The sequence below is a fragment of the Leucopleurus acutus genome, assembly GCF_964270905.1.
Source record: "Leucopleurus acutus genome assembly, chromosome: 14".
NCBI classification, from domain to species: Eukaryota; Metazoa; Chordata; class Mammalia; order Artiodactyla; family Delphinidae; genus Leucopleurus; species Leucopleurus acutus.
In genome coordinates this window covers 57,803,266-57,947,122 of record NC_139156.1, presented here as the reverse complement: position 1 = coordinate 57,947,122, position 143,857 = coordinate 57,803,266, and the positions used below count along the sequence as shown (strand labels likewise).

General features: G+C 44.4%; 4 protein-coding genes across 12 annotated transcripts in view; 2 read left to right on the top strand and 2 right to left on the bottom strand.

Moving 5' to 3' along the window:
- KAT6B (lysine acetyltransferase 6B) overlaps nucleotides 1-18,489 on the top strand; it is a 226,513-nt gene extending 208,024 nt beyond the window's left edge. For all 7 annotated transcript variants that reach the window (XM_082854691.1, XM_082854693.1, XM_082854692.1 and 4 more), the window contains 5 exons: nucleotides 8,337-8,568; nucleotides 8,886-9,045; nucleotides 9,642-9,971; nucleotides 12,456-12,747; nucleotides 15,423-18,489. In XM_082854691.1, the coding sequence (XP_082710817.1) occupies nucleotides 8,337-8,568; nucleotides 8,886-9,045; nucleotides 9,642-9,971; nucleotides 12,456-12,747; nucleotides 15,423-17,950 (3,542 nt within the window). In that variant the 3' untranslated portion in view covers nucleotides 17,951-18,489. The remainder of the gene's footprint in view (nucleotides 1-8,336; nucleotides 8,569-8,885; nucleotides 9,046-9,641; nucleotides 9,972-12,455; nucleotides 12,748-15,422) is intronic.
- A 6,219-nt stretch (nucleotides 18,490-24,708) lies between these two features.
- Nucleotides 24,709-48,191, bottom strand: DUSP29 (dual specificity phosphatase 29; the record flags this gene model as incomplete). The annotated part of the gene is made up of 3 exons (XM_082855178.1): nucleotides 24,709-24,938; nucleotides 33,895-34,115; nucleotides 47,950-48,191. The coding sequence occupies 3 exons, from the start codon at nucleotides 48,189-48,191 to the stop codon at nucleotides 24,709-24,711; spliced, it is 693 nt and encodes a 230-aa protein (XP_082711304.1).
- A 30,870-nt stretch (nucleotides 48,192-79,061) lies between these two features.
- On the bottom strand, nucleotides 79,062-91,616 carry LOC309971410 (dual specificity protein phosphatase 13A; the record flags this gene model as incomplete). 3 transcript variants are annotated; one of them, XM_082854407.1, is made up of 4 exons in its annotated part: nucleotides 79,062-79,264; nucleotides 79,920-80,140; nucleotides 81,546-81,719; nucleotides 91,468-91,616. In XM_082854407.1, 4 exons carry the CDS (start codon nucleotides 91,614-91,616, stop codon nucleotides 79,062-79,064), a joined length of 747 nt encoding a protein of 248 aa, XP_082710533.1. The 3 variants fall into 3 exon arrangements, with proteins under 3 accessions (XP_082710533.1, XP_082710535.1, XP_082710534.1); XM_082854409.1 differs by lacking the exon at nucleotides 91,468-91,616 and adding an exon at nucleotides 82,591-82,955; XM_082854408.1 differs by lacking the exons at nucleotides 79,062-79,264; nucleotides 79,920-80,140; nucleotides 81,546-81,719 and adding exons at nucleotides 89,008-89,207; nucleotides 90,473-90,690.
- Nucleotides 91,617-93,438: 1,822 nt separating this feature from the next.
- SAMD8 (sterile alpha motif domain containing 8) lies at nucleotides 93,439-135,972 on the top strand. Its single transcript, XM_082854404.1, has 6 exons — nucleotides 93,439-93,511; nucleotides 110,701-111,293; nucleotides 126,099-126,194; nucleotides 130,046-130,163; nucleotides 134,962-135,112; nucleotides 135,285-135,972. Exons 2-6 carry the CDS (start codon nucleotides 110,716-110,718, stop codon nucleotides 135,587-135,589), a joined length of 1,248 nt encoding a protein of 415 aa, XP_082710530.1. The 5' UTR covers nucleotides 93,439-93,511; nucleotides 110,701-110,715; the 3' UTR covers nucleotides 135,590-135,972.
- The last annotated feature ends 7,885 nt before the right edge of the window (nucleotides 135,973-143,857 follow it).

Here is a 143,857-nt window from a genome sequence, read left to right as displayed (position 1 = left end):
CTCTGTTTCGCCCAACGTTCACCTTCTGCTTGCTACAACCACAGCCATTTGGGGAGACAAATGGAGAAGTGGGATTGGTGTTGCACCCCAACTTAATATTCTGGCCAAGGTGTAGTCCCCAAGACCCTTTGCCTAATATACCCCCTAATACATCTGAGACCAGAGTGGCTTGAGAGGCAAGAGTTGAGACTGGGTGGGATACGGACATCTGTAGTTTTTTAAAGCCGCTGAGTGATTCTGGTGTGCAGCCAGGGTTGAGAACCATTGGGCTAGACCAGAAGATAGAAAAAGGAGAAATAAAGCGATGCAGTCTCACTCAATTAGATTATCGGTTATAAAACACCATTAACTCATCTTTGGCCTGTGGCTGTCTCACAGGGGTCTGTCTCTAGCCCTGGTCACCCCCAACTTAGGAACTCATTCACAGATGTTCACCCTCCTCAACACAAGGGCACCACAGAGGGAGGAGAGTCCCCTTTCCTGCCTCCCGGTGCCCTGCTTATGAGTTTGTTTTCGTGAGTTCATATAAATACCTACCTTTTCCCTGAGTGACTGACACACAAAATGACCACCCCCTTCAAGAGAGGCCATGCCTGGTCACAGAATCATGGAAATCATCTGGCAAATTCCAGCATGGTCTTGTAGGCTTGCGTGCACGCGCGCGCGCACACACAGCACAGCAGGGACATCATGCCCCAATCATACAGCTTCCCCTCATTCCTCTTCCACTAGACTTGGGAGAGAGGCGGGGGTGTGCAGTAAGAAGGACCAGTGGTCCCGCTGCGTGACTGAGAGCCCAGCACCAGAGCAGTCTGCGGAGGAGCTGGTGGGATCTTTGAGAAGGGAGATTTTAAAGGGCGGCTAACATAAAAAGAAACAAAATTGAGTTATTTGTAGTGAGGTGGGTGGACCTGGAGTCTGTCACACAGAGTGAAGTAAGTCAGAAAGAGAAAAACAAATACCGTATGCTAACATATATATATGGAATCTAAAAAAAAAAAAAAATGGTTCTGAAGAACCTAGGGGCAGGACAGGAATAAAGATGCAGACATAGGGAATGGATTTGAGGACACGGGGAGGGGGAAGGGTAAGCTGGGACGAAGTGAGAGAGTGACATGGACATATATACACTACCAAATGTAAAATCGATAACTAGTGGGAAGCAGCCACATAGCACAGGGAGGTCAGCTCGGTGCTTTGTGACCACCTAGAGGGGTGGGATAAGGAGGGTGGGAGGGAGACGCAAGAGGGAAGAGATATGGGGATATATGTATATGTGTAGCTGATTCACTTTGTGATACAGCAGAAACTAACACACCATTGTAAAGCAGTTATACTCCAATAAAGATGTTAAAAAAAAGTAAAAATAAAGGGGGGCTTAGAGAAACAGGGTGGCATGTGACCCAGGGCAGCCAGCCCTCCTTCTCCAAAGACTGGCTGTTTCCATTCTCTGGGTTTCACTGGCTCAGGCCGTTTTCCCAGGGACACACTTGGGTCTTCTAGAACATTCGGGTCTTTGTTTCATCTGTCCTGGGACCGTCCCTGGGTTCTGCTGAAGCCCTCCAGCCATCACTGTTATTGTGGTTTGATAGCCTTGCTGTTTCCTGAGGGTAGTCCTTGAAGTTAAGGACTTCAGGGCCAAAGGGAATTTAGGGAGCACAGAACTGTGCTTGCTGGGAGCTTTCAGCCGCCAGTTTCTTAAGATCGTTCCTCGAGGCAGAATATGTTTGTTTGTTTGCTTTTTCATAGCTTCTTCCTTTAATTAAATTTATATTTGGGTGGTTAGATGGGGGTGGGGGTGGGAGGAGAACTGTCTGAGGCAGTAGAGTGGGTGGAATGGTTTTCAGGCGTCTCAGGCAAAAGTAGGAAAAAGGAAAAGTAGCTCTCCTCAGTCTGACTCCATACAGCAAGCAGTCTGTCTCCTTCTGTCCAAATTTTATTTCCCCTACAGTAAGGATATCCAGTCACCAAATGATCACCTTGAGATTTTATTGATTCAATATGTTGAATAATAATAATAGCTAACACTCACAAGGTTTCTGTAATATGCCAAGCACTGTTCTACATGCTTTGTATTAATTCATTTAATTATTATGACAACCCTAAGTGATCAGTATGATTTTACTCTCCACATTGTATGGATGAAGGATCCCTACAAGAGATTAAATAACTTGCCCGAAGCCACATAGCTGGTACATGCAGACCCTGGATTACATTGCAGGCAGTCTAGCTCTAGAACCCTTGCCCTTAACCAACCTGTAAAGCCTCTTATGATCTGTTATACTGTATTCAGTAAGTGCCATATTGTTTTAAAATACTTGTGACCTTGTTGCCCATCTTTTAAAAACTCTTATCACCTTTTATTTAATGCGGATGGTCTAGGGACCCCTGGGGAATCCCTAAGGCCCCTTCAGGGAATATGCAAGATAACTATTTTCAAAGTAATAGTAAGATACTATTTGTCCTTTTCACTCTCATTCTCCCACGAGCGTTCAGCAGAGTTGTCAAGAATTTCATGACCTGTGATATCACAACAGATTGAATACCAAAACAGATATGAGAATCTAGCTGTTTTCTCTTAAGCCAGTTGTGTGAGAGTTTTGCAAAAATGTAAAACAGTGCCACTCTTCTCACTTTTTGTTTTGTTTTGTTTTGTATTTTAGAAAATCATGTTAACACATAATGGGTTTATGGGGGTTTTTTTTTATATGAATGAGTAAATAAATATTTGTCACATTTCTCTCTAAAATTAATACCTATAGCCCTTATAAACAGAAGCTCTTAAACAACTTGTTTTTAATGTAAAGAGATCCTGAGACCCAAAAGTTTGAGAATCACTGATTTAATGTATAAACCCTTGCTTGCTCTTCAAGTGTGGTTCATGGTATAGGAGCTTGTTAGAAATGCAGAATCTCGGGCCCCCCCCGCACACCTACTAAATCAGAAACCAGTTGTAACGAGAGGTGATTGTTTGCATAGTGAAGGTTGAGAAGCATAGGCATAGAAGCTATGGACAAAGGCACTCTGCGACTCAGTGACCCTGGCTGAATTTCAGTATGGTGGGGCTTTGGAGATTCCTGCCCCCAATGCTCTACCACCAAGGATCTGGGTGAGGTCTCCTCACCTGAGATTCTTCAGTCCCGCTGTCTCTTCATTGGCTCTCCTACTGCACAAGACGGTTTTCACATCCCCATCAAAGTCAGCAGCCCCACAGCAGAGTTTATGGTCCTCAAACTTGTGTGCATCAGAATCACCTGGAGGACTTGTTAAAGGCCGGGCGCTGGGTTCTGCCCCCAAAAGTTCTGATTCATAGGCCTGAGAATTTGCAGTTCTAGCAAGTTCCCAGGTGATGCTGATACTGTTGGTCTGGTACCATGCTCTGAAAACCACTGGTCTGTAGACAGTAGACTGAGAAGTCAAGCAATGTTTATTCAAGTTGTTACATAATTACATCAAGCCCATATAATTATGGGAGCGATGTCTTAAACTTCCACATTTTCAAAACCAAACTTTTAAAATACAAAATATCTCAAAAATTCAAATTTTCCAATTTTACTGGGGACGCATCTGTATCTTTTAATAAATGGAAAGCAGTAAGAATTCAGGCAGGTCCCAGATCATTTAGAATACCCCTAGTCTCTTAAAACAGTAGGAAAGGGGCTTCCCTGGTGGTGCAGTGGTTGAGAGTCCGCCTGCCGATGCAGGGGATGTGGGTTCGTGCCCCGGTCTGGGAAGATCCCACATGCCGCGGAGCGGCTGGGCCCGTGAGCCATGGCCGCTGAGCCTGTGTGTCCGTAGCCTGTGCTCTGCAACAGGCAGTAGGAAGGCTAAGGTTCAGCTTCCTTCTTTACTAATTGCAAAATCACCACAAAATTTCAGTGAGGAGACATAAATAGCCTGTGAAATTCATTTATCTCCACTTTTTAAACTGATAACATGCCATTTGTCCACTTGGTCACAGAGCTGCTTAACCCCAGAAACCAGTAACAGATGAGCGTGGACCAGTGAATTTCCGTCCCCAGTCATGAGATACATGGTTAGAGCCATTGGATTTCCTCTGATCAAAAGCGGCCATAAATCCCTGGCCTGCTGTTAGTTCCCAGGCTTGTAAACCCAGTGCTGACTACTGATAAGAACACTTCAGCGGGATTTGCTGAACTAAACAGGTGTCCGATGAAAAGTGTATAATCCTTGAAGATTATTTTTCCCTAGAAGCAGCTAGTTACTGCAAACCCATATAATCCAGATAGATGGGATTTGGGAGTACCTTGCCAAAGTCTGCCCTTTTGTTCATATGGTTTGGCTCCAGGTGGTAGAAGAAAAAGGTGTGCAAGGGTGAGGGTGGCTGCCTTTGGGAGGGAAATCCTTACCTGTGCCTACCCCCTTGCTGAAGAACATTATTCCACTCTGGTCTAGTCTAATATTCTTTAAATATTACTTGTTTAAAAGGAAGGAATGTTTCATATTAAGCAAGGGTTAACCTTGCATTTAATATGCTGGGAGTTCAGCTAATTTGGGAATTTAGGCTGCGAAAACAAATTGTGACCTTGTCCAGATAGTTCCTTCCTTATCCTAATGGATCTGACTACAGGAAGGCAACTCTCTACCACTTTTTTTTCCAACCCCTAGGAGAGAGTTAACCATTTCAAACATTAGAGATCAGAGGTAGTTAACATGAGGACTGATTATCTTACTACAAGTAGGTCAGACTTAACAGAGGTGAGGTTAAATTTGGGTCCCATGCAATACAGCCTAGAAACGTTTACTTTTTTGCAGACATCACCTTATTCTTACTTTCCCTGTAAGCAAATACCTTGATAATCTTTTGAATATAGTGTGTGGTCCATACACTGAAACTCAGACCTCACTTTCCTTTGGGTAAGTAGTTCCAGTGAAGCAAAAGCAGCAGCTAGTTTCCTCGAGATAGTTATCAAGATAGTTGATGTGTGGATGAGGTTTATATGGGCCAGTCAGCTTTCAATTGCAAGTCTCCTGATCACAGAGTAAGTGCTGTTCACCAGCACCTCTGGCTCACAGACGATTTAAAGGGAATAATTTCACCAGCGATTAATTATACTACAGCTACTGGGATTTGTCCTCCAAACATCACTGTTTCCAGTCTGAACAGCCAGGTTTCCCCAGGGGTAGTTCAGGTTTTCTGATTGAAAGTATCCTGAGTTAAGGAAAGGTGTTAGAGCACCACGGGAATCTATTCACCAGGGGTGTATTGTACTTGTTTCAGATGCTTCAGGATAATACACCGGCTTCCAAGATAAGTGCTTTTTATTTCCCTGCATCTTAGATCAATTATTTGGAATCTTTTTGGTAAGTTAAATTTAAGAGCTGTAACTTAAAGCACCACATCTCTATAATCACTCAATAAGTAAATGTTCTTACCAAAAATTATGATGTCAGGGGGCTCTATAGTGATGATTTAAGGAGCCTGGAAAAAGTAGAAGGAAACAAAAGATGGCAAGAAATTAATTATTTAAAACATTCCATGTTATGGAGGTCAAGTCATGAAGTGCCACCAGCTACAGCTTTTTTGAGGACAAGTGCCTCTGCTGCAGGTAGACTTTAAATCATGTATTACATCAACCTTGTGCACAAATGGAGTAGAGGAGACATGGCACAACTTTTCCTGCTAAGCTACTGTACATATTTTAACATATTACCAGTGATTGCAGTTAATTCGTAGGGAACTAGAAATTTGTCCTTGGTCATTTTGGTTGTTGAAATGGATTCCATTTAAACCAAAAATTTCTCCTTCAGGAGGAGACTTCGTGGGCTTACAAATGGCTCTTAGCATAAGTGTAAGTTCCTTCCACTGGTGTAAGCTCCTTGAGGGGCTTGTGAGTCCGAGAGGAGAAGGGAAAACTAACTGCAGGCAGTGCAATGATGCCTTCGGACAGTGGTGTTGTGGGGTCTGTAATGTTGGTGCCCATCATCCCTGAAAACCTGCTTGATGTTCTCTGGCTGGAGTTTGGGTTTGCAGTTTTTTCTCTCCCGCATCCAGGAAAGTATCACTTCCTGGCAGGTGTTGGTAGCCTTTGCAGCCTTCGCTAGCACAGTACAGACGTGTTCGCTGTCAATGTCCGGTGGGCTCGGTGTACGTGGGCTCGGTGGGGCTCAGTCATAGACCACAGACTGTGTCCAAGGGAGTGTCCCAGGAGACAGCCACTTAACACAGTGGGAGCAGCAGGTGCTGAAAGGTCCATGCCTAGATGCTCTCTCTCCACAGACTCCAGGTTGCCTGAGAGTTCCAGGGGCTAACCCATCTGGTCTCAGGCCCTGAGAAGGTATATGTCATTACCTCAGGGTGTAAAAGCTTGCACTGTGTAAACTACCTTTGGGAGGGATTCTGGCTGCTTTCTCTTAGCCCAGTGTAGGGATTGTGGGAAGAGAAGACAGAACAAAGAAATACATGTGCTTCCTGCGTAAGGTTGCTCATCACAGTGGGGACATAAGGTAGGGAGGGCACATACTACCTTCTGACCACTTTGGTTGTACAGAGCTTTTTTCTGCTGGGCTGGGGTGGTGGCAGGGGGTGCTTTCTGTCCCCAACTGTGGGGTTCAGATAAGAACCAACGAGGGGCTAGGGAATTTCACAGTCACTGCAGGAGACTTTTAATGGCGGGGTCTCTTGGACAAAAGTGGATAGTCCCACATCCGCGATACTGTGGCTCTTTTTCCCTCCCCTCCCCCCCACCCACTGCCCCAGAAGTACAGAGCTGGGACCTCCAGCCGACGGAGTAAATTTCTCAGCATGTGCCAGGCACTTAGGGGGCAGGTGACAGATGTGCCAATTATCTGTGTTCTGAAGTTTGGGCACACTTTGTACTCTGGTGACAGAGAGCTCTTCTTCACATTGACAGGGCACGATCTGGGCTGGATTCTGCACGGTGGCCGTCAGCGTTAGCATTCCTGACATACTGCTCTTGAAAGCCTTGGTGTGCAGCCGAATGACATGTCCACAGTGGTGTGACTGTCAAATTTTGCGGTGCTTGTTCGCATTCAATCAAATACTTTGCACTTAAACATGAGTTAAAGAGACAAGTCAAAAAGACTTCAACAAAACCTAAAGTTAAATATATGCCTATCCTTTATAATAGTGTTCAGATTAAAACCATCAAAATGCAAAATGTTGTGGTTATACCGCTCCAGGGTCAGAGTGAATTTCTTGTTCTATATTTTTGCATTTACAGTGATTCTGAGGCAGGAAAATGCATCAGAGGCATTGATTTCTTCTAACAAAAAATCCAAAATTGAGAAAATCCTTGAAAATGCGGCCATTTTGAAAATGTAGATAAAGAAGAAAAATGCTGAAGATTTGGGTGGTTTACAGAGCAGCATGATTTTGTAATTGCTGCCACCTACTGTATGTGGTTGATGTTTGTTTAAATTTAGGAAGTTCATGAAGGTGAGGCTGTTGAAATAGATAATTAGAGCAAGGTAGACATCATTAGTTTATAACATTTCTTCTCTACTCCATAAGTGGCTCTTAATTACCGAGACAGCCGCCAGCTTTCATTCATTACCTTCAAGTGGGTTTAAAGTTTTCTCATTTTAAAGTTCCTTTGCCAAGGAACCTTCACAGCAATGCTGTCGAGTGCACGTTCAGAAGCATACCGTGCTCAGGGCTTTCCTGAGTTCACATGAAACAGTGTGTCTTAAGGAGGTTGTTTTGCTTTAATTTGTAGGAGCAACGGTTGGATTATAAATTAATTTCCATGAAAGAGATGAAAATAGAGCTAGTGGAGCTGATATGAGTTGCAGCAGTTGACTTAAAAGACATTCTTTTATTAGTCCTAAAACAAAGCTTCAGATCAGCCGCTAGTTAAATGTAACAAGCAATATAGGATCTCAGTCAACAGAGGCCCTTCTCTTTTATTAAGACCCAGCTGTCAAAGGGTCATTCGGTCCTTCCTGTGGAAAACAACTTGCCCATTAATGTTTGGGGTGGTCCCTCGACAGGATTTCTGAGTGAGTGCCTGACATTTAGTTTTTGAAAGGATCTAAAGCTGGGGAACTTGGACGTTGAAACTTATCAGAAGTAATGTGTTCAACCTTAGCTTCGTTAAATATGCCACAGTGTATGTCGAATGCTGCCACCAGCTACGTGCGTGAATTGACTTACAGGGCTGCTATAAAAGATTCAGGAGCATAAACTTCATGGAGATCAAATCACTGTAGCTGGGAAGAGACTATACATAAAATTAATGCACTTCTCTGATATGATGTTTTAACCTTGTTGCTACTTATATTATTTCAAGTGGCCCCTGTTCCAATGTCTGAAAACACCACAGTGAGGTCCTCTTTTGCTTTTTCTGCCCTAGGCTATTTGCTTTCTAGAAGAGAAGGCCAAGCAGGATCTCCTGAAAAGCCACTCTCTGATCTGGGCCGTCTCTCCTACCTGGCCTACTGGAAGAGTGTCATCTTAGAATATCTCTACCACCACCATGAGCGGCACATCAGCATCAAGGCCATCAGCAGAGCTACGGGCATGTGCCCACATGACATCGCCACCACGCTGCAGCACCTCCACATGATTGACAAGAGGGACGGCAGGTGAGTACTGGTGCCCTGGGGCGAGCCGGCTGCCTCTTAAGCATCTTACATCAGAAAGGGTCCCTAAAGTGAGGTAGATTCATTCCAGTTAAAGATAAGAGGTTCCCCAACGTATTATCAAAACCTTTCTCCTAAAAAGAAAACAGGAAATGACACTTTTTTGCTGCCCAGATTTTCAGTTTGCTGTACCCTTTCATTGCTGAGCTTTCTGGCTTTTCCTAACCCAGATAATATTAGTGCTGGCATACATCAGTATGTGAAGGTGAAATGAAATTTCATCTTTTGATTGCACTTTGTTCTGCCTCCTCACATTACAGGTTTGTCATCATTAGACGGGAAAAGTTGATATTGGGCCACATGGAAAAGTTGAAAACCTGTTCCCGGACTAATGAGCTTGATCCAGAGAGTCTGAGGTGGACCCCAATTTTAATTTCTAATGCTGCAGTTTCTGAAGAAGAACGAGAAGCTGAAAAAGAGGTAATTCGGCTTCATCAGCCTAAGTTGTGTAACTTCAATCTTGTAGCATTCTGAAGCTCAGAAAGTCATTAACATCATTGTCAAAAGCTTGGTTATCTAGAGAGAGCTCGTGAAATGATAGGGCACTAATTTATCCTAACTGAGGTTGCGTGGTAAGACATGATAATTTTATTGAATTGAGTATGAAAAATGAAACATTTATCATTGATCACAAAGCAGCATTTTTCACTACTGACAGCATGTAATCAGATCAAATTTGGTGCTGAGCTCCAAGGCTGCAATGTCAATCGATTCTTTGTGTTTATGAACTTGCTTAAAGTGCTCCATGCCAGTGAGCATGTAATGTAGTGATAAAGGACTCAAACCAATTCGCTGCATCATTAATACTGCTAAATATCCCATGAAACCCAATCTTCTTTGATTTGTTATCCTAACTGATGCAAAAGAGTTCTGAGATGATGCAGCTGGAATGCTGCTTGGCTGGCTGACTATCCTGATCAGAAACGACTTAAGAGATCCTTTGCCTTTGATCCTTAGAGGCTCTGGCTCTGTAACTGCCCTCTCACTGGCCCGCTATTTTTACCCTCCCCCCTTAGGCTGAGCGGCTAATGGAACAAGCTAGCTGCTGGGAAAAGGAGGAGCAAGAAATCCTGTCATCTAGAGCTAACAGTAGGCAATCACCTGCAAAAGTACAATCGAAAAACAAATATTTGCATTCCCCGGAGAGCCGGCCCCTGGCAGGGGAGCGAGGGCAGCTAATGGAGCTGTCTAAAGAGAGCAGTGAAGAGGAAGAGGAGGAGGAAGAGGAGGAGGAGGAGGAGGAAGAGGAGGAGGAGGAGGAGGAGGAAGAGGAGGAAGAAGAAGAAAATATTCAAAGCTCTCCTCCAAGGTTGACTAAACCACAGTCAGTTGCCATAAAGAGAAAGGTATGTGTCTGTTTAGATTTTCTGTCTGAGTCAGTTTCAATCACATCTTATTTGTCATTGCAAACATTCTATCTATTAGTATTTGTTTCACTCTCCATTCTTTAGATGTAATTTATTTGTATCCAGTCCCACTGATCAGGTATCATCATTGTTTATCTTACAGTTATGATTGTGTTTATTCTTTGTGGTTTGTTAGTGCTGTGACAGGAAACCAGGGACAGGCAGGCTTGCTAGTCTGGTAGTTACTGCCACCTGCTGGTTCATAGGACTGGAGTAAATCAGGCTATGCGAACAGAAAAGGGCCCAGGGGAGCACTTAAACCACCCTTCAGTGAATTTCGATGAAAACAGCAAGGCCGAGAGAGGATAGGAGACTTGTCCAAGGTCACACAACTCTTTAGAGATGGAGACAGAACCAGATGAGTGCTCAGACTCCAAGCCCAGCACTCCTGATGCTATTTCTTGTTCTTGGCATAGAATTGTTAGAAGGTATTTTAAGCCCTTCAGTTTAATGCTATTTTGCATTTATGCAAGTACACATTACTGAAATGTCTCATATCTTAGTAGCCTCGTGGTTTCTCTAGATACACATACCCTGTGCAGAAAGTAAAAAATTGATTTTGTCTTTAGGTAACTGCTCAAGCCAGAGCTGATGTCTTTGTCTTTAGTATCTGTCTGTGACATAGAGAGGGACCAGACACTGCAGGATAGCCAAGACTAATAGTGACAGCACAAGTTAAGGCTGTGCCCCAAGGCCACCCTACGTGGTGTCTGTCAAAGAACCTGCTGTTCTGACTCCCAGCTTGGCGTGCCTTCATCTAAGCCTGGCAATCTTCTAGTGGAAGGGCAGCTGTGGGGAGGTGCTAGAAAGGAGCATCCCATAGAGTGGACTTTAGGCTTATGAATAATATTTTGATTTCTTACAAGGAAAATGTATTCATGCATTATGTATACAACAAAAGAAATTTGTTTTAAAAACATCAAAAACCAGAATTATCCAAGGCATGATAAATGCCTACTGTCATATAAATGGACTCAACCTAAAGAAAACCAGTTCTGTGTATTGGCTATACTTATGTTTGGGAAAATTCTAATGGATTAGGGAGAGAGCAGGCCAGCTGGGGGGATTAATAATTATAAGTGTTAAATTACAGAATGTGACTGTCAGGATTTATATGTGCACTTCAGTGAACATTCAGGCAGTTAAAAATGTGAGACACGGGCTTCCCTGGTGGCGCAGTGGTTGAGAGTCCGCCTGCCGATGCAGGGTACACGGGTTCGTGCCCCGGTCCGGGAAGATCCCACATGCCGCGGAGCGGCTGGGCCCGTGAGCCATGGCCACTGAGCCTGCGTGTCCGGAGCCTGTGCTCCGCAATGGGAGAGGCCACAACAGTGAGAGGCCCGTGTACTGCAAAAAAAAAAAAAAAAAAAATGTGAGACACAATAATTCTTGGATACAGTTTACTTAGAGTTTGAGTTTTAACCAAGCATATTGAACCCTTCTTTGCAATGTATTTCCAATAATTTTTCAGACCCATTATTGACAGATTACATCTTAGCAGCAAATCTGCCTGTTCTTATATTTGAATTTTGTATCATTGAGTACTTTTTGCTTGGGAAAAAAAAACATTTTATATTTGCAATTATGGAGAGTCATTTGTGCCAACCCGTAGTACAATTAGAAAAAAAATTATATCTTATGTAAATAAGACACTTTCCACATGTCTTTAGATTTTCTTTAGATGCCATCTATGTTGAAATATTTTGGGGAATTCCCTGGCGGTCCAGTGGTTAGGACTGCACGCTTCCACTGCCAGGGGCTAAGATCCCACAAGCCTCGTGGAACGGCCAAAAAAAGAAAAAAAGTAAAATTATCAGTGATATCCCTGCAGCCACCAATATATGACTCTAACATTGTAAACAGACTAATTCTTTCTTCAAGTACCCTTTCTTCTTTTGCATCATTCCTGACGTCCTATGAAATGAGGAACAGGTAGGCTAGTCTTGTACACCATCATATATCTTACAGTGCTTTGCACAGAGTAGGTGCTCCTTGAACAGTTATCAAGTATTAAAATGAGTGACCCAGTGGCTAGTTGATTGTTGAAACATTTATAGAAACATTGGTGTCCATGATGACTTAATCACTATGGTATACAGGATTTTGAAGCCAGCAGGTACTACTGGAAAATACATGCTAGAAAAGCAAACCTTAGCTTTTAAAACCTACAGTTCAGCTGCTAGGATGTTCCCTCTCAAAGCATCTGCTTGAGTAAACAGTTGTTTTATTTGGAAAGCACTTGCCTCTGTAGTAGGAGCCCGAGAGGGATGTTAAACATCAAATGGAAGGTTAAGTACAAAGACATTACAGAAGTTTTTGCGTGTAAGAGTCTCAGACACGCGTTCAGTACATGTTTGCTGCATATCGACTCAACACTGTAATTTCTCATGAGCTCTGATGTATTATGTTTGGCATTAATTTCAGAGGCCTTTTGTGCTAAAGAAGAAAAGGGGTCGTAAACGCAGAAGGATCAACAGCAGTGTAACAACTGAGACCATTTCAGAGACGACAGAAGTACTGAACGAGCCCTTTGACAACTCAGACGAAGAGAGGCCAATGCCACAGCTGGAGCCTACCTGTGAGATTGAAGTAGAGGAGGATGGCGGGAAGCCAGTGCTGAGAAAAGCATTCCAACATCAGCCTGGGAAGAAAAGACAGACAGAGGAAGAGGAAGGAAAAGACAATCATTGCTTTAAGAATGCTGACCCTTGTAGAAGTAAGTGGAGGAATTATAAAAACCTTACCCTTGTGAATATCTGTCTATTATTGCCAAAAAGCAGGCACCTGAATTCTACCCAAAGGCATTTCTGAGGCTGTACCGACCCACCAGAAATAAGTGCTCATCTGTCCTTTCTCATTCATAAAAGGTTCTATCCCTTCTTCCTGGAATTGGATTTTTATGTTCAACAACTTTAGAAGTTTAACATAGTCCAGAACATTCCTCTAGGTGCGTTCATCTTACTTTCCAGAAATTGGCTTATCCTCCAAAATTTTGAAGTCTGTCAATAAGAAACACATTGCACTTCCTTGATTCTAATATGTACTTTTTTTCACATTTAACATTTCTGAAATCAGGGTATATATTATTATTGATGTGAGCATTGAATGCAGTAGTTTCTTTCTTCCTGAAAAACAAATATTAGTAAATTGATGATGTGTCCTATAATCAGTGGTGTCTTTGGATATGTTCTTATCAAGAATCATCTAAAACCTACACACACCATCACTATTAGCTTTGATAATATAGGATAATGTGGAAATCAGGAGATTATCCTTCCTTTCAAATTACTGTTTTACAGTTGCTATTGGCAGGGACACCCCACCCCATCTTCTAAAAAAAATATTAAACACCATTGACTCCTGTTTGATGCCCTATTTAAAAGAAACCATCCCTTGCCTGTCAGGCTGGGAACTTGAGCTCCCAGCTGAATCGTGAGGATTTGTGGGACAGTCTGTACTCTACAATGGAAATGACTCTATTCAAAACCTTACTTTATTTCAGTCTAGAGAACAGGCCATCTCACTTCCCTGGAAACCACAGGTTATCACTCCTGCCTTTGAAAAGCCACTGTTTTAAGAACATGAGCAAGCAGCTCCTTGACTTTCTTAATTAACAAGAATACTATTGCCACATACATACTTCGCTGAGGCAGTGACATTTCGCCCTGGGTATAGAGGAACCAAGCCTTGTTTGTTAGTTTCCTTAAACAAATAAACATACGAAACAACTGCAGAAAGAGGTCATTTTTTGGTCTGGAATTTGAGCCTTATTTCCACTTCTTAGCTGTCTTCTCGGGAGCCTGTACATGAATCATCACTGCCTTCATGCTCCACTTTGTGCCACTTGCCTTTAAAAATTCCAAGTTGCCATATTATACCTGATTCCTTTCAGGATCTTCTTTCTTAAAAAATAATTATTGGAAAGCTCATCTTCTGACTTAGAGGGGTTTCCTACAAATGCTGATAGGTCTAGTAGCACGTGGAATAAGAATGTGGAATCCAAGGTCATTGGCATGCCTGTTGCCTGTCCATACGTATAGACATATGAACTTAGTGAGATGTCTATTAACTGGAGATTGTACTTTGCACTTTGGAAGGAATCAGTCTACAGCACCGTATCTTTTCAGCTAACCAAATTGAATGCAATACATTCAGGTAAGTTTACATGTAATCCTTTTATTACATAAATGAGCTAAGAGTTTACCCTGTTCTGCACTGATAGGATTAGATATCCAATCTGGCAAAAGGGATCTCTGTTCCACACTGATTATTAGATCTTGTTTTTGTTCTCCAAAATAGTGTTTCTAATAAGGCTATTTCTCTTTGTGAAGCTTTTCCTTTAAATTGACCCCTCTAGGAGATTAGTATAATCTTTAATTTTATAAATATCTTAAGACTTGGGTGTTTTATGTTTGTATTTATTCATATATTTACTTGTTTGCTTGCTTATATTTATATAAATATATTTATAATATATAAATATATTTACATATTTATTTATATTCATATATGCATATAGGTACAGTAAAAATAAGATTAGCTGAGCTAAAATGAACTTGACAGTTATGGTTTGCTTCTTATTTAATATTCAAACCATACCATACATTTGCACATTGATCCAAAATGCAATGTGGATAGAATTAGTGATAAAAAGAATACCTGTATTTTAAATGTTCAATAATTTCATGGTAAATACATTATAGTTTGTGTCATCCAGAAATGATGATCCTGGAGTAGATTACAGATGTATTTATGTTCTGGTTATTTAGTTATTTATTCATTTGTTTCAGAGGTACATAGTTTATTTTTATGCCAGAGAGAACATTCACATCAAAGTAAATAATGTCATCTGAGATCATTTCAATCCAGTAAATGTCCACAAGCTGAAGTTCACTTTCTCAGGATAAATATGCAAGTTAGTTCTATTCATTTCTCCAGTACAGTGGTGATTGGGATCTGAGCTAACTTTAACCCTTTCCCCTGCATTTCCTAATTTGCAAATATTCAAATTGATTCTCTTTACATTGTGGAATTCCAGGCTTTTGTATCAGACAATGTCTTGTTTGTCAAACTCAAATACGTTTATTATAGTGGCCTGTATCCATGTGCTTCCTATAAAAAGCACAGCTTTCTGTTAAGAGTGGGTTGTGTGTGGAGGTGTGTGGTGTGCGCGCCATATATTGTTTTCCGGGCCTAGGTTATTTACTCCATTTATACCACAATATTATTCTGTATTAGGTTTGACTGTGTCGTTAGCATCAACTCTTAAAATGCTAAATTGAAAGCAGTATGTGCTAAATTGTTTAGAAGAATAAATTCAAGTTGTTCATGGTGATGCTTTCTAAGATTTTATTTTCCTTCCTCTCTCTTTCTGTCTGTCTCCTCACTAAGACAATATGGATGATGATGCAAATAACTTGAAAGAAGCCAGTAGAGACAATCCTGAACCTCTAAAGTGCAAACAATGGCCAAAAGGAACAAAGCGTGGTCTATCTAAGTGGAGACCAAACAAAGAGAGGAAGACTGGATTTAAACTGAACTTGTACACCCCACCAGAAACACCCATGGAGCCCGATGACCAGGTAATAGTGGAAGAACAGAAGGAGACTCCAGCAGACAAAACCAGCCCCGCTCCCACCAGGACTGAGGAGGAGGTCAAGGAAGCCGTGGAACCCCTGCTGTCTGGGGACGAAAACAGAAGGGAGGAAACGTGTGCACCTGTAAGTCCAAATAAATCGCCAGGTGAAAAACCTGAAGACGATCTAATCAAACCCGAGGAGGACGAGGAAGAGGAGGAGGAGGAGGAGGAGGAAGAGGAAGAAGAAGGAAATGTAGAAAAAGACCCCCGTGGTGCCCAAAGCCAGGAAAAAGAGGAGCCAGAAGTCTGCACGGACAAAGAAGACCCCGTGCGTTTGGATGACCATGAAGAGGAGGAGGAAGAGGATGAAGAGCCATCTCACAACGAGGGGCATGATGCAGACGATGAAGATGACAGTCACATGGAGTCTGCCGAATCGGAGAAGGAAGAACGCCCAAGAGAAGGCTTCAAAGAAGTGCTGGAAACCCAGGAGGCTTTTTTAGACCTTAGTGTGCAGCCTAGTCATTCAAACGCAGAGGTCCTAATGGACTGCGGCGTTGACCTTACAGCTTCGTGTAACAGTGAACCTAAGGAGCTTGCTGGAGCCACTGAAACCGCCCCTGAATCTGATGAGGAACCCGCAGGAGAACAGGCACAGGAGCAGGACCAAAAGAACAGTGAAGAAGTAGATTCTGAGTTCAAAGAGGGAAACACAGCAACCTTGGAAATCGACTCTGAGACCGTCCAAGCGGTTCAGTCCTTGACCCAGGAGAACAGTGAACAGGACGATACCTTTCAGGATTGTGCCGAGACTCAAGAGGCCTGTAGAAGCCTACAGAACTACACTCACGCAGACCAAAGCCCACAGATCGCCGCCAGTCTAGACGACTGCCAACAGTCAGACCACAGCAGCCCAGTTTCATCCGTCCATTCCCACCCCAGCCAGTCAGTACGTTCTGTCAACAGCCCAAGTGTCCCTGCCCTGGAAAACAGCTATGCCCAAATCAGCCCAGATCAAAATGCCATCTCAGTGCCATCTTTGCAGAACATGGAAACCAGTCCAATGATGGATGTCCCATCCGTTTCAGATCACTCACAGCAAGTCGTAGACAGCGGATTTAGTGACCTGGGCAGTATCGAGAGTACAACTGAGAACTACGAGAACCCAAGCAGCTATGATTCTACTATGGGTGGCAGCATTTGTGGAAACGGCTCTTCACAGAACAGCTGCTCCTATAGCAACCTCACCTCCAGCAATCTGACACAAAGCAGCTGTGCTGTCACCCAGCAGATGTCCAACATCAGTGGGAGCTGCAGCATGCTGCAGCAGACCAGCATCAGCTCTCCCCCGACCTGCAGTGTCAAGTCTCCTCAAGGCTGCGTGGTGGAGAGGCCCCCGAGCAGCAGCCAGCAGCTGGCTCAGTGTAGCATGGCTGCTAACTTCACGCCGCCCATGCAGCTGGCTGAGATCCCCGAGACCGGCAATACCAACCTTGGCTTATATGAACGAATGGGTCAGAGTGATTTTGGGGCTGGGCATTACCCACAGCCGTCAGCCACCTTCAGCCTTGCCAAACTACAGCAGTTAACTAATACACTTATTGATCATTCATTGCCTTACAGCCATTCCGCTGCTGTAACTTCCTATGCAAACAGTGCCTCTTTGTCCACACCATTAAGTAACACAGGGCTTGTTCAGCTTTCTCAGTCTCCACACTCCGTCCCTGGGGGACCCCAAGCACAAGCTACCATGACCCCACCCCCCAACCTGACTCCTCCTCCGATGAATCTGCCACCGCCTCTTTTGCAACGGAACATGGCTGCATCAAACATTGGCATCTCCCACAGCCAAAGACTGCAAACCCAGATTGCCAGCAAGGGCCACGTCTCCATGAGAACCAAATCGGCATCTCTGTCACCAGCCGCTGCCACCCATCAGTCGCAAATCTATGGGCGCTCCCAGACTGTAGCCATGCAGGGTCCTGCACGGACTTTAACGATGCAAAGAGGCATGAACATGAGTGTGAACTTGATGCCATCCCCAGCCTACAATGTCAACTCTGTGAACATGAACATGAACACTCTCAATGCCATGAATGGGTACAGCATGTCCCAGCCGATGATGAACAGTGGCTACCACAGCAATCATGGCTACATGAATCAAACGCCCCAATACCCTATGCAGATGCAGATGGGCATGATGGGAACCCAGCCATATGCCCAGCAGCCAATGCAGACCCCACCCCACAGTAACATGATGTACACGGCCCCCGGGCATCACGGCTACATGAACCCGGGCATGTCCAAACAGTCTCTCAATGGGTCCTACATGAGAAGGTAGGCAAAATGGGCAGTCACAAAACCCCTGGGCATCACTCTCGGATTGATCTGCACAAATACCTTCGAAGAGTACGATTTCAAAACCAGCAATTGGTGTGAATGCAAAAACATTTGTTGGCACCATTTATTTAAAAAAAAAAAAAAAGCTGTATGCAGCAGAAAGCCTTATACAAGTTGTTTTTCTTTCTTCTTTTTTCTTTTTTTTTTTTCCTTTTTCTTTTTTGGTACCTTTGTTTCTGTTCCTTTTATATGAAATTCTCTGCAAAGGAAGGCCTCTCTTTGGACTACAGTTTGGAGCCAGCCACTTGCTATGCCTGCTTCCATTAAACAATGTGGATATCAAGCCCCATGCCCCAGCCCACCCCCAATTATCTGTTTTAATACTGAACCTAGAGTTTTTTTTCTTCCCCGTCTACTCCATGTAAATGCCTTTAGCATTTCAGTTATTGTATATTTTGTTTGAGGTGACACTTCAGCATGCCGCTAATGTCTTTGTTAGTGACAGTGCATTTTGTAGTACTGTACAAGTGTTGTGCTAACGGTAAGCCATTTCTTAAGTTTTTTGCCTTGATTAGGGTGCCCTAATTTGAGGGTTTAAAAAAAAAACTATATTTTTGTTAATTATAAAACTGTAAAGAGCTATAAAAGCTATTCCCATTTGGTTAGTCAAAAGGGTTTTATTGCTAAATGTTTGGTGTAAAGTTGAGACCCTTTTCCATTTTGGTGACAGATTTCTTTGGGGAAAAAAAGGCAGCTTTCTGTTTTATAAATGCAGACTTCTGTTTATTGAATGAAGCATATCTCAGTGTTTATCTGTCAGGTTTTGAAACATTTCATATATGTCCAAATACTTGGCAGGATTTAAAAAAAAATAGTGAATTTGGTGTAAAGTTGCTATTTTATGGAAATGCCTCTAACTTTACATTTTCATTCCATCTGTAGATTTTTCTATCTTTATAAAATATTGGAGTTATTTTTTAAGGAAAAATAGAGAAGTAGCTTGTGAATAGCTCAAACTAAGCTTACAAATCGCATGTAAAAAAGCAAAAAAGTTATTTGTGTCTGTTTATATTGCTTCCTTTTTTGTAGCCTTTGTACCTGTACAGGGTGACTGTAAGGGCCAAGCAGGAGAGGCGTAATCCTTGTATAAAATAGGAGCCAGCGACACTCTTGTATTTATCTGTTCTCTTTTTAGTCAGTCACTTCAAGAAAAAAAAACAAAAAAAACAAAAAAAGCTGTACATTTTAACATAAAATAAATTATGATGAGCCATTTTTAGCCTCTTGTGTCCTGTCATATTATGATTGATAGAGAATGACCAATTGAACTGTATCATGTGTCACATCTCAGAACACATACACATTTTGGGAAAATAAATTATTTAGTGTAAATCAGAGTTAAGAGGTTTTCTGATTTGTTTTGACTTTGTGGGAGGGGGTTGGCAATAAATAAGAGTAATATCTAATAAAACCATCACATATACCAAATACCTATTTAATAAATTAATTTATAATGGATTTTAATGCTTTTCATGAAAGTTTATTTTATGCTAGTGCATACCTTCTGTATGCCAATCATTGTCTTTAAAATAAAGTGAATTTGTTTTTTTCTTTTTGACTTTGATCTTCATTTGCAAAGGGATCCTGCCCAAATACCCAGCTGCCTCATTTATACAATCTGTATAAACTCGCCTCAGGGCCTAGTCCAGTGGTAGCAAACTTCATTTTTTTAAAGATTAATACAAAAAACACCCAATTTGGACTTGTATGTTTGAAAAATCATTTTCTTGAAAAAGGCGTGAAAGTTTTGCTCTGTTGTGAATGAGTGATTGGATGTTATTTTTTAGAATCTAAAGTTTAGATTTAAAAAAAAAGAAGTTATTGTTCACAAACGTTATCTTACAGCATTCAGAGAAAGTTCTGTCTGACTGTTAAAACATTTACTTATTCAAGTGACCGGCCTTGAAATGAATGCTTGACTTGGCACCCATGTGGAAAGGAGGACAGTACATACAGCCCCGAATCATAGGTCCCAATGGAGGGAGGATGCCCGGCAGGGTTTTGCCTTCTGCACTCACCCTTATTATCTTTTCCCACAGTTACGAAGCAGTCTGGGCTTAGTGTCAAGATTTTATCTTTTGGTTCCTTCTCCCCACAACTGCATAGCCAGTGGGGGGAATATCTGTAGTGGCTGAGGAGGGCTTCCAAGAAGACACGTCTGCAAGGGCTGTCATCACCACGAGGAGAAGAGAAGCTTTAAGGTGCTTTGCTGGTAGGAAAGGAAACCTCTCATCCCCCTCCAGAGCGGGAAGCGATGGTGTGCTGCCTGTTGGAATCAACTGCTGGCATCTGTGTGGAAGCTGCTGAGGATCTTAGCAGCCCAGTGGATCCACACCTCAGGCAAGAGGCCTGCCCCAGCCTGGACGTGGGGGTGGGAGCGGGGCGGGGGTGAACCTGGTAACCAGCTGAAGAGAAACCACGCAGAACCTCCCACAGGGCCCACCTTGAAACCTTCTCATGTTTGGTCTCCTCTTGGGTTAAGTAAGTTTCTTTGGGAACTGAGATGGTCCTCTGTTCCATGTGTTGCAATGGCTTATAACCACACGCTTGTGGTCTGTGTGGGGCATCTGGGCTCCCCCCACTCTGCCTGCCTCATAGTCCTCCCGGGAACTTGAGGACAAGTCCCAGTCACTGCCCCAGACCTGCCGCACCATAATTTAAGAACAGTACTGGGGACTCCTTGTGTTTCACAGGCTCCCTAGGGATTGCGGCATAGCCAGAAAGGGGAGCCCCTCTGCTGGCCCAAAGTCCTAATGTTCATTGACAGAAGGGAAAGGCTTGGTGTAGGAGGGAAACTGCTGATCTGAGGTGGCCTCAGATCACCCTGCCCGCTGCTCTGCACTTCCTTACTCTCACTTAGAGAAATCAGCTCGGCCTTAAATGTGACACCAACGATCTGGGAGAACAGGAGCTTGGATTCATCAGGACTGAAACAGAGTCACCATTAGGTGAGATTCATCAGCAGGCCACATCTTGTAAACCCAGTAATGTGTTCTTTCATTTATAGGAGGCTTAACAAGTGGTTGTCAGTTGCAGCCTTTATTTTTTACCGGCACAAGTCGTGCCTACCCAGGTGTGAAGGCATCGGCTTTCCTCGCCAACATTACGTGTTAGAAACAATGGCTCACAAATAGTATCACAAAAATAATGACTCACAAACATCCACCCTATGTAGGAAATGGGGCAGTTTCTCCAATTTACACATGAGGGGATTGAGGCTCAAACAAGCTAACCTAATTGCCCAAACACACTCAGCTGAAATCTGTGAGCAGAAACAAACTTGGTTCTCTCCAAATCGCAGCCCTTTGTCCTAGAACACTTCCCTCTGGGAAAAAGCCCTAACTTGTCATCTCTCTGATTTAAAGGCATAGGTAACAAATACATGATGCTTTTAAAACTGTTAGGTGCTCTACATATATAGGTTACTTTGTTGTTACAAGCAGTCCTGGTTTACAGTACAAGTACTGTTATATTCTGAAGCAGGACCTTCAATTTCTCGGTACCCACACTCCTGGTCTTCCTTCCCCCTCCTCCATCTTCTTTCCTGGATCTGCCTCCCAACAAACAAACACTCAGGCCTGGGGCTCCCTTTCTGTTTTCTCTCATTATCTCACCCAGTACAATGACTTCCAACACCACCTCTATGCAGATAATGCCCAGGATTATGTCTCTAGTAGTGGACCTTCCTTTGAGCTCTCTCTAGATTCAAGGTGAAATGACATGGGACGCCTTTTGTATGCCTTAGACATGATATAACTGGTGATGTCCAACCCCCTACCCCCATTTCTGGCCCTGTCAACCCCATCTCAGTATTAAGGCACCACCAAGAAACCGAATCACTATCTTCTAATTCTCTCGCCCCTCCCAGCAGGTTCTGTGTATTCCCCAAGATAATTCCAAAATAATCTTGAATACTAGTCTCCTGGCACTAGCTTAGTCCAGACCATCTTCCTCCTTCCTGTCAACAGCTCCACAACCTCCTTACTGGTTGCCTCCTCCCTGCACTCCATTCTCTCTACTTCAGTCAGGGTGATATTTTTTTCTTTCCAGAGTGATCTTCTTAAAACATAGATCAGACCATTCTGCTGCTTAAAATCCATCGGTGGTTCTTATTTGTACTTGGAATAAAGTCCAATCTCTCTACCCTTCTGCGTCCACCTGCCCTCTCACCCACAAGCTCCAGCTTCACGGATGGGCAGCTCCTGAAACACACCACCTCGGGGTAGAAACACACCACCTCGGGTTAGAAACACATCTCTTTGCCACTTTGGTGCCACTTCACCTGTGCTGTTCCTCAGCCTAGAATGTTCCCTCCCCATTTGGCAGGTGCTCTCCTTCAAGTCTCACTCATCCCATCCGCTCAGGTCTTCTTCAACCACCTCGTCTAAAGTGGGTTTTTCCCCATCCCATCCCCATGCTTCTCCACCTCAGTACCTGCTTCCCTCATTCCACTTTATCACAGCATACATTTTTGCATTGGCCTCCTGACCCAAATTTTAGCATGTGGTAGGTTCTCAAATACTTGTTGACCAAATGAATAGTTTATTTCTGAAGAATTTAAATGCTTTTGCAAAAACTGTTCCTTGGATTTCCCTGGTGGTTCAGTGGTTAAGAATCTGCCTGCCAATGCAGGGGACACGGGTTCGAGCCCTGGTCCGGGAAGATCCCACATGCCGCGGAGCAACTAAGCCCGTGCACCACAACTACTGAGCCTACGCTCTAGAGCCCGCAAGCCACAACTACTGAAGCCCATGCACCTAGAGCCTGTGCTCCGCAACAAGAGAAGCGACTGAAATGAGAAGGCCGTGCGCCGCAACGAAGAGTAGCCCCCACTCGCCGCAACTAGAGAAAGCCCACGTGCAGCAACGAAGACCCAACACAGCCAAAAATAAATACATTTATTAAAAAAACAAAAAACTTCTGTTTCTCCTTTCCCCTACCCCTGGCTCCCATCTTAAAGAGACCAGACCTCCAACTTCTGCTTTCCTCAGCAGGACTTACAGCCCCACAAAGAGGTGGGAACGTGTGGGAAGGTTGGAGAGAGAACACCGAAAGAGCACTCCAGGAACACCAGCACTGGACCTGTCCTTCCCACATACGGATTCATTTAAATGTAAATACTTCATTATGATGGATAAAAGTTAACATTTTATTAAAATGGAAATCTTTCTTTCTGGATAAGTAATAGATCAGACCTAGGAGATAACTGAGTTTAGAGGGGGCTATTGGGATCCTACAATGGGAAGGTCTAGGTAGGGGCCACTAGAATCCCTTTTGGTCTACACCTCTTTCCCAAAAGCCTGTGTATATGGCTCCCCTTACACCCAAATCTGAGTCATTATAAGGACCCATTATGGGCCAAGGTGACCATCCCAGAGCAGATACTAGGCAGTCCCAGGAAGCCCTACCAGCCACAGGGGCCCAGGCCACAGGTCCTCCTCTCTGGCACAAAAGCAGGGCAGCCGCCCTAAGGTTACAGGGTGACCCTCGGGTGGCTTTACAAAGCTGCTGAGCCCCTAGTGGGCCCCTTTTCCTGTTTTCCCCGTAGGCCTTTATCAGGCAGTTTTGATTTCTGGTCCTGGACTGCTGGCATCTCCATCAGCATCTCTCTCTGGGTTCTGTCTGGTTTCCAGCTCCTGGTTCTAGAAGCCATCTCTCCCCGCTTGGTGCCTGCTGCTGTTTTCTCCTCGAGAATGAGAATCACGCCATCATGGTGAATGGCTTAGCTCTCAGGGGCGGGGGCATCTCCACACCTGAGCTCACCCGGCTGCCTGGTTCTCTCATTCCAGGGCAAACACATTTGCAAATACTTTCTTCGGGGACTGAAAACAAGCTCATGTTGCTTTGACTAGAATCAAAGCAAAAGAAGCTTCCCCAAGTTCCGGTCCCCCAAAGATTGTCTCCATCCAAAATTATAAAGTCAAACTCTTGTTCAAATTTACCGGAATTTGTTGAACTTTTCTGGGTAGTGGCGCCTCTGGCTAAGATTCTGAACAGCCCTGGCTCCCTGAGGAAGGTAGGGGAGCCCAAAGCGGGCGGCCTCTGTGCAGGGGACCGCCACTCCCTACCTCTACCAGATGAATTGCTCTCTGCCTCTTCCACAGAGCAGCATCTATGGATGGTGACCTGAGCCTGTGGATTCCATCGAAAGGAAGATGCAGGAGCCGCCGGTAAGGAAATGCGCGTCCTCCCCATGCCCACCCCCTACCCCAGACAGCCGACTAACAAGCGGTGCAAACTCTCCTGTAACAGCTCTCGCAGGCACTTTTCTGTGGTTAGAAAATAAAGTTATATTTTTAAATTATTTTTTAAAGAATGTGACTTTCAGACAAAGCCAAATATTTAATCAGCACAATGTCTACGCATCTTTAAATCCTTTTCCGCATCCGTCTTACCAACAACAACAACAACAACAACAACAAAAACCAGAAAAACGGCGCATGCGTGCTCACTTGTAGCCAGTGCCTCTGGGAAGCCCGTCTGCCCCATTTTGCTGTGAAGCCAAGTGCTGGCCTCCTACCGGAGGCCGCTATGAATTACCCGCTCTGTTCACCGGCCCCTGGGAAGTTTAAGATTGTTTGGAAGGAGTCAAGCTTTGGTTTCACGTCCCTTCTCTGTGACAAAGGAAGTCACAGGCCAGAGCTATTTTCAACCTTGCCCCTTCATTCCCGAGTATCCTGCTCACCCCGTGAGGGGGCCTTACAGCTCCGCACCGTCCGCGCCGCACCGGGCCTGTCGCCTCTGCTGCACCAGTTGCTTGTCCAGTTCCCGGAGCTGCTTCAGAAAGCCCCGGTTGGGTAGGACACAGCGGTTCTTGGCCACTTGTTGGATGGCGTCCACCAGGGTCATGTTCCTGTGGATCATCAGGTAGGCCAGGACGAGAGTCGCCGACCGGCTGCGGCCCATGGCGCAGTGAACCAGGATCTTATCTGCAGTGGAGTGGGGAGAAGAAACACCTGCGTTGTAGGGGCAGGGTGGCCTGGAGGGTGGGGCATAGGTGTGAGGCTCACGCAGAGCCAGCTCAGATCCTGACTCTCCCACTATTGTAGGACCCTGGGCAGGTTACTGAGTGGCTGGGAGCCCCAGCTTCCCCATTTGTACAATGGGGATACTGTCAGTATCCTCTTCATTAGGGTCGGTGTGAAGGCAATTGGTGCAAAGCAACTTGATACACTGCTTGGTGCATATTAAAGGTTCAATAAGTCACAGATGTTATTATTGTTGCCTCGGTGAGGAGGAGGCGGGACTGAAACTGTTGCTTCCTACCTGCCAAAGCACCTCCAAGGGAGAGCCTTATGAGTTTTTTTTAACGCTCACTTTTAATTTATTATATTTATAATATATTCATATTATTTATTTACTTAATGCTTACTTATTTTGAATAGGGCAGCCATTAGGGTTCGGATTTCAAAAGGTATAAAATGATGGCATTGAAAAGCCTCCCTCGCACCCACCTCCTCAGTTCCCCAAAGCAACAAGTATTACCAGTTTCTTCTTCCGGAGAATTAGCTGTGCATATACATAGCAAGAACATATTTTTTCTCTTCTTTTCTTGCCCAAAAGGTAGCAAGCTTTACAAACTTTTCTATACCTTGCTTCTTCCATTTAACAATATATCTTGGAGGCCTTTGTATATCAGTCTCTGAAGAGTTCTCTCTTTGTTATTTTTTTCTTGTGGCTGCACAGAGTTCCTCTGTATGGATGAACCATAATCCACTTTGAACGGGATGCATTCCATCCCGTCCACGGCTGCAGGTGGATTGTGGAGGAGTGCAGGCTTTCTGCACCATTTGCAGTGCTGCTGCATTTGACCTCAGATAAGGAGAGAGCACCCACAGTCCCAAAGGGCCCTTTGAGGGGCCGAGACAGAGGGTGCAGTCTGCTTGCCGTGGAGTCTGTGAGCATTCACGTGGCCTCAGGAGCCTGCAGAGCCCTGGCTTTCTCTCTTGCAGTCCTGGGTTCGAGATCGGTTCTGCTACTAACCACCTGGGTGTGGCGTAAGCCACTCAGCCTGTGGCACCTCTACTTCCTCAGCTGTCAAAAGGGGCAGCAACCTCAGATCAGCTGTGAGCAAAGCCAATTCATTAAAAATCACACGGTCAGATTTTTTAAAAATTAAAATAGTTTTATTGTGTCATGTGGTATAACCAGGGGATGAATAGTCTTACAGCTTAGGTGACCAAATTGTCATCTAGATCAGCGGTTCTCTAAGCATGAGCCAAGACCCTGGGGGTTCCCAAGGTACTCTGAGGAGATCTGTGGAGTTAACATTATTTTCAAAATAGTCCTGCGGCGGTGTTTGTCTCTTTCACTGTTTTGACATTTGCACTGATGGTACAAAGGCAGTGGTGGGAAGAACTGCTGGTGCCTTAGCGTGAATTATGGCAGGGACACTGAACTGTAGTAGGAATCGTTGCATTCACCACCAAGCACTCTTGGGGAAAAAACAAGCCAATTTCCCTTAAGAATATCTTTGATGAAGCAGTAAAAATTAATTTTATCGAATTTCAGCCCTTGGTTACACTTCTTAATATTCTGTGTGATGAAATGGGACGTGTACATAAAGCACTCTGGCTGCATACCGAAGTACGATGGTTATCTCAAGGAAAAGCTTATGGGAGATTGAGTTGCAAGCTGAATTAGCCACTGTTTCATGAAACACCATTTTTACTTAAAAGAGTAAATGACAGAAAAACCATGGTAATTCAAACGGGTATTTGGCAGACTTTTTCTCGAAGGTGAACAAAGTGAGCCTGTCACATCAAAGAAAACAATTGAGAGTATCCGTTGCCAGTGATAAAATGCAAGCTTTCAAGCAAAAATTAGAATTTTGGAAAACTTGTATCTACTGTGAGATTGACAGTTTCACAATACTCTTAAGATTTTTCTGTTAAGATCGGCAGTCATATTAACAAATGTGTCTTCTGACAATGTACAGTGAAAGTGTCAACATTTGGAAGATCTGCATAACTTAGTGAACAAGATTTTCCACATAACCAATGTGAGATATTACAAAATCATGTGTGGGTAAAAAATCCATTCAAAATGCAGGAGAGACCAATGGATTTTCATGTAACAGAGTACGAAGTTTATAGATATGCTTTCAGATTCCACATCACAACTCACCTTTAAGACGCTATCACTTGTCAAGTTTTGGTGTAGTATCAAAGAGGAATATCCACAGTTTTCTGAAAAGGCTGTTAACATATCCCTTCCTTCTCCAGCTATATATCTGAGTGAGGCTGGATTTTCTCCATATACTTCCACCAAAACACCATATCACAACAGACTGAATGCAGAAGCAGATATAAAAACCCACCTGGATTCTCATAAGCCTAACATCAAAGAGATTTGCAAAAATGTAAAATAATGCCATGCTTCTCCCTACTTTATTTTGGAAAATATAATTTTTTTCATAAAAATATGTTAATATGCAGTGGGTTCACTTTATTAATTTTAAATAAATATTTTTACAATTTTCAGTTCTTATTTCTAATAAGAGTAGATATTGATAGATCTACCCTACATAAATGCTCTTTGAGGCCTTCAATAATTTTTAGGAGTGTGAAAGGGATCTGAGACCATAAAGTTTGAGAACTGGAAAATCTAGAAGCATCTCCACACTGGACTTCCCTGGTGGTCCAGTGGTTAAGAATCCCCCTGCCAGTGCAGGAGACATGGGTTCGAGCCCTGGTCTGGGAAGATCCCACATACCACAGGGCAACTAAGCCTGTGCACCACAACTACTGAGCCCGTGCTCTAGAGCCCGTGAGCCACAACTACTGAAGCCCGTGCGCCTAGAGCCTGTGCTCCGCAACAAGAGAAGCCATCGCAGTGAGAAGCCCGGGCACCACAACGAAGAGTAGCTCCCGCTCACCACGACTACACAACTAGAGAAAGCCCTCCACAAGAAAAAAGCTTCCTTCCGCCACTATCATGGCAACAGCTGGGCCGAATGAGAAATCACCATGAGAAGCAGCTTTCCATCCTTCAGGCCTCCATTTGGTGGCACTCGAGCTCACAAAGCACCTCAACATGTTTTATCTCATTTCATCCTTAATACAACCATCAAGATTTCATCATCCGCATCCCTGCTTTACAGATGGGGAAAGAGTCGAGGCGAAATGGCTGCTGGAGGTCACCCAGAAAGATGGTGCCATCTCTAGAAATAGTTCAAAGCAACTTGTTATTGAGACCCTACTGTGTGGTGGCTGCTTGCTGCTGTGCTCTGGGGACAGAAAAAGTAATGAGATTAGCGTCTCTGGCTGTCCCCAGCACTGCCACCACTGCCATCCCAGTGGCGGCCCTCTCCTGTGGTTCTGGGATCCCTTTGCTGGGGTCAAGCTGGCTGGGGCACCTTGAGCTGTGTGACCCCAGTGCTGTCCCTGTTCCTGATTCTTATGCCTGAGGCCGGGAAGGATGACCAAGGAGACACTCACGGATATCACCGGGTTTATGGAGCACCAGCAGGAGATGAGCTTGGCAAAGAACACTTCTGAATGGACGTGGCTCCCCGTGTCCCTCTCACCTCCACTCCCCACCTGCCTCATGGGACCAAGCCCAGGACAGCGGTGATGGTCAGCAACCGTGGCAGCATGAGCCGTGCAGATGGGCCCGATACCAGGCACCAGGATTCTCTTTCCCCACCCACCCCAGCTGGAGAGGCCTGCACACCCTGCCCTATGGTAAGGACCCTGCTGGTGGCCTTTCCGCACACACAGTGCTGACACAGAAGGCGCCCATAAAGAACTGTTAATTTTATCACGATTCGTTTCCACGAATCTCCACAGGCTAACCATGCAGGCCTCCAATCCCCATCGCTGAGCTGCAAGAGTGTGGCTGCCTTTTCCCCCCTGTGCACCTGGGCCAGAAAGGCCAGAGGGCGAGAAGCAGGGCGGCTTCTTCAGTGCTGGGTGGGGTTTGGGGGCGGCTGGCCCAGCTCATGGACATGACTGTCCTCCTGGACTGGAACGTCTACCTCTGGCATTCTAATCCCCACAGACTGTTCCAGAGGCTGCCTGGCCCCTTGCCAGCTCTGCTGATAACTAAAGCGTTTCTTCCTCCCCTGGCAAAAAGGGTAATTCTTTCTGCCATGACTAAAGACTTGAAACAGACGAAAGCTGTAGTTCATTAAGTCTTTAGGGAGCCTGAAGTCTGTTAAGTGGGAGGGGGGAGGGGGGAGAGAGGAGGAAGGGGATGGGGGTCCTCCGCTCCAGCAGAAGGTCCTCCCGGCTGAACTTTGCTTTCACGACAGCAGCACTAATGCTGTCAGCCGTGTGAGCTTGGTGGGCCTCCTAGGGTAGAGGACCCGTCCCCAGACTCTCAGGGCACTGCTCCCTCTTTGCTGTGTGGCTCTGCTAAGCACCACCCTTTGGGGCCCAGCATTGGATGGTGAGAAACTGCTCTCAGGAGAGTTCGGGAGACATGCAAGGAAGGCTGCATTCAGCCTGTTCACAGCATGGTCCATACCAGAGGAAGCCGAAGGGAGCATCGTCAGGCTTGGCATTTTCTAGGTCAGTGGCTTTCACACTTTTTTGTGTGACAACCGCCTCCCGCCCCCCGCAAATCATAAAATTCACAGCTAACAAGTACATGGGTTCAGCCTACCCCATATCTTCCAAGCACTTTATATGTTCGTTGTAGTCAGTCCTCAGAACAACCTGATGAGGTAGATGAAATTAGTATCCCTGTTTTATCGAGGAGGTAGCTGAAGTGCAGAGAAGCAATGTGTCTGAGTCACACAGCTGGGAAGTGGCAGGACTATGATTCAAGCCCAGGCCACTGAAGCCAGAGGACTTAGATGTTAAGGGGGCTTCACAGGTACGTGTGTATCAGACAAGACTTTCACAAACAATTTGTGCTTTTTTTACATGCAGTGTACGCTGAGGTCTTCTATTCTTTCCTAATCTTTTCAATTTTTTTTTAAAGAAATCCTAGTCAAAGCCACGAAATTGATTTTATAACCCACTGATAGGCCACAATTTATGTTTGAAAAATGATGGTTTCAATTAAATATTTCTCCTTTGGCCTTCACCAAAAGGTGAATTCCCACAATCTTATGAAGAAAAGCCAAATCCAGAACCTCTGCTGTTTACCTAATGGCACGTTTTCTCTGGCAACCAGAAGGTGGGCCTCTGTCACTCAAATCAGACGTATAGGCTAAGCCTGTTATCACCAACCACCCCCCTGACTTCCTTGGTTTGTGTGGGATGCCCTTTGTCTCCCACTCACTACCTTGGAACCTGCAAAAGCAGAGTTCCTACTTCTCCCAAAATAGTTCTGCACACATGGAAGTCCTCAGAAAAAGGATGCATGGCATGTTTTAGAACTGCCAGGGGGCAGGCTTGTATGTGCTGCAGTGGGTCAGGATACCCTTAAAATACCCTGAAAATCTGGTCTGATTAAAGCTCAGAAGCGCCGGAGAAACAGCCTCTTGCTCAAACACAGACTTCATTTATTTCTTCAAACCTACCGTATCCATAATAGATTGTAAGATGGCTTCCAAAGCAGCCTGTGGACTGTTTGTTCAAGTAAAAGAAAGAATAAAAGGAGAGTGGTGATACTAAAATCTGATCTTTAGAGCCGCATGGTATCCACCCTGGGATTTCTTAGAAGATTTCATTAAATTAAAACCACAGTAACTCAGCTCTGAGGTTGCTGTGCCAGGAGCAGTGAAGACAGTCCAAATGGGGCTCCCGAGGCAGTATGTTGTCCGTTCTTCTTTTTCTGATGAAGAAGGGCAAGTTCAGTTGTTTTAGATCCTATAACCAGCTGGAATGTCTCACCTTCCATGATATTGGGTGAGCTCTTATACAGCAAAGTCACCAGATGCTCAAAATAAGGACAAAGGACTCTTCCGTGAGGCCTGAGTGACAGAAGCGATGCCCGTTGGCCCCTGATTAACTCTGTGACCCTCAGCACATCAGCTGGCTTCTCTGGGTCTCTGTTTCCCCAGCTCTCAGGGCAGAACACTGTACTAGATTATCTCTAAGATTTCTCAAGAGTGTCTGAGGTTGCCTGGTGAGTTCTTTCGGAAGGGTCAGATCAGGGTAGGGCAGACACGGGGGTGGGCCCCATGTGGCAGATTACAGACCACAGGTACAGCTCTGCAGCACCACAAGGGATGCTTTTCAAAAAGAGGGAACGAGACTGGCTGTGAGGAGCCGTGGTGGGAAACGCTATACACTAAGCTGAAGCTAGCCAAGGAAGAACAGGAAAGACAGAGCGAGGAAAAGGACATGTCTTTGCCTTTTGGCCAGACTGTCCATCAACACCTCTTACATCAAGAGTATAATAAGGAATATACGAGTGCGTCTGGCTCCTAAAATGCTACAGGAGTGTCCCGTGGTTTTCCAGGGAGTGCCTAGACCCGTCCAGGCTGCCTACTGCCTGTGCCATACATGCTGAGCACACGCCATCTCCACGTATGGAGTCTCTGACAATGCTGACGAGCTTTTTATTTTGTTACTCTGACTACTCAGGGCACAGGTTACAAACTGATGGCCACTGGGTTTCTTTTGTCTGGGCTGTGCCGCGTTTTAAGAGATTTTCAGTTTGTTGCCAACACTTAAAATTTGAGCAATTTTACGTTAAAATCCAGATTGGAGACTTTTCATGAAAAGTCAGATCTACCACATTGGCACTGATTCTCACAAGACAATCATTGGTTGGGACTGAGTAGCGGCTGTCCCCTTTGGAGGGGACATGGGGCTCTCAGCTCAGCCACAATCACCCTCTCCCCTCCCCGCGGCCACACGCATGCGTCATCCATTTATGGCCTCTGCCTGGTCCTGAAGGGTTGGGGTTTGAGCCCTCAGCTTGAGGAATTCTTTAGATATGCAGATACAAAGGGCACAGAGAAGGGAGTCTGGCCTCCCACTGGCAACAGGGGCCTGCTTCCCATCCCCAGCCAGCTGGGCGAGGCCCACACTCCCTGCATGTCCTCTGACCTGTGGATATGCTTTTCCCTCTTGACTGTTTCTCAGCTAGGTGCTTGCGACCACCCGGTCTACCCGTCACGACCCACGCCAGCCTGACATCTCCACATCGATGCTCTGAGATCTGTCCAGGCCTAAACATATGACCCCAAAGCCCATTCTTTCCTAATCCGGCAGTGGGGGCAGACTCTAAAATGGCATGCCAGGACCCCGGCAGGCTGTCCTCTGCGTGTATCATACCACTGTAGTTCAAAGTTGGAATGTCTTTTTTTCATTTTTTTTTTTACCCCCTCTGGGGGTTGGAAACTTTATTATGATGATGTGCACGTGCTGGTGTGGTTATGTGCTTCGTGGTGCGAGACCTCTCTTTATCAAACACATCTGACAGCCTGCTGTGCACCAGGTTCTAGGCTAAGCGCTTTTTGTGGGTTACTGCTGATCCTCATTATAACCTTTCAAGGTAAATATTTTCATCACCGGATGGAGAAATCAAGGCTTAGAAATCACATTGTTGTGCAGCGTGAATTTGAATGCAGCCTCGTCTTCTCCAAAGCCTTCCAGGCCCCTTGCATTAAGGGGATGGTTGAAGATATAGTAACGGCAAGTTGAGCACATTAAACAGAATCGGAAGGATCGTGTGGTGGTAGCTTTTTGTTTTTTCATGTCAAATATGTTTTCAGTTAACTTCAAATACTGTGAGGCGAATTTCACCTTATGGTGATGAGTCAGAGTCCAGTTGCTTTTTTGATCCTGCTTGGAAACCCAGAATGTGCCTAACTCAAAAGATGGTCCATAAATAGACTCATAAAAAGGATGACTTTGAAATGAGGTATCCCCTAAGACAAGAACTTCAGCTCTGTGGGTTTTTTTTTTTTTTTCCTTCCCTCTGTCATAGCCTTCTGAGCCAAAATAAAGACAAACTCTGGGACTGTCCAGCAGACGTGGCCTAGGCCCAGCTGCAGGTTGCAGTTCCTGAAACAGGCCCGTTGGTCAGTCACTGAGTCTTGTAATCCCAACCACTTGTGGTAAGAAAGGCCTTTAGTAACTGTATACCCTGAATTATGTGATGGCCCCATAAAAGGGTGTGACACGTGGGGCTGAAGTCAGAGCACAGATCAGGGAGTTGAAGTCCCTCTGGCCTCTGTGGAATGTCACTGAGATACATCCTGCAGTAATCATGGCATATTGGCTCAGCCAGATACATACCTACACTGTGCCCTTCTCTCCAGAGTAGCCTTGTAGACTTTACCTGGATTAGGGCCGCTAAAACTGCATTTTGGCTACGAGGACTAGTACTGTGATTTAAAAGACGGTTAATTAACTTTGGGAAACTTGGACATCATAAGTGTAAAACTCAGATTCTCAAATATAGTTTGCCACTTAGAAAGAATAGGTTGTCAGCTTTCTACAGGAGGGTTCACTAGACTGAATATGCCTAGGGTGGGAGGATGAGGGCGGCAGGTATGAACTTGGTTGGCTGGCAGGAGAATCTGAAGTCTCCCCTAGATTCCCACTCAAGTCAGCTCCCTGAGGGTTTTCGAGCATCGAGGCCCTTGGCTATTAGTCTGGTCTGGACCCAGGTACAATTAGCACCTTGGCAGCATCCCACCTTTGAGGGCTCCCAACCACCCCTGTGCCTCAGGGAAGACAGATTCAGGCCAAAGGCCTCTCCTCTGAGCCCTCCTGATTCTGATTTCCCATAGCGGCAACCAAGGGCCAGACCCCAGCAGCAGCAAGCTCAGTGGTGCTCACAGCCTCCAGGGGAGCAGACATTTCCAGCAACCCTGGCAGGGCGGGATTTGCAAGGGGAGCTTACTTAAAGTGTGCAGATGCCTCTTCCCACCAGGCTGAGGGGCGGGGCCTCAGGCTGGGGGTGGGGCCTCGGGCTGGGGCGGGGCCTTGAGGTGGCCAAGGGCTGGGGGCGGGGCGCAGGCCGAATGTCTCTTACTGTGATCGTAGCGGAGTGCAGCATCAATGAAAGCGGCCGCTGGGTAGAAGAAGACGCTGAGGTCGAAGGTGGGCAGGTCATCGGCCTCGACGCCGTGGTACTCGATGGCCATGTCGCGGTAGTAGTCGGGCCCGGTGTCTACGTTCCAGCGGCCGTGGGCCGCGTTCAGCACGTGCGTGAAGCCTGCCTTCTGCAGGCTGTAGCGGTCCAGCGCCGTCGCCCTGGGTGCGAGGGAAAGAGGCTGGTCGGCTGCGCGGAGCCTTGGCCTGGATCTGGGGGAAAGTCGGGTGCAGCCCATGGGTTTCCACTCTCGATTCCGGCTTCCAAAATAAGGCCTGGCCGTTGAAATGAAGGACTTGCCTACTCCAAGCCCTGCTCTTACTGACCCCTTGGCCACTGTGCCCTATTCTTTTGTCCATTCATTCTTTCATTCACCAAATACAGAAGAGCTTGGTGCTGGAGACCCCAGTGGTCCGCGGGAGTGGACTGTCAGCTGCCAGATCCCCTCTAAGGCCATCAGAATAACCTGTTCATCAGGCAAAGCTGAATGTAAGGGAGAGGGCCACCTTCATAGAGCCTCGGGGAGACCCTTTAAAGCCGGCCCCTCCTCTGAACCCTCTGGATGTTGACAGTGTTTGGAGGTTGGGGCTCGAATGAATGGTTTCAGATGGGTCATTCAGGGAATTCCCTGACAGTCCAGTAGTTAGGACTCCACCCTTCCACTGCAGGGGCCACAGGTTCGATCCCTGTGCAGAGGAACTAAGATCCCACAAGCCAGTGTGTTGTACCCTCCCCAAAAAAAACCAAAAACTTGAAAAAAAAAATAAGATGGGTCATTCAGTGTGACGGTTTGATTGGGATCTGGCAAAATTCTTAATCTTGATGTTCAAGAGATTGGTGAACACAGTGCAAAACCTTTGCTTTGATAAGTGAATCATTGTCTACTTGGGCAAAGCACTGTTCTGAAGAGGAGAGCTGTTTGAGCAGTCTGTTACTGGAATTGATTTTAGGAAGTTCTTGAAGCCAAGAATTTCCAGGAAGAAAGAGTAAAAGTCATGTTAAAGTAGGTGGCTTTGGAACATGGGGCAAAGGAAGCAGGAGTTATTTCGGCCTAGAAGGGCCAGGGGATACTTTATTGGAGAGAGGGCTTTGAGCCTGCCTTACTACAAGTGTCAACACTTGGTGATGGAGGGGAAGAGGGAGGCAAGGGCATGCCCAAGCCAAAGAAATAGCACAACCTAAGGGATGGAGGCTGGAGATAATGAAGGGCTTCCAGGAAATGTTTATTATTTCCTGTAACCAATCATTTATCCCCAGTTTAATGATTTAGAATCTATTGTGTGCCGAGCACTGTCCTGGGTACTGATGATGCAGCAATAAGCAGGTTAGTCAAGGTCCCTTGGGAAGCTTAGATTCTGATGGGGAAAGCAAATAAGTGGATAAATAATTTCAGATAGCAGTAAGAGCTGTGTAGAGTGACCGTGGTCCTGTTTTTGGTAAGGTAGTCAGGGAAGGCCCCTGCGGGGAGGTGGCATTTAAGCTAAGACTGAGGGGTGATAAGGGCCTAGGCAGGGGAAGATTTGGAGGGAAAGTGTTTCCTCCAGGCAGAGGCAACAGCAGATGCTAAGAACAGAAGGGAGACTAGTGTGGCTGTAATAGCAAGGGTGGTAGTGGTACAAGGGGAAGCTGAAAAGGGGGGCTGGTCCACGGTGGGCCCTGTAGACCATAGGGAAGAGTTTGGATTTTACTCTAATGTGGGATGCCACATGCCACAGAGGAGTTTAAGGAAGGGCTGAGCATTGTTTACTTTTTTAAAGATCAGTCTGGCTGTTGCATGGAGATGGGTTGGAGAGGAACATAAAATAGAAGCGGGAGCTCTGTTGGAGGCTGTCGCAGTTATACAGCCAAGAGAGGAAGGTGGCTGGAGTAAGTCACAGCAGACTTGCTGATGGATGGGGAATGGGGGCAGGGAGGAGGGGACTGGTTTGACCAGAGCATAGCATATGAGAGGAGAGATGAGAAAGGTCTGGAGAGGGAGTGTGGGATTTGACCATGGAGTGCTTGGATGTCAGGATCTGCATTTGGGCGTCAAGGAGAGCTTTGGATGGTGTTTGAGGAGGGTGATCCCATCTGAGCTTCGAGATGACGTCTCCCTCAACAGCACAAAGCCCAGTTCTACAGCTCAGGGAAGAGGTGACAAGGGTCTGGAACTGTAACAGGAGGAGGCTAAAAGTGGCAATGCGCTCCAGCTGAGGACTCATCTCAAGGCCACTGGTAAAAGGACGTGGACAGAAGTGAGCATATTGGATGCCAACGTGGATCCACACCCTGAGCGGGGAGGCTCCATGCAGTAGATACACAAGCCATGGTCCCTCGGCCAAGGGCCCCTTGTGTATCGCTGCTTTCCTGGGGCTTTTTATTGGTCATGAGAGGAACCACAGTGGAGTCCAGTGTTTGGAAGACCTGAACACAGGCCTTGAGCTTTTAGAAACATGTGCAAACAGCCCATGGGAACTGAGGCATGGGGAGATGGGGAGTTCCACCAAGCCCCGCAGCTGGCTTTTAGGGCTGCCATCCTGACTACGAAACCCATTCTGCTTTCAATTTTTCCTCAGAAAGGTCTGTTTTTCATTTTTCTCCTCATCCCAAAGTATGTATACAACAAACATTATGCTTTGGGGACATAGATCTGCGCTCAATTAAAGCCTCCACTAATGCAGTCCATCTTGCTGAGTAGCAATCAACCTTACTTTGAGGTTGAGCTCAGTGGAAAAATTAAAATTAACTGTCCTTGACAGGAAGTTCCTACCCACCATAAAGACTGGTCTCGCTGGGTTCTGCAGCTGGGTTTCAACATAATCAACTGGCAGTAACTGTTTGCACTTTGCTGCTTTGGGGGTCAAGGATCAGGGTAGATATGCAACAAGACTCATTGCATGACACCTCTACATTCACCGCGCCGCCCCACCAGAGCTGGTTTTGACTGTGTCTGAGGGAGAGAAAAGGGCTCATGCGGAGGATTAGACCTGGTGGGTATCCTGAAGCCCATTGCAGGTTTTCAGGCTCTGTGGCTACCTGGGCCCGGAAGGGGAGGTGGTGTCCTCACACACCCCTCGGGAGATTTCCCCCAGCTTGGCTTACTTAGAGTCCAGTTGAGGGCTCTGGGTGGTATCCACGGCAGGATGGGGATTTGCAAATACACAGAGTGACTCTCAGTAGACAGTGGCTGTTTGGGAGGCAGATCCCCAGTTGGCCCAGACACCTAGCTCATCTATCACTGGGGGTGCGGTAGGGTCGGAGGGTGCTGCCTGGTGCTGCGTTGTTTAATTTTCTTAACTTTCAGGGCCACCTGCTCAGATATGTGGGAAAGACTAAGAAATGTGCCTCTGCTGAAGGAGAAAAGCTCAGAAGAAAAACAGGGTTAAGAAATGACTTCAAGGATTTAGGTGATTCAGGAGCCTAAACAGCAGTTTCTGGTTGTTTAAGAAAAATCTTAGGTGTAAGTAATCTATTGAGGACACGGGGGCGGGAGAGGGTAAGCTGGGACGATGTGAGAGAGTGGCATGGACATATATATACTACGAAATGTAAAATAGTTAGCTAGTGGGAAGCAGCCACATAGCACAGGGAGATCAGATCGGTGCTTTGTGACCACCTAGAGGGGTGGGATAGGGAGGGTGGGAGGGAGACGCAAGAGGGAGGGGATATGGGGATATAAGTATACATATAGCTGATTCACTTTGTGATACAGCAGAAACTAACACAACAATGTAAAGCAATTACACTCCAATAAAGATATTAAAGAGTTAAAATATGTCATTTAATTACAAAAATAACACATGTTCTATGCAGAATGTGGAAAACATATTCCCTCCCACACACACACAAAACACCTGTATTTCTACTCCCTAGAGATAAAGACTATTTGCTTTTTGATATAAGATCTTCCAGTTGTAAGCAGAAACTAACACACCATTGTAAAGCAATTATACTCCAATAAAGATGTTAAAAAAAAAAAAGATCTTCCAGTTGTTTTTCCATGAATAGATTTGTATATTTTATATAAAGCTTGGGGTGGGGGGTTACAATACTATATATACAGTTTCCAAAACTTTGCATGGTGATATATTGTAAACTCTTTTTTTGGAAGCATTTTTTAAAGTTTATTTTATTTATTTATTTTTGGCTGCGTTGGGTCTTCGTTGCTGCGCGCGGGCTTTCTCTAGTTGCGGCGAGCAGAGACTTCTTTTGTTGCAGAGCACGGGCTCTAGGCGCACGGGCTTCAGTAGTTGTGGCACACAAGCTCAGTAGTTGTGGCTCGCGGGCTCTAGAGCTCAGGCTCAGTAGCTGTGGTGCACAGGCTTAGTTGCTCCACAGTATGTGAGGTCTTCCCGGACCAGGGCTCGAACCCATGACCCCTGCATTGGCAGGTGGATTCTTAACCACTGCACCACCAGGGAAGCCCTGGCAGATGGATTCTTAACCACTGCGCAACCAGGGAAGTCCCTGTAAACCTCTTGTTAGGTCAACATACAGCCTTCAATAGCTGCATACTATTCCATTCCATAGGTAAATCTCAATTTTATCTCACCAAGCCCCTAGCTTTGGACATTTGTGTTCTCTCTCTCTCGTCTGTCTCTCTCGTCTGTCTCTCTCCTGGAGGCAGAGTGATGGGTGTTACAGTAAGAAACACTGTAAGCAAACAACTTGCTGTGTTTCTTTGGGCACATCTCTGTGTCCTTAGGAGAGATTTTTTTGAAGTGGAATTGCTGGGTCAACAGATATGAGCATTTTAAACACAGTTGATACTCGTTACTAAATTGTCTTCCAGAAAGTTTGCTCAAATTAACATTCCGATTTTTGTTCATTTCTAATTTCATAGACCAAAAAAATGTCTCATTTTCATTAATTTTAGCAATGAGGCTGAACATTTTCTCCCACATTTGTTGGACTTGTACGGTTTTACTTTTGCAGAACGTTGTCACATCCCTGTTTCTGACCCAGATCTCTTTAGCTCTTCTTCCTGCCTGTGAACCTCTGGCCTCGCTCTGGATTCTGAATCTGTGTTGGAGGGCCAAGAAAGGGACTTTCTTCCTCAGAGACCTTTCCTCCCTTCCCCCTTCTCCGGCCTGGACCAGCTTCCTTTCAGCCCCTCAGAGTTCCTCCAGGAAACTTGCTTTAACCAGCGTTGAGGAGTGGCAAGTAAGAGCAGTCTCCCTGGGCAGAGCTCTTGGCATTCCACTTTTTCGGACCTCTTGGGGGCCCTCCTGATTCCTAGCCTACATACCTCAGCCCCTGCCCGGAAGTCTATTTCCCACAGATGTGTACTGTCACAGAGAGGAGGAGGGACATGCAAGTACGCATCTGTACAAGCCATCCACCAGCTGTCTTGCAGTGGGGAACCAGCTGCTTCCGTGTTGCCAGGATTCTGCACTGGGCATTGACGAAAGTCCACTAAAGCTTGGGCAGTTCTCCGTACCCTCACATCTGTGAGGACCCACTGAGTTCCCGCACCTAATCATGGACTCCTGTTTGCCCACGGCCCACATCCTGTAATCTGGCACCTTATCTATTCTGATGCGTGTGACACTTGTGGTGGAACATCAGTTCGTGGGCATGACCCTGATGGTGACCTTCTCCTTCTCTGGAGTCTTGACCACACCTACTCCTTGCAAGTGAATTTTAAAACAGCAGGCACATTTCTAGCTTTTGATCTCCCTCAATTCACCTGATATGAAGGCAAAATTCACTAGCTGTCTGGTTTTTTGCGTGTTCTTGTTACTTGCTAATGATGAAGCTGTTTGGCTCTGCAGAAAACACAGGGCTCACAGGTGTAGTTTGTAAGCTTAAACTGCTGCATGAACCAAAACAATGACCCTCTGGGACCCTCAGTTTTCTTTATTTGTTAAATAGAACCAATTACATTGGCAGTACTTTCCTTACAAGATTCATGTAAAGTTGAGTGATGCAATATTCAAGTTTCTTTAAAAGGTTAAAAGATAAATTCCAGGGTGGGGGGCAAACAATAGGAAGATGCACGACAAAATGTTATCAGTGGTTATCTCTGGGTAACAGAATTATAGGGAATTTTAATATTCTTTTTGTCTGTGCTTTGTAAATTTTCAGTAATGAACATAACGTATATTCACTTAGTGGGTAAATATATACCACGATTTTTATTGATGTTCTATCCTTAGTTCTCAGGAGAGACTGTTGCAAAGCCATAAGGTGGTCTCGGTGTTTTTAACTCCTTAGAAATCTCTTCATCATCTTCTCCACCCCCCTAGACTCTAGACCTCCAAGGATGGAGGCTAAGAGGGGAAAGACAATGCATGGGAAGGCTGGTTTCAAGAAATGGTGTTGTATTAATCACTAGACTAGGCATTTGGCTAACCACGAAAGGAAATGGTTGACATCGCTGGGTGAAAAGCTGTCACCCAGCATGAGAAGGCCCAGCCAGGCCAGGGCCACCGCGTCTCACCCTGCGCACCTTGCCCACGACTGGTGCCCAGTTGTACCTTAGTCGCCTTCGGTACCTGGAGGCTCAGAGTCCAGGTTTTCTGGTTCTTTCAGGTGACATTCAGCATGTTAAATTGTCAACCTTGGCTGTGTTTTTGCTGCCCACCCTGGACAAGCAGGTCAAGTTTTAGCTCTACTTGGTGCCTCAAGGCTGAATTAGTTCTTTCTTTTTTGGTGGGGAGAGATTGCAGCTGTCCAGGTGCACCAGTGAGAGGTCCTCTCTTGAGCTGAGGACCGTCTCAGCCATTGATTTGCCTTCATCTCACTCTCCAGCCTCTTCGTCTACAGGCCAGCCCCAGAGCTGCCACTGGCTTCAGAGGCTGTCGGTCTGGTTGGGAGCAGAAAAGCAGAAAGGGTGAGCTGGAGAGGCCCCTGGCAAGTGAGCTCAGGCTGGGTGGAGCTGGCCCAGGCATTTGAAGAATCAGGCTTTATAGGGAGGGGCTGCTGGCTGTCGATGACCCCAAAAGCCAGACCTTAGAGGTGACTGTAGTTATAATAAAAATAGGGCTCCCACCATTCAGGCAGAGGCAGAGCAGCTTCACAGAGCCTTGGTGTTGGCTTATAGGGCTGCCTCTATCGTGAGAGGGAAGAGAGATTTCTCAATTATCCTGTTGCAACCAAGCCTTACTATGGGGAGCCTGTCCTGCCTGGGACTTTACAATCTCTTTGATGGTAGCCAGGATATTTCCCCTCCTGCTGACTACTGGGGAGAAGCAAGACAGAAAGAAAAAAGAATTTGCTCAGAAAATAGAAGATGTGAATGAGATTAAAGTGAGAATATTTAAATTACAGAAATTTAGTGCTTTCAAGCATCCTCAAGCACTTCTGAAGCACCCATTTAGGGACTGCTGATTGATAAGAGGTGATGAATTATTCTTATCTCATCATCAATGCCGGTCCCTGGCTCTCTGGAGGGCAACCCTTGGTTAACCTAATTTGAATCTAATTTGTATGACTTAAAAGTAGTAAAACAAGTACGTGCTTGAGCCTAATAAAGCCTAATTTATTTAATAAGACATTTCTTAAATAATTTTACTTTAGAGCTGGAAGGGACGTTGGAAATCATCCCTTTATTTTACAAATAAAGAAACTGAGTCCCAGAACAATAAGATGTTTTGCCAAAGGCCACACGGAATGGCCACCCACACTGGAGGCTTGAACTCTCTGCCCCGAATCCTGCTGGAGGGCTTTCGCTCTACTCCACACTGTCCCCAAGGTTCCCACTTGCAGATTCAGACCCCCTACGAAGTTGTAGGAAATGGGTGGGAGAGGGTGGCTGTGCTTTGAGCCCTTGAGCGAGGAAGACTTCCCCAGGAGGCCACCAAAAGGTAGCTGCCTGGCCTGCACTGACCCCCGCCGCTGACCCAGCACATTTCACACCAGCCACATCCCTCTGTTGGTGGCCTCTTCTCGCCAGGCTGTGGTGATGGTGGAGTGGGTGAGAGGATGGGGGGGACATCTCTGCTCTCCTCAGGCTGGTAAGCAACAGACACTTGGAGTCACCAGGCATCCCATTTGGTGATCCCCTTGGAATAAGCTGAGATTGAGAAAATGCTTTAGACGTTCTGAAACCCACAAGCGTGTAAGGCTTTGATGTGGTACTGCCCCTTCAGGCCTTAGGCCACCCGGGTCCCTGGAAGGCCGGGACAGCATCCATGGAGGGAGTAGGCTGGAGAAGGCCCATTAAGAGGGACTTCCTTCCTTCCAACCTGGACTTGGGTTCATGATAGCATCTCCTGGGAGAAATTTGACCAGGGGTGTTTTCTGTCCCAAGGCTGCCCTTAGCAGAGGGACGCTGAGTGGCAAAGTGTAGTGACTGTTCTTTACCTCCGTCTCACACTGTGAGTTGGATTTCCAGAAGCTGCCTGATCTCTAATAGTTCACACACAGTGGGTGTGCCAGGAACTGTGCTGAGAATCAGATGTATTAACCCATTGAATCCACAACTTCTAGGTGAAGAAACTGAAGCTCCGAAAGCTTGAGTGACTTGCCCAAGGCCACATGGGAACCAGTAATTTGACCCAGACGTTGTGGCTCCAGAGCAGATGCCCAGCCATTCTGTGCTTGAGGTGAGAGGAGTGGGGAAAGAGTGAGCTGCTTCTTGGGGGTCAGTCTGGTGCCCAGCAGGTCCCAGGCATCGTTGGTCTAGACTTCAGGAGCAGCCGGTGGCTCTAGCTGCCTCAGGACGCCCATTCTCACTCCTGGATCCTAACCACCTTAACTTGCAGATCCTTGGCTTTTAAGGATCTTAGGCGCTTTTAGGGAACGGAAACACTCAACCTAAACGCAAATATCAAATTAAAACTGAGGCTTCGTGCATGAGGAGCCAGCTATGAGCATTTCACTGCTCTGGCCAATGCCTACAAAGAGACGGAGAGACGCGGGCAGCTGTGCCTGCTTTCAGCCAGGCTGTAACCTTGGTGCGGTTGCGTTGACGGTGGAATTAACTTCTTTCTCGGTAAGCATCTGTGAGCCTCATTAACCTTGTTAAGTGGGTGTTAAGGAGGGACCCTGAGCAGAGATGGGGACAAGGTCAGGTGGGTGCTGACCTTGGTCCTCTCCTGGGCTGTGCACGCAGGTCACACACGCTGACTGTGGAGCCTGCCTAGACTGTGCGTGTGTGTTTGTTTGGGGGCTCAATTAGGCAGAGCTGGATTGAGTCAAAAGGGCAGTGACATTCCCTTGCTTGAAGGAAGCAAACTTATGGTCAGATGTCAAGGAAGTAAGCATATCTTATTGCGTCAAACCCTACTGTCTGTCACTCTATTACACTAGGCCATTTGTATCCTGCTCAGACACTCAGTGGCTTCCTGAATAAAGTCCCTTGGCCCTGACCTACCTTCCCAGGTTTCTTTCTCACTAAGTAGCAATAATAACAACATTTGCATTTGTCTGTTACTTCATAATTTACAAAATGCTTTCACATTCCATTATTTCTTTGAATCCTCTCAGTAACCATCTTTGGAGGCCCAGAAAGGTGAAAGGACCTACCCAAAGCCTCTGCACCTGGAGACGACTGTGGCTGTGGTACCTTGTGTGTTACCCTTTGGAATGTTTGCTGCCCATCCGGAGGGGTGTGTTACACTTTCCTGCCCCATTGTCATGAGGCTTTGGCATGGACTTGCTTTGGCCAGTGAAATGTGGGCATCAGTGTCTTGTGTCACTTCCAAGTCAGTCTGTGGTTTGCCATGTCTCTGTTTTCCCTCTGCCGGGAGTCTGACAATATCCCAGAGAGGGGCTGAGTCCTGAGTCCTGGAGTTGAGTGGAGAGACCATGGACATGTCACATGAGGGAGAAGTAAACCACTGTTCTGGTAGGCCAACAAGATGTTGGGGATACCTGTCATCACAGCACAGCTAAGTCTAAGCTGATCACACAGTAGTAAAACTTGGCTTAATCTCAGACCCTCTGGAAGCACATTCTCTACTGCATTCATCCCCAATGTTCCAGATGAATCGCCCTGTTTGTTCGCACCTCCATGCCTTTTCTCACCCTGTTCCCTCTGCCTAGAATTCTGTTGAAATCCTATCCATCTTCCAAAGCCAAGCTTAGAACTCACCACTCCTATGATGCTTTCTCAGATCCATAATACCAAGCACTTACTGAGCATTTACTATGTGGCAGCTACTACGCTAGCACTTCACTTGTTTTAATTCATTTAATCTTCACCTGTGAGATAAGCCTTGTTACTGTTGCCATAGAAGAGGAAGAGAGGTAAAATAACTTGTCCAAAATCACACACTGGTAAATGGCAGAGCCAAGACTCAACCCCATGCTCCTTCCAACCCACTACCTATTTCTCTTTCTATTCCCTGTTACATGTCTACACATCTCTTCTCCTCAACTGGAAAACAGCTTCTTTATCTGACTGACCACATTTTCTTGATCCTGGTTTGAGAATATATCCTGCCACTGCCTGGTGGTGTACCCTTGGGCTGGTCACTTAATTTCTCTGAACCTCAGTTTCCTTTTTGTATCCCCCAAAGCTCCTAGCAAGGTGCCCAGTAAATACTGACTGACTAAATGGATGAACTCCATGAGCCTTGGTTTGCTCATTTTTTAAATGGGAGAGATAATGGTACCTCCTTCATAGAGTTGTTAGGGGGGTTCAATGATGCCTAGCACAGGGCACGGCACATGGTAAGAATCCAATATAATTTGGCTATTATTACTATTATAAGCTGTAGGGAAGGTAAATGTAGTATGTAATATACAGAGAGAAAAAACTTACTTCTCACCATGGGGATTGGGAAGGCTAACTTCATGGCAGAAGTGATTTGAGTGGACTTTGAAGAATGCATAGAATCTGGACACGGAGATGAGGTGAAGGGAAGGGCATTTTAGGCAAAGGGAACAGCACAGAGAAAGACACAGAGATAGTGTAAATCTTTAAATCTTAATCCTCCTTCCCCTATTTATACCATTTGTAGGGTCAGATCTCAGGAAATAATCCTAAATATTAAAAATAAGTTTATGAGTAAAGATGTCCACTGCAGCATTATTTATAAAAGTGAGAACGTGAAAGTGACCGATATGTCCAATAGTAGGGAAGGTGGTTAAATAAATGATCTTCTATCCATTTGATATAATACATATATAATTATAGTTACTATTATATTATAATGAAATATATGAGAAGTATATAGTAAGGGAAAAGTTTATGAATGACGCTATGTGGAAAAGAGACAAGATAAAATGAATAATCAATATTGTCACAACTATATAAAAAGAATTTAAAACCAAATGTATCATGTAGAAAGTGTAGGAGGAAATGTACTGCAGTCTTAATAGGCTTGGCGTGATGGACTTGGGTGATTGTTTTGAGATATTTAAAAGTTTTCTTCCTTACATTAATCACTATTTTATTATTATAGCTAAACTTTTTCAGTGCTTACTCTGTACTAAGCACTGCACTAATATTTGACATATATTATCTCAATCCATACAGTCCTATGAGGAAGGTTCTCTTGTTAACCTGTTACAAATAGGGAAGCTAAGAGGTCTATATTTATACAATGAGTTTACATTACTTTTAAAACAGGAAAACAATATAGTTACTACGTTTATGTAATATTTTATTATTAAAAGATAAGAGATTCAGATTTCCCCCCCTTTTTTGCTACTTCAAATAATGATAAACATTGTACATATTTCCTTGTGTATTGGTACTCTTATTTCTGTAAGTCACATTTCTGAAAGCGATATTTGAGGTCAAAGTGTATGCATGCCTTTTTTATTTTGAACTAATTTTAGACTTACAGAAAAGTTGCAAAAATAGTACAGAGATTATTTGGCAATAAAGAAGAATAAAACACTGATACACACTACAGCTTGGATGAACCTTGAAAACAGTATGCTAAGTGTAAGAAGCCAGTCACAATTGGCCATTTATTATTATTCCATTTATATGAAATGTCCAGGATAGGTAAATACATAGAAACAGCAGATTGTTGGCTGCCTAAGGCTGGGGGAATATGGGGAATTGAGAGTGATTACTTAACGGGTTCAGGGTTTCCTTTTGAGGTGATGGAAATGCTTTGAAATTAGCTGGTGGTTGTACAGCTCTGTAAATATAATAAAACCACTGAATTGTACACTCTAAAAGGGTGAATTTTATGGAATGCAAGTTATATCTCAATAAAGCTATTGTTTTTTAAAAAGTAAACAATAGAGTCCCTATTTAGGGGAACCCACATTCCCCAATGTTCATAACTGAGAAATGATTGGATAAATTATGGTACAGCTATACTAAGGAATATTGAAAGTACAGAAGAGTATAATTCCTTTTTTCTGCTCAAAATTATTTAAAAGAAATAAAAATCTTGGGCTTCCCTGGTGGCGCAGTGGTTGAGAGTCCACCTGCCGATGCAGGGGACACGGGTTCATGCCCCGGTCCGGGAAGATCCCACATGCCGCGGAGCGGCTGAGCCCGTGAGCCATGGCCGCTGAGCCTGCGCGTCCGGAGCCTGTGCTCCGCAACGGGACAGGCCACAACAGTGAGAGGCCTGCGTACCACACACACACACACACACAAAAATCCTTTAAATGTATGCATATATTTCCTTATGTTTGCAATAACATACATAAAGTGAGCTTAATGCTGGTTACTCAGGGCAGAGTTAAGAGAGGACAAAGGGAGATTATGCAGTTTTTTATAACCCTCTATTTAGTTTAATTTAGTGTAAAAGGGCATATAATTTTTGTAACTTTTTCCATTTAAAAATATTAAGAAAAAAAAAGAAAAGGGGTTCTGCCCCTGATTTCCCATGACTAGACAGTTATCTCTAGGTTTTTAAGCAGCAAGGTGTTTATTAAAAATCACACATGCAGTGGTCCTGCACCATCTCAGAGAGATGAGCCATGAGCTGGAATCCTGGGGGATGGCGGGAGGAGCAGGAGTGCTGGTCAGGACGAAAGCTTCTGGGTTAGGCCAAACGGCATTTGAATCCCAGCTCTCAGCCATTTACTGAGCTGTGGACCTTGGGCCAGTTACTTAACTGCTCTGTGCCTCAGTTTCCTTGTCTTTAAAATGGGAGTAATTAGATGACCTCTCATTGGGCTGTAGTGAAAATAAAGTGAGGTCATGCATGCAAGATGCTTAGCACAGTGCCTGGCACATAGTATTCAATAAAGAATAAGTACAATTATTATTATTATTTACAGTAGGCACTTCCTAATTGTTTGAAGAGTGGGGAATGGTGACTATAAAAATCTAGAGGGGACAGTGACCTCAACTTTGCTAGGTCTACCGTGCTTCCTGACACATATGGTGATGTGCTCTTATGCCACCCACCTGAGAACTGACTTTATTTTTGCTGGTCTTATACCCATCTAAAATAAAAGACTACATTTCCCAGCTTCCCTTGCAGCTAAGGGCAGGGGAAGTCTTGGGTGGGACTTCCCTTCGGGAAGATGTCCTGTTCCTCTTCCTTGCCTTCAGCCTTCCGGTGGTCTGGATCCTACAGTTGATGGTAGGGTCCCTGTTAGCAGTGTCAGACCTTGAAGCAACCCTGGAGGAAGAAACCACACCCTGGGGATGGTGGAGGCCGAGCCTGGGAGCCTGAGCCCCTGGTGACCCTGGAGTCACTATGCCAGCCCCAGCTCGCCTTCCTCTGCACTTCTTTTATGTGAGAGAGAAACCAATCTCTATCTTGCTTAAGCCCCCTTTTTTTTTTTTTTTTTTTTGGCGGTACGCGGGCCTCTCACCGCTGTGGCCTCTCCCGTCGCGGAGCTCAGGCTCCGGATGCGCAGGCTCAGCGGCCATGGCCCACGGGCCCAGCCTCTCCGCGTCATGTGGGATCTTCCCGGACCGAGCACGAACCCGCGTCCCCTGCATCGGACTCTCAACCACTGCGCCACCAGGGAAGCCCAAGCCCGTTTTCTGAGTTTTCTGTGATAGGAAAATAAACCCAGCCCTAGCTAATAGAGTTCTCTCAGAACCAACCTAAAAAGCAAGAGCTCATGGCAGGAAGGTGGCGAGGGCTGTGCCCTGGGGAGGGCTGGCTACCAAAGGTGAGGCTGGGCCTCGCCACTTACTCATCGCCGATGTAGAGCTTGGGCCAGACCTCGTTGACATGCGTGTACTGGGGACTGCCCTTCCAGAAGAGACGCTCCAGCTCAAAGGCTCCGGGGGTACAGTAATCCTCAGCCTCCCCCTCCTCCTCCACCTTCGGCAGCAGCTTCTTGGCAGACGGGTAAGCATTCTTGAGGCTTGTCTTCGGTTCTCTGGATGTCATTTTGGAGCCAAGGGATTTTCTTTCCTTTCTGCAGCTGGTCATGAAAGAGGGTCAGGATTGCGGTTAGCAGGGACAGAGGTAGGGAATGGGCTTTACAAAAAAGAGGAGGGTATATAAGCTGGCATTTCCCTAGCCTGTTATGCTCCTGCTTCCTCTTCCCAGGCCACAGAGGTCAATAGGGAAGGCCATGATAGCAGTTAAACAGCACTTCCCCAAGATTCCATTCTCCTGCAAAGCAAGCATGCTGGGCACCCTCCGAAGTGGGCATTTGCTGCAGACACAAACAGGCTTCAGGTCTAAGAAATCCCTGCAGGCTGCCTGTCCTCTGCCACCTTTCTTTTAGATTTAACCCCTTTTTTGGTGCCTGTTTTTTCCTTTATGTGACCGGAGTCTGCTGGCTCAGGCCATTTAGAACCTGAATAAGAAGGCCCAGGAGGTCCCTGCCATTCCAGGCTGTGGTATTCAGCGTCTGCAGAGAGCTGTCATCCAGTGGAAAGGGCACACCTGGAAATCCAGAGCCTGTGTGGTCTGGGCAGCCACACACATTCCGGGGCTTCGGAAGTCTTGGGGTGGAAGGAAACTTGGCTGTGTGAGGGTTTGTCAACTTGTTAGGAAGTTGAAGTCAACGCTGGCTGCTCTCACACTAGGAGGCTGGCAGTTGTGCTAGCTTACCAGGGGTTTGGAAGAGACATTCCAAGCTAGAAAGCTGTGTCTGCAGATTGGAACGTGTATTTGCAGAGCTTGTCAGGCTCTGCGGGTGGAATATGGGTGAAGAGTTTCCATTGTCCCCGAAGAAATGAATTCATTGAGGAATTGGGCACCATGTGTTCCGTGAGCTGAGTGACCGATACACTCAGGCAGCCTGGGAAGGGAGGTTATATTCGTCCTGCTGGGAGACTGGAGGGAAGGGGGAAAGGGTGGAGTGACTGAGAAATGTGAGTGCAGGTGAGTGATGGGGAGGGAACGTTACTCATTTATGTAACAAATATGTAGCACTTACTGTGTGCTAGGCACTGTTCCAAGTGCTTTGCAATTATTAACTCATTTAATCTTCTTAACAACCCTAAGAAACAGGCACCATGATTATCTCCATTTTGGAGATGAGGAAAACTGTAAATTGAGGATGCTTATAACACATGGTCTAAGTCTTCTGAGAAAAAAAAAAAATTGCCCAGAGGGTAGGGGTTGGGGTGGAGGATGCAGGGTGGGGAGGGGCAGGCCAGGGACTTGAAGAATGTAATAAAGCCCCAGTAGCTTCAAAGACCATTAGGATCCTGTCGAAAAGACCCAGAACACATCTTGAAGAGGCTCCCACTTATCAAAAATGGGACAATTTGAGCATGAATAATAAAAATAACTGCAGTTAGTAGAAACACATCAAACATTTAAATCATAATGATACTGAAAACAATTATTCACTTTTGGAAGATGCTAGAGAGTCAGCTCATTATGAAGACAGGCCAGTGAAAGGAAGGAATCTAGCATTTGTCATTCCTTTTGGATGCAAACTGTACTACTGGATAGATGAGGGAAATTTTCTTTTATAGAAGAACTTCAATAAAGAAGGAAGGAAGCACCATTTTACAACACCCGATGAGCTAATGGATGTAGGCACTGAGCACTGACTGCTGGCAGCATAAGAGACGTCAGACGTTACGGGCCTTCTGATGGAGGAACACACCACCGCTACCACGAAAGGAGCCTCGCCAAAGGAAGACCTGGATCTTTGAACAGAGTCCTCAGAGTCTAGATCTAGCAACCAATTTGCAGGAGATTCAGAAGACAGTTAAATTATACCTCAGGGCCTTATCTTTTGGAAATACGTAGTAAAGTGTTCACAGATGAAATGATATAATGTCTGGGATTTGCTTCAAAAATAATACTATTGGAAAATACAATAATATATTGTGTCGGAGAGAGGAGTATAGGTGGAGGTATGATGAGGCAGGATTTGCCAAGGATGATGGCTGCAAGGTCATACTGTTCCTCTTTGTGTTTGAAATTGTCCATTAAATTTTTTAAAAAAGAACAGGAAAATGCTGAAACCACCGCTCTGGGAAATTTGATTCTCCCAAGTTCACAGGAGGTGAATTAAAGGATCACTGGCTAGCAGTGTTTGTGGGGAAGCCTGGATGTGTGACTTTCTCCTGCAGAATCCTGAGTTGAGGTGTGGGGGGGCCATGGGCTACAGAGGCCACCCTTCTTTGGAGTCTGCCAAAGCATGATCTAAAGACCACCTCCCACAGAATCATCTGGCACTTGCTAAAAATACAGATTCCTGGGTTGCACCCTAGGCCAGAGTGGGGCCTAGGAGTCTGTATTTTAACAAGCTCCCAAGCGAGTCTGTTGCTCACTAAAGTTTGATAATAATTGCCCAAGAATGTGGCTCAAGAGTCAAGGAGCTGGGATAACCCTGGTGGTCCAGTGGTAAAGAATCTGCCTTTCAATGCAGGGGACGCGGGTTCGATCCCTGGTTGGGGAACTAAGATCCCACATACCGCGGGGCAACTAAGCCGCACGCCATGACTACCGAGCTCGTGCACCTCAACTAGAGAGCCCGCGTGCCGCAAACTACAGAGCCCACGCGCCCTGGAGCCTGCGAGCCACACCTAGAGAGAAGCCCACGCGCCTTAACCAAGAGCCCGCATACCTCAATGAAGATCCTGCGTGCCACAACTAAGACCCGACGCAGCCAAAAAAAAAAAGAAAAAAAAGAGTCAAGGAGCTGTTGAGTCAAGAGAAGGGTAGGAAGGGTGCTCAATATGCTTTCCATCTTCTCATTGACGTGCAGACCCAGGTATTTAGCCCAGAGTAAGGGTGTGGAACTGGGACGAGGGAAGGGCTGGACAGCCTTATTCCAAGGCTCCTTGAAGATGCTCTTTCATGTTGTTTTCAGCCTCGGTGTCTGACACATAAGAGGTGCTCAGAAGGTGAATGAGGGGATGGCCTAGTGAATGAACGGAAGGAGTGACTCGGGGTGAACGAGTAAGACTGGGGGGCCTGTGCTAGGGGCTCAGTTGGAGCTGATGAGGCAGGACGGAGCCTTGGGCTAATTTGGAGGCGGGGGAAGGTGAGCGAGGAACAGAGTACAAGATGGACAGTCCCCTGCAGCAGGGACTTGCTCAGACCCGAACTTCACTCTGGGGCCTGGCGGCTGGCATATCCAGTCACCGAAGGAGGTGTTATTTTAAGGGATGGCCTGAAACTTCTGCAGCAGAGCCAGTCCAGACACCTCAGTCTCCTGAGAGTGGCCACGCCCTCCCCGCTGCAGGCCTGAGGCGCCTTGACTTTGAGAAGTCTGGAGTTCTGCCCGTCTGTGGCACCAGCTCTTCTTGTTTCCCAGGGAGTCAAAGCTGGGCACCATTTACCTAAATTTAGAGGTTTGGGCCATTTTGAACCCTGCCTGCCACCAAAGGAGGCTTCAGAAGAAGGGATTTTAGGGAGACACTGGAGTAACTGCATGCTGAACCTTCTGCCCGCCTCCTTGTATTACTGAAGCTGACCTCACCCTTGCGGAGGCTGGTCCTCCTTCATTATACTGTGGAAGGAGCCATCCCCATCTCCGTGCTGAAAGCCTCGGCTGGATTTCCAGACAGAAGAGGAAGTGGTGTGGTCTACCCAGAGCGGCTTGGCACGCAGAGGGAGCTCTGGGATCTATTATCCTCCAGCATGCAGATTGGATGGGGTACGAGAACAAAGCACAGAGCCGTCCAGAAACCACAGACCTGTAATCTTTCCAAATCCTGAAGGCGGCTTGTGTGCATCCCTCTCTGCATGGCTCCCAGATCTTTGAATCTCAGAAAGGCCGGGAGTGTCTGTTTCCCAGATCACAGCCAAAATGGAAGGGGAAGACAAATCTGTTCTGTTTGGTTTCCATAGATTCGACCTAGAGATTAACTGCCAAGGTCTTGATGACACATACAATATCAATCACAGGCTAAATGTCATAATGAGAGCTGGGCAGGTTGTCAAGAGAGGCCTCCAGGTTCCTGTTACAGCTTCATATTTAAAGGTTTGGTCCCAGGAAACCACATGCCAACTTGAAGGCTATATGGCCTATATGTGCAGCAGCAGCCTGCCTCTTCCTCAAAGGATAGCAGACTCAGGGTCCTTCCTGGATGGACCAGGCAGGTAACACAGAGGAGTTAAGTGCATTGGGTGTTAAAGAATAAAACAAACAAGCAAGAACCTAACTATTGGCCTCAGGTAGGAGGCATCAGGGAGTGGTGGGGACTGTGGCAGAGTAGAGAGCAAATGCCCCCACGGAAGGGGGTGGCAGCTTGCCATTCCATGTGGGAATGCAAGCCCAGATGGTCGGATGGTTTTATGAAAAGTCAGAAAGCCAGAGTTTTGTGGGAAATCTGCTGATTTTAAAATTTTAAGTCAGTAGGCAGCTGTAACAGAGGCTATCCTTGTCCTGTCACATTCCTCAGCTGAGATCACTGCGGTATAAGTGGACAGCTCCCTTACACAAAAGGCTTCCTCACACAAGCCCCTGTATTTCCCTGATTGAGGCTGTTTTCTGGTCTTTGTGCTGGTCATGGAGTTACCTGCTTCCTGGAACACCTCACAAACAATTTGTTCCCAAACTCTGGTCTCAGCGTCCACCTTTGAGGGAACCCAAACTAAGATACTGCTAATTTTAAAGCATTTAAAGACACTGTGATAACAGAGAATGCAGGGCCAAGTGTTACTTGACCCATAAGATCTGGAGTGCCATTTTCCTCTGTGAAACAGTGCCCTTGCCTTTGAGGAGCTATATCCAGGAATAATCAAAATAGGGATCCCTATCCTGACTCCATTTCAGACTTTTCAATGGTACAGCTCGTGTTTGGTTAAAGGTTTCCCTTGCCCAGTGAGGAAAGGCTTTAATCTGAATTCAAAAATATAGTTTTGACACCATGATTTGACTTTATATATTAAAAAAAAAACTTATAGAATTTAGGATTAACACATACACACTACTATATATAAAATAGATAACCAACAAGGACCTACTGTATAGCACAGGGAACTGTACTCAATATTTTGTAATAATCTATAAGGGAAAAGAATCTGAAAAAGAAAAAAACAAATATATATATATATATATATTCTTGTATATAACTGAATCACTGTGCTGTACCCCTGAAACTAACACAACATTCTAAATCAACTATACTTCAATTAAGAAAAAAACTAACTTGTATATTTTTGTTCTTGTTTTTAACTAGAAAAAAAAAAAAACAGCAAAAGATCAATACTGTGGGCAGTGGCAGGACTCAGGGAGATTTTTTTCCTGTCTTCTGTTTTGGGATTCTTTTAATAAATAATCCTATTTTATAATAAATAACCATGTCTATATTTTTTTAACTATGCTGGCCAAATAGAACAGTCTGGGCTGGAAGCTGCTTGTGACTTCTCACTCCATCTTACGTGTTCCCAGGACCTGGCTCTTTCCTGGGGCTCCTCTACCTCTCTGTCCCTCTCTCCCCACATTCACTGGCTTGTGGCTCTTCTCTGCTCTCAGAGCCCCAGCAATCACTGAGGACTCAGATCTACACGTCTTATCCTCCCTGAGCTTCGCTTTCTTCTTTAATAAAATGGAGCTGTAACAAGAGAGGTAAAGGCGATTTTAAAAACAAACAAACAAAAACCCAACCTGAATTCTTTTGCTTTCTCAGGTGGAAGATGGGAGAAGCCCAGTGGAGAGATGCATCATTCATTTGAGTGGGAAACTTAAACCCCTAAGTGGACCCCTTGAGCCTGCAGAGACCGGCCGGGTAGCCATGCCCAGGAGTGTGAGCCACAGAACAGGCCTCCTGCTTAACAAAAAAGCACAATTTAAGGATCCTTTTCTTGGGGAAAAGGTAAGTCCTAAAGCGTGATTCAGAAAGTGATGGAGTGAACAGAGAGAGCTAAATTGTTCTGTGCAAGAAACCAAGGGGCGTTCCAAGCCTCTAGAACATCCCCAGAAGGGGTGTGAGGGACCCTGCTGCGGAGTGGCGAAGGGAGGGCTTGGGGCCAGAGACAGCCAGGTGAGAAGCATCCAGGGCACACAGCCACGGGACTCCTGAGAAAAGTGACCCTAATGCCTAACTTTGCGGTGCCCCCGGCAGTGTCAGCCCTCTTTTTGTCACCCCAAACCTTCAGTGAAATTGTTAGGACAGACAGCTGTGTTCGTGGTGGGTTTGAGAAATCAAAGGGGAAGAGGCTTGTGCTGGTAGAGAGAAGAGACCAGAAGTTCATGCAGCAGCGTGGACAGTCTGATTCCGTTCTTATACAAAAATACATGTCACCAAAATATTAACACTGGATCTATGTTTATTTTAGAATGATGAAAAATTATATGCGATTCTTTTTTTTTAAGGAACCATCTTCTCTATAAATCTCTGTGCTGAACATATATTACTTGAGTATATGGAGGGGGAAAAAAGCCTGTGAAAGTTGTATTTGAGAACCGTTCTGGATGTATTAGATGCCCACCCTAAACCTACGGGCTGGGGCACAGGAAGGTGGCCTTCAGGACAAGGCCTAACCAGGTGTTCTTTACATCACATGTGGCACTGAGTGCCCTCCCAGTCAGTGTGAGCTCCCCAAAGGCAGGCCTGTGTCCTCCTTGAGCCCTCTGGTGGCAGAACCAGGCCTAGGTCGTGTCACAAAGTCGTTCTAATCCCTCAGTGCTTCCCAGGAAACCAGAAGGGAGTCAAGTTTTATGGCTCCTGAAATTTATACCATTTCTTTAAGAAAAAGAAAAACAAATAGGTGCAGGGCCTTAGAAGAGGCTGGTGCAAGGGGTTCTGAAGCTTTGGGGTAAATCTACCTCTGAAAGAAGATTCTTTCCCCTTTGAATGGAGGCAGACCTCAGATGAAGAGGCAGCATCCCTCCCCATCCCTTGGGGCTCTTTGACTTGCCTGACCCTGGTCTTGGTTTAGGCTAAGTCAGCCAGCATCAGGGGTGCTCTGGTGGGTCATGAGTGGGCATGGGAAGTGGCCTTGTTTTGTTTGTTTGTTTGACCGTGCCACGTGTGCAGCCTGTGGGATCTTAGTTTCCCAACCAGGGATTGAACCCGAGTTGTCCGCAGTGAAAGCGCAGAGTCCTAACCACTGGACCCAGGAAATTCCCTTGTTGTTTTTTACTTCACCTCAGATGTTCGGCCTGGCCCTGCCTGCCCCCGCATGCCTTCACATCTCTCTGTTCAGCACCAGGGATGGGCTGGGCCAGAGAGGTCTCTGCCTTCTTCAAGTTTTTGGTCTAGTAGAGCAGTTATAATCTAATCTTTTAAAAATGTGTCCTCTTCCTTTGGAGGTATTCTGTATCTGTGGATATCACATATTCACGTTCCTTGATGCGTTGGGCTCATGGGGGAAAGTTAGTGTGTGTTGCATGCATACCACATTTTTTCCATGACACCACCCAAGTTGGGTTTGGAATGTGCCTTGAAAGAAGAAGGAGGGTACAAATGTTATTGTGGTTGGGAAAATTACTCTATTAGAAGAGTAATACCTACTGCCAGGGTACGTGGAGGGGCAGAATTTGGCAGCAGTATACATATATACATATACATATTTTTAATTTACTGCAAGTCATGCTTGTCCTTACTCATCTTAAATCTACAAAAACGATCCCAACTAGGAAATAAAAGTTGTGGGATCTTTAAAAAGTTAAAACCTGGCCGTAAAAACCCTAGGAATTTTTTGTTGCTGTAATTTAATTCCTAATGTATCAGACACAATCCAAGTTTAACAGATACTTTTTTCTTTTGGATTCTGGCAAGTATGTTAATAGGAGGCAATTATGTGAATTAATAGAAAATCCTTTTATTTAAAAAACAGAAATGACTTCATTTAAAGAGGTAATTTAATATTTCTTCTAAGATGGTGTTGATGTCATTAACTTGTTTGATTAACTCTTCAGATGGTTTCAAAATGCTTCGGGGTGGTAATTTATGAACTCCTAATTGATTTTTCCAATCTCAGTCTGGCAGAGTTGGGCCTCCTGGAAACTGTGAGGAGGCTGAATGCTCACATGTGGCTTCCTTCTTAGACAAGGCGGCCGGCCGGGATGGACTTGATCTCTGTGGTCGGCCCAGTGGGGCTGAGGAAGCTCTGGGTCAGGAGACAAGAGGCCATGATGTCTGACCAGGCCAGCTGTGGTGGAAACACTGCAGGCAATTACACAGCTCATGAATTCAGGAACAGATGGCCTTTTAGCCCCGCTCTTTTGAGAATCACTGCCCACTCTGTGTCACCTCAGAACATTAGGCTTCCTTGTGTGGGAGAAAGATGGGGGGGTAGACTGGCGGGGTGCAGCCCTCACCATGGTCTCACCACCTCTCACTTCCTGTCCCCACCACTGTTACTCACTAGGCCAGTGTCTCAGTGCTGCACGGGGCAGGCTGTGGACCTTGGGAAGGCTGTAGGCCATGCTCCCACCTCTTAAAGATGCCACAAAAGCTCACTGAGAAACCCAGGCCCTGGCAGGACCCAGCGAAATGACCAATATACTCGGTGACTCTTAACACGTGCCTGGTGATTATCTACTCTCAAAACCTCCTCGATAGGGAATAGCTGCCCCCACTTTACAGATGAGAAAAATGAGGCTCAGAGAGTTTAGTCACATGATACCAAGCTAGTAAGTGGTGTGACTGGGCCTCAACCCAGGCAGCCAAGCATCCGCACCCAGGCCACTAGATAGGTCACTGTGTCTTAGTCACAAGGTATACGTTCCTGAGGGCGGGCCTGGGCCTAGACCTCCCTCCCCACGTGAACCCCAGAGCAGTGGGAAGTTGTGGAAGAGCCCTCACCGGCCTTGGGGGCTCACGTACCCAGGCTTCAGCTTCCTCATCTGCAGAATGGGGATAACGTCGGCGCCTCCCTGCTTGTTGGTTAAAGGGGATAACATGAGTCCTTAACACATGGACGTGGACTCGGAGAGCGTGTCATGTAGGGGGACAGGAGCGGCGGGGGCGGGTGGGGAACTGCCAGCTGTGTTGGGAGCTAAGTGCTGAGCTTAGCACTTAGCTAAGGGAGAGTAAGGGAGCGGGGTAAAGCAGTTTGGCAGGGACCAAGGGTTTTTGTACTTGTGGCGAATGGGTCAGGGCGCTAATGAGTCTGAGCATCCTCCTCTGAGTGATGGGGCTCCTTTGCTCATGGGTGAAGTACAGGCAAGGCTTTTGGGAGGGGGAGTAAGGTCTCTCTCCAGCCTGTTGATACCTGGTGGCCATGCCAGGCTGTGATGAGACTTGATCCCCTGTTTTGCGCAAGTGGTAGGCCCAGAACCATCAAGGCTCACCTGAAGCGAAAAGTCAAGCACCACGTGCGTGCCCTGGAGTCAGGCTGAAGAGGACTAACGCAGCTACCCCCCGCGCGGCCCCAGCCCGTCTTCCCCGGCACCGGGACCTGGAGAGGCCGCCCCCAGGCCCAGGTGGGAGTTCAGGCAGCGGGGGGAAGTGAGAGAGAGAGGCGTGCCCCCACCTCCAGCTCACCCCACGGGAGGGACACCCAAGCTCAGTGGCTCTGCCGTCAGGCCCTGAGGCGCACTGGCCTCACTGTGGTCTGGGCTGTGTGATGTCGGGCAAAGCACTCCACAGCCTTGTGTCTCAGTTTCCTCATCTGAAGCGACGTCGACAAGGTACACCCCGCCCAGGGCTGCCGCAGTTCTGAGGAGTAAGTACGTGAGCTGCTACTCAGAAGGGAAGCTCTCGGAACCGTGCCTGGCACACGGTCAGCCAGGGCCCCTTAACGATTCACGGGGTTGCACGGCGTCGGGGGAAGGCCAACCCTGGCTCCGTGGAGGTCAGGCTGCCCCCTCCCCAAGTGGACCCAGCTGGACATCACCAGGGTTGCAGGGAACACTAACAGCCAAGCCCCCGGCCTCAGGGCCCCTCTCTGGTCCTTGTACCCCTCGAGTTTGTCAACAGCTACAGGAACTCCACCCTCCGTCAGGACTCAGTCCCCTCCAACCCAGTGCCACCCCAGGACCGAAAGGTCCCCCGTGAGGGCTTCAGCTTATCGGATGGTAGAGGACCAATGTCCCCCCCTCACCCTCAGCCCAGATCTGCTTTTGCCCCCGAAGAGCCTCCGACCTCCCCGTCACTCCTCAGACCCTCTCCCACGTCCCACTGCCCGCCCCCCCCTCCCCCGACAATACCCAAGGCTCTTCCCTTGTACGGGACTCAGTCAGAAGCCCTTCAGGTGTTGTTTGCAAATGTCATTTGGTGGGAACAATCTGCTTGTGCCATGAAGAGAACAAGGAAGGGCAACAGAACAAACACTGAGTACCAGAGCCCCTCAGATGCTGGGATCGGAAGTGAGGAGACCCCGCCCCACATACACCCCATGCCCTCTCCCATCTTACTCAGCAGTTTTTCCCTTTGGAATGTTTTCAGCTTTTCTGAACAGTCAGAGCCCCCCACTCCTTGGGTTCCAGGCCCGTGAGGGGCCACTGGGGCCTCAGGACAAGGGCCCAGGATCTAATGGGAGAGCCCTGGTCTGAGACACAAGACATCTTCCCACCATCCTACTTACACGCGCTGCTGTCTTGGTCCAGAGGCCAAGTCCCTCAGTGACCCAGTCTCCCCGTCTCTACCAGAGCAGTCATCCCCAACCCCATCCTCCCACCAGGACTGGGAAAAGCTTCAAAAATAGTCACTCCGTCCAAAGGATGCTCAGCATTACCCAGGACACAGGAAGAGTTCTCATCCCCGGGGTTTGGAGTACTTAGTTGTAATTTGTGCTGCCCTACGCTTGATGTGAGTCACTACGGGTGTCTCCATTCCACCCCCACCTCCCGCTGAGATTTTTTTCCCCTCTACTGGCTAAATGGATAAATGGAGAACCTTGCTGGAATATGATATGCGATACAATGCATCCAGGGCCTCAGAAGGGCCCGATGAGCTTTAACCTGCCCTATTATCCTTTAGAAATGGTCATTGAACTGGAAGCCTAGATTTAGAGGAAGAGAAGTGGAGAAAATTTCTTGGAGTCTCTAGGGAAAGACGGGGCAAGAAGCAGCCTGTCAAACGGAAAAGATGTCAGCTGTTCTCTGCCGCTCCAGAAACAGGGTGGAAAGGGGTCTTCTAATCCCCACACCCAGGCCCCCAAAGAACATTTGATTGGACCCAAGAGGTGCCAGCCTCCCACCGAAGGGGCTCACCTTTGCGCACCAGGTCCTGGCCAGGTCGGTAGGTGCTGGTCTGTGGGGCGTGTGGCAGCAGCGCACCCAGCCACCCCGACTGGCATCCAAGAGCCTATTTTTAGGGTCAGATCTGCTGACGCTGACCTTGTGTGCTGCCCAGTCCGAGAAGAGACCCGTGGCATCTGCTCGCAAAATGATTTGCCAGTGTGACCTGAAACCCTTGACTTCAGGAGTTCTGTACCTGGAGGCCACACGCTTGTCCCTGGCCCGGCTACAGAGGCAGGACATGCAGGCACCAGGGCGGGGACAGGCAGGGGGATTTTCCCAGCTTTGTTTTCTTGGGATGGACGAGGCCAGGTGGCTGCTCAGCCCTGCCCAGGGCTCTGTCCTGGAACAGCTGGAACGGGGGAGGTTTGCCCACTGGCACAGAGCCTGTGGGAAGGTCAGGGGGCACCCAGCCTGGAGAACTCTCCACTCCAGTCTTTTCTGGGAGTTTGTGGAGCCATCTCTGGAGAGTGGCATGCCACATCGTGCAGGGCGATCAGTGAAACACCTCCGCCTTCCAGAGAAACTCTGGAAGCTTGGGTTCATTTGCATTGTGTCACTTCCTGTGGGACCTCCAGCAAGTGTCCAATCTGTCTGGACTTCAGTGGGGAAAATAATCATAATGTTGCCCTCTTATGTTGTTATGAGGGTTAAATGAGATAAAGTTTGGAAAGTACTTAGCACAATGCCTGGCACATGCTAAACATTTTAAAAATGCTGGATGGTATTAGGGTGCCAAAAATATTCCCAATTCAACAGACATTCCCAGGTCTCTCTTCTTGGCGGTTCCTTCTCTCAACCTCCTGCCTCTTTGGCTCTAGCCTTCTTTGCTCCAGGATGCCCACCACCACCCCTACCACTGTGGTCCTCCTTTTTAGGGCTGAAGGGGGGTAGTCCTGTCCAGGCTCCTCTATTTTTCTAGTAAAATCTTTCCAGCGCTTCCTATAGGTCCTGTTAATGAATGACGTGGTTTTCCATCCTTCCCCATCCTTTCACTCTCTTTGGGCATCCTTCAATGTGTGAAGGATTAGGGGGAGTGGGAAGGGGGTCCCCAGTCTCTCCACATCCTTCACTTAATAGGGTCTTTTTATGTTGGAGTCATTATATTGGCCTCTGCAACTTTGTATTCAGCAAACCAAAGATCTTCCTCACAAGTTGCATGTTTAGCTACTGGCGGTTTTATTTAGGGTGATTATTTCTTCTGGTATTTTTCATTGCGAAACTTCTGAAAAGACTCTGCTACTATTGATTTCTTGGTGCAGAGAATATTCACAAGGCAGAGTTCTCAGGATCTAAGTGTACAAGGAGGTCAAAATGTCAGGGTCCAAATGTCCTTGCTGTCAAGTGCTGGAGTGAGAGCAGCAGGGTCAAAGGCCCTTCTGCAATTACCCCAAGAACGAGAGGAGCCAGAGATGCTGGATCTGACAAAGACTGAAGAAAGATTTCCATCTAGCTGGGAGCCTGGGGGGCCGGTCCCAGCCCTAGCCCCAACCCCAGCCCAAGGTAAGGGCTAAGGAGGCAAGAGGAGCTGCTGAAGATATAAGTTGAGAGGGGGCAAAAAATCAAATGTCTAAAGACATCTGAGATAGATAGATAGATAGGTTGATAGATAACCTATAAGAGAGGGGGATACTATTTCACACTGTCTAGAAGAGTGGCCAAGTAAATAAAGCCAAGAAGCGAATGAGGTGGGTTGCTGGCTTATCACCTCCATTAGAGTAGCCCCTAAATGCTGTGACCAGAAGACTGGTGCCCCTCTCCCCATACCCCGCATGCCCCCAATCCTTCACACATTAAAGGATGCCCAAAAGAGAGTGACCAGGGTGGGGAAGGGTGGAAACATCATTATTTATGAGGAACTATAGGAAGCCCTGGGAAGAGATTTTTAGAAAAGAGTGGTGCTAGCAGCAACAGACACCTGGTCCGTCTTCTAGCAGCTGAAGGGCTGACCTGTGAGAAACAACAGGCTTCTCTGCACAACTCTCAGGGCAGAGCTCAGGCCGTGGGTAGATACCCCAAGAGCTGCCTTGGGTGGACGCAGCAAACACACCATTATGCAAGGATGGGAGCAAGCCAGGTAACCATCAACTGGACTCAGAGATGTCTCCACCTGTTCAGGACTCCAGGCATAGTCCACCAGGATTCTGTGCAACAGCAAGCTGCCCTAGTGCAGATAAACTGTGATCTGTAGAAACAGCTGTTATTTTCATGGTAGCTTCTTAGGAACTTACATACGGCAACATTTGACATAGGTTTCTCCCCAACACCACCACTTTCTCTGACCCATGTGATTTTCATTAACAAACGCCCTTCCCCCAGAATCTCCCTCTACTTTCTCCATTTTCACGTGTAGGTAGACATTGCTCTTTGTCCCAGCTTCTCTGGATCAGAATCCCACTTAGGCCCAGTGGCAAGGTGTGATAGGCAGAATACACCCACCCCCACCCCACCCCCGAAGATGTCCACATCCTAATGCCTGGGACCTGTGAATAGGTTATGTTACAAGGCAAAGGGGAATGAAGGTTGCAGGTGGAATTAAGATTGCTAATCATCTGACCTTAAAATAGGGAGAGTAGCCTGGATCACCCAGGTGGGCCCAATGCCATTAGAAAGGCTCTTAAAAGTGAGAGAGAGAGACCGAAGAAGAGGGTGGAGTGATGCCACATGAGAAGGACTGAACTCCCTGTTGCCGGCTTTGAAGATGAAGGAAGGGGCCCTAAGCCAAAGAAAAGCCTCTAGAAGGCAAGGAAACGGATTCTCCCCCAGGACCTGCAGAAGGACTACAGTCCTGCCAACACCTTGATTTAGCCCAGTGAGACCCACGTCAGGCTTCTGACCTACATAACTGTAAGAAGATAAGTGCTGCTTTAAGCCACAAAGTTTGAGGTGGTTTGTTACAGCTGCAGCAGGAAACGAATACGTGAGATTTAATAATACATGACTTTTCTGGGTTGAAAAATTCCAGAGGCTTCTAGTGCGCTTTGGACACCTGACTTTATGTGGAGGCTGAATCTAGCTAGAGCCCCGGGGCGAGGGTGCCCTCCCACCTCGGCTGCAGGTGTGTGTAGTCTGATGGCTATACGTCCTCTGCCCTCCAAGAAGTGTCTTTCTTCTTTCATATTAAGAAGAAAAGCAAACAGACTGAGGCCCATGTTCCGCAGGCCACCCAGAACCCTCCACAGCATCTTGAAGGACTGCTTTCCTCTGGGAGAAGTACAGGTAGGATGGCTCTCGTTTCTCCTGAGTCAGTTTCCCTGTAGCCTTCTTGCCTCTCCACCTCACTGGCATCTGCCACCCTCGCCCTCCTTCAACCTCACCCCAAGTGCGACACCACCCTCTTCTGTTCTTCCTCCAAAGCACCACCCACTCAGCGCCATTGTATGCGGCAGAGGGGACCACAGCCCAGAACAGGAGACAACTCCAAATTCAATGTCTGAGCTCCTTATTCTTAGAAAATTGTTGTCTGGGCCCCCTCCCCAGGGGATTTCTCCCTCTAGAGACGACCGTCCTTGTACCTGCCATGTTCACGAGGCTCCCCTCCGTGTATACAATTGTCGCAGCTTTCCTTTTCCTCCATTCTGGGCCTCTTCCCCTCTTCTCTAGAGCTCCTTCAAAAGGCTCCAGATTCCTCCTCTCTGATGACTATGCCGAACAGGTCAGCTCCTTTAGTCTCAACCTCCCAAGCAGGCTAAGCTAGGGGCCTCCCTTTCTCATCAAAAAGCCCACCATGGCATTTTCCTAGAAAAGTTACCATCACCAATCCAAGAGGGGAATTTTTTGACTCCCTTAGACAATATCATCCACAGACCCTGGAAACAGGAGCCCTTTAGAGGTCCATGCATCTGTCTGTCTGTCTGTCTGTCTCTCTCGCGCACACACACACATACTGAGATGCTGCTAAGCACTCATTAGAATAGCTAAAACCAAACAAGAACTCAGCAATACCAAAGCCGGGTAAGATTTTTTGGGGGTGGGGAAACGTTCTGTATCTTGGTCATAGCGGTGGTCACACAACTATACGCGTTTGTCAGTAAAACTAAGAAGAGTGAACTTTGCTGTGTTAAATTTAAAAATAAAAAGGATGTGGGTGCCTCATTCACCTGGGATTTGGCTTTCGGCACAGGCAAAGAGTGACCTGTAACTCTATCCACTTTTGTGACGAACACCACGTAGGCCGCAGAGAGTGTGTTTCCCCTTCCCTTACTCTGTGTCCTCAAAACAAAAGGTGACCGGTCTGAATTCCTTGAAGGTGAAGGTCGGTGGGTTGTGTTGCTGCTAATCTGGGGTCCAGGGAGGATTGGAGCTGTGGAAGCCCACGGCCGATAGAACAGACAGCTTATCCGGCCGAACCTGGTAGCGCCAAGCATCCACTGTGCGTCTGTGTTCTGCTCCAGGGCTCTGAAGGTGACCTGGCGTTATTGTGGTATTCACAACAGTCACACAACAGCTGAGGGATATTTTGGTGCATTAAACAATTCATAGGCTTCTCTAAAGCATATATATGTAGGTCTAGATGTAATAACTGTGAAGCAAAATGCCAGTTCTTTACATTGACTACTAGAATTGTCAATCATTTTATTTTTGTAACAGTCGTTTATAAGATTTAACAAAGGTTTCAAAGACGTGAGTTAAGATTTTGAGGTTTACTTAGATCATTTTGATTTAAAACTTTGATATTTAATAATTACATTTTACTTTTAATAGAAACTTTGAATATTTTAGAAAAAGGACTCCTTTGAAAATGTACATGGAAATGTTTTTCATGTTTTATTGTTTTCATTTAACTTGCATTTTGATAAAAAATTTACCTTTGTTCACTTTGAATTCAATTACGTTTTTTAATTTTATTTTTGGCTGCATCGGGTCTTCGTTGCTGCGTGCGGGCTTTCTTTAGTTGCAGCGAGCAGGGGCTATTCTTTGTTGCAGTGCATGGGCTTCTCATTGAGGTGGCTTCTCTTGTTGCGGAGCACGGGCTCTAGGCACGTGGGCTCAGTAGTTGTGGCTCATGGGCTCTAGAGTGCAGGCTCAGTAGTTGTGGTGCACGGGCTTAGTTGCTTCACGGCATGTGGGATCTTCCTGGACCAGGGATCGAACCTGTGTCTCCTGCATTGGCAGCCGGATTCTTAACGACTGTGCCACCAGGAAAGACCTCAATTACATTTAATTTTTGATCCTTCAGATCAGCACTGTCCAATAGATAATGCAAGCCATGTATGCAATTTAAAATTTTCTAGTAGCCACATAGTGAAAAACAGGTGAAATTAATTTTCCAGGCAGGATTTTATTTATTTATCTATCTATTTATTTATTTATTTTTGGTCGTGCCTCACTGCATGTGGGATCTTAGTTTCCCAACCAGGGATTGAACCCCTTTCCCTGCAGTGGAAGCGCATAACCACTGGACCACCAGGGGAGTCCCCCAGCTGAAATTAATGTTAATAATATATTTTATTTAACTATGCCCCAAATATTATCATGTCAACATGTACTCAATACTCAATATGAAAATTATTGAGATATTTGATGTTCTTTTTTCCATGTGAAATCCGAGTATCCTACACTTGAAGCACATCTCAACTTGGACCAGCCACATCTGAAGTGCTCAATAGCCCTACGGGGCTGGGGGCTCCCATACTGGACAGCCAAGGTCTAGATCGCTGAGAGTGAGACAAGTCATTGTTCTAATGGGTGTCAGGATGGGGATTTCTGTTTGTCCTCTTGCCCAGACCAGACCTACCTCCTTCCAGCCTGGGTTGTCCCCCATTCCTGAAGCCCACCGTGTGGGTGCCTTGGAGGTTTCTGTGGCTCTCCAGGGAGTTTGCTGGCAGCCGGCAGGGGCACGTCTGTTGTGGAGCTGTCACTCTTGACTTTGATGGCCTAGCGATGTCAGGACTTCATGTTTGCAAAGAAAGCCTAGGGCCGAGGATGTTTCTCTGAAATCAGTACCTCTGTTTATCTCCCTGGCTGTCAAAACACTGGAGTGCCTCCTGCCAACCTCCTGCTGGAGGGCTCCGGAGCCCTTAGGACCCAGGGCATGGGCTGTGCGTCGTGGTCCTCCCAAACTCCCCCCTTTCCCAGGAGATTGCCGTTTGAGCCCTGCTCAAGTCTGTCAGTGATCTCAGCAAATGGGTAAATTGCATCTCTATTAGCACCTCTCTCTGCACGCCAGGACTTATTTATTTTACAGATAGATGGCTGTTTCCTTTTCATGGCCTGTTAGTGCATCAAAGTGACATTGATGAGGCTTGACAGTGTGATTATTCGTGTGTGGGAGGCAGGAGAGCGGGGGAGGGACGGGCATGTGCTTTCAAAACATCAAGACTTGGGTTCAAATTCTGCCCCTGCCACTTAGCTCTGGGCTGGTACAAGTCACTTACCTTCCCTGAGCCTGTACATTGGGACTAATAACAGGATCTACCTATGGGGTTACCATGCAGATTAAATAATATAATGCACGTGAAGCTCTTGGCTTGGAAGAAGCATTGATGTTCTTCTCATTCTCCCTCAACTCTGGTTAATTGTTTTATCTCCCATTGGACGGATTAAGAAATCCCTAAAGAGGATTAAATTAATAAACCATTAGGTTAGGAGCTGAAATCCCCCTGTGGTTTCAGCAGATGCTTATTGAAGTGATGCCCTACTCTGTGTCCAGGCCCTGTTGTAGAAGCAGGTGGTGGTACCGGAGGCAGGAAGTCAGGGCCTGCGTTGGGTGAACTCACCGTGCAGTGGGGAAACAGACGTCTAAGCACCCACCGGCAGCTCAGTGAGCAAGGGCTGTGTTGGGGGTGCATAAGGGGCCAGGGTTGCCCAGAAGAGCCCAGAAACTCAAAAATGTCTGAGAAGGGGCTTCCCTGGTGGCGCAGTGGTTGAGAGTCCGCCTGCTGATGCAGGGGATGCGGGTTCATGCCCCGGTCCGGGAAGATCCCACATGCCGCGGAGCGGCTGGGCCCGTGAGCCATGGCCGCTGAGGCTATACTTCCGGAGCCTGTGCTCTGCAACGGGAGAGGCCACAGCAGTGAGAGGCCCGCAAACCGCAAAAAAAAAAAAAAAAAGTCTGAGAAGGCTAACTTTGGCAAAGTGGGAAGAAGGCTTGATGGGAGTATCCCGTGGTAATGTGCTGGTCATCCATGAACCCAGTAGGCACTCAACAAACTGTCATGGACATTTTTAGTTCAATCATTGGCATTAGCCAACCCATGATAGTTTAGTCATGACAGGTACCTTGAGCCAATTCTAGTTAGATCTGGGGGCATCGTCTGGGATGGGGAAAAACACACACATATACACATATACACTCACACGCATATATACACACACCCATACACACACCCCACACACCCATGTATATACACACACCCACATATATATAAATACATATACACATACCCATATGTATAGATACACCCATATATATAGAAATATATATACACACACATATATATATGGGCTGGACTGAGCTCAATTTTAGGAAGGGGTTGACTTTGACACATTGTGTGCAGTGAACCCTTATCAGTCAGGGTCAAAAAGGGACAGAATTCACCAGGGATGGTTTAAATGAAAAGATATTGATGGCCTACATACAGAGTGTGAGCAGGGTTAAGGGAACAAACCCGGGATACCGAAGCACCCAGGAAGTAGCAACAGTGGAAAGCCAGGGGCTACAGATGTGGCTGTGACCCAGCTTCGACCCGGCAGATGAGGTCAACACTCTAGGGGATGGTAGAGCAGTGAGGTGGAAGGCACCTGGGTCCCTGCATGACCTCCTGGAGCTGAGTCCCCTCACCCGTCTGGACTGCCCTCCTACCTCTGTACAGTGACATGAGAGAGAAATAAGCAGCTGTCTGTTTAAGCCATTGTGTTTTGGAGTCTCGGTTACAGTAACCTAGGCTGGACCCTAATGCAGTCAAAGGTTAGTGTGGTTGCAACAGGGTGAAGGAGGGAGAAAATGTTGGCAGGTGAGGGCCTGTAATCGTGGGGCCTTGTGGCCATGGTAAGGAGTTTGGATTTTCTTCTAGGGAGGATGCTTACATGATTTGATTTGCATTTTAAGAAGAACATCTTGACTGGTATGTGGGGAATGGAATGTGGTGAACAAAAAGTGAACTAAGGAGGGGACTGCTCTGGTTGTCCAGGGAAGAGATGCTGGTGCCTTGGTCAAGGATGGCAGCGACAGAATTTGTGAGAAGGGAGTCACGTTCCAGATATGTTTTGATGGCAGATTATAAAGAATTAGCTGGTGACTTTGAGGTATTTGTTGTATGTTCAGGTATAAATGAAATAAAGTGCTTAACACAGACCTTAGCACACAGTATTATTGTTGTTTTAATAAAGGTTCTATGACTCTGATGAGGTAACTTTTTCCTGCACAAGATGCTGATGGATCTTAGGGAAGAAACTCATGTTTTATTAAGCGACTCACCACTTTGGTGTCTGTGCACATGGTCTCAGACTGTCCCTGAGGTCACTTCTCAGGGAGGGAGGTCAGGTGTGCCCAGGACCCGGGGAGACCCTCACTGCTGCAGTCAGTCTGGCTTGGAATGGGTGGAAAATTCACTCATTCTGCCCATTCCCAGTAGAGCACCTGTCATGTGCTGGGCAGTGTTCTAGAAACGGAGGGAAAGACAACAACAAGGTATGCTATGTCACTGCCCTCATGTTGCTGTGATTCTTTTCACTGGGATGTACAAAGAAAGTGAGGTGTCTTTATTTTTCTTTAGCTCTTCTAATCTTTCCCACAAGCCCCTCCCTATCTGCTGGGAATGGCAGACACTTAAATTTGCTAAGTAATAATACCCCAGCCTCTTCCCAGTTAAAAGCTCAAACTCTCAGAATCCTCTTCTGTTGCACAAGATGGATTGTGGATGTACATCAGGGTTTATTGCAAGAACCAAGGTGGGGAGGGGGGACCCCTTGAGCCTGGCTGCCGCTCGCATTGGGCAAAATGGTCTTCTTCCAGAAGACTAAATAGGTAAAGAGCAAAGCACTCACTGCACGTTTCACTCTGTCCCTGGGACGCTGTCTTAGAGAACAGAGGTCACCACCTCTAGGCCTCACTGCCACCTGCCCCCTCCTCTATGCCTTGTTCTCTTCAGTCATTCACTTTCTTTTACTTTCTTACCTGAACATCCTCTGGATTTGGCCTCTTTTTCCCATTTGTCAGGGGCTATAATAGTGAAGTGACTTCCAGGTAGGGTTGACTGATTTACAAATACATTTTTAGTATAAGTATGTCCTCTGCCATATTTGGGGCATATTTATACTAAAAAATTATTTGTTGCTTATCTGAAATTCAAATTTAACTGGTATCCTGTATTTTGTCTGGCAATCCTGCTTCTAGGGAACTCGATTATGGGGGAGAGGGATGAAAAACACAGCCATTTAGTATTTTCAAAATATTATGCCTAATATAAGGCTTCGCTCCTGCTGGCCTCTTGGCTGGACAGATTTAGAGGCCTTCCGAAAGAAGGAGGCTGCCCCCCGCCACCCCCTCCCTAGCATGGGCTGTTCCCAGTTCCTCCGAGGAGTCCATTGTGTGTGTGTTGTATGGAGAGGGGCAGATGGTAAAGGAGCCAGCTTTGGCTTCCTGCCCTCCCCCCCACGCCCCACCCATCACACCAGGCAGGCCTCCCTGCGATGTGGGTAGACCCATCCTGCTGGCAAAGCTATTGCTTACCTAGAACTTTTATGAGGGCATTTTTATTGAGCTGTAATTGAAAAGAAAAAAAAAAAAACTCCAAGACATTCCAGATTTTTCTCATAAGCCTGCTTCAGGCGTGTGTGTGTGTGTGTGTGTGTGTGTGTGTGTGTGTGTGTGTGTGTGTGTGACATTTAACTTTTCTCTCTTCTTCCCTAAGTTAAGGACCAGAATAAAGATGAACTGGCAGTCTGGAGAGCCTGTAACTCTTTTCATTAAGCAAATATTCTAGTGTTTGGAGAACCAGGGCTTTATGTAAGAGGGCTACATTTGTCATTACAGTCTAATATCCTAATGTAAGTTTACAACCATATCTAAGAAACCTGTGATAGAATGCAGAGCCCCTTATATGTGTAAAACTGCTTGGCAAAAGTTTATAAATCATATACATCTATTTAAAAGAATGTGAAAGTAAATCCAGATGACGGCCTTTGAGAAACAGGCTGATCGTGGCCACCCATTGTGCCCCATTGCTGATCTGAGAAGCTGCAGAAAAAAATTGCGTCTTTCTTGGGGTCTGTGTGACCAGCCCTCCCCTCCCTCACCCAGGAAGGATGGAGATCCAGACCTTCCTTCCCAAGTCCCTGGCTTTCTCAGCAGGAAGGAAAGAAGCGCAAGCTTTTTTCGAGGGCCTGCTATGAGCCAGGCACCGGGGCTGCTTCTCTTGTTTCCATGCTTACAACAGCCCTGTGCAATGCTGGGATCCATCTCATTTTTACACTTGAGGGATGTGAGGTTCGGAGGAGCTAACCTGCCCAGGCTCACATAGCTGGTTAAAGGATGGAGTCTGAAAGAAAACCGGAGTCCATGTGTGTCCAGGGCTCCTGTCCTTCCTACCACCCCTTTCCCACCCCAGGCCACTCAGCTCAGCGGTGGCGGTGTCTGTTGTGATCTCCTTGCCTAGAGACGTAGTGCCGCTTCTCAGGAGCCACAAAGCCAGACTGAGAGTGAGAGGGGTCTCAGGCCAGCCCCTTCTGTGTGGTGGCCGTTTCTGAGACAGGACTGCCTCCACTGACCCATTGTCCTGCCCAAGGGACTCTTTCTCGTCAGGGGATGCCTGTGGTCTTACAGAAGTTCAGGAAGTGAATAGATGAGCTTCTTTCAGGTGCCCAAAGATAAACTCACTCTCCAGTGACCCCAGGGATGCATTGTAAGAACACACTGGAAAGCAATGAATCTCCTGGAGGATGGGAGTATCTCCCAGGATACAGCACGGCTCCAGTGACCAGGTTCAGGTGGGGTCTCATCAGGTGTGGGCTGCTCCTCACTCCAGGGCTCTGGCTTTACAGGGACCTGGCCCCTCTGTTTGGCTTCTAGTATTGCTGTCGCCACCAGCTGACTCCTTCTGCTTCTCCACTTTGTGATTTCTGCTGCCCATGGCTCCTGCTTCCTGATTTCAGGTACCCACCACCCATCCTGCTATCTCTAATTGCCTCCCACTTAGACTCCCCAGGAGAGAGGACCTCATTGGGTCTGTAGCCTTGCCCAGGACAGAACACCCATCAGTGACAGCCTCTTACATCAGATCAGTTTGGCTGCAAGTAACAGAGACTTGGAAAACAATGGTTTAAACAAGACAGACATTTCTTTCCCTCTCATGTAAAAGAAGTGTGGAGGCAGAGCAGTCCAGGGCTAGCAGGGAGCCCAGCCATTGCCATTCACACTCTAAGTGGCACCATGGAGGGGGGTGGGGGTGGGGGTCAAAGGACACACACTTTGCCCTTTAAGGAGACTTATCAGAAGTTCCACACAATAATTCCACTACATCCAATTGGCCGGAACATAGTCACTTGGCCAAACTTACCTACAAGGGAGGTTGAGAGAGGTTCTACTCTGGCTGGTTGCATTGCCACCCAGCTAACAATTGAGGTTCTTCACCAAAGTAAAAGGGGAGGATGGATATGGAGAGCAAATAGAAGTCCATGCCCTGGGACCCAGCCATCTATGGCTAGGACAGTAGAGCAGCAGAGTCATATGACAGAGTGTGTGACACCAGGAATCCCTCAGAAAGGGGTGCTGGCATGATGGGGGCCTTGCATGGGCTGTACAGAGTGCTATCTGTGTGGTATGGTCTCTAAGGGACCATGAGAGCCCCTTCACCCACTCGCAAGTTTCCCCGTTGTAGTCCTGCCGGCAAGTTCAACATTCAAGTGAAGCAGTGCCTTACCTGCACCCTTTTTATTTTTTATTTTTTGTTTTTTACTGAAGTACAGTGGATTTACAGTGTTGTGCCCATCTCTGCTGTACAGCAAGGTGACTCAGTTATACACATAGAGACATTCTTTTTTTGTATTCTTTTCCATTACGGTTTGTCACAGGATATTGAATATAGTTCCCTGTGCTATATATTAGGACCTTGTTGTTTATCCATTCTAAACATAATAGTTTGCATCTACCAACCCCAAATTTCCGGTCCATCCCTCCCTCTCCCCCACCCTTGGAAACCACAAGTCTGTTCTCTTTGTCTATGAGTCTGTTTCTGTTTTGTAGATAGGTTCATTTGTGCCATATTTTAGGTTCCACATATAAGTGATATCATATGGTATTTGTCTTTCTCTTTCTGACTTACTTCACTTAGTATGATAATCTCTAGTTGCATCCGTGTTGCTGCAAATGGCATTATTTCGTTCTTTTTAATGGCTGAGTCGTATTCCATTGTATATATGTGCCACATCATCTTTATCCATTCATCTGTGGATGGACATTTAGATTGTTTCCATGTTTTGGCTATTGTGAACAATGCTGCTATGAACATAGGGTGTGCATGTATCCTTTTGAATTATAGTTTTGTCTGGGTATATATGCGCAGGAGTGGAATTGCTGGATCATATGGTAATTCTATTTTTAGTTTTCTGAGGAACCTCCATACTGTTTTCCGTAGTGGCTGTCCCAACTTACATTCCCATCAACAGTGTAAGAGGGTTCCGTTTTCTCCACATCCTCTCCGGCATTTGCTATTTGTAGACTTTTTAATGACGGCCATTCTGACTGGTATGAGGTGGTACCTCACTGTAGTTTCGATTTGCGTTTCTCTAATAATTAGCGATGTTGTGCATCTTTTCATGTGCCTACTGGCCATCTGCATGTCGTCTTTCCGGCACCCCTTTTAAAGTGTGCATGTGATCCTGGGGAAATTAACCTGTCCTCAATTCTTTATACTTGCATGTATATTTTCTCGTGTCTGCTTAATGAGTAAACCTCCGCCCCAGTTGCTACCAGGACCAGGAGGGCCTGAGCAGTCAACAGCACTAAGCCCTGAGAGGCTTGAAAACTAGTCTGATGGGGTCCCAGGAGTCCCATTGTGGGCCCGGAGGGTACAGGAGACCAAGTCTGAATACCTGTGCAGGACTGTGAAAGGGAAAGTGTTTTGAGGGATGGGCTTATGGAAGGCTCTGAAGTAGGAACTGGGGTGCAGGAGATCTCAGAGGAGGGGAAATTCTAGCAGGTCCCAAGGAGAGAAGGCCAGGCTGACCAGACATCAAATGGCTCAGGAAGCACAGATGAAGAGATTAGTGCAGAAACCTGGGAGCATAACCTACAAAGAGCTGAGTGATCGGGGAAAGGGAGAACACCGGTAGCCCGTTCCTCCTGCTTACTAAGGAAGGCGGGACCTGGGTAGGTAGGGGTGGGGTGGGGTATTTGAGTTTTCCTCCAGCCAGGTTTCCCCAAGGCCCCAGTGGCTGCAGAGTTCATACTGCAGCTGCCTTCCCCAACCCCAGTGGGAGAAGAAATGGAGGAGGCAGGTGTCAAGGCCAGACTGTGAGCTAGAGGCCAGCAGACCCACAGGGGCCTCCTGGGGACCAGGAGTCTTGGACCACTCAGCAGGAGTCTGTTGGCCTGGAAGGTAGGGCGGCCGGAGCTTATGACAGAGCTTGGGAGAGCAGGGCGATGTTCCATTCCTGGCAACCTCCCCACCTTGCCCACCCCACAGCCTGTGCCACCACCATTCCCCTTGGGCCCCTAACCATCTTTGGTCTCCATTGGGGCTCTGGGCAGATAAAAGCCAGGGCTCTATTGTCATCTGTACTCCTCTGTAGCTGTGACATCATCATGCACTTGGCATGGGGGTGGATTGATGTGGCTGCTCTGTCCTTTTCTCATTCACATATTCCTCCAGAGGCTGATTCAGTGATTAAAAACTGGGACTTTAGTTCAGACCCGGCTCCATCGTTGTTATCTACTGATACATAACAAACTACCCCAAATGTTAGTGACTTAGAACAAGAGCATTTTGTTTTAGCTCGTGATTTTGTGGGCCCTTAATTCAGGCAGGTTCAAGTGGACTGTTCTTCTGTTCTACGTGGCATTGACACCTATTGCAAGTGGTATTCAGCTGGCAGGTGTGCTGAGGTCACTGTAATGTCTAGGGTCTTGGCAGGGAGGCTAGAAGGCTGGACTCAGCAGGGCCTACACCAGTTCACCTACACAGGGCTTCTCCAACCTGGTGGCCTTCGGGGAGTCAGACTTCTTGCAAGGTGGCTCAGGGCTCCCAGAGAGCGTGTTCTGCCCCAGGCAGAAGTTTGCAAGGCATTTTATGACCCGTCCCAGAATGTTACTCCTTCCCCAAATTCTATTGGCAAGCAAGTTACTAAAGGCCAACCCAGAATGAAGGCTCAGGAAATGTTTAAGAAAATAGGCTTGTTGACTGAGTTTGTAATATGGTTCTACAAGTGCTAGCTAAGTGACCTTGAGAAAGTTTACTTAAGCTCTCTTTGAACCTCAGTTTTCACATCTATAAGATGGGAATATTAATAATAGTATCTACTGCTATGGCTTATGAGAATTAAACGATTTATATATATATATATATATATATATATCTATATATATATATATATATATCTTAACAATGCCTGCTCTGGAAACACCTGCTCAAGAGCTCAAGATCACCAATATCTGCAGTTTCCTCTTCTTCCTGGACGCCCTGCTAGACAACATTTCCCAGCTGCCTCTGCAGTTAGGTGTGACCATGTGACTGAGTTCTCGCCCTGGAAACTAGAGGGGAAGTAATATATCTGGCCTCTACATCCTCCATGCTTGCTCCCCCTTGCACCCATCAACTTGTGTTGTGAAAGAGAAATAAAGCTTTGTCAGAGCCACAAGCCTGACTAACCCTCAGGTACATAAGCTCTCAAAGTTAGCTGCTATCTGGCTTAACCTCTCTCCACCTGTGTTCTTGTCTGTAAAATGGGGTGATAATGGGACCTATCCCATAGGGTTGTGAGGATTAAATGAAATGTACAGTTGACCTTTGAACAACGAGGGGGTTAGGGGCACAGACCCTTCTACAGAGTTGAAAATTCATGTGTATAACTTATAGTTGGCTCTCCTTACACATGGTTCCTCCATATCCACGGTGCCTCTGGATTGTATCAGTGATTCACATTGGTGGATTCAACCAACTATATATCATGTAGTACAACAATATTTCCTTTTTTTTTTTTTTTTTTTTGCCGTACGCGGGCCTCTCACTGTTGTGGCCTCTCCCGTTGCGGAGCACAGGCTCCGGATGCGCAGGCTCAGCGGCCATGGCTCATGGGCCCAGCCGCTCCACGGCATGTGGGATCTTCCCGGACCGGGGCACGAACCTGTGTCCCCTGCATCGGCAGGCGGACTCTCAACCATGGCGCCACCAGGGAAGCCCTACAATATTTACTATTGCAAACAATCTGTGTATAAATAGACCCGCACAGGTTTAACTGAACCTTGAACCTTCGTTGTTCAAGGGTCAACTGTATAGTTTGACTTACTGGCCTAGCTTCCCTTTGATCACAGTTACTTCATCTAAACTCTATAAACTAGTCATCATTACCTTTTTCTTGAAGCAAGATTATCCATAATCAAGCCTCTTGAAGGTTTTAAAAGGATAACATGAATTTGCAGTATTTTAGGCCTAAAGCCAATAATAATGGCACCATTTAAATTCAGAATAGTTCCTAAAACCCATTTGCTGATGGCTTTCAAAACCTAAATATAGAGAATAGAATGTTTCTAATTTTAAAAGTCAGTCAATTTATTTTTGATTTTTTAAATTAGGAAATATTTTAAGAATACAAAAAAAATAACAGACACCTATATTCCCAAAGCTCAATATGGTCAAATCTTAACATTTTGCCGTATTTGATTTGTGTTTTTTCTAAAGAAATAAAACATCACGAATGAAACTCAAAATATATATATATATATATATATATATATATATATATATATGACATATCTAAACCATTTAGCATAGTACCTGGCATATGCAAAGCAATCAGTAATTGTCAACAAATTTTTAAAACGTTTTACTTTGAACTAATTTTAGATTTACAGAAGAGTTATAAAGATAGCAGAGACATTTCTTAGACACTCTTCACCCAGCTTCCTTTAATGTTAACTTCTTATATAACCATGGTCCATTTATCAAAGACATTAAAATTGGTGTAACACTATTTAACTAAACCACAGAATTTTTTCAGATTTCACCAGTTTTTCTGCTTAAGTCTTTTGCTGTGCTCAAATCCAATCCGGGGTACCATGTTGCATTTAGGTCAGCTAATTTTTAATCATTCATTCATTCAATTCACTGAGAGTGCTGCCAGCCTTTAGTCCAAGACTGGGAGTTCCTGTGCAGCAGGTGATGCCAGGGGTCCCCGTACTACGTACTATGACAATAGTCAGAGCTCTCATTTTTGAGAGCTTGCCACATGTTGTACAACGCACTTTCTATGTGCCCCACTTTATCCTTACAACAATCCTGTATGTTGGCTATTATTACTCCCATGTTACAGATGGGGGAAACTGAGGTATGGAGAGGTTAACTGAGTTTACACACCTGGTAAGGGGCAGAGGTAGAAGTTGAACCTAGGCAATCTGGCTCCAAAGTCACAGTCTTAACAATACCTCACTCCTTTCACGAGGCTGCTCTATAGAACAGGAAGAGTAGATGCACCATCGCAGACTTCCTGGGCCAAGTGTGGCAGGCAGGAAGGGTTCCCGGTGGAGGTGTCAGTCTGGAGCTCAACCTCTGTTTCCTTGTGTGCTCTGGGGAATGTGTGGCTTTCCCTGCCTCTTCTCCCCATAGCCCCAGAATCTGAGCCCAACCCTCGGAGCCCGAAGAAGGTAACCTGCTGAAACTCAAGCCACAGGCCCAGGGTGTGGCTCTGTCCCAGGTTCAGGGCACTCTACCCCAGCCAGCAAGGGCAGGCTGCCCACAGTCATAGACCCGGATGTTGATTTAGAGACTGGCTTCTGGAGCCACTATTTTGGATCCTGCTGACCATGCATAAGCAAGAGATAGCAACAAGGGCTGAGTTGTCAGGCTGAGTGGGGGGACCCAGGGGAATTGGGGGTGCGCAGACTACTGACGGGACTAGCTTTGTCTGCTCTGGAAAATTATAGGCCCCACCAACCTGAGGATGAACTGAGAAGTTTTCCATCCTGCCTGGTTGGGCACAGCAGCACCAGCCCTCCTGCCAAACTCCAGCTAGGACATGTGTTTACCCTTTGGAAAAGGCCCAGAGAGCACCTTAGGTAGCCAACAGCCAGCTGGGATTAGGACCAAGCACTGCAGGCAGCAGAGCAGGGGATCTGCTGGGCAGTACCTGCCCTTTGAGGCCAGATCCCGGAGATCCTGGATCCAGGAGGCAACATCCAGCCTCATTTTAGCTTCTCTGAGCTTCAGTTTGTTCATTTTAGCTTCTCTGAGCATCAGTTTGTTCATCTGTAAAATGGGGATATTAATCCCTATGGCCCAGAGAGGGCTGTCTACATTTGTGCAGTTTATAAGTTGAAGGAGGAGTAAATGGGGCCTAAAACCCAGCCTGTGCTCAGCTCACTGAGTTAGGCACCATAACTTGGAACTACGTCTACTTGGGAGGAAGGGACACCTTTTTCTTGACCAAACTGTTTGCCCAGGAGTGCTCCTGCCTAAAAGGCTGGTTTGGTCAGAGGGTGCCCCTTTTTGGATTTGCACAAAGGAAAAGCACTTGCCCTCTGGAAATAGAGCAGATGGTGGAGAAGGGCAAAGGGCCCTTAAGTTCCCAGGAGAAGGCAGGGCTGTTCCCCGAGAGCCTTGGCAGGGGAGCAAAGAGGGAAGTCAAAGGTGGCCCAAGGGGACAAGATGAGCTGGGAAGAGGGTGTCAGGGTGACCAAATGGTGAGATGCTGTGTGCACGTGGAGCTGGGGGGAGAGGAGGTGCCTTCTGGAGGCTGGCCCAGTCCCAGGGGCAAGTCCACTCCCTCTGGTGGCCCCTGTAGAGAGGACCCAGTAACACGGAACTCTACCTGATGGCAGGGTCATAGCCAGAGAGTGTGGGAGTCATGGGGACCTTGAGCCCAGGGAAAGCCTGGTGAGAGACAGCCAGCTGGAAGAGGATGACAAGGCACCAGGCAATCATAGTTCAGTGTGACAGGTGGTCCCACAAGGGGTGGATGGACATTTTGGTAGCATGAGGAAAAATACTCCACTCAGGTTTGCTGGGTCCAGGGGCGTCCCCAGAAGTGACACCTAAACTGAGACCTCAAAGAGACCCCAACAAAAATGAGTGAGGATGTGCATTCAGGTGCTGCAACCTGAAGCATGTGCAAAGCACCAAGAGGTAAGCAGGTGGTACATTCTGGAAACTGCAAGTGTATTTAGCATTTTTAAATTACATGGCATGTATGGGAACAGAATTAGAAGAGAGATGTCTGGAGACATGAGACGGTCTCAGAAAATGAAGAATCTTTATGCTTTGTCAAGGTGTTTGTCCTTCAGGGGTTGTAAGTGTTGGGGTGATGTGATGCGATTTTCCTTTTAGTAAGCTGTCTGGGGCCCGCATGGAGATTGGAGGGGGCAAGGCTAGAAGCAGAGAGACCATCAGGGGCCTGAGCAAGAATCCAGGTGAGAGGTAAGGTGGCTTGAACTTGGGTAGTCAGCAAAGATGAAGCTAAGTGAGCAGGTCTGAGCCCTGTTTAGGAGGTAGAGTTGGTAGGCCAATTGGAAGAGTGGCAGAAGTCCACCACTGACTTGGATGACAAGGCCTATCAGAGCCCTTCACTAAAATGGGAACTAGGAAAAGGAGTGGGTCTGGGTGGGAGGTGATGAAAAGTTCAGTTTGAAGCTCAGGTTCAATATTCAAATGAAGGTGGCCAGTAGGATACAGAGGTTCTGAACTCAGAAGAGAGAATTGGGCCGCCGTAGGGGTCTGAGAGTCATCAGCCTAGAGATGTGAACTGAGGCTGTGGGGACAAGAGGACCCCCAGGAGAGCGAGAACACTGAAGGAGAGAAGAGGCAGAGGCCAGCGTCCTCGGACACCTTGATGTTTAAAGGTCAGCCGGAGGAGGCCAGGGCTGTATGGAAACAGCCAGAGAGGGAGGAGGAATGCCAGCCCATCTAATCCTCATAAATACCTCACGTACAGGTGAGGAACCTATGGGCTTTTTACATTGTTTTATTTTATTAGGGTACAAACAGTAAGAAACTCACAGCCAAACGTTGCCCCATCATATAACCGTCCCTCACCAGGAATTCTGGCATGTCTCCTCCCAAACCCCTGTGCTCTTGTTTAATGCTTCTGTTAGGTTTCTGTGACTTTAGTCAGTCCTTTTTGAAAGAAGAACAAAAATGAAAAAACTGACCGGATTCAGGAGATGCTGTTTGTGCACAGCGAGTTTTGATAGTCGGTGTTTGATACAGGGTGGGCATGGAAAGGATGGTGATGCATTGAACTTTGGTCTTTACTCAGACAGTTGACTCAGACTCCACCTCTAGGCTGCCATCATGGGCTGGCAAGCCTTCTGGAGCCTCGTGACCACTGCCCCACAAACCACCAGAAGGTCTCCTGTCTTTATTATGATGAACCTTTTATTATAGAGACAGACTGAACTCTTTTCTGCATAAAGAATCTTTGGATTGGGTCAGGGAGATCCACCTGCTAAAGGTCACCACCCAGCTCTCCCTGCCTCTGCCTCAGCTAAGCCCCCACTTGCTATTTACATCTCAAGGTGACTGGAAGCAAGGTCCCCAGGGTCAGGCTGGTTGGGTGGGCCATGCTGGCTGGAGGGTCAGGGTTCCTGGTTGCCCACCAGGTCACAGCCGCCCCGTCTCCTGCCCCAGTCGGTTGTCCAGAACCTGGAGCTGCCGGAGGAAGCCTGAGTTGGGGCAGATATCCCGGTGCGCCTGCACTGTCTGGATGGCCTCCACCAGCGTCATGTTCTCGCAGATCATGAGGAAGGCCAGGACAACCGTGGCAGAGCGGCTCACCCCCATGGCACAGTGTACCAGCACGCGGCCTGCGGGGAGACCCAACCTAGCATCAGCTACCTGTTCTCACACCGCCTGCCCCTTAGGGAATCAGGGATGCTTCTGCCCACCTATCACAGCATCCTGGAGTACTGACACTGTCCTCATTGTCATATGGGGCAACTGAGGCCCAGAGAGGAAAGGGACTCGCTCAAGGTCACAAAGCAAGTTAGTGGCAGGGCGAAGGTTAGCAGCGGGACTCCCTTCTCCTGGTGCAAGGTGCCTCCTCTGGCATCCCTTGCCACTCTAGCACGGTGGGGGGTCAGTACTCCTGGAGTCCCCTGGGTTTGCAGGGGGTGTCCACCTCCCTCCCTTTCCCCCCAGTTCTGCCCTCTCCCCAGCCCCTGCAGCTCTACACTGAGGCCTCATCTTAGCAAACGCTCTTGAGCAGTTTTCTCTAGGTCCTGTACCTTTTGCCCAACACCTGGCCTCTTAACAAGCGACGACCACACTGGACCTTAGTTATATCTATGATTGTTGGTTTCCAGGGTGTCCATGAAGGGGATGCTCACTAAATGGTAGTAGTGAGCCCCATGAGGTGGGAGGTTGCTGAAGGACCCCACCATCCATGCTCCTGGAAAAGTAGATAGCCCCAGACCCTGCCTGCACCCCACCTCCACCCCAGTGCCTTCCCCAGCAGCTGACCTTGGGGAATGATGAGGGCACTTTGGATGTATCGAGCAACGGGCAGAAAGTAGACACTGAGGTCGAAGAAGGGGTTGTCATCAGCCTCAATGCCATAGTACTCCAAGGGCATTCCACGGTAGAAGTTGGCACCTGTGTCCACCTGAAACTTTCCTGCGGCAACATTCACGATGTGGGTGATGCCCAGCTGGGTCAGCTTGTTCTTGTCCCGGGCTGCGTACCTGGGGGGGAGGGGCACGGGGGGAGTTGGGAGGTGGGGTAGAGCTCACTGGGTCAGCTCTGGCTGGCCTGGAACTTGCCCCCTTGCCTCCTCTGCCATCCTCCTCCAAGGGTAGACTGGAACCAGTGAACTGGCTTGGGTGAAGGGGCTCCTCTAGTAGGAGTTCAAGATTCCCTTTCACTCAGCCCAACTTTTCTGGAAGGCAGGTCAGCCACATGGCATCAGAAGCCTCGAAAATGTACACTTACTTTGCCCCAGCAGGTCTCCTAGGAACTTAAAGAATCCCAAATGTGCTCACAGACAAATGTAAACTGGATCTAATGTTTAAGATAGAGAAAAAGTGGGGAAAAAATCACTAAATAGCCTATAAAAGAAGATTGACTATGGTATAGCTAAATGAAATACTACACAACCACTAAAATGTGGTAGATAGATGCTGGTGAACCAAGAAAGGTGTTGGTGCTATATTGAGAAAAACGGAGGATAACAAAACAGAACATTGTTTTAAAGTGTTTTAAAAGTATGCTGTGCAATTCCATTTAAAAAGTTTTCTATATAAAGCAGATTACAAGATGGGATTATAAAGCGATACCATTTTTGTATGCATTTTTAAAAAGTCAACAAGGATTTTATTACTGGTTATCTGTGTGTGTAGGGGGGATACATATTTGCCCTATTGTTAATAGGATATTGATCTATATTTTCTAAAAATTAAGGAAAACATAAAATCCACATATATTCATCCATATGTTCTAAATTTTAAGAAAACTTTTGGGGAAAATGACTCACATTCCACTCTATATATACATCCTAGAGAAACGTGTGTGTTCCCAAGGCACATGTACTAGCTTCTAGAATCACCGTTTATAATAGCCCCAAAGTGGAAACAACTCAAATAGAATAAATAAACTATGGTGTATTCATACAAACGAATAATATATAGCAACCAAAAATGAATGAACTATAGCTACACGTAATGTCGGCGAATCTCGCAATTTTGAGCATATGACGCCAGGCACAAAATACACAATGTGATTCTATTCCTATCACTTTAAAACATAGGCAAAACTAACACAAATGGCGAAACTAAAAGGAAAAGCAAGGAAATTATTGTTTCAATACTCAATGATTATCTACAGGGAAAAGGGTTATGATGAGAAGGGTTCCACAGGGGCTTCTGAGGCACAACTAATGTCCTATTTCTTGACCTGGGGGTGAAACTGTTCGTTTATGCTCTGTGTACTTTTCTTAGGTGTGTTCTATTTCCACAAAGTAATAATAGTGTAAAAGGAAATAAACATGTGGAAAGAGATGGTTGGAGGCAAAGAGGGTGCCAGCTCTGCCCCTTGGCTCTGGAAGAGGCTCCCCTTCTGTTCTCCCCAACACCCACTGTGGATCGTACTTACGCATCTCCCAGGAAGAGGTTGGGCCAGACTTCGTTAATGTGGCTCAGCACGGCAGCCCGACGGACCCACAGCAAGCGCTGCAGTGAGGCCAGCGTGGGTGGCTGATAGGGGGGCACCCGGACTGTCCCGTGGATCTTGGGCCTCCGGAGGTCCTGTTTCTGCAGCGAGTCCATCCTGGAACAGAGTGGAAACTGTGGTGGCGAGGGGCAGGCTCCCCGCAGGTGGGTCCAGCTGACAGGGAGGCCCAGGCATGGTGCAGTGCCCAGGTGCCACTAGGATGCTTCAGAAGGGCCTCAGTTATTTCACATGAGGTTATTAACCAGCTCAGCTGGGGCTGAGGCCTTTCCCCAGGGAACAAGGGAATCAACCCCTCGTCACCGCTGTGGAGCTGGGAAGCCCTCTCCTGCCCTCTCCAGAGGCCCCTGATGTTGGAGGCTTTTTTCAAGGGGTTCTTGGAGTTCCCTGTTTGTAACAACTAGTCAGTGCAGACCCCACCCCTTAAGTCTGTGGTTACTTGGGACTTCGTAGGGGTGGGGACTCCAGATGGCTGTGGCCCTCAGAGGGCACCTAGGAAGACCCCTGCCAACTGGGCAGCTCATCTCAAGCCCCCTTCTCCGCTACTTCCAGGGCTGGTCCTCAGACTCCCATCCCTGTAACAGGTGCTTGAAGGTCAGAGCCCATCTCTGGAGGGAGGGGCCTGGGCTATGAACTGACATTTGTTAACACTTCCGTACTGAATGAGCTAATGCCTCTTAGGGGCCTGGTGCCTCACGCATGGTAGGTCCCTATCATACATAGGAGGAAGCTGAAGCAGGAACGTGAAGGTCACAGAGAATAATTTTTAAGTAATGCTCAGTCTTACGGCTGTTAAGGAGCAAGGCCGGGGTTTCAGTCCAGTTCTGTTCTCCTTCAGTTCCGTCCCCAAGCGTTCGAGTTACCACCTTCAGGGACTCCAGAGAATGGTCGCTAACTCATCTGTCTCTACAGGGGAGCCTAGTGCAGCTGTTCCATATCTGCCTATAGGCCCTGGGATTTCCTTCCTTACCCGCATGACTCAGGCCAGTGCTGCAGGTCAGGCCTCACCCAGGTGGGGTGGCTTGTGTCAGGAGTCAGCTGGCTGAGGGGGTCCGAGACCCTGCAGAGCTGGAATGTCAGTGGCACCAGAACCTGGGTCTGGTGCTGGGCTTGGAAGGAGTGCCTCTCTTGGCTAACTGTCCCTGGTCCCCTCAACCAGTAACTAGGGAAGGTACAAACTGGGAAGAACTTCTTTGCTCTTTGGTAGGCAGTGCCAGGGCCAGGAAGAGAAACGGGAACCCGGAAGGCCACTGGTTTGGCCAAGCTCACCCAGTGAGCAGTGGGAGGGCAGGGAGGAAGCGAAGGCCCGGCTTTCCCTTCCATCCCCCACTGTGACCTCTCAGGGCAGGCTGAACTGCCTGCCACCTACCTAGGGCATGGTCTGGGCCTGGGAGTCGGGGTGTGGGTGCAGGGACAGGACTCAGCACAAGAGCGGAACGGGGCCGGAGCAGGTTCCGCCCGGAACACAAACGCTATGAAGCAGCTAGAATTCCAGCCTTGGAGCCCATGGGGGTGGGGCCTGAGAGCAGACCTAGGCCACTGCTGACTGAAGTGCAGACCTTCCAAACGCCCGGACCCCTCTCTGCTTGGTGTCTCTTTGCGATTAAAGGCTCTTGGCCCTGGGACTCCCCATGGAGATGGGAGGCTATGTGAACTGGTGGGAAGAGAACTTTAGAGGGAGCGGGGAGAGCCTGGCCACAGCTAATTCCGAGGTCAAGAGCAAGTCTTTGCTCCTGTCTGGGCCGCGGTTTCTCTTTCTCAACTTAAAGATGCTGGCCTTGCCTGACTTTAAGGAATCTCTGGAGGGTCTGACCTGAGAATGAGAGAGGAGAGCCTGGGTTTGCAAAAACTACAGGGTACAGCACAATGTATTGTGTTGGAGTGGGGAGAGTCCAACAGCCACACTGGGCTGGAGCTACCAGCTGGGCCTGCAGGAGCCCCAGGTCGGTTGCGTTGGGGCTTTGGGAAGTCTGGCAGGCGCCGCTGCAGGCCTCTGAGCTTGGTGTGGGGTAAGGCTGCCACCCAGTGGCCAACTGGTGCCTTGCAGCCCCGCGGTGCCTGGGCGCGGATAGCCAGGCTCCAGCTGAGACAGAACTTGTCCCTACTCCTCCTGGCGGCTCCTGGGAGGAGAAGGAGCCAGTAGAGGGATCAGGGATGAGGGCTGACCCCTCTACTGGCTCAGCATCTTCTACTGGCTCACGCCTCAGCCTCTTCGGGGCTTAGGCCCAGGTCTGGAGAAGGGGGCTTTTTCCTCGGACTTAGGGGTACTCCTTGCTAGGCCTCACGTTGGACCTCACACCTGATGCTCATGGATGTACTCCCTACCTGTCTGCTCTATCCCACAGGGGTCCAGCCCACCTTTTCAGCCAAGGTCAGGCCTAGCCCCCACCCAGCGACTCATCCTTCAAGCTCCGGGCACACCCAAAGAAGGGGAGTTGGTGGCTGCAGCAGCCCCTTGGTTTCTGCCATCCCCAGACCTAGATGCCGAGTGCCCCGCCTGACACCTCCTTCCGCATCTCCTCAGCCACCGCAGGGTGAAGCCTGGGCCCAACATCCAGCAGGGACAGGGCCGGCCTGACTCTTCTCCCCCTTCCCTCTGGTACCCTTCCTGCGACCTTCCTGTGTCTCCTTCCTAAGCTGAGCAGCTGCCTCTGTGGGCAACGGTCTTCCTGAGTCGCTGCTGTTTACAAGTTCAGACACCTGTGTTCTGCCTTTGTTGGTGCCTCTCTGTGTCGCGCCCCCCGGTTGCCTTGTCTCCCTGCCTCTCACAGGAGCTTGTGCTCCTCCAGCAGCCTCCCAACACACCACCCAGCACGCTGGTAGCCTCAGGCCAAGGCCCAGGCCTCCGCAGGGCAGGAGGCCTCAGTCTGCCATCCACCTCCTCCCTGAAGCTCCAGACGTGCTCCCCTGGTCTTCCCTCCTGTTCACTCTCCCTGCTTTCTCCTCCTCCCCCCAAGGTAGACCACAGGGACTGTGGCCACAGGACAGCTGGGGCTGGACATCTCAGGGCAGGACAAGTGAGGAGTCTGGTGAAGGAAGCCTTGGGGAGGGTGGCCGGCGGGTGGCCTGTGGTGAGCTGCCTGGGGCTCTGCACTCTGTGTGCAGGCCTTGGAGGAGGGCGGACCTGAGCCGAGTTCTCAAGTCTGGAGCTTGTTTCTGTGTAGTCTTCTCTGAGCTAGTTTTCTCAGTCGGGCTGCTGTGAGAATTCCATGAGATAAGAAATGTTCAAGGCACCTCCCACGGGGTCTTCCTCCTGGTAGATGCCCCATAAATGGTGCATCTTACTATTATTATCATCACCATTATTACTCTTTCCCTTTGAAGACGCAGCCATATCCCATGGGCTGATGAGGCTTGGTCTCTAACTCTTTGTATTTCTTGATTTTTCTTTCTCTGTCCAGCAATAATTATTGTATTCACCACTAACTAAGGACGTACTGTGTATCAGAGCTAAATGCTTACATTTTTTTCACTGAATCCGCACAGTACCCTTATGAGGCAGATGATATTATCATCCCCTATGCCGTAGGTCACACAGCCAATAGGCGTGGGAGCCAGGATTCAAGCCCAGGTCATTCTGACTACTCTGCTTTGTCTGTGCCTCTATCTCTGACCCAGTCCCTCCCCAGATCTAACCCACCCCCCCACCACACACACACACACACACACACACACACACACACACACAGGCACAGGTGTCCTGGCCCTCATTACCCAGCATGCTCTGCAGCCCCCCTGAAATAGGGGCACTCACCCACCTGTGGGGGTATCTGGCCCAGGCTGAGGTCTTCTCTGACGGGCACTTTTTGCTCCCGGCTTCCAGCCGCCTGTCTCTGCACGCTTGATGCTGTTTCTATTTTTTGATCGGAGTTTAATTATAAAGCATGATGTGCTGCTCCCCTCCTCTGGCCTCCCCCTGCCACTCCCAACTCACCCACTGGTCCCCTGGCATGGTCAGTGCCAAGCCCAGCCAGGCACCTGGCCCTGCTGGGAGTAGAGGCAGTCTGGCAGGGGTCTGCCTGTGGTATGTGTGGATGTGGATGTTGCTTGTGAGGCAGGAAGAAGGAAGACTGAATAAGCCATTTTGAAAGGTCGGTTGGCCTTCAAGGGTGATGTGGAGCGTGGGCAGAAAGTTAAAGCTACAAGGATCTTCCATGGAGGGGGACAGGGAAGAGAACAGCCAGATTACACCCACACTGGCCGCACTGCCAACATCACAAGCCAGGTCCAGGGGCCCTTGGTTGGGAGCCGAGGATTACAGGACTGGCCCAGGATAAAGATCCAGAAGACTCAGGCTGAGGGAAGTGGGGGCAGACAGAGATATAAGTGGAGTTCAGAGCAGGTCTTTGGAGCAGGCCCGGCCTTCAGTCAGAAGCTGTGTGTCCACAAACCACTCTGCCCTCTGCCAAGCTCCTCCCTCCCCCAGAAGACATTCCTGCACAGGCCTCACTGCTCCTCGAGGCCAGTGAGATGGTCTTTAAAGTCCCTTCCAAGGCTAACGGCTCAGTGAGGGACCTTGGATTTGGGCCTATTAAGAACACTCCCTGCTCTCCAGAGACTCTCTTCATATACCCATACTTTAATACCCTTCCCCACTCATACTCCCAGATGACTGACACACACACAGACGTATGCATACCCGTAGCCACGCCTCCACGGGGTCTCTGAAGCCCAAGCTCCAGGGAGCTAGGGCTCAGCCCCTGCTGGGGCTCCCTGAGCCCTGGGGAGAGCTGGTGGAGACGGCCGTGGCCAGGGGCCATCATAAACGCTTAGAATCCCCCCTCCCGTGTCCCCCCACTCCTGAGGGGGACAGGGAAGAGAACAGCCAGATCACACGCCCGAGGGGCCTCAACCAGGAGCCCCTTCCCACCTGTGAGAACTGGAGACAGTGGCTGAGAGGGGGTGCAGGCAGCAGGAGGAAGCGCATGGAGTTGCAGGCTCTAGGGCAGACCCCACACTGGTCTCTTACCATCTTCTGGGTACCCACCTGGGCCAGAGCCTCCAGCAGCACCAGCAGGGCCAGCGCCAGGGTGGCAAAGTGGCAGAGCCCTGTGGCAGGGAGTAAGGACCAGTTCTGGGGGAGAGATGAGCTCCATGTTACAGGCAGGTAAACCATGGTTCAGATTGGCTGGGACTCATCAGGGCAGGGACAAGAGCTGTCAGATAAGCCTGCTTCTGCCTTGAGCCTCTGTGTAAGGTCAAGTGGGTACGGGTGCCGAGAGAGATGAGGCAAGTTCGGGGCCCAGGGCTCATGGAGGGAGATGACCTCCCCAAAGCCCCCTCATCTCTCAGAGTCCCCAGCCCCAGGGCTGCTGTGTACAGTCACACAGGTTGCTCACTGCACAACTCCTGGGGCTCCAGCTGTTGGATGCACTCCCAGTAATTGTGCAATGCTGTAGTCCAAATGATTCTCCCAAAGCTAGCTGCCCAAAGGGAGAGATGCTGAGGGCTGAGGTCAGAGTATTTTAGGGCCCCAGGCCGCGGAAGTGTGTTGATTGGGCATGATCAGAGATTTGCTGTTCTCCCAGGTTCCCAAACCTTGTTTAGAGGAAAGAGAGCAGGATGGGAACATGCCATTCCTGTCCGCCTCTTGGCTCCCACACCTGCAGAACTCCCCACGACAGTTTCCCGCCCAGCTTCACCCCAGGCCTAATCCCAACGCCAGCTACAACCCTCATTTTCTTCCTTTACACTCAGCCCCAAACTCTAAACCTCGCCCTCCATCCTGCCCTAATCCCCGACCCCAAGATGCTCATCGTCCTGACAGCATGTGGGAATGGGTCGATATTGCTCAAACGCTCCCCTTGGTTGGGCTGGCTGTGCATTCAGAGACAAAACCACCTCTTATGTGTGGGGGCAGGGGGAGATTCAGTCCATGCCCCAGGGAAGGTCTTGGCAGGAGGAGGAAGCTGCTGCTCTTCAAACTCCCAGGAGAGCCTAGGCCAGTGCCCCACTCCCACCTGGCAGCGGTGGGGCACAGCCAAAGTCAGGGGTGAGGAGAGATGAAGGAAGGAGCAGTATGGGTAGCAGGAGCTGGAGGCTGGATAGGGGGAATGGAGAGCAGCTCTGGAGGCTTAACCTTCCATCAGATGGCCCTTGGTGGGGATGTTGAGTGTGAGGAAGATGGGCTGTTGGGGACAGTCCCAGCCTGGGCATGATGGGAGAAGAAGGGCAGTAGGAATTCTGCAGCTCCTTCACAATCTGGCACCCTCACAGCCACTGACCCCAGAAAGAGGCACCCCTGCCTCTCCGTTGAGCTGGAGGAAAACACAGAGCTGATGCCAAAGAAATTGCGGCAGCACCTTGGCAACCATTTGTGGGCTGGGAGCCTGAGAAGCATTGTTGCTGCTAGGGGAGCCCAACTCCTTCTACTGGGCAGCTGGGGACGCTAGGGCCTCCGGCGGGAGGGAGGTGCCTTGGGAAGAGGAGGTATTGGGGATCTGTTCCCCTTAGGCAGCTTAAAGACGGGGCGCTATTCCTCCAAATGCACTGAACATGGAACAGGAGGAAGGCAGAAGGTAAATGGACAGACTTCAGGGAAACCTTTATGTCCTAAAGGGTCCCCAGGACCAGAGAGGGAGGGAGGTTAGGGAGGGGCCTTCTGTAGGTCTCTGAGATCACATTGGGTGGGGTAAAGGTATTCAGTGGGGTGCTGGGTCCAAGGCAGAGAACTGAACGGCGTGGCGACAGAAGAACTTTATATCAAGCAGGGCTTGTGCGAGGAGGTCATGGCTGGCGGCAGGAGCACCTGTTCTCCTTCCCCGTGGTGGGAATGGATGCTCAGGGCTGACAGAATTAACTAAGCTTGGAGCAATAGCTGCAGGACACTTTTTTCCTAGAGCTGGGTTCCCTACCTGAGGGGAGGGTGTGCAGAGGCGTGGGAAGGGCCAGACAGCCCTCAGGTGCAGGACTGGCTGTGCTGCTGCCTCGGTGGGGTTTAGGTGAGCCCCACAGGCTTTTAGCCAAGGAGGCAGGACAGATCAGCATTAGGACCAGGTTGGAAGGCCTCACCTCTTCCATTTTATGCTTTCCACCCCTTTCCTTCCTAGCCTTTCCATCTTCTCTGGGTCTGAAGAATCTGGGTGGGCTGGAGAAGAGGGTCCTAGGAGAGGGGTGCCTCAGCCAGGCCTAGGTGAGACCTTGGATTGGTGAGGGGAGCGCAGCAGCTTGGGGAACGGGCCAGGCCCCCTTCAACCCTCTCTTCCAGCCACACACAGCCTTGATCTCCAACCTCTGAACTGGTCCCATCCATGTCCCCTGCCAGCCCTCACCCAACCCCTTACTTCCAATCGTACCCTTGCCCTCTGCCCAGCCCTCACCTGACCTCTCACTGCTAACTGTACCCAGCCCCGGCCCCTCACGCCCTGCCCGACCCTCACCTGGCCCCTCAGCTCCGGCCTGCACCCCGCAGCTGCTGGTCCAGCCGGCAGAGCTGGTGGAGGAAGCCTCGGTTGGGGAAGACCCATCGGTGCTGCCTCACGGCGATCACTGCCTGACGCAGGGACAGCTGCTGGTGCAGCATGAGGTAGGCGAGGACCAGCGTGGCAGAGCGGCTCACCCCTACCACGCAGTGCACCAGGACCCTGGCTGAGAAAGACATCCTGCTGAAAGACCCTTTCCCACCCACCAGCCCGCCCAGGGGCTGAGGTGCAGACCCAAGTTCCTTTCCCTCCTCTGCCCTGGGTATATTCTGTGACCCTGAGTAAATCATTCAGCGTGTATGGGCCTCCATTTCCTGCTCTGTCAAATGGGCACACCAGCACCTATTATGCCTACCCTTGGGATGGGGTCCACACTCCCCAACGTGGCTCACAGGACCCTCTGTGAGCTGGCCCCTGCTGACCCTGCAGCCTCACCTCAGGCTGTCCCCCCACCCCCCACCCCTCAGCTCTAGGAACACTGGGTAACTTTCAGTTCCCTGAAGCTGTCATGGTCCCTGGCCTCCAGCCTTACCACATGCTATTTCTACTACCTGTAAAAGTTTTCCCCTTCTCTTGGTCTGATTAACATCTAATATGTCAGGTTTTGGCTGAGACATGGCTTCCTGACCACTCATGGTATCACTTGAATCACAGAGCAGCTCATCCTTTTTGCATGTGGCCCGGTGAATACAGTTGTAGAGGGAAGTCCCCCCCACCCCACCTCCCTTTGCTCTTCACATTTGCCCACTCATCTGAGTAGCGCTTGTAATACTTCACAGTTTGACTGTCTTTCCACCGGGGGCCCCGCCTTGCCTAAGTGTGGATTCCCAGTATCTAGCTCCGTAGCTGGCACAGAGAAGATAATAGTTGGTGGATGAATGGTGAAGGAGAATGAATGTCAGAGTGCCTTGGATTGAACAGTGCTATGAGCCATAGTCTTGTCTTTCCCACGACACAGAGAAACTGAAGTCCAGAGGAGACACTGGCTCACCCGGGGTCAGGTGGCAAGGGGCATGGCTCTCACCCAGGATGAACATGAAGCAGCTTCCCCAGGCTCCTCTGTTGTACCCCTGGTATTAGAAGATTTTTTCCATTTGGAAGTACTTTGGGGCAGAAGCCAGACATCTAGGTACCAGATAGCAATGTCCCAAGGCTGAGTGATACAGAAAGACCTGTTTTGTTGTTTGGGAGACCTGGCTTCTAGCCCCAGGGCTGCTCCTAGCTCGTGGCATGACCTGTATTCTAGGGCTCAGTTTCCCTATCTGTGAAGCAATGCTGTTGGATAAAGTGCTGGAACACTGAGCAGAGAGTTTTAAAAACCTGATGGCCCTTTAAAAACTAGGGGTGTGAGGACACTGATGTTTAAGGGGAAACTGGACATCCCCCCATGACTGAGCAGGATGCGATATGGGTTCAGACCCCAAGTCTTACCCCCGGGTGTGCTGAGGGCACGGTGGATGAAGTCAGCTGCAGAGGAGAAGTAGGCACTGATGTCGAACTCAGGGAGGTCGTGGGCTGGCACCCCCAGGTAGCTCACAGTGCTGCCGTAGAAGTCAGGGCTGCCCTGACAGTAGAGGCCCCCATGGGCAGCATTCAGCACGTGGGTGATGCCCAGCTTCCAGAGCTCAAAGCGGTTATTTGCCGTGGCCCTGGGGAGGGGAGGAAGGGGAGCAGTGAGGTCCAGGAAGGCTTTGTCTGGACCCCCGCTTCAGAGCGATGAATCCATTAGGGTCCAGAAGGAGCCAGAAGGAACCCATGGGGTCTGCGGCTCACAGCCCCCCCATAGGAGCTTTCTGGTAGGGGAGCTGGTGGTCAAGGGACTTAGCTTTAGCCTCTCTTTGCTCCCTGAGGCAATCCACCCTTGCCTTGGCCAGGACAGGAAGGAAAAGGATTGCTTCGGCCCTGGGACCCAGCTGCACCTCCCTTCTTGCCCCATGCCCTACCATGCATATCTGGCCTCTCCTGGCCACTACCTCATACCTGCTTCTAATCTGCAAATATTTAAAGGTGACACCTCCCCTGATTCACCTTCAGTCAGCCTTCCTCACCCACTCTGTGTCCAGAGGAGGGAGGCTGGAACCGGAAAGGCAAGCTCTCTGTCCAGCTCATCTCATACCGCAAATCACCATTCCCCAGTCCTTCCCCCGCCCCAGACCCTCCAGTTGTTCTGGATGTGCCAGAAGACTCCGGGAACCTCTGGGAGCTCCCTTCTTTCAGGCAGGCAAAGTCTCTGCTCCCCCTGGTGGCTGCACCTGCTCACTGCACTGTCCCCAGTACAGAGGGGTCCTGGAGAAAGTCCCTAGGCTGGGAAGCTCAGAGAAGAACTATTGCCCTTATACCCACCCCACCCCCATCTCTGGTGAAGATCCCAGGAACTGTCTCTCCTTGTCTCCACCCCCTTATCCCTTCAGTCAGCTACCACTCACGCATCTCCTATGTAAAGGTTGGGCCAAACTTCGTCCACGCGGCTGGAAGAAAACTTCCCTGCCCTCAGGAGCTCCTCTAGTTCCAGGACAGTGGGGCAAGGCGTGACTTCGGCATCTCCCCTCAGCTGTGGGAGCGAGGCCTCCGCCATGGGCCAGCCCACCTGCCCCTCTGTCTCTGCGGTCACTCCTCTCTGCCTCTCCAGTGTCATTCCTTTCCTAGAGATTGGCAGGGACAGGTGAGACAGCAGCAAGTGACTCAGCAAGTCACAGGGGCCTCTAGAGAGAACAGGACATTTTCCTCCCCAGGCCACCCCCTAACCCCAAATTCCATGACAACATGGAATCAGACATACCTCTGCAAGTCACCTCTCAGCCTCAGTTTCTTCACCTCTGATGTAAGAATTGTGAGGATTAAATGAAACAAAGGATATTCTGCATCTAACACATAATAGATGTTTAATAGATTTAGACTCCAGTGTAAGGCTATTTGGTTCCAAGGACTGAGTTAAAGTAGAGATCTGGGATGCAGAGGAGGTGATTGCCTCCAAGGATTCGTGATAGGAAAAGTTCTTCAGGCCTGGGTCACAAACTAAGTGGGAGCTATATGGCTATTGGATGAGCTTCTGGATTATGGGGCTCAGGGGAGGGTTCCTGAGTTATAGAGTCGGAGAAAAGTGGCAAGGAGGCATGGAGGACCTCATCTAAAGGGTGCCCACAGGTTTTATGGGGGAAGGATTGAACAGTGGTTCTGTTATGAAAATGGCTGATTTCTCAAAAGAGAAGGCTAAAATGGGCTGCATATGTCAAAGGGGGGGAGAAGGGAGATGAAAGTTCCCCTAGACTTTCTGAAGAACCAAAGGGCTATCATCAGAAATATTTTGGGGAGGGGGAGGGAGAGTCCTCTGCCTATAAGGGCTTTTGTCTTCACAACAGAAACAGAGAAAAGTCTGTATCTGTCCTTCTGCCAGAGCTAGTTATGGGATGAAGAAGTGATATGTCTTGCCGGCTCTCAGATGACTTCATGAAGGCTTGATCCGGGGCATGAGCTTCAGTGGGGAGGCTCCCAGCTGCCTCTGGCTTTGAGTCTGCCTCGAGGGTAAAGGCCACACCAGGGCATTCCATGGTAGCAGTTTGCACTCATGTCCACCCCAGAGCCTGTCCCCACCCCCATCAGAGCCACTGAAGTCTGCCTTGCACCGCCTGGGAAACCAAGGCCAAGAAGGGGCTGGAGCCCAGGTCGCAGGTGGTTTTGGACTTGGTTTACGCCAATGCTAGGCCTGGGCTGGGGGCTTCCCTCAGGGTGGGGCAGTATAGTAAGGTGAGAAGAGCATAGGTTCAGGCAGATTTGAGTAGGAATGCTGGCTTTGGCACATATTAACTGCCCAACCTCAGGCAAGTTTCTTGGCCCTTCTGTGTTGTAATACTCTGTAGAGGTGGCACAAGGATTAAGTGAGATATTTATATGGCATTTGGCATAGGGACTCTCAGAGAATAAAGGAGCAATAAATGGTAACAATGATTGGAGGTTGGCTATTGGAGAGGAGCTGGCTCCCTCCGAAGGAATTAGGATAACCTCCTCTGGCCCCCAAACACTTTGCTACTCCCATAGGCCCCGCCCCATCTCTGCTAGCCCCTCATCTTCTCACACTTCGGCTTTGGGCCTGACGCATGCGCTCTCGGGTTTCCTTGCTGCGGTTTCTAGCCTCCATTCTCCCCTCGCGCCCATCTTGAGTCCCGCGTCCCTTCCGGTTTTGGCCCCGCCCCCGCCCTAGGGCTCCGCCTCCCGCCGGTAGGGCCCCGCCTCCCGAAGCAGTTCCGGTTCGGATTCGAGCGGCTGCCGGCGCGGTTGAGACGAGGGCCGGCCGGGGCAATGCCTGCGCGCAGCCGCCACCGCCCCAGGGTCCACTTCGGCTCTCCTACCCGGGCTCCACCGCCGCTTCTTGAGGCGTCTCACTCCGGCGAGGCTCGGAGGGCGCCGGGCTCCGACAGCTGCTCAGACGCCGACTCGGAGGTGGGTCTGGGGAGCCCGACTCGGACCGCTGAGGTGAGCAGGAGCTGAGGCGGGGAAGAGGGGCTTTGGGAGAAGCCTGCAGCCAAGGGTGAGTGGAGAGTCGGGGATGGAACCGGGGGCTGCCACGGACAGGGGTTCGGAGGGGCCCCGGGAGACCGTTGAGGGAGCGTGGAGAGTCCCCTTTAGCATGGAATCTGAGGGAAATGGAGGTTGTTGAGCCGAGGGCCTGAGGGGCGTGACGATGGCCCGAGACAGAGGGGTAAGGAGAGCGAGAGGGAGTGGGAGGCTGAGGGAGATGTGGCCTCGAAGAGGCAGGGACTTGAAGGTTTTGGAAAGCCGGGTAGTGAGGCAAAAAGACCGAAGGGGTACCGCGGGAATATGGGACCGGGGGAAGAGATGCTCTGAGATTTGGCACTGGGGGCACGGAATCAGAGGAGCCGGACCAGGGTCGATGTTACCACCTGGCCAGAGAGAGGGAACCGGGGTGGGACTGACAAGATCGCTGACCAGAGTGGGTGGTGGTAATTAGGGGAAGGATTTAGGCTTGAAGAGGAAAGGGCTATCGGGTGGCAAGTCGTCTGGCTTTAAAGGCCAGAAAAAGAGAAATGGGGTCAAGAAAGAAAAGGAGCCCTTGGAGGCTCTAATTTAGGGCTTTGGCATTTTCACAGGTGTCTTTCAAAGCATGGACGATCACTAGGGTAATATATTTGGGTCATGGGGCTTTCTCATTTGTGGACAGTGAATACTTTTAAGAATCTGGGGTGGGAGGGTTGATGTTAAACACTGATTTGCCCAAAGGACTAGGGGAAGTAGTGAAAAGGAAGTGATGTTTGGAAAAGATAGTGAAAGGAGTGATTCTGTAAATAAAGATAATCATTTGGCTTTCTTCTAACAGTAATAATGTGTTTCTTTTTTTTCTTTGTATTTTTCTTACATTTAAGTTTATCTTAAGTACCAGACAAGTTTAGACAATCTTTTTTCACAAAAAAAGATTTAATACATTACCTTTAAATTAAAAAAACTAAACTGGAAACAAGAATTTGGACACTTAGATTTTACAGATACTCAGTATCAACTGATTTCACTTTGGTAGCTTGAGTTGACACGTATTGGCCACAGGGTAAAGACGTGGTCAATACAAGTGTCTGGGTTAAAAAGGTACATAAAACTGTATGTGAAATCACCACAGTCCAGGAGGCTACCAGATGTTCCTCTCACCTGTAACTCCAGAATTGGAGTTGTGTCTTGAAAATTGGAAGGAGGGTACCTTGACAGATTTGCAGGACCAACGCTTTGCAGATATTGTATGAATAATACTTTTAGTAGAGTTATCTAGAAGACTAAGAATAGAGGATGCTTGTAGTTGTCAGTTAACAGAACTGGGATAGGTGGGTACACAGATGCCTTTTATAGAAGACATCGTACCAAAACCATAGTTATGCCAGAAAAATAATGATTGCAGTATTTATACTCTTTAGTTGAAATAGATTAATTTTCTTTTGTAATTGTTAAATTATAACATCTTTGTGAAATGTTGACTTTAGCCACGTCTCATATGTTGTTTTACTTTTACAACCTTTTATCCTATTACAGGTTTGCAAAGTTGTTGGCATTTCAAAACAAACTTTTAATCAAGTATTTCTAGTCTAAATGGGTATCCAACGGTTAAATCTTCATGAGATGATAATTTACTGATTGCAGTAAGCTGTTAATTTATGTGTATTGACTATATGTCATATCTTCAAATGCTCAGTAGACTAATAATTATTTCTTCAAAGGAGAGATGAATTCTTAACTTTGCTTTTAGCTGATGTTAAAAGATTAACTCCTTTTTCTTTAAATTAGTACAAACATCCTTTAGTTGAAGAAGTATATATAGTATTACTATTGTTAATTTATGTTTGCTTACCCTCACTAGATTGAGATTCTCTAGAGACCTTGTCTTCATACTTAGCTCTAAATAAAAGTCTTGGCATGTAAAAATTTGCTGAACTGAACCGAAATATAAGAACTCTCTATTAAGGTTACATCTTAATGTTACTGCAAAATTAAAGAAACTGTTACATGAATTTGTACAGTTAATACATTAGCGTCCCTAATAGTTTGTCTTTGTTTTGCCTTGACAGTTTTCACAGCCACTTAGTTGTAAATAAAATCAGTTTTATGGTAGAGCAGTTTCTCTAAGGCAAGAAAATCTATATTACTCCATTAGAAGCCATTATGACTGCTGAGGCAGAAGATGCAGATATATTTAGATAATCACTTTTGATTTCAGTAGCATCATCGCCATTCTGCAAAGACTCTTTACTTTGCACAACTACTTGTAAACATTTTTATTTTGTTAATCACTAAGATCTTCAATGCTTTTTCAGAACTTTGCGATAGCTGACTTAGAGACATTTTCATGACTTTTCTGAGAAATGAAATTTGAACATTGTTTTTGGGAAAATGTTGAATCACAGATGTTCTAATGAATATCATCATTATTTTGTCTTATAAGAATAACCATATTAACTAGTTATTCTTTCAAAATTCTTACCTCCAGGCCTGATGTAATACTATGGTGTTAATAGTAGGATGTACCTAGCACAGCCATTAATCATAACAGTAATTCTTACTTTAGGTCTTATGATTCTCTTGGCTTTGAGAAATCAGGAGGTTAACTAGAAATTAGAGGAGAATGGGCCAGGTATCCTTTGAGAACAATTCAGTGTTTACATGCTGCCTTTGTCACTGGTAATTTGCCATTTGAATATGTGGATATGGATTTGTGACAGACCTGTACCCCCTCCTCCCATACACATAGCACCATCCTAAGTGGATCTTAACCTAGCTGAGTCTAGACTTCAGGCTTCCATATTTGAAATGTTTTGTTACTTCACTAAATGATGGCCCTACTAGTAATAAAATCACCTCACTGCAGAATGTAACATAATATGAGTCTATCTTGGCTTTTGTTTAGGATGGTAGAAACTAGGAAAACTTGGTCATAATAGTTTCAGCACGGTGTTTCACTGTTAAACAGAGTTTTATGACATGTACCTTAGAAGACTGTTGTGGAGGCAGAGACCTATGTTTGTATTTGTCTTGAATATTTATTGTGGGCTTAGTGTAGCTTTTGAATTGTGGCTGAGGACAAGAGATTTATTTATCTATTTATTTATTTATTTTATGCTCTGAGATTTGGCAGTGGGGGGAGGAATTTTTATTTATTTTATTTTTGGCTGCACTGGGTCTTCGTTGCTGCACGCAGGCTTTCTCTAGTTGTGGTGAGTGGGGACTACTCTTTGTTGCGGTGTGAGGGCTTCTCATTGCAGTGGCTGCACTGTCGTGGAGCACGGGCTCTAGGTGCATGGGCTTCAGTAGTTGTGGCACACGGGCTTAGTTGCTCCACGGCATATGGGATCCTCCCGGACCAGGGCTCTAACCCGTGTCCCCTGCATTGGCAGGCAGATTCTTAACCATTGCACCACCAGGGAAGCCCTATATCTATTATCTTGACCCTTTTTTCTGTTCTCTTAAAGTTCTTGACAGGTAAGAAATTCTAGTAGGAGGTGAGAACCATGAATTCTGCTAATTTAGGGTCTTCCTAAAGTTCCTAAGTTAAGCTGTGTCACTGAGTTATTGGAAATGCCTGCAAATTGGCTTTAGTGTGGAACTTTGAGACTAAATTAAATCTATGTCAGTTTCATCAATACAACATTGGTATGAAAGTCAGAGATTGCCAGACCATACATTAAATTTTGGGGCCAAATCCAGTATATTTGCACAATATTGTAATGGAGTTTGAAGTCTTGAGCAAGTTTCTCATTTTCTATTATGTTGATTTGATTTGGGGGTGTAGCATATTTAAAAATGAAGATTTTTACCAGTCAATCTGTCAGACCACTACTAGCCTGCCCAAATATTATTTTAATGATTAGAATAAAAATTTGAATTTTATACACTTGGCTTCTTTACTGGTGTGCTCTGACATTTTGCCAGGTTAAGGATTTTTCATCAAACTTACCACTAAATTTTGACCATTGTGTAAAAACTTTTACTACAACTGAGGATATAACCTGCACAGTGTTGCCTGATTCTTATTCATTGAACTGATTCTTATTCATTGAACTGAGACAGTTCTGAATGTGGTAGAGAATTAGGTACAACCAGATAGTGGAAGTCTTAGTTTAAAGGCAAGTTGGAGTCAGAAAAGGTTTGTGTTCTTTGGTATACATGACAACCTTTTTTAATAACGGTATATAATAGTGCATGGTCTGTGCAGCAAAAAAAATGTCCCAAGGCTAAAGTGCAGCCAATAGAATGATAATGTAACTGAAAAAACAATTTAATTTATTTCAAATGTGCTACCCCAAATTCTGCTGCTCAGTGGGACATAGTAAAACGGTAGAAGATCACTGCTAGAGTTTCAAAACTGGTAGGAAGTGGTTCTGGGTCTTTGAAACTTTTGTAATTATAGCAGATTCAGATACTTGGAAACAGTGCTTACTAAGAAAAAGTAAACTACCTTTTGATAACTATAAAGGGAAAATAATAGTTTTTTGTTTGCTCAATGAAAAGATTTTAATTTAGGATTAAAAAATTTTAATGGGATTTTTTTTAAAGCTGCATAGGGACTTCCCTGGTGGCACAGTGGTTAAGAATCCACCTGCCAATGCAGGGGACATGGGTTTGAGCCCTGGTCTGGGAAGATCCTACATGCCACGGAGCAACTAAGCCCATGTGCCGCAACTACTGAGCCTGCGCTCTAGAGCCCATGAGCCACAACTACTGAGCCCGAGCGCCACAACTACTGAATCCTGCGTACCTAGAGCCCATGTTCCGCAACAAGAGAAGCCACCACAATGAGACGCCCGCACTCCACAACGAAGAGTAGCCCCCGCTTGCCACAACAGGAGAAAGCCTGTGAGCACAGCAACCAAGATGCATCGCAGCCAAAAAGAAATAATTAATTAGTTAAAAAAAATAACAAGTGTTGGTAAGGATGTGGAAAATTAGAACACTTGTGTGTTGCTCGTGGGAATGTAAAATGATGCTGCTTTGAAAATGGTATGGTGATTTCTGAGAAAATTAAACAGAATTACCAAATGACCCAGCAATTCCACCTCTAGATATATACGCAAAAGAAGTGAAAGCAGGGACTTCCCTGGTGGTCCAGTGGTTAAGACTCTGCACTCCCAATGCAGGGGGCCCGGGTTTGATCCCTGGACAGGGAACTAGATCCTGCATGCTGCAACTAAGAGCCCAAATGCCACAACTAAGACCAGGCGCAGCCAGATAAATAAATAAATAAATAAATAAATAAATATTTTTTAAAAAATGAAAGCAGGACTTGAAAAGATATTTGTATACACCTATGTTTATAGCAGCATTATTCACAATAACTAAGAGTTAGAAGCAACCCAAGTGCCTACTGATGGATGAATGAATAAACAAAATGTGATGTATACATAGAATGGAATATTATTTAGCCTTAAAAAGGAGGGAGGTTCTTATATATGCTACAACATGGATGAAGCTTGAAGATATTATGCAAAGGAAAATAAGGCAGACACAAAAGGACAAATATTGTAGGATTCCACTATTGTATCTAGAAAAGTCAAATTCATAGAGACAGAAGGTAGAATGGTGGTTGACAGGAGCACAGGGGAGGAGACAATGGGGAGTTATCGTTCAGTGAATATGGAGTTTCCATTTGGAATGATGAAAAAGTTCTAAAAATGGATGGTGGTGATGATTGCACAATATAAATGTACTTAATTCCACTAAACTGTACACTTAAAAATGGTTAAAATAGTAAATATTCAGTTATATATAGTTTAACACACACACACACACACACACACACACACACACACACACAGACACACACACACACACACAGAGAGAGAACACATCATATCTGTGATGCAGGCATTAGAAAGCCAGTACTGCCACTCTACAACTTCAGCTGCTTCCTGACACAAAGTCAGTGACTAGAAACTGGAGAATTACTTGTACACTCACATACAACCAATATTTCAATAGTCTTTCTTGTGGATACCCAAAACTTCAGGAAAATGGCCCCTACTTCACTTTCTGCCTTCCTCCCATGTCAGAGCATCTAGTTGGCTGAACCTAATTCACATTTAGAACCCTAGTTGCTAGGGATCCTGGGGAATAATTTTTACCTTTTTAACCTCTGTAGTACAAAAGACAACTAGAGGGAGATCGGAAAGGATCATGAGTGCCATTTCATCATATTTGTGAAAGGATCCTGAGTGCCAATTCATCATATTTGTCACAGGCACTAAGTCAATGGTGATTCATAGATGGTAATACTCCTTGTAGTCAAGTCATCATTTCCAGTAGTTGGCCAGATTGTCCTGCAGCTGTTCAGTCACAAAGATAGGATAGGACAAAACAAATAGCTTCAGTGAGGCAGAATAGGGAAAAAGTTTGTTGATAGTTATTGTCTCCTTTTGCAGTTCTGGGCTGATTGTGCTTAGTTTGTTAAACCTAATATACAGTATTTGCAGTTTTAATTTGGTAACTGAGTTTTAATAAGTAAATGAGTTATTTATATTATCGTGAAGATAATTTAATGCATATCACTCCATTGGTATGCGTTAAAGGCTCATTGATTAAAGAACAGCCATGCTACTGTTAAGTAATACCAGATAAGCTGTTTTTATTGTATTAAGTATGGAGATAAGATCATGGGAAATATGCTGAGCTCTTTTGCTGTCAAGCTGCTGACATCTTTAATTAGTATGAATTAAATTTGGAGAGAAAAGAAATATATTTTCTAGTAAATGAACAAGTTGATGTGCTGAAAATTGCATTTTTTTTAAATAGTTTTCAAGGGACTTCCCTGGTGGCCTAATGGTTAGGACTCTGCGTTCCCAATGCAGGGGGCCTGGGTTCGATCCCTGGTCAGGGAGCTAGATCCCACATGCATGCTATAACTAAGGAGCCCGCCTGCTGCAACTAAGTCCTGGTGCAACCAAATAAATAAATAAATAAAAATAAATATTAAAAAAATAGTTTTCAAAAATTTCTCACCAGAGTCCATCCAAAAGATAAGAAATGTTTTGTTCCACTCTGTACGGAACAGTCAGCTACTTTAGTTTATCTGTTATCTATGAGTTGGAACTAAGTTTGAGTAATGCCTCTTGATGGTAAGATTCTGCATGAGTGGACTATTCTCTCAGTGCCTTGATAATAACATTGACCTTTGATAACTAATTTCTTAATTGCTCATGATTTCAGAATAAACTTCTTTTAAATTTTATCTCAAATTGAAATGTTTCCTTTATGTACCAGTTAACATTTTGGACAAGTACCATGCTTTGCACACAGTGCTTTTTGATGTGGATCAAACTTTAATGACGTAGCTAGGAGTTAGTGTCTAAATAATATGTCAGATTTTTTTATTCTGTTATTCTACTTCTATAAATCTAACCCAAGGCACTGCAATACTATTTGTAATAGTAATAAAATTGTGAACAGTTGCTGACAGTGGGGAAATGGACAAATTATTGTATAGCCATACAATGGAATGTCCTTTTCAAAGGATAGTTTGATAACATTAGACAGGACTCATGCAATAATGTTAAGTAAAAATGATACAGAATTACCAATGGTATGGTTTCTCTATAGAAGTTTTTCCTATAGAAAGTTCTGTGGATGAAAGGTAAATAAAAAATTACAAGCATTAGTTCTCTGGGGGGTAATTTTGAAATTATATTTTAAATGTTCTTCAACAAATATGTATCGCTTCTATATATTTTTCTGTCTTTTTATTGTAGAAGTTCATTACTTTTAAAAATCCAAACAATGCAGAAATTTGTAGACTACAAACTATAAAAGTCCTTCAGTCACCTACCTAGGCAAATGAAGTCCAGTTTATCAACTTGTTCTTTTATGGATCTTGCTTTTGTTGTCATATCTAAGAAATCTTTACCTAACCTAAGGTCAGAAAGATTTTCTCCTGTGTTTTCTTTTTTTTTTTCTCCTGTGTTTTCTTTTAGAAGTTTTCTAGTTTTAGATTTTACATTAGGTCTGTGATCCATTTCAAGTTAATTTTTTATATGTGGTGAGAGGTATGGATTAATTTTTTTTGCGTGTGGATATTCATTTGTTCTAATACGATTTGATGGAAAGACTATCCTTTCTCCACTGAATTGCCTTTGCATGTCTGTAGAAAATGAGATATCCATATGTATGTAGGTCTATTTCTGGATTCTCTATTCTGTACCATTGATTTGTTTATCTTTATGCCATTACTACTTTGTCTTGATTAGGGTAGTATGATAGAATTCTAAAATGACCTCCAGTGACCTTTGTATAGTGGGAAGGACCTGTGAGTCTGATTATCACTCTGATTATGTTAGGTTATATGGCACAGTTGACTAAGAAAGGGAAATTATCTTAGTGGACCTGACCTAATCAGCCAGCAAAGGACTGGGCTTTTCCTGGAGAAAGAGATTCTAAGTACAAGGGGCATTCAACAAAGAAAAACAACAGAGAAAAAGCTGGTTTTCAGAATAGGAGGGGGCCCTAAATGCCAGTGGCCACTAAATTTACAGTAATTTGTTACACAGCAGTAGAAAACAAACACTGTATATAGTAAGTCTTGTAATTAGCTATCTAATCTTATTCTTTTTCAAGGTTGTTTTGGTTATTCTGTGTCCTTTGCATTTTCATATCAACTACTGAAATAAGTTTATCTATAAAAAAGTCTGTTGGGATTTTGATTGGGATTCCATGAAATATATAGATCAAATTTTGGAAGAATTGACGGATGTCAATGAAAAATTAACCAGTCAATCTAAGAAAAAAACGGAAAATTTTATCTGAGCCAAATTGAGCACTGTAACCCAAGAACAGCACATCAGAAAGCTCTCAGAGCTGTTCCACCAATAAGAAGTGTAGGCATAGTTATATAAGTTTTTTTGAGACAGAGGGCTGTACATTAAATGACGTTTTATTGACAGTTACACAGTCCAGATCTAAAAGTCGTGTGGCCCCTTACAAGATCAAGAAGGAATGTTATCTTTCTTTTTTTTAATACATTTATTTATTTATTTATTTTTGGCTGTGTTGGGTCTTCATTGCTGCATGCGGGCTTTCTTTAGTTGTGGCGAGCCGGGGCTAGTCTTCATTGCAATGCGTGGGCTTCTCATTGCAGTGGCTTCTTTTGTTGTGGAGCACGGGCTCTAGGCGCATGGGCTTCAGTAGTTGTGGCACATGGGCTCAGTAGTTGTGGCTCACGGGCTCTAGAGCGCAGGCTCAATAGTTGTGGCGCACGGGCTTAGTTGCTCCGCGGCATGTGAGATCTTCCCGGACCAGGGCTTGAACCCTGCGTGTCCCCTGCATTAGCAGGCAGATTCTTAACCCACTGCACCACCAGGGAAGTCCTGGATATATTTTTGATAGGCTGATTGTTGGATAAGAGAAAGAGAGGTGACAAGGATGATTCAATTTACCAAATTCAAAGGTGGATTCTTAACCACTGCACCACCAGGGAAGTCCCAAGAAGGAATGTTATCTTTTAAGGAGTTGCCTGGCTGGTGCTAGGAGAATGTTGCTCTTTATGGCTGAGCAGGTATTTATGCCAACGGGGGAGGTTTGGTTGATGCGGGGGAGGTTTGGTTGATGCGTAATATAGATACACAGTTCTCAGTAGTGGGGAGAGAGGAGGTCAAAGGGCAGAGAAAAAAATTTTATGTTTGAATTCTTCTTGTCTGGACATAAAATATGAATTTTATTTCACAGCATTTTTATTTTCTTAAAAATTTGAGTCTTTTGACCCACCCATGTCACTATTTATTTAGATCTTTAATTTCTCTTAGCAATGTTTTATAGTTTTTAGTGTACAGATTTTTCGCATGTTTGGTCAGATTTATCCTTGGGCATTTTATATTTTTTGGTGCTATTGTAAATGGCATTATTTTGTAAATTTCAATTTTTTGATTGTTTATTTCTAGTATATAGAAATACAATTGATTTTTGTATGTTGATATTAAGCAATCTTGCTAAACTAAATTATTAGTTCTAGTAACTTGTGTTTGTGTGTATGTGTAGATTCCATTGAATTTTCCACATAGATTATCATATTGTCTGCAAATACAGTTTTGTTCTTTCCTTTCCAATCGTATGCCCTTTATTTCTTCTTCTTTCCTTATTCTACTGGCTAGATTGCTCAGTGTTTTACCAAAATGATGAGAGTAGACAGTCCAGCCTTGTTCCTGATATTAAGGGGAAAGCCTTTAGCCTTTCATCATTAAGTATAATGTTAACCATAGGTTTTTCAAAGATGTCCTTTATCAACTTGATGAAGTTTCTCTTTATTTCTCGTTTGCTGAGAGTTTTTCATTGAATGAATACTGGATTTTGCCAAATGCTTTTCTGTCTTTTGAGTTATTGTGTGGTTTCCCTGTTTTAGCCTGTGGTGAATTATTTTTATTTTCAAGTGTTAAACTAACTTTGCACTGCTGAGATAAACATCACTTGGTTATGTTGTATTATCCTTTTAAAATATTGTTGGATTTGATTTGCTAAGATATGTTTAAATTTTTTGCTTTCACGTTTGTAAGGGCTATCAGGCTGTAGTTTTATTTTCTTGTAATGTCTTTGTCTGGTTTTGGTATCAGGGTACTACTGGCCTCATGGAATGAATTCAGAAATATTCCCTCCTCTTCTGGAAGAGTTTTATTTTAGTAGTCCATTTCTCCCAACTTTTGTGCTGTTGTTGACATATTTTACTTACATATTTACCCATATATCTACCATTTCTGGTATTCATATTTTCAAATGATGGCATTTTTGTTCTGCCTGAAGGACTTCCTTTTCACATTTCTGGTAGCTCAGGTCTGCTCGAGATGAAATTATTCAGCTTTTGTGTGTCTGAAAAAGTATTTGTTTTACCTTTGTTTTTGATCGACATTTTACCGGTCATAGAATTATAGGCTGATCATTTTTTTTTTCTTTCAGTCTTTTAAAGACATTGTTTCACTGTCTTCTAGCTTGCAATGTTTCCAGTGAGGAATCTGCTATCATTCTTATCTTTGTTCCTATGTGTATAATGTGTGTATCCTCTCTTTTTACTTTTAAGATTTTCTCATTGTCATTGATTTTGAGTAATTTGATTATGATATGGTGTGGTATAGTTGTTTTTGCTTGTTTGTTTGTTTTTTATTTATTTTCGGCTGCGTTGGGTCTTTGTTGCTGTGTGCGGGCCCTCTCTAGCTGTGGGAGCAGGGGCCACTCTTTGTTGTAGTCCATGTGCTTTTCACTGTGGTGGCTTCTCTTGTTGGGGAGCATGGGCTCTAGGCGTGTGGGCTTCAGCACTTGCGGCTTGTGGACTCAGTAGTTATGGCTCGTGGGCTGTAGAGCACAGGCTCAGTAGTTATGGCACACGGGCCCAGTTGCTCCGCTGCATGTGGGATCTTCCTGGACCAGGGCTCGAACCCATGTCCCCTGCATTGGCAAGCGTATTTTTAACCACTGCGCCACCAGGGAAGCCTTGGTGTGGTATAGTTTTTTGTGTGGTTCTAATGTTTGGAATTTATTGAGCTTTTTGATTTGTGTTTATAGTTTTCACCAAATCTTGAAAAATGTTAACCATTGTTACTTCAGATATTTTTTTCTGCACTCTCCTCTCTCGTTGTTCGGGGACTACAATTATGCATCTATTAAGATGTTTGAAGTTGTCCCACCTCTCACTGATATTCTTTTCATTTTCTTTTATTTTTTTAATCATGGTAAAATATACATAACAAACTTATATTTTAACCATTTTTAAGTGCACAGTTTAGTGGCACTAAGTACATTTACATTGTTGTGCAACCATCACCACCATCCATTTCCAGAACTGTTTCATTATCCCAAATGGAAACTTTGTACCCATTAAACAGTAATGGGTATTTGTCTCCTACTGCACAGTCCCTGGAAACCAACATCTACTTTCTGTCTCTATGAATTTGACTACCAAGTGAATCATACAATATTTGTCCTTTTGTGTCTGGCTTATTTCACTTAGCATAATGTCTTCAAGATTCCTTTTAAAGGCTGAATAATATTCTCTTCATTTTTAAAAATTCTGTTTTTCCTGTGTTTCATTTTGAATAATTCCTATTGTTATGTCTTCAAGTTTACTATACTTATGCAATATCTGATCAGCTGTTAATCCCATCCAGTGTGTCTTTTATTACATATCTTGTAATTTCATCTCTAGAAGTTTGAGTTGGATCTTTTTTATATGTCTATATATCTATTTAACTTTTTGAACATATGTAATACAGTTATCATAACTATGTTAATTTCCTTGTCTGATAATTTTATTATCTGTGTCAGTTCTGGGTCAATTTCAATTGATTTTCTACTCATTATAGATGAATTTTTCTATTCCTTTGCATGCCTGGTAATCTTTGGTTGGTTGCCAGACATTGTGATTTTACCTGTTGGGTGCTGAATACTTTCTTATTCCTATTAATATTCTTCTGCTTTGTTGTGGGATGTAGTTAAATTACTTGAAAACAGTTTGATCCTTTTGGTTCTGCTTTTAAGATTTGTTTGGCTGGACCAGAGACATGTTTAGGTTTAGGGCAGGATTTCTCAGTATCAGCACTATAACACTTTGGGTCAGATAATTCTTTGTTGTGAGGGGCTGTCCTGTGCATTGTAGAGTGTTTAACAGCATCCCTAGCCTCTAGTCTTTAGATGATCCCCTAGTTGTGACAACCACAAATGTCTCCAGAAATTGCCAAATATTTTGGGGTGGGCAAATTGCCCTCAGTTGAGAACTACTGTTTTTAGGGTTAATTCTTCCTTACTACTATGGAAAGATCTCACTGTGTACTCTACCCAGTGCCCCATGAATCATGAGATTTTTCATTTTTTTCCAGTCTGGTTGTTTATAGTAGGCACTTTTAGTGGTCTTGTGTGAATACTGGGCATTATTGCCTCTAATCTTTCTGGGTGGTTCTTTTTTCAGTCTTGTTTGGTTTCCTCACATATATGTGCTGATCAGCATTCAGCTGCCTATTCAAGGGAGATCCTTTGCAAATCTCTGGAGTTCCATCTTAGTCTGCTTAGGCTGTTATAACAAAAATACCATAGGCTGGGTGGCTTAAACAACAAATCTATTTCTCACAGTTCTGGAGGCTGAGGAGTCCAAGATCAAAGTGCCAGCAGATTTGGTGTCTGTGAGGACCTGCTTCCTAGTTCATAGGTGGTCAGCTTCTAGTTGTGTCTTTAGATGACAGAAGGGAAGAGAACTCTTTGGGGTGTCTCTTATAAAGGCATTAATTCCATTCACGAGGATTCTGCCTTCATGACCTAATCACCTCTTAATACTATCCTATTGGGGGTTAGAATTTCAACATATGAATTTGGGGGGAATATAAACATTCAGTCCATAACAAGTTCTCTGTCTGTGTATCTTTCTCCTCTCTAGTATTCTATCCCAGGTACACTGCCATCTTGATTTCCCTAGATTCTCAGTTCCATTGCAACTCACCAAGTCTGCTGGGTCTCACCCAGTTTATATCCTGTACCACTCATGGCTGGGGCAGTAGGGCTCACCTTGTTTCCTACTCTCAAGGATCTCCTTTGTTGTCTGGTGACCACTGTCTTGAAACTGGTTTTCTCCCCATATATTTAATCTATTTTTTGGCTGTTTCGGGTGGAAAAGTAAATCTGGTTTCTCTTATTGCATCTTGTTCAGAAGCAGAAGTCCCTTTAACTGATAGTTGATTCATATTAATTATTGGTTAAAGCTGAAAGTATTCTGAAACATTTACTTACCTAATTTCTTCATTATGTGTATTTGTATGAAACTTATAGCTCTCATATTCTTCGTTAAAAGTCTCCTGTCCCCTGTAGTTCCTGTGGTACAATGTAAATATTAAATTGCCTTGAAGCCTTTTATCATCTGTTAATATACCTCTTTAATGCAGGTTTTCATAGTGTTATCTAAGTATGTAGTAGCACACAATTAACGGTTGTGCCCTGACCTGATGAAGCACAACACTGCAATGTGTCATGCTTTTAGGGCATTGCCACAGCAGGCTCAAAGTCTTCCAGGAGGCTTTCTTGTATGATAACTCATATTTTCTAGCAGCTAAAACATCAGCATCAAAGCCTGTTTGTTAGCCAGATTGAGGGTGTAAAGAACAGATTGTTAGCCAGATTGAAGGTGCTATAAGACAGGAAAAAAAAAAAAAAAACCATGAAAGAGATCATTTTGAGCAGTGTGTGAGATGAAACTACTGAAGAATAAGGCTAAAAGGATGGGGTGACTTGGAGCCCGTTGGTGGTAAGCTGTTAGAAAAAGGAGAAAGGTAGCAGAATAGAAGTAAAATGACAGAAGGAATCTGGCCTTATCTTGTATGAGAAGAGCTTCTCATACTTATTACATCGTAATTGTTGCAGAGTTTGTAGCATGTGTTTGTTGGATATTCAGGGATGAAATGATTTATTCAGAGAATACCTTGGGGAAAAGATATGTATGTAGTGTGTAGGATGAAGCCATCTGGCTAATCTATATGGACTAAAACATAGCAAAATCATTTAAAATGGAACTATATATATGTAATACGTGATATAAAATTATATATATCAATGTGTATAAATTCCATGAGTTGAAAGTGAATAAATCATAATTCCTTGGCCTTTGGGATGACACTGATATACTGTAGGTAAAAATAAAAAAGTTGAGTACGATTTTTTGTAGCTCTGCAGTATATAAAACATGTCCTTACAGATGCATGTACTGTTAATTTTTTAAGACTGAAAAGCTATTGTGGATTAATACTGTTAAAAGCTCTGTTTTGAAACACTGTGATTTAAGATTTTCAAAAACTAGGATTGCTTTTTAGTAATTAAGAAACAAATATTTAATGGGCATGTTTCTTGTTGGCTGAATACTTTTGATGGTATAAGAGGTACTTGGGTAGTTGAGTATCTGCCTTTTTCAGGTGATTATAGGTATTCATGGCAAGAGTTTGTGTGGATAGAAGAATGCAGAAGTAGCAGCTTTTTACTTTCCTTAGCATAAAGAAGCATAGAAAGGTTTTCATAGCCAAAAATGCATGTTGTAAGGGAATGATAAGCACTAAAATCAGGAATTACTACATCTGAGAGGAGAGGAAGGGGTTGCTATCAGGGAAGGACATTCACTTGTATTGATGTTTTGTTTTGCTTTTAAAGCAAACTTTTAAAATCAAGTTCAACATATGTAAAATGTAGATCATACGTATACAGATTGATGAATTTTCACCTGTATAACTAATACCCAGATTAAGAAACAGAACATATGTATTGGAACTGTTTTTTTTTTTTTCTTTCAAGCTGGGTAGTGGGCACATGGGTGTTTGTTGTGTCATTCTTTCTCGTTCTTCTTTTTTTTTTTTTTTGCGGTACACGAGCCTCTCACCGCTGCGGCCTCTCCCGTTGCGGAGCACAGGCTCCGGACGCGCAGGCTCAGCGGCCATGGCTCACGGGCTCAGCCGCTCCGTGGCATGTGGGAACTTCCCGGACTGGGGCACGAACCCGTGTCCCCTGCATCGGCAGGCGGACTCTCAACCACTGCGACACCAGGGAAGCCCCTCTTCTTCTTTTTTAATGCTTTAAAGTTTACTTACTGTGGAGTTTTTTTTTTAATATATTTATTTATCTATTTTGGTTGCACCAGGTCTTAGTTGCGGCACGTGGGCTCCTTAGTTGTGGCATGTATGTGGGATCTAGTTCTCTGACTAGGGATCAAATCCGGACCCCCTGCATTGGGAGCGCAGAGTCCTATCCACTGCACTACTAGGGAAGTCCCCTTACTGTGTTTTTAAAAAATCATCTCAGAAGGAAATATGGTCTTTAGAGATCTGGAAAATGTCAGAAAGCCCACAGGCTTTAGTAGTTGAGAAAGTACTTTAGGGAACTAGGTTTTTTCTCCATGTAGGCCTTTGTCTCCCTTATATCTGATAAAGTTTATAAACCTGATATAGACCCAAGTTACTGAACATTTTAAAATGGAAAAAGAACATAAACAGAACTGTGTGGGATCAAAGTAGTAAAAATTATTAGTACTTTTTGAAACAGTACATTGTTGGCCTTTTATAATTGCAATATAGGGAATTCCCCAGGGGTCCAGTGGTTAGGACTCCATGCTTTCACTGCTGAGGTCCAGGGTTCAATCCCTGGTCAGGGAACTAAGATCCCGCAAACCACGTGGTGAGACCAAAAATTAAAATTAAAAAAAAGAAAGGAAATACTATAATTGCAGTATAAAATATGGCCCCTCAAATTTATGGTACATTGAAATGTTTTATCACTAAATCTCAATGATAGTTTAAGAAGAAAATTCCTTTTTCAGTTCTGTAATGGAATATTCAAGGTATAGAAAGAAATGAGCTGTTAAGATATTTATAGATACTTAATATCTAGTAAAGACTTTATATCTGTTGTAGAAATTATTTGTATAGTAGATAGAAATATGCTTAATCTAAGGGGTTTCCTGCAGTTAGTTATCTATCTGCCTTTGTGGGGTTGTGTGTTTTTTTTTTTTTGCGGTACACAGGCCTCTCACCGCTGTGGCCTCTCCCGCCGCGGAGCACAGGCTCCGGACGCGCAGGCCCAGCGGCCATGGCCCACAGGCCCAGCCGCTCCGCGGCATGTGGGATCCTCCCGGACCGGGGCACGAACCCGCGTCCCCTGCATCGGCAGGCGGACTCTCAACCACTGCGCCACCAGGGAAGCCCGGGGTTGTGTGTTTTTTTGGAGGCGGGGTGGGGGGAGACTTATTCCACGAGCATGAAGATTTCTGAAATTTGATTTATTTTTACGTATAACAAATCTTTCTATATATCTCATTTTATGAACAGTGTTGAGTTATTTTTCTCAATTCTTCTCACCAGTAGGCTTTTTCTAATTAAGTTATGGCTTGCTGTGGTGTGGAAAAGCCATTTGTAAAATATTACCAAAAAAACATTTTGCAAAAATGTTCGGTCATTAGCTTTCCTTTTGCTATTGGGGTTATATGCATATAATTATTAGAATGTTAATCTGTTGAGAACTACTCATTAATGAATAATTTTTGTTTCTTTTACTCTCGTCTGGAAGCCAATAGGGCAGTGTAGATGAATTAACTGTTTCTGATGTGTTTACGTGTATTTTGTCTTCAAAGGAGTTCTTAGGACACCCTGAAATTTTTGTTTTATTTTCCTGTTTTCCCTTGACAGGCAGTGGAAGAGGAAATGGCTTTTCCTAATCAGCTCTGCATTCGCCGCTGGACTACCAAGCATGTAGCTGTTTGGCTGAAGGATGAAGGCTTTTTTGAGTATGTGGACATTTTATGCAATAAGCACCGACTTGATGGAATCACATTGCTAACGTTGACTGAATATGATCTCCGGTCTCCTCCTCTGGAAATCAAAGTCTTAGGGGACATTAAAAGGTTAATGCTGTCAGTCCGAAAATTGCAGAAAATACATATTGATGTTTTAGAAGAGATGGGATACAACAGTGACAGTCCCATGAGTTCCATGAGCCCTTTCATTAGTGCTCTTCAGAATGCAGAGTGGCTCTGTAATGGGGAACCTTCACACGACTGTGACGGACCCATCACTGATTTGAATTCTGATCAATACCAGTATGTGAATGGTAAAAACAAACATTCTATTCGAAGATTGGACCCAGAGTATTGGAAGACCATATTGAGTTGTATATATGTTTTTATAGTGTTCGGATTTACATCTTTCATAATGGTTATAGTCCACGAGCGAGTGCCTGACATGCAGACCTATCCACCACTCCCGGATATATTCTTAGACAGGTAAGTTTTGTTTCTAGTTGCCAAGTTTGTAGAAGATAGCTGTACTAGCAATGATAATGATATATTCATGATAATTACATTCTTTATTATTGTTGTTTTGGTTGATATATACTTCCCATTTGCCTTATCTTGTGCTATATAAAGATGCTTTAGAATTGCCTTTTTCTCTTAGAGTAAACTAGACCTTAAGCCTAGATGAGTAGCAAGAACCACTGCTTAATTTATTTTTCTACAGCTATGTTATAGCTCCTTGGGCACTTCAGATTTTAAAAGGGTTTCCTGGAATGTTATATGTAATAAATGGAATTTGTTTACTTTTTTTAAAAAAAAGATGAACTGGGTTTTGCTTCTTCTAAAAATATGGGGAGGTCTCATGTATCATCAGATAAATTAGAACTATCACAAATACAAACTGATTCATGGATAGTATTCTGTTTTTATAAATACTGAATGCATAAAAAAGAGTATAGTATATTATATGAAAAATAAGAATAGAACAAAACTCAAAACTATTAGTTTTTATATTTGCGGGTTTTTTTTTTTTTTGTGGTACACAGCCCTCTCATTGTTGTGGCCTCTCCCATTGCGGAGCACAGGCTCCAACGCGCAGGCTCAGCGGCAATGGCTCACGGGCCCAGCCGCTCCGCAGCATGTGGGATCTTCCCAGACAGGGGCACGAACCGTGTCCCCTGCATCAGCAGGCGGACTGTCAATCACTGCGCCACCAGGGAAGCCCTATATTTGTGGTTTTAAAAAATCTTTTGAAAGTTTGTAGTGCTGTCTTGTTTTTGTAAAACGTTGTGCCCCTGAAATTGAAACTGTGATTAAAAATCTTCCAACAAACAAAAGCCCAGGACCAGATGGCTTCACAGGCGAATTCTATCAAACACTTAGAGAAGAGAAGAGCTAACACCTATCCTTCTCAAACTCTTCCAAAATATAGCAGAGGGAGGAACACTCCCAAACTCATTCTACGAGGCCACCATCACCCTGATACCAAAACCAGACAAAGATGTCACAAAGATGGGCTTCCCTGGTGGCGCAGTGGTTGAGAGTCTGCCTGCCGATGCAGGGGACACGGGTTTGTGCCCCGGTCTGGGAAGATCCCACATGCCACGGAACGGCTAGGCCCTGTGAGCTGCGGCCGCTGAGCCTGCGCGTCTGGAGCCTGTGCTCCGCAACGGCAGAGGCCACAAAAGTGAGAGGTCCATGTACCGCAAAAAAAAAAAAAAAAAAGATGTCACAAAGAAAGAAAACTACAGGCCAATATCACTGATGAACATAGATGCAAAAATCCTCAACAAAATGCTAGCAAACAGAATCCAACAGCACATTAAAAGGATCATACACCATGATCAAGTGGGGTGTATTCCAGGAATGCAAGGATTCTTCAATATACGCAAATCAATCAACGTGATACACCATATTAACAAATTGAAGGAGAAATACCGTATGATCATCTCAATAGATGCAGAGAAAGCTTTCAACAAAATTCAACACTCATTTATGATAAAAACCCTGCAGAAAGTAGGCATAGAGAGAACTTTCCTCAACATAATAAAGGCCATATATGACCAACCCACAACCAACATCCTCCTCAATGGTGAAAAACTGAAACCATTCCCACTAAGATCAGGAACAAGACAAGGTTGCCCACCGTCACCACTCTTATTCAACATAGTTTTGGAAGTTCTAACCACAGCAATCAGAGAAGAAAAAGAAATAAAAGGAATCCAAATCGTAAAAGAAGAAGTAAAGCTGTCACTGTTTGCAGATGACATGATACTGTAGATAGAGAATCCTAAAGATGCTACCAGAAAACTACTAGAGCTAATCAATGAATTTGGTAAAGTAGCAGGATACAAAATTAATGCACAGAAATCTCTGGCATTCTTATACACTAATGATGAAAAATCTGAAAGTGAAATTAAGAAAACACTCCCATTTACCATTCAACGAAAGGAATAAAATATCTAGGAGTAAACCTACCTAAGGAGACAAAAGACCTGTATGCAGAAAACTATAAGACACTGATGAAAGACATTAAAGATGATACAAAAAGATGGAGAGATATACCATGTTCTTGGATTGGAAGAATCAACATTGTCAAAATAACTCTACTACCCAAAGCAATCTACGGATTCAGTGCAATCCCTATCAAACTACCACTGGCATTTTTCACAGAACTAGAAAAAAAATTTTCACAATTTGTATGGAAACACAAAAGACCCCGAATAGCCAAAGCAATCTTGAGAACGAAAAACAGAGCTGGAGGAATCAGGCTCCCTGACTTCAGACTATACTACAAAGCTACAGTAATCAATACAGTATGGTACTGGCACAAAAACAGAAATATAGAGCAATGGAACAGGATAGAAAGCCCAGAGGTAAACCCACGCACATATGGTCACCTTATCTTTGATAAAGGAGGCAAGAATATACAGTGGAGAAAAGACAGCCTCTTCAATAAGTGGTGCTGGGAAAACTGGACAGGTACATGTAAAAGTATGAAATTAGAACCCTCCCTAACACCATACACAAAAATAAACTCAAAATGGATTAAAGACCTAAATGTAAGGCCAGACACTATCAAACTCTTAGAGGAAAACATAGGCAGAACACTCTATGACATAAATCACAGCAAGATCCTTTTTGACCCACCTCCTAGAGAAATGGAAATAAAAACAAAAATAAACAAATGGGACCTAATGAAACTTAAAAGCTTTTGCACAGCAAAAGAAATCATAAACAAGCCGAAAAGACAGTCCTCAGAATGGGAGAAAATATTTGCAGATGAAGCAACTGACAAAGGAGTAATCTCCAAGATTTACAAGCAGCTCATGCAGCTCAATAACAAAGAAGCAAACAACCCAATCCAAAAATGGGCAGAAGACCTAAATAGACATTTCTCCAAAGAAGCTATACAGATTGCCAACAAACACATGAAAGAATGCTCAACATCACTAATCATTAGAGAAATGCAAATCAAAACTACAATGAGATATCATCTTACACCGGTCAGAATGGCCATCATCAAAAAATCTAGAAACTAAATCCTGGAGAGGGTGTGGAGAAAAGGGAACCCTCTTGCACTGTTGGTGGGAATGTAAATTGATACAGCCACTATGGAGAACAGTATGGAGGTTCCTTAAAAAACTACAAATAGAACTACCATACGACCCAGCAATCCCACTACTGGGCATATACCCTGAGAAAACCGTAATTCAAAAAGAGTCATGTACCAAAATGTTCATTGCAGCTCTATTTACAATAGCCAGGACATGGAAGCAACCTAAGTGCCCATCAACAGATGAATGGATAAAGGAGATGTGGCACATATATACAATGGAATATTACTCACCCATAAAAAGAAACGAAATTGAGTTATTTGTAGTGAGGTGGATGGACCTAGAATCTGTCATACAGAGTGAAGTAAGTCAGAAAGAGAAAAACAAATACCGTATGCTAACACATATATATGGAATCTAAGAAGAAAAAAAAAAAAGGTCATGAAGAACCTAGGGGTAAGATGGGAATAAAGACACAGACCTACTAGAGCATGGACTTGAGGATATGGAGAGGGGAAAAGGTAAGCTGTGACAAAGTGAGAGAGTGGCGTGGACATATATACACTACCAAACGTAAAATAGATAGCTAGTGGGAAGTAGCCGCATAGCACAGGGAGATCAGTTAGGTGGTTTGTGACCACCTAGAGGGGTGGGATAGGGAGGATGGGAGGGAGGGAGACGCAAGAGGGAAGAGATATGGAAACATATGTATATGTATAACTGATTCATTTTGTTATAAAGCAGAAACTAAGGCACCATTGTAAAGCAATTATACTCCAGTAAAGATGTTTAAAAAATAAAAACAAAACGTTGTACTCTTCTGAAAGTGCCTTATAGTATATGGGTTTTTTTAAAATGAAATGAATTAAAATGTCCATGTTAAGATGGCAGGATGACATATATATAACATTTTATTCTCTCTCGAGCCCTGACTAAAAGTATAGTAAAGAAGTTGTGTTTGTTTGTTGGTCTTAAGTTGTAAACTTACAAGGAAAGGGTAGATAAGAGAGGAGAAAACAGCCATACACTTTTGGGAGTTTGAAAGCAGATGGGTGAGGGACTTCCCTGGTGGTCCAGTGGTTAAGGCTCCGCACTGCAATGCAGGGGGCCCGGGTTCGATCCCTGGTCAGGGAACTAGATCCCATATGCTACAAATAAAAGATCCCGCATGCTGCAACTAAGACCCGGCACAGCCAAATAAATAAATGAATATTAAAAAAAAAAAAGGAAAAGCAGATGGGTGAGTGGCAACTAGCAGAGCTAAAGTAACCTAATTCTAAAGCAGCAGTTGGGAAAACTGAGAACCAACCCAAACTATCTTGCAGATTTCTCAAAGCTCTGGATACTGTGGGTGAAAGGGTGGTGCTAAAATAAGAAAGCTGTTTAAGAAGCTGTTAGATCCCTATATCTCCTTCCCTGTTCTATTGTACACAATTTTTCCAGCAGAAGACCCTAAGGAAGTAAGGAAGACAGCATGTGGATATCTGATGAAAGAGTACTCTAGGCAGAGGAAACAGCAAGGTGCAGGAATCCTGAATTGGTAGTAGGCTTAGCATGTTTAAGGAACAGCAAGTGAGAGATGGAGAGAACAGTTGGAGGTGAGATCTGAGAGGAGACAGAAGTCCTGATTTTGTAGGTACTTGTAGACAATTGTAAGGACTTTAGCTTTCATTCTAAGTGAAAAGGGAAGCCATTGGAAAGCATTTAGGAGAAGAGTAGAGCGATCTAACTTCCATTTTAAAAGGTCAATCTAATTGTTGTTAATAGAATAGCTCGGTGGTGGGGATGGGAAAGTAGAGGTTAGTTAAATTATTGAATCCGTCTAGGCAAAGATGGGGTGGATTGGATGAGAAGAGTAGTAGTACATACGTGTGTGTGTGTGTAGATATACATATATGTATATGTATGTGTGTGTGTGTGTATGTATGTACATACAGGCAACAAGATTTGCTTATGGATTTGCATGTAAGGTGTAAGAGAAAGAGAGAATTCAAGGATTATTTCAAGATTTTTTTTAAAATTAATTTATTTATTCTGGGTTGTGTTGGGTCTTTGTTTCTGTGTGAGGGCTTTCTCTAGTTGTGGCAAGCGGGGGCCACTCTTCATCACGGTGTGTGGGCTTCTCACTATCGCGGCCTCTCTTGTCGCAGAGCACAGGCTCCAGACGCGCAGGCTCAGTAGTTGTGGCTCACGGGCCTAGTTGCTCCGCGGCATGTGGGATCTTCCCAGACCAGGGCTCAAACCCGTGTCCCCTGCATTAGCAGGCAGATTCTCAACCACTGCACCACCAGGAAAGCCCTATTCCAACATTTTTGACTTGATCATCTGGAAGGATAGAGTTGTCCTTTATAGAGGTGGGAAGACTGGAAAGACCTGACTTGAAGAGAAAAGTAAGGGTTTGGTTTTAGACATGTCAAATTTGAAGTATCTTTTACACCAAATCAGAAGTCAAGTCAGAGATGGAAAGATGAGTTAGTGTTCAGAGAGATCTAGGCTGAAATTTGGGAGTTACAAGTGTAGATAAAGCCATGATATTAGATAATGTCTACTAGGAAGTGAGTTTAGAAGGGAAAAGAATATTGAAGATTGAGCCCAGGAACAGGTATAATGTTTAGAGGTCAGAAAAGTAAGGCAAAACTAGTAAAGACGACGACTGAGGAGGTCAGGGCAGAGAGAGTGAGAGAGTATTATGCAAGCCAAGTTAAAAAAAAAATTTTAAGAAGACAGGAATAAATTATAATTAGCTGTGTCAAATGCTGCTGAGGGGTCAAGTAAGATGAGGATAATTGACCGTAGACTTTGACAAGAGTTAATAAGGGCAAAAGCCTGATTATAATGGGTTCAAGAGAGAATGTGAGACTGGAATTTACCTAAAGGTGTATCTCCACAAATATGAAACAGCATATGGACAGAGTTATTCATTGCGACATTAATTGTAATAATTATAAATATTGGAAATAATCTAAATGCTTAGCCATGGAAAACTGGTTGAATATACTGTGGTACACCTACACAATAGAGTACTATTTAATCATAGAAAAGAATGAGGAAGATTTCTATGAACTGATGTGAAATGGTTTGTAGGAAAAACTCAGTAGCTGTGAAGCACCATGAGCATCCAGATCAATGGTTTCTAAATACCAATCTGTACTAAAGGAACAGACCAGGGCTCCTTAGAGAAAGGAAAGGGTAGCATGTGGATATCTGATGAAAGAGTACTCTAGGCAGAGGAAACAAGTCTGGGGCATGGTAAGCATAAAATTAGCCTGAAATAGATTTTGTGCCATAAAGCAAGGAAGTAGAAACCTATCAAAAGAACATATGAGCTGGTTTTAAGGGGCTCTCATTGATCAAATTAGGACAATTGGAACATCAAAAAGCATAATAAGGGCTTCCCTGGTGGCTCAGTGGTTGAGAATCTGCCTGCTGATGCAGGGGACATGGGTTTGAGCCCTGGTCTGGGAAGATCCCACATGCCGCGGAGCAACTAGGCCCGTGAGCCACAACTACTGAGCCTGCGCGTCTGGAGCCTGTGCTCCGCAACAAGAGAGGCCGCGATAGTGAGAGGCCCACGCACCGCGATGAAGAGTGGCCCCTGCTTGCCACAACTAGAGAAAGCCCCCGCACAGAAATGAAGACCCAACACAGCCAAAAATAAATAAATTTTTTGAAAAAAGCATAATGATGGTAATGGATTATAATATACTGAGTAAGAAAAAGAATCTATGAACCCATAGTGATAAATAAAACAAACAAAAAATGGTTGACTGAGAGGGCAAGTTCTTCAAGGGAATTATAAGGGAAGTTGAAGAGCCATAACCAAGCTCAGTACATGAACTTTAATTGAATCCTCAATCAAGAAAAAAAAATACTGCTATAAAGGACATTTTAGGGACAGTTAGGAAAATTTGAATATGGATGGCATATTAAATGATACAGTTTAACACTAAATCAGTGTTACAATTTCCTGGGTGTAATAGTGTATTGGGTTATGAAGAGGGTATCCTTGTTCTTAGGAGATACATGTTGAAGTATTTAGGGGAGAAGTGTCATAATGTCTGCAACTTATTTTGGGAAGGGTTTAGTCTCCTCCAAGAGTGTGTATGTGTATTTAGGTTTGTATAGAAAGAGGGAAGTAAAGCAAATATGGGAAAATGTTAATTATTGTAAACAATTGATAGATTTAAGTGAAGAATATAAAGTGTTTATCTTTCAGCTTTTCTTTTGTTATGATCAGAATTTTTCAAAGTAAAAAAATTGGGTAAAGCAGTGAGAGAGGGGAAGAGAATGGGAAGAGAGAAATTGGAAACAATCAAGTCTTACAAGCCCTTAAAAGTTTTTCTATAAGGGCAACAGAGAAATGGAGTTGTATTGGAGAAAGGAGGAAAAGATATGGAGTCTCCAGGGTTTTGTTTTGGATGGGCTATATTATATAGCATGATTGTTGTACTGATGATAGGAATGACCCAATTTAGAGGGAAGGAGATACTGTTAGAGGAAAGAGAGGGTATAATTGATGGAATAATATCCTTGAGTAGATGAAAAGGGGTAGGATCTAGTGGGTGGGAGAGGCTGGTCTTAGGCACAGGGTCTATTAATTCATAACAGAGGGGAAGACAGAAAATATGGGAACAGATATAAGGTTGCTAGATGTGATGGTAAAGCATGAGGAAGTCCTCTGATGATTGTTTTTATTTCCTCTGAAAACAGGGATTTAGAAGAGAGAGAAGGTCGGAGGTTTGAGGAGAAAGGATGAAGTGTAAAATAGTCATCTATGAGAGTGAATAGACTTGTGTGATGTAGTAGCAGCACTAAAGACCTCCTTGAGGTTAATAGTCATGTTGATATTGTGTGTTTTTACCAGCCTCACTGAACTGCACAGATACAGGTATAGAATATGTAGATAATTGGATTTAAGTGGGCTTTAAGTTTTGCTAGGCAATGCAATGAAGGAAAAAGAGGAAAGGGAGTGATTATAATGACTAACCGTGGACATAGGTAGAGAAGGAGGGACAGGAGGATATGAGGTAGGTGAAGGACTACCTCATGAGGTGAGGTAGGTGAAAGTGTTATAAGATCTGTGGATTTGGGGTCTCAGAATTATTGAAGTTGGAGTACTAGAAGGAATAAGATGGAAAGACAAGAGGTGTTGGTTAGTATAGAATTCTTGACGTTGAGATTATGAAGAATAATCTTGATAATGACAAGATCCAGTTTATAACCGTGGATGGTGGGTCGCTGAAGTAGAGTAAAAGACAAGGTCATAGGAGGAGAAGTAAAAAGAGGAGTGAGAAGGATATGTACCACAACAGGAGAAGTTTTGGAGAGTGACAGTGAACCAAAACCTAAAATCTCAAGAAATCAGAGAATGGATGCTAAGGTTCTATAGATGACTATGAAAGGCATAATGGGAAAAAAGAGGGAAATGATTGATCGTGAGGATTTTATTTTAAAGTGTACAATTCAGTGGTTTTTAGTATATTTACAAAGGTGTGCAACCATCACCACTAATTCCAGAACGTTTTCAACACCCCAAATAGACTCATATCCATTATCAGTCACACCCCATTTCCCTCCTACCTCGAGACCCTGGCAACCACAATCTACTTTCTGTTTCTATTTCTATGGATTTGTCTATTCTGGACATTTCATATAAATGGCCATTACAACATGAGGCCTTATTTTGTGTCTGGCTTCTTTCATTTAGCATAATGTTTTTAAGATTCATCCATATAAGTAGTATGTATCAGTACTTCATTCCTTTTTATTACAGAATATTATTTCATTGTTTGGATGTACTACATTTAGCTTATCCATTCATTAGTTGATGAAGCTTTGAGTTGTGTCCACTTTTTGGCTACTATTAATAATGCTGCTATGAACATTCATATACAAAGTTTTGTATAGACATATGTTTTCAATTTGCAGTGGGGGTTTGAAACCAAATTTTGCCTAACAAGTCTACAGTTCCACCAGCTACAAAGCCCCATGCTCTTAAGTATGTAAACTTTATTCACAGGAGAATGGTAGCAGGTGCTGTCAGCATTCCTCCTATATCCCCTCAGATCTCTTTTCCATTTTCTTGCACACTTATACTCCCAACATCCAGCAATTGTATGTCTTTGTTGGAGAACTGCTCTTGGGCTGCTAGAATACACTTTGCCTGCTTAAAAAGAGAGCCAAACATACTTGGAAATTTACATCCCTTCAGCAGCAGCCCTTAACCAATAACTGATGAGGTGGGGTATAAATATTTCATTTCTCTTTACCCTAATTAGGACAACTTTTAGGTTGGACGTACACTGTCTCCCAGATTCCTTGCAGGATTGAGCCAAAGTTACCCTTGCCTGAGTTTACCACAGGGCTTTGCTTGATGTCTCACTCTTGCCTTGCTTCCTTGCCTTCCTGATCTCATTTCCCTACTACCCTATATTTTCCCTTAGGAACATTTCTAATAACTTTCACAGTGATCTTTGTTTCAGAGTCTGCTTCTGAAGCTTACTTGACACAATTCCAAGAGCTTCAGCAGATCATAAGCAAAAAATTAGGAGATAGAGATGCTTCTAGAGGCAGGCCCACTTATATGTGAGGAAGGATAGCTAATAGAGAAAACAGAAGCACTATAAAAAGCACACATAAATAATGGAAAAACCACATTAATCTGGGGCTTCAATGCCTTTCATTTCTCAGTAGTCTCTGAGGTCATTACCATGTCCAGTGTAATAATCAGTGTTCACAGTGATGACTCTGAATTATGAAAGAAAATTAAATTCTATCCAGAAAAAAAAGGCATAACATGTATAATGCATTTTAGAAAGCATTGCATCAGAATAAATATGATATTGAAAACACATTTGACAATTTCCTTACAACACTTCACTAAAAAAGAAACAAGAAAAAGTGGGGGTGGGGGCCCCCAATAATCCCATGAAGGCAGAAGCAGTGATAATAATGAAAATTTGGAAAGTAGAAAGCTAAGTGTCTCTTGTGAGGTTGGGAGTGGGGACTAGTGGTGCCCAAGAGGTGAGTTTATTTGTACTGCAGTACTCCAGAAAAACTCTCAAAACAGGAGGCATCAAACATCTCTCAAGACTGGGTATAGATAGGAGCTAAATATGGGAGAGCTGGTTGAAAATCATTTTAAGACCTGTTCTACTGCAACAGAAGACAGGTGGTTTATTCTCCAGAGTAGTTGAATGTGAGGGACTCTGGACTTGGGGACACCATGCCCAGATGAGAACAAAGGTGCCTGTTTTCATTGTATTTTCTGTGATTAACTGTAAATTAACTGATTTAATGTAATTAAATTGGTTAACTGTAAATCTAGATCACAGAGACTTCCAGCTCCCTTCCTTAAGTAACCAGACTTAACTTCCCAGCCCCAGTCATACCCAGCCCCAGTCTTCCAAGCAGGAGAACAGATTCCTCTCCTTGGAAAACCTGCACAAGAGAAAAGGACTATAGATACTGTGGTAGGAGAGATATCCCTATCTCATCAACTAGACCTCTGTTCTATCCCAGTGAAACCCATACTTCACAACCTCAGTCCATGCACACAGAGCATCACATTATTATTTTTTTTTTAGTACTTCCCTGTCAAATATGAACGGTCAGTCAAGAATCACCAGACATTTGAGGAAAACAGATCAATGCAAATAGAAAAAAAGCAAACTGGGAAACACAAAATAGGGAGCAGAAGAACACTTCATAAAAAAATAACCATTCATATACTCACAGATAAGAGATATTGCTTTCTATGAGACAGTAACAGTAGACTATGAAAAAGGAAAATTCAGAGAAAACTTTTGAAAAATAAAAAATGAAAGTAGAAATTTAAAATCCAGCAGGATGGGCTTCCCTGGAGGCGCAGTGGTTGAGAGTCTGCCTGCCAATGCAGGGGACACGGGTTCGAGCGCTGGTCTGGGAAGATCCCACATGCCGCGCAGCAACTGGGCCTGTGAGCCAGTTACTGAGCCTGCGCATCTGGAGCCTGTGCTCCGCAACAAGAGAGGCCGTGATAGTGAGAGGCCCACGCACCGCGATGAGGAGTGGCCCCCACTCACCACAACTAGAGAAAGCCCTTGCACAGAAACGAAGACCCAACACGGCCAAAAATAAATTAAAAAAAAAAATCCAGCAGGATAATTGGAACATGGATTTGATGAAATTGCCCAGCATGTAGAGCAGAGATAAGAAGTAGAGGAGAAAAAGTAAGATGAATCCAATTGGCCCAGCAGTGGAAAAAATAGGGGTTTTAGGAAGAACATAGAGAAAATGAAGAGGAAGATATTATCTAAGCTATAATAAAAGGAAATTTCTCAGAGTCAAAGAATGTGACTTCCTAGATTGAAAGAGCACCCAGTACATGAAATGAAAAATTTCAGAACACTAGGTATAGACAGAAGATCCTAAAAGCTTCTTAAGAGACAAAACAAATAACACACAAAAATTGGAAATCCAAACAGCATCACACTTCTTAGCAACCATGGAAGTGAGATGACAATGGAATAAATGCCTCTAACATTCTGAGACAAAATAATGTCTAACCTAAAATGTTCTGCCTAGGCAAACTACCAAATAGACATAAGGCTAGACCCAAGGATATTTTAAAATTTGCAAGTCTCAAAAAAATTTACTCTCCAACCCCACAGCTACTAGAATTGCTAAAATGAAAAAAATTGCTAATGACAAGGCCTGACGAGGATTCAGAGCAACTGATGCTCTCATACTTTGCTGGTAGAAATGCAAAATGGTACAACTGCTTTGAAAACAGTTTGATAATTTCTTAAGTTAAACATAAACTTAACATAGGACTCAACAGTTTCATTCCTAGGTATTTACCCAAGAAAAATGAAAACATACATCCATGCAAAGACCTGTATGTGGTCTTTATTCATAATCACCCAAACCTGGAAATAGCCCAGAATACGCATCAACCTGTGAATCGATACGGAAATTGTAGACAAAGAATAGATAAAGAATTAATTGTACATGCAATAACTTGGATGCATCTGAAACATATGCTGAGTGAAAATAGCCAGATACAAAAGGTATTTGGACAAATACTGTGTGATTGCATTTATATGCCATTTTAGAAAAGGCAAACCTATAGGAATCAGAAATCAGATCAGTGGTAGCCCCACAGCTGGAAGTGAGGAAGGGAATTGACTAGAAAGGGACACAAGGGAACTTTTTGGAGTGATGAAAATGTTGTCTTTATTGCGGTGGTGATTACATGACTGAATGTGTTTGTCAAAACTCTTTGAACTATATAGCTAAAAATGGTGAATTTTTCTGTTTGTAAATTAAGCCTCAGTAAATCTGACATAAAAAAACGAGTTTATCCTCCATCTCTCCTCTGAGAAAATAATTCAAGGATACACTACATCAAAACTAAGGAGTAAACTGAGAAAGAGGAGGACATGGGATTCAGGCAACAGAGGATCCAATATAGAAAAGAGAAATTCCCAAGATGAGGGTTAAGTTTTATTCCAAGAAATAGCCATGCAAGAGGGAATAGAAAATGCAGCCTTTCTAAAGAAGGAGCTCTAGGAGAGATTTCTCCAAAGGAAACATTGAAATTGATAGAATTGTCTGAAGATGAATTGGTGATAGGCACACAAGAAACAGAACAAACTTTTTTTTTTTTAAGTTATTAGCTTTGGAGAATTGTAAGAAGTTGTACGAGAAAGGGATTTAATCTTTACGTTCCATTGTCTTAGCTATGAACTAAAACATTTCCATCAAGTAAAAGCCAAAAATTATTTTAAACAAAATTATGAAATAATATTGAGAGCATGGGAGAGAAAGAGAGAGTGTGTGTATGTGTGTGTATGTGTTTTTGTGTGTGTGACTAGAAGATATAACGTCAAATAAAACAGAAGAATGAAAGTGACTGCCTCTGGAGAGCAAGAATTAGGTTTAGGCTGGGGGTGGGGCAGAAAACTTACTTTTACCATAAACACTGTAAAACTATTTAAAATATATACATATGTATATACACATGTATACATATGTACACGTACACATACATATATAGGTTTTTTTAATGTTCATTTAAAAAGTTTAAATTTTTAGAAGTCATTGAAAGGGATCTTTTATCTGAAAATTTCTACTATGTGAAATAACCCTTTCCCCCATAATGCCAGATAAATAAGGCAGCAATAGATTAAAAATTCACAAGAGGAGTCTTTATTTTCTGAGGTAATAGGTAAAAGATGAGTCCCTGAATGAAGACGATTGACTCTCTTCAGTTACTCTGAATAAGGTTTGGAGTAGACTGTTAATACCTTTCAGACTTCATGTCTTCTTTTTAAAAATACCTTTATTTCCTTAGTTATAAAATTAACATGCCATTGTATAAAAATTTTTAGTGTAAATTTACAAAGAATAAAAATAAAATTATCAATAATCTTACCACCCAGAGATGACCTATTTGGACTGATTCATTTCCATCTCCTCCCTTCCACCACTCTCCTCCTTCTTTTCTTCCTCCTCCTCCTTTTCTCCTTTTCCTTCCTTCTTCTTCCTTCTTCTTTTTCTTCATCTTCTTCTTCTCCCTGCCCCCTTCTTTCTTTCTTTTTAATTGAGAATGTGACATGTCTTTTACTAGTGGGTAATCACAGGAGCTGTGGATTTGGTGAGGAAAGACAACAATGGAAAAGATAGAAGAAAACAAATATAAAACAAAGGAGGGGGCTTCCCTGGTGGTGCAGTGGTTGAGAGTCTGCCTGCTGATGCAGGGGACACGGGTTCGTGCCCCGGTCTGGGAAGATCCCACGTGCCGCAGAGCGGCTGGGCCTGTGAGCCATGGCTGCTGAGCCTGTGCGTCCGGAGCCTGTGCTCCGCAACGGGAGAGGCCCCAACAGTGAGAGGCCCGCATACAGAAGAAAAAAAACCCAAAAAAACAAAGGAGGGCAGAGAGAGAAAGAAAGGAGTAAAACAAAATAAAAACTCTGTTTACTTGCTTGAAAACAAAATATACTAAAAAAAAGAGTAGTTGAGTTCAAGCCCTGACTGTCTGGATTCTGAAATGAGCACACCATTTAAGAAGTGAGCCTTTTCCCCCCTGTCTTTTGGGGGCAGTCCTGTATACAGGTCTGCCATGTTATGGGAAAGGAGAAAAAAGTTATTTCTTTACAGAGAACCATGACTGGGAATCACAAACAACAAAGAGGTCCTGGTAAATGAGGTACTTTATGAAACAGTTTTTTCCCCAGGTTCTCCAGATATCATCTTCTAAAAGAGGTAGAAGTTAAAGAAAACAGGGACTTCCCTGGTGGCGCAGTGGTTAAGAATCTGCCTGAAAGTGCAGGGAACATGGGTTCGATCCCTGGTCCAGGAAGATCCCACATGCCGTGGAGCAACTAAGCCTGTGCTCCACAACTACTGAGCCTGCACTCTAGAGCCCGCGAGCCACAAGTACTGAGCCTGCATGCTACAACGACTGAAGCCTGCATGCCTAGAGCCGGTGCTCCGCAACAAGAGAAGCCACCACAATGAGAAGCCCACGCACCATAACAAAGAGTAGCCCCCGCTCGCCGCAACTAGAGAAAGCCTGCCTGCATGCAGCAACGAATACCCAACACAGCCAAAAATTAATTAATTAATTAATTTTAAAAAAAAGTTAAAGAAAACAATTTTAAGGTCATAATTAGAGTATCTTACTGACAGGGTGGCGCCATTTACATACATATACTTCTTGTCAGTCCAAAACTTAAATTTTTTTCTGTTCCAGCGTTCCTAGAATTCCATGGGCCTTTGCCATGACAGAAGTATGTGGCATGATTCTGTGCTATATTTGGCTCCTGGTTCTTCTTCTTCACAAGCACAGGTACCTGTCTTATTCCATTAAAAGACTGAAAGTGTTTTGACTGTCTTATGCAAAGGTCATCAAACCTTGTTTCTTCCTTTGCTGTTTCCTTGTTACTTTCCTTCTCTAGTCATTGTGACATTATAATTACTGACATAGGAAAATGTTTGGGTTTGATCAACAAAAGAGTCAGCCTGAGGTAGTACCTACATATTTAGTAATATTCTGAAGGTATTTTGCAGGGAAGGATTAGAGATGGCGATATTCAGCCATGGGCCAACCACGACAATCTAAGTCTAGCCTTGCCTTTCTTTGGAAACAAATCGGAAATGTCACTTTCTATAGAAGGCTAGAAACTCCTCCAAGGGACAGTCTTTGGTCAGATGTTTGGGTGGAAGTAATTATTCTCTGCTTGGAGGAGGCACATTAAAAAAGAGGTCATTTTGCACACCGTGCACATCTAGCAAGTATAGTTTACTTCAGATGGTATAGAAAATTGCTGAATAGGGAAGGTGCTTCTTTTGTGCTTTTACAAGAGATATAAAGGGAAGAAGTTTTTTGCATTAAAAAAAAGAGAAACATAAGAGGAGGCTACTTTCCTACTTTAATGAGGGGAAATTATTTAAGTAAAAAAATAAGCATAGTGTGGAATCTAAAGAGTAATACAAATGAATTTATTTACAAAAGAAAATAATTTATTACAAAATTTATTTATTCACAGACATAGAAAACAAACTTACAGTTACCAAAGGGGAAGTAGAGGGGGGAGGGATAAATTAGGAGTATGGGATTAAGAGAGACATACTACTGTATATAAAATAGACAAACAACAAGGATTTACTGTATAGAAGGGAACTATATTCAGTATCTTATAATAACCTATATTGGAAAAGAATCTGAAATATATATGTGTGTATATATATAAATATGTATATAACTGTATCACTTTGCTGTACACCTGAAACTAACACAATATTGTAAATCAACCATTCTTCAACTAAAAAAAAAAAAAGGCATAGTGAAGGAAAAAAAGATCTGATAAAGTTGTGGGTCTGCTATCCATTGTCTTTGGACACTGAAGAGGAATAGGGACACTTTCGTGAATTTTTTATTCTTTCTCCTCACCAGGGAATGGTTGAGGTAAACTACAGTGATGAGCTTTAGGTCCTAAGCAGCAGTTATTTCAGTGCTTTGAAGGTGAAAAGAAGCGTTGATGATTGCTATTCTTGTCACACTTTTAGGCCATATTGTACTTCATTCTCTCTCACTTTGCAACAATATTTATAACTGGATTGCTTAAAACCAGAGGTGGTTTAAAAACACATGTATCTGGGCTTCCCTGGTGGCGCAGTGGTTGAGAGTCCACCTGCCAATGCAGGGGACACGGGTTCATGCCCTGGTCCAGGAAGATCCCACGTGGTGCAGAGCGGCTGGGCCCGTGAGCCATGGCCGCTGAGCCTGCGTGTCCAGAGCCTGTGCTCCACAACGGGAGAGGCCGCAACAGTGAGAGGCCTGCATACCGCAAAAAAAAAACAAAAAAAACCCCACATGTATCACTGCTGCTTTCTGGTTTAACTTTGCCTCACAAGACCCTGTAGATTTGAATTTATCCACTCTTCAAAACAAGAAAGAGTTTACCTTATATAGGAAACCTTGGTAGGTTTAGCAAAGTGTAGCAGTGACCAGCTAAATGCAAGTTTTGATGTTGAATTAGTCAAAGTGTTTCTCAAAGTGTGGTCTTTGTAGCACTTTCTAGAATCACCTGGGCTCTTGTTAAAATTCAGATTCCATGTTGTCTTCCTCAAAAAGCTCACAAAATGATGGCGTGGAAAAAAGAAGGCAGAGACTTTTGCTCTGGACTTTCCACCATATGGTAAGAAGATTCACCATAAATCCTGTGTTAAGAAAGGATTGCATCACTGAACTTGCAGGAAGAAAGGAAAATCTCCAAGAGCCCCAAACACACAAACACATGAAAAAGAAAACACAGAAAAAATAATCTGTGGTGTAAAATCAGAGGAATGAGTAAGCATCTCTGAAAAAGCATTCCACTGGTTGTAATGCCAGAGCTAAGATAAGGAGACTAAGCCTTAGGTATGTAACAAAGTTGAGCAGCTGATACCAAGACTCCCAGATTAAGCTGTGGATTTTGGAATGCGCTAGAGTGTTCTCAAGTCAGTAGTGCTAACTGGGTCTCAGAAGAAACGAATTTAATTCTTCTCTGGATGAAAGTATATTCAATTTAGGCTCCTGTGTTTTCCCAAAATATTGGAGAGCAGGGCTATTAAGAAAGGTGAGAAGTGGTAGAATCCTCCTGCTTTGAGTTTGGGACCCTTTCCATTCAGTGTTACTTTTTCTCTTTCTTACCTTCTTTTCTTCTTTTTTTACATTACAACTGCTACACTCTAGAACTGGTAGTGAACCAGAAATGAAAGAAACCCTGCAGGGACTGAAACCTAGCTTGAAATAATTTCAGTTTCTAAAATTGCATTAAGGTGACCCCAGATTGTTAAAGCCCATAACCACTTGCCAAAAGAGATATCAGATCTCTCTTTGGGAAGATGATCTAGGCCTAAATTTAATTCTAAAATTTTTTATATACAATATCTGGCACTCAAGTAAATAACTAATAAAGGGGTACATAAGTATGTAAGAGAATATGATCAAAATTTAAGAGAAACAATAAATAATGGAATAGACCCACTGTGGATCCAGAAAATGGAGGTACCAGATACAGATTTTAAAGTAACTCTGCTGACTGTGTTCCAGATAATTTTAACAGAGAATGAAATGGAAACTCTAGAAGTAAACACATTTTTTTAAATCCCTGAAATTGAGAATTCAGTAATGAGTATGACATCAGGTTGAATCCAGCGGAAGAGAGAATTAATGAATCAGAAGATAATTTGAAGAAAAAAATTTTTTAAAGATAGAAAATAGATGAAATGTTTGGGGACACTGAGGGGATAGCCTGAAGGTTTACCATATAGATAATTAGAGTTCCTTGAGGAGAGGAGAAAGAAAATAAAACAGAAGTATATTTGAAGTGAAAAAAATTAAAAAATAATAAAATGCAGATTCCTGAGCTCCATCCCAGGTGTACACACTGAAGTTTGAAACTTACCTAACCTTGTGTTGAGTACTTTTTTTTGAGGGTGGGAGGAGCATTTCAAAAATGTTTAAGTAAAGTCTCTGTACTTAAGAATCATATAGTCTGTTTTGGTTTAAGACATTAAAAAAAATTGTTAGAGATATACTTAATGTAAAACTTAGTATTAAAAAAACTTAGTATTTTATAGCTTAAATTTAAGAGATATTAAAGAATGTTTATTATATAATTACTGTCAACCAATTTACAGTGTCATTAATGAGCAAAAAAGTTCCCTAGAATCACATATTTAACTTTACTTCTCATTAAATAAATTATGACAATATATGAGTAATAAACTAACACTAAGCTAAGAGTCAGTATAGGTACTATCTTCTCTCTTGCATAACTCTTACTTTCTCTTAGCCATATTTTCTTAACAGTGAAATGATGCTCTTAGGTCTGCACTGTCCAGCATGGCAGGTGCTAGCCACATGTGGCTAAATTTAATTTAGTGAAAATGAAATAAAATTAAAATTCAGTTCCTCACCTGTACATTTCAAATGCTCAAGAGCCACATGTATATAGCTTATTGGACAGTGCAGTTATAGTCCATTTCCACCATCCTGTTGGACAGTGCTTTAGATGGTCTCTAAGATTTCTGTCCTCTTCAAAGAATCTAATGGTTTTCCTGCTTGTTCTCCCTTTAAGTAAACACTAGATGCCTGAGGTATTTTGGTTTGTTTTCTTCTGATCTTTCTCCCTTTTTGGTCACTGTTCACAGGTCAATACTTCTGCGAAGGCTTTGTAGTCTGATGGGCACTGTATTCTTGCTTCGCTGCTTTACCATGTTTGTGACCTCCCTCTCCGTGCCAGGACAGCACCTACAGTGCACTGGAAAGGTAGCCTACTGTCTTCTTTATCATTCTTTCCTCTTATTCTTGGTGTGTTGATGGCGCCATATACGAACTAAGGCTAAGACTTTGCTTTTAACATTAAAATGTGCTTTTCAGCATTTTCAGTATCTGTAATGAACCTCTAGAAATAATTTGGTAAAAATCTTAAGCCAGAATCTACCTTCCTGTTACTTCTATCCATTGATACTAACTAGTTCAATGCTGTAGAGCTATAGAAAAAAAGTAACTTTCTATTATCATTTTCCCTTTCTCACCATCCTCAACATCTTTAGTTACTCATATGACGTAACTCTGGCCCCTTCACTGTCCTCATCACTCTTTAAAAAGTGTTGCAGTTGGACCATATTCCATTTAAAATGTAGTACCCACTACTCTAAACTTTACTCTTTCTGAGATATATTTAAATAATGGCTAACTTTTGTCTTTGTTTTATACTTTGTTGCTTGTTTTGGTATACTGTAGACATACCTTCTGGTTAAATTGAGAGATGATAGATTATGCAGATGGGAACAAAAAAACAGGGTAATGAATTACTGTAAAAAATAAAATGTTTAAAAACCCTGAAGATCACCTGTGCTTTATATATAAAATTGGCTGTTGTGACTCATTAAATTTGGACAAGAGAATTTATTAGCCTACTTTTCTAAGCCTCCATGCTTTAGTTATGTGTTCCCAAATATTCAGATGATGTATTAACACCTTTGTTATTTTAATGTTGTTTGTAAAGTGTAAAACAAAATTAAGTGTCTGTTCTTCTACTGCAATATAAATAGCTGAAATACCTGCAAGTGAAGATTAAGCAGCCAAAGGAGATCAGGAACTAAAAATACAGTCCTGAGCTGCAGAGTGACCAAACTTTCTCCAGGTATAAGGAGACCGACTAGTAAGAAAGGAGGAAGGGTTAATGACATTTAGGATTTAGTGTAAAGGAAATGTTTTATTTTTAAGATAAAAGCTGTTTTTGCTTCTTCTTTTTTTCTTTTCCAAAAAAGGAAAGTACTTCTTTCTAGTTACAGTTATATAAACTTACCGTAAAAATTCAAATTTTATAGAAATATATAAATTAAAAAGTAAAATCTGACAAAATTCCCACTTCTTTCACCCCACCCCATAAATAATACTGTTAATAGTTGTGTATATACCACATGGACTATTTTTAACCATGCTTACATATTCATACAAGTTTATATAGATAGATACTTTTTAAACAGAAAATAGGATTATATTGCAAACATTGTACTTTAGCTTATATTTCATTTAATAGTATGTTGTTTACTTTCTTCTGAAGAGATATGTATAGCTATACCTCATCCTTTTTAATAGCTGCAGAGTATTCCATTGTACAATTTACCAGTCTCCAAATGATGTACATTTAAGTTATTTTCAAATCTTACTATTTATAAACAATGCTGTCATAAACATCCTTGTACATTTATGGTTTTTCACTTATTTAATCGTCTTAAGATAAATTCCTGGAAGTGGAGTTAGGAAATTAAAGAACATACACACTGAAAATTGTGATACATATTGCTCACATTTTCACTAGGAAAGACTAGTTTTTCACTACTATCACCACTATGTGCATGTCAGTTTTCCCATCACCATGCCAGCACAATTTTTGGAGTCACTGCCATTCTGATTAATGGAAGATGATATCTGAGACTTTTATGGTCTTATATTTTAAATTTAAGTCTTTAATCTGTCGACTGAAATAAAAATGCACAACGTGAGAGCTGTGAGTTTATTTCGAGACTTACTGAGGACTACAGCCCGGGAGACAGCTTCTCAGTTAGCTCTGAGGAACTACGCTGAAGACGTAAGGGGGAAGGTTAGCATATATGTGATCTTGGGGAAGGTGTACGTGTAATCAAGCCACGCATCTTGGTAGAAGGTTGCTGCTAGTCGTGAGGAACAAATGTCTTAGTTAATGATTTTAGTGCTTTTCTAAGTATGGGAAGGTGCAAGAAATTGGGTTCATAAAATTTTCTCCTGAAAAAATCTAACTATCCTGAAGGCCTTTTCTGTCAGTTTTCACAGAGCACAGAGTGCCTTATTCCTGACTGTGTCCTGAAGTCTTTTCAGGGTATGTTGAAGGTCAGCGACTGCAGTGGCTAATGACTTAATTCTTGTAGAACCAGGTGGCAAGTGACATTCTTTAGTTAGCAAATCTATTGAATTTCTGTGCATGGTGTGAAGGAGGGATAGAACAGTTACCCCCAATTATTGTAGTATGCTAATTGATTAGAAGAGATTTAAAAAGAAATACGTAAGCTTATTATAATGAAAAGAGAATTTCCTGTAGCTAAGGGATTTGATTGTGGGTCAGCCACTAAAGAGGAAAGTATATGTGCATAGGGCTGCAACATGTGCTACAAAAATAAATTAGGGGCTTCCCTGGTGGTGCAGTGGTTAAGAACCCGCCTGCCAATGCAAGGGACACGGGTTCAAGCCCTGATCTGGGAAGATCCCACATGCTGCAGAGCAACTAAGTCCGTGCGCCACAACTACTGAGCCCGTGTGCTGCAACTACTGAGCCTGCACACCTAAAGCCCGTGCTCTGCAACAAGAGAAGCCACTGCAATGAGAAGCCCGTGCACCGCAACGAAGAGTAGCTCCCACTCCCTGCAACTAGAGGAAGCCCATGCGCAGCAACGAAGACCCATCACGCCAAAAATAATAAAATAAATAAATTTATAAAAAATAAATAAATAAATTAGATACCATCCCACTATAGTATGGACAGCCCTTTTTCTGTCTCTAATGACTGTTTTTTATTATCAGTTAGTTTTATGTGGACATATTTATTCAAATCTGCCCTAAATACTGTTAATTGCTTTGAATTATAATATAACCTACTTACTGACCTGTATTTGCAGCAGTCATTAAAATTAGATAGTTAAGGTGATATTAACTAGCAATCAAATCCCTTACAGTGAACTCCGTAGGGCATTTTCATTGTAATAAAGTAATTGCTTGAAATCTCACTCCCAGAAGTAGTAGGTTTGGAGACAGAACCAAGAACATGCCTGTTTTTGAAATTAGACAATGGAACCACCTTAAGAAAAGAAACACTTAGAGCAAATTTCTCATCAAAGTGTCTAAATTCATTCTGTTGTGCTGTGTTTCAATTTTTATTTTTCTGAAAGGATATTTGGGACATTTTAAGCTTGGAAAGGATGGGGAGACTTGAGTAATTGGGCAATAATTGCTTTCCTTTTTTTTGTGATACAGTATTTTTTTTTTAATTTTTACTGGAGTATAGTTGATTTACAGTGTTGTGTAATTATTGCTTTCTTTTGCGTGGCATCACTTGTTTCCTGTCCTTGGCTGAGACATTTTCCTAGCAATCTCTGTTCTTCTCTGCCTGATTTTTTACTTTCACAAGTGTAATATCTCTAACCCTATTCTCATTAGAGGTCATGGAAAGAACCAAACCATGTATATTTTAGTACCTTCCCTTTCCTTTTCTCTAATAATGAATTTCTCTCCCTACCATCAACTGAGGCAGAAAGGGAAAGCCTGGGTAGTGTATAATCAGGTGAGATTTCTAATGAAATAGTGATTCTAATAAGATTGTTTCTTTTGTTCTTTAAGACATAGGGCTTTGGAATTGGATGCCCTGTGTTCACATCCTTATTACGTTACTTACTAGCTGTGTGACCTCTTATTATTACGTTACTTACTAGCTGTGTGACCTCTCTAAAGCCAGTTTCCTCATCTGCACAGTTGAATCAGTTCATAGGATTTTTGTGGAAATTAAATGCAATGACATAAAAGCATATAGCAGCATGCTGCACATAGTAAATGCACATAAAATTGCAGCAGTTTTTTATATTATTATGTGTTAAATGCCTTTTTAAAAAAAGTGACCATTGTTCAAACTCTTCCTCAAAATGGATTGCTTTTTTAAGTTTATGCGTGGGAGTTGGGATTAGGTTTGGCTACTAATAACAGGAACTTCGCGGTGGCTATAGTTTAATAAACAAGCAATGATATATTCTCTCTCATAAGTCTGAAAGTAGGTACTCCATCAAGGTCAAGTGTGATAAATTTATGGAGTCATCAAAACTCCATGATTCTTCTGTCTTTCTGCTCTCCTGTCCTAACACTTGGCTTGCATCCTCAAAGCCACTTTGTGGTCCAAGATGACTGCTAGAGCTTTAGCTATCATGTCTGAGTTGTAGGCTAGAAGAAGGAAAGGTAGAAAAGACTTCCTCCAAGCTGTTGTCTCTTTCGTTTATAAGTAGCATTCCCAGAAATCTTTTACACTTCCACTTACATCTTATTGTACAGAACTTAGTCACGTAGCGACACCTAGCTGCAAGGGAGGGTGGGAAATGCAATGTTTTAGTTGAGTTCATTGCCTCTTCAAATAAATTTTAGATTCTATTACCAGTGAAGAAGGGAGAGTGGATATTGAATGGTAGCCATTGTCGCTGTCATAGCCTGTTTCTTATTGACAAGAACAGCCAAGCAAATACTACTGTATTATAGGGTATAAAACTTGGAAATAGTTTTGTGTTGTAGTAACCTTTTCATTATAAAGGAACTCCAAGTAGAGAAGTTTGAATTGCATTGATTTCATTAAATTACCAAAATAGTGCTGAGTACAGCCAAGCTTTGACCACCCATTCTTGGTGTCTGGAATTAATTAGACTGGGAGTCTGGTTGCTTTTGCTTAGATCTTATTTCTAAGTCATTCAGCCTTTGAATTTCAATGGGAGTGGTAGGAGCCTCTGCTGCCCTAAGCATTTGAAGCACTAATTCTTAGCTTTCTTTATAGGTATATGGCAGTGTATGGGAGAAATTACACCGGGCATTTGCCATTTGGAGTGGCTTTGGTATGACCCTAACTGGCGTTCACACTTGTGGAGATTACATGTTCAGTGGCCACACAGTCGTCCTAACTATGCTGAATTTCTTTGTCACTGAATGTAAGTATCTTTAGTGCTTCTATGCATATCAACTGACTAGCTGCAGAGGAGGCTGTGGGAAGGGCATCAAATTCTGTGAAGAATGGGAGAAACAGGCTGATGGAAGAAACATATGACTGAGAAACACTGGAAGAAGTGTGGTTTTAAAATGATCTTTCTGTCCTTTTCCCAGATACACCAAGAAGCTGGAATTTCTTGCACACTTTATCCTGGGTTCTCAACCTCTTTGGAATCTTCTTCATTTTGGCTGCCCATGAACATTATTCCATTGATGTGTTTATTGCCTTTTATATCACAACGAGACTCTTTTTGTACTACCATACTCTAGCCAATACCAGAGCATATCAGCAGAGTAGGAGAGCAAGAATTTGGTTTCCCATGTTTTCTTTTTTTGAATGCAATGTTAATGGTACAGTCCCAAATGAATATTGTTGGCCATTTTCAAAACCAGCAATAATGAAAAGACTAATTGGATGAAGACTGTCTTTGTAATGTGTTCATGATTAAATATACAGTCGTTGTTGAAAGTGAGTAACTTTGCTTTCTCCCCCTAGGTTGTTCCTGGATGTCTTGCTTTTTGGCCTGTATGTTGACAAAGTAAAGTTCCCTGTCCTGAGCAAGGCTGTGATTATAGCAAGCAAGAAAGAATAATTAAGAGTCCTTAGGTATCTGTTTGAACAGAAAGCTTAAGTAGATGTCTTCTGCCCCTTCTCTTTAGGCAGACTTAATGTTATGATTGAAGTCAGTCTCTTACCTTTATCTATTGAGCTTAAGCAAATCAACTTAAGCAATTTGCTGGTTGAAAGATTTTTTTTTTAAATTTCCAGTAAGACTCTAGTCAAGAAATAATAATAATAATTTTTTAAGCTCCTTATTTTCTTCAAACGAAAAACCCCTACCAAGTGAGCAGTACTTGTTCTTTGAACTAATCTCTGTGTCTTTCTAAAAAACGCAACTCTGGAAAGTGATCCTTTTTACTAACAAATTAATTTTTGCCTTCTGAACCATCCTTAAGAAAAGTATACTGAATATACCAGGATCCCTGAAACAAGAAGAGAATGAAAGGGGCCATACATAAGGTGACAGAGTACAAATATAGTGCTGGTATTTTTCACCAAAATCAACAAAAGGTGCAGTTCCTATTTTGTTCTGAGGGTTCAGTATGATCATCAGTAAGTATGCATGAGGGGAAAATGTCTGCATCCATAAAAATAAAATTGGCTTAATTTTAGTGATGAAAGTACCTGGAATAACTTTGTGCTATGACTATTAGCTAGACAGATGACAGCCCAATTTTATGCTTTTTAATGGTGTTATTTAATGAGCAAAATAATGGAGTGTTTTATCAGATGTTAAAGTTCTGTGTCCTTAAGTAGGGAGGTATGCATGCAAATTTTTCTCTTTCTGAAGTTTATAACAGGTTGCAGGCATTGTGTAACTTTTTGGTTTTTGAAATTTCTCATTCTTGGCCATCAGAACTAAGCCATCTCAGACATATTTGGATATGAAAAGGTTTTGTTGTTTTTTATTTTTAAAACAATTGTGTACATACATTCTTTCTATTTAGTTTTAATTTGGCAGTCAGGAGTGATATAACTTAGTTGCTGTTTACAACACTAGAAATTTAGTACCTTAAGTAATTTGACCTCTGTGATTACATTTGTCACTTTACTTTTAATGATTTTGTACAGTAGTTTTGAGAGTAGGTTGGTTCTAGAATTAGACTTTGAACCCCAGCTGATGAGGTTAGCCACTTGGAATATTAACTGTGTAGCTTTTACATTCTGTTTTAAAACAAGGAGTTAAAAAGGTGCTGGCATATTGAGGTCTAAAATTAGGCCACTTAGCAGAAACCTGCTCCTTAAATGGTGAAATATTTTATTTTTGCACTTTGAGTCATATTCCTACCCCATATAAACTACAGAGGAGCCTGAATGGATTGGGCAGGAAACAAATATAATGTAAACAAGTTGCAGCTAGTGCTGAGTGATCCCAATTTGGGTGTACTCTGAACATTATTTTTTATTTTTCACTTGAGAAAATGGCACAAGGCAATTTAAGTTTTATTATGCTTTTAAATCTCATACTTTAGAATCTGGTAACATCTTCAATAATTGTTGATTCTTTTACATGCTGGGGATGAAAATGCCAACATTTCATCTAAGGAAATTGCATAATCATGAAGGGTGAAGGATGTTTCCTATGCAGTTAGAGTCTTTGACCCTTGAGGTCAAAAGATATGTAACTCCCATTTTTTTCCAGATGACAGAAGAGGACTGAATTTAGCTAGGGAGGGACTGGTGTTGGCTTTTGGGAAAATGTTTGAAAAAAAATCCATGGCAACATTAAGTCAAGAATGTTGAATAGCTACTTAATGGTAAATTTCCTAACATCAATCTTCTTTCCTTCGTGTGGATTTTATTCTAGAACAAAATAGAAAAAAAAATTGCAACTAACTTTGCAGACTTATTGATACTGAGAGTGCCTAATAGCAGACTGCAATGAGGATTGTAAAATAACTTCCCACACTTACATTTATCATATCTGTTTTGAGGAAAAGGTAAGCTAGATTTATAATTTATTGTTATAACTATTACAGGGCATTGTTTACATATATTAATCATCTCCAGGTCTCTTCCTTGGAAAACTTTGAGACAAAATTCTTTTCCATTTCTTTTTTTAATACAAAACCTATAGTTTTGTTGCTTTTTGTTTTGTCCAGAAATTTCCAGATTTTGTCTTTGTATTTTTTTCTTGTTAAAACCATATTGAAGGTACGATATACATTTTGGGTGTGAATATGGCTAGGTAGAGAAGCTACATGCCTTAGATCTACATATTTTTTACCTTGTCTACAGTTGGAAATGTGTGAGAGGCTTACATCATTAAACACTGAGATTTCAGTATAGAAGGAACCAAGGTTTTTTGTTTGGGGATGCAAACTGGGGGTTATACTGAAAGTCCTCCATGCAATTTCTGTCTTCCTAGGGGCAGCGTTACCTGTTTTTTTCTTTTTTTCCTTTCTTTTTTTTTTTTTTTAATCCCATGAAGAGCAGCATTACTGAAGGGTAATTGAAGTTTCTAATCAGGTTTAGAAGAAGGCAAGTTTGCTATTATCACCAGATAATTTGGGAGAAACCTTTTTTGGCTGCAGAATTCTCAACATGCCTATTTTCTCCATAGTTCTCTGTGGCCAGAATTGCTAGAATAAAAATACAACTTCCATATGCTAGATCTATTTATTAGTATCCCTTTAAATCAGAAAGCAATGAGCTTAGCCATGGAACCAGTCAGTTAAATAAGTGTGGACTGTTCACAGGAAGAACCCCATGCTAGAGACCTGCTGATAGTGTAACTCTGACACTGCACATGGCATTCTTCCCTACCCTGTACCTGCCTGAGTGTTGTTACTTAGAATTCTAAAAATCTTATAATTTTGTAAATCATAAGGACAGAGGCATCACATCCTTTTATAGCTGATATGAAACCATGTGTTCTAAGGAAACCTGTTTGGAATGTGTTATTTATATATTCAAAGTCATAATCATAACACTAACCTGCTTTGATGGTATTAGTAAAAAGCAATTTCATCATCAGTTTCATAGTAAACTTTTTTTAAGGATTCTTGTTCCATAATGTTTGAGAACATTAACCATATTCTTTTTTTAAACTCTCTAATCTAATAAGTTTAATTCTTTGATAGTCTTCTTGTAGACTTAAGTTACCCCTTACTGAAAGTAATTATGGTAATAGTCATTTGTCAGTTCTTTACGGTATTCAGGCATTTGAGACAGGAAAACTCTTTTTTTTACGATAGTCCCATGGCTTTCTTAAACAGTATTGGTTTCATTCAGATAGTTTCAGAGCCAACAAAGCATGTCAGCTTTAATGCCATCTTTACTTTGGCAGTTAAGACAGTTTGCATTTGTAAAATGTTTTAATCTGAATTACCCCACACTGCTGTAGAGGAAAATTCTTAATAACACCAAAAGTCAGACTGCTACAGGTGAGCAATGAGAAAGGAAAGAGGTTGAGGGTATTTTCTTTCTCTGTCTTTGAGTAGCTTTGAATGGCTGAAATTACTATGGAAGTAGGTTTTGTTTCCCCTCTCACCTATCCCTCACCCCCAGCAAATGCCACCAATTTCAAGTATCTAAAATATGGCCAGTTATTTTGCATCAAGTTCAATGAAAACATCTGTGAAATCTATAATCCAGCTCCCCAAAAAGTTGGTTTTTTAGAATATGTTCTACCCTAAATTGACCAAAGGATTTTATTCAGTGTACTCCATGTTTAAGCATAAGGGAGCTTTGTGCCTAATATGGAAGGAGAAGGAATACTATGTTAATTTTGTTGTTATTTCAGGTCTGTTTCAATCTGAACTACTGGGTTGTCTGAACTAGCCAAGCAATGCTACCAGTTAGTAATATCATCTTTAAAATGCTTAATTTTAATAATTTTTTATTCAAAGAATCTATGGATTGTTAAGACAGTTGAAGTATTTCTGATATGAAACAAAGGGAGTGGAAACTGGTACTTAATGGGGGAAGCAAAATTAGCTTGGGCTAAAGTGGGCATGTTTTGTTTTAAGAATGCTACCTAAATGTCACCCAATCTGCAGAGATACTAGTATTACTTGAAGATGTGAAAGTTCCTGTGGTAGCCATACCTTGAAGCACAGTGTTGTATATAAGTAAATATCTTGATTCTAAATTAAATCCAGATTTCACTAATATATATTATTTTATATCTTTGTTGTATTAAAATGTTTAAAAACACTAAAAATAAAACATTTGAAAGTTGGATTGTAGTCTCTTATTTAAATTCCTTTCCATTATTAATACAGCTGGTTTATTTTTTATGCAGTGAATTTTTATCATTTACAAATGATTGGGCCCTGCAACTTTAAATCCTAATGTATACCTGGTCCCTGGCATTTACTAATTCTTGGTTGTCTATTGATAAGCCATTTGCCTTTTCTCCTTTCTCTTCTGTAAACTAGGAGAGAAAGGTAATCTTCATGATGGTATAAGAATAATTATAGATGAAGTCGAGAAGGAGGAAAGGGAAGCAAAGCAAATAGCTGCTTATTCCTGGGCACATTAAAGTTTTTGTTTATTGGTTTTGGGTTTATTTTAATTGTAAATTTTGTAGAAAGATGCCATCATCCTGTCAGGTTAGCTTTGGAGATAATGATGAACAGGAAAAGAAAACAGTTGTTAGGGGTAGCCCAGCAGCCCAGAGCCATGGAATAGTGAGAACACTAACTATTGTCATAGGGCCCTATGAGTTTATTAATTCATAACTGAATTTGTCTTCGTGATCACTACTAATTGTAGCCTCTCTGGTGCTGGCACCAGCTGGTCTCTCTCGGGAGCTCCGGAAAAGAATAGTCCAAAACAGACTGAGAGGCTGCTTGGTGGAATAGAAAATGTGGTGGATTTAGACTCTGAGGACCTAGGTATGGGTTGCAGCTCTGCTGCTGATTAAATTGGGTCTTTTCTTCCAGCTCCACTTAACCTTATGTGTAAAATGTAGGGGGAAATGCCTACCTCATAAGCTGTGTTAAGGGCCAGATTATGAAAGTACTGTGGCCTTAATGGCTCAGTACCTGGTTTATAATGCTGAAATATTAGTTGAATTTAGGTCAGAAACACAGGGCCTGCACTCCCAGGGAGTTAATAATCTAGCAGGGAAGATGACCTAAAAAATGGAACTGGCAACATTCATTGGCAGAATAGAGCAGTAGTTTTAAAGCCGTCTGGGTGAACATCTTGTGGGGTTGGGGAAGAGAGTTGGAGCTTGTACCATTTTCATCCAGAGTTGGTGTTTTACATGTTTGGCTTTCCTAGTAGGCTTTCCCTTTGAAAACAGGGTTGAGGTTAGGGGAAGTAAATGTTTGGAAACCACTGAGGCAATAGACAAATTCACTCTCTTCATTTAATAGTAGCTTGGGAGAGGAAGGGCTCACTGGGGACTGAGGATGCAAGAAGAATTCACTAAGCATGTGAAACTTGAACCTAGCCCTCCCTGATGGATAAATTCACTAGGCTGTGATGAAAGGCTTAGAGGGCTCTGTGATGTGAAAAAATTGGATTTATTTGTGTATGTGTTAGGGAACTGTTGACAGAATATGTGTTTGATTTTATTTTAAATGGAAGCATTGGGAATGCCTATTGCCAGGGTCTAAATTGTGGGGACGGGATAAGTAATTCTGTAAAACAGAAATTGGTAAAGGGCAGAAGTTTAAGTCTAAAAGAGAGAGGAAAGATGATGGAAAGTACACAGAAGATCACTGGAGATGAAAGGAAGGCTAGCGACCCCAAATAGTAGGTCAGGGCACCAGGACTGGGCACAGTTTGTAGGAGGCCTTTGTCCCCAGCCGAGGAAGATCAAGACACCAAACAAATGAGCTGCCAACTGCTACTGGCTGGTGCCATATGAATCTAGGATATGATATACCTTGTATCCAAAATTGTCTGTGTTTTTTTTTTTTTTTTTTGGCGATACGTGGGCCTCTCACTGTTGTGGCCTCTCCTGTTGCGGAGCACAGGCTCCGGACGCGCAGGCTCAGCGGCCATGGCTCACGGGCCTAGCCGCTCCGCGGCATGTGGGATCTTCCCAGACCGGGGCATGAACCCGTGTCCCCTGCATCGGCAGGCGGACTCTCAACCACTGCGCCACCAGGGAAGCCCCAAAATTGTCTCTGTTATGCTCGTGCACCTAACCTGTTGAAATGCTGACCTGCCAGGCATTAAGTGGAGTGGAAGCTGACTCTGGTGAAGACGTGAGGAGATGCAGTAGTAAGAGAATGCCTCAGAGGAGCTCAGTGATCACCCTCAGCTGTAACTTAGAAAAAGGACAGATGACAGCTATAAGACCTCTGCTGGAGTAGCATGATATTTAAATGCTGTATGTTCTCACCTCACAGAGCTCCCCATGAGAGCCAGAAATACAAAACCACCATGACCTACCTGTTCATATTCCAGCCTTAAGAGCCCTGGATCACACTCTGAAGAAAATACCTGTACGTAATGTTTGTTTTTTTTTTTAAATTAGAGTATAGTTGATTTATACTATTGTGTTAGTTTCAGGTGTACAGCAAAGTGACTCAGTTATACATATACATATATTCATTCTTTTTCAGATTCTTTACCCATATAGGTTTTTACAGAATATTGGTTGGTTATCTGTTCCACATATAGTAGTGTGTGTATGTTAATCGCAAGCTCCCAGTTCATCCCTCCCCTTGATGTTTCCCCTTTGGTAACCATAAGTTTGTTTTCGAAATCTGTGAGTCTGTTTCTCTTTTCTAAATAAGTTAATTTGTATCATTTTTTAAATTGGATTCCACATATGAGTGATGTCATATGGTATTTATCATTCTCTGTCTGACTTACTTAGTATGACAATCTGTAGGTCCATCCATGTTGCTGCAAATGGCATTATTTCATTCTTTTTTATGGCTAATATTCCACTGTATATATGTACCACATCTTCTTTATCCATTCCTCCATCAATGGACATTTAGGTTGTCGATGTCTTGGCTACTGTAAATAGTGCTGCAGTGAACATTGGGGTGCATGTATCTTTTCTAAGTATGGTTTTCTCTGGGTATATTCCCAGGAGTGGGATTGCTGGGTCGTATGGTAGTTCTATTTGTAGTTTTTTAAGGAACCTCTATACTGTTCTCCATAGTGGCTGTATCAATTTACATTCCCACCAACAGTGCAAGAGGGTTCCCTTTTCTCCACACCCTCTCCAGCATTTATTGTTTGTAGACTTTTTGATGATGGCCATTCTGACTGGAGTGAGGTGGTACCTCATTGTAGTTTTCATTTGCATTTCTCTAGTAATTAGTGACGTTGAGCATCTTTTCATGTGTTTTTTGGCCACGCGGTATGTTTTCTTTAGAGAAATGTCTATTTAGATCTTCTGCCCATTTTTTGATTGGGTTGTTTGTTATTGTGACATAGAGCTGCTTGAGCTGTTTGTATATATATTTTGGAGATTAAACCCTTGTTGGTCACGTCATTTGCAAATATTTTCTCCCATTCTGTGGGTTGTCTTTTCATTTTGTTTATGGTTTCCTTTGCTGTGCAAAAGCTTTTACGTTTTATTAGGTCCCATTTGTTTATTTTTGTTTTTATTTTCATTACTCTAGAAGATGGATCCAAAAAGGTATGCTCTCATTTATGTCAAAGAGTGTTCTGCTTATGTTTTCGTCTAAGATAATTTTATGGTGTCTGGCCTTGCATTTATTTCTTTGATCCATTTTGAGTTTATTTTTGTGTATGTTGTTAGAGAATGTTCTAATTTCATTCTTTTATGTGTAGCTGTCCAGTTTTCCCAGCACCACTTATTGAAGAGACTGTCTTTTCTCCATTGTATAGTCTTGCCTCCTTTGTCATAGATTAACTGACCATAAGTGCATGAGTTTATTTCTGGGCTTTCTGTCCTGTTGCATTGATCTATATTTCTGTTTTTGCACCAGTGCCATACTGTTTTGATTACTGTAGCTTTGTAGTATAGTCTGAGGTCAGGGAGCCTACCTAATGGTTTTTTGATACAGACTAATCAGCTGCCTTTAATAAGACGTCAGAGTACATGAAATTTGATCCTATTTTTCCACAAAGACTGATTTTGGAGGCTTAGCTGGAGAGCATTTTGGCAGTAAGGATGCAATTTGAGGACTTCAACATGGTTGAAATCTCACATGCAGACATGTAGAAATGTGATAAGCCT

Excerpts from the sequence above, each read along its gene's own strand:
- SAMD8 (XM_082854404.1), top strand. The coding sequence starts at position 110,716 with ATGGCTTTTCCTAATCAGCTCTGCATTCGCCGCTGGACTACCAAGCAT. Across the intron at positions 111,294-126,098 it reads CCGGATATATTCTTAGACAG|CGTTCCTAGAATTCCATGGG; the intron begins GTAAGTTTTGTT and ends TTTCTGTTCCAG. Across the intron at positions 126,195-130,045 it reads CTTCTTCTTCACAAGCACAG|GTCAATACTTCTGCGAAGGC; the intron begins GTACCTGTCTTA and ends CACTGTTCACAG.